At 35.2% G+C, this 113,322-nt stretch overlaps 9 protein-coding genes, 1 long non-coding RNA gene, 1 other non-coding gene and 1 pseudogene across 12 annotated transcripts; 7 read left to right on the top strand and 5 right to left on the bottom strand.

Annotated features, from left to right (window-relative positions):
- Positions 1-3,729: 3,729 nt before the first annotated feature.
- On the top strand, positions 3,730-4,411 carry LOC129307454 (uncharacterized). Its single transcript, XM_054948426.1, has one exon. It carries the CDS (start codon positions 3,820-3,822, stop codon positions 4,258-4,260), a length of 441 nt encoding a protein of 146 aa, XP_054804401.1. The 5' UTR covers positions 3,730-3,819; the 3' UTR covers positions 4,261-4,411.
- Positions 4,412-10,913: 6,502 nt separating this feature from the next.
- Positions 10,914-15,309, top strand: LOC129306731 (glucomannan 4-beta-mannosyltransferase 9-like). The gene is made up of 9 exons (XM_054947459.1): positions 10,914-11,772; positions 11,879-11,977; positions 12,050-12,302; positions 13,557-13,667; positions 13,778-13,914; positions 14,004-14,117; positions 14,201-14,400; positions 14,526-14,720; positions 14,821-15,309. The coding sequence occupies exons 1-9, from the start codon at positions 11,443-11,445 to the stop codon at positions 14,981-14,983; spliced, it is 1,602 nt and encodes a 533-aa protein (XP_054803434.1). The 5' UTR covers positions 10,914-11,442; the 3' UTR covers positions 14,984-15,309.
- Positions 15,310-15,678: 369 nt separating this feature from the next.
- TRNAL-UAA (transfer RNA leucine (anticodon UAA)) lies at positions 15,679-15,761 on the top strand. Its single transcript has one exon. It is a non-coding gene; the product is annotated as a tRNA-Leu (tRNA).
- Positions 15,762-17,827: 2,066 nt separating this feature from the next.
- On the top strand, positions 17,828-25,346 carry LOC129306128 (serine/threonine-protein kinase CTR1-like). Its single transcript, XM_054946509.1, is given in 17 exon segments — positions 17,828-18,787; positions 19,944-20,245; positions 20,330-20,474; positions 20,579-20,633; positions 20,636-20,681; positions 20,882-21,090; positions 21,279-21,638; positions 21,793-21,833; positions 22,386-22,454; positions 22,559-22,659; positions 22,748-22,832; positions 22,936-23,034; positions 23,668-23,736; positions 23,830-23,961; positions 24,350-24,444; positions 24,528-24,728; positions 24,887-25,346. Coding segments are annotated over 16 exon segments (2,553 nt in total). The 5' UTR covers positions 17,828-18,151; the 3' UTR covers positions 24,637-24,728; positions 24,887-25,346.
- Positions 25,347-33,629: 8,283 nt separating this feature from the next.
- Positions 33,630-35,172, top strand: LOC129306197 (uncharacterized). The gene is made up of 2 exons (XR_008592174.1): positions 33,630-34,264; positions 35,053-35,172. It is a non-coding gene; the product is annotated as an uncharacterized LOC129306197 (long non-coding RNA).
- A 369-nt stretch (positions 35,173-35,541) lies between these two features.
- Positions 35,542-37,145, top strand: LOC129306196 (fructose-bisphosphate aldolase 8, cytosolic-like; annotated as a pseudogene).
- Positions 37,146-42,710: 5,565 nt separating this feature from the next.
- On the bottom strand, positions 42,711-45,555 carry LOC129306756 (trihelix transcription factor PTL-like). The gene is made up of 2 exons (XM_054947489.1): positions 44,883-45,555; positions 42,711-44,063 (listed from the first exon to the last, which is right to left on the bottom strand). The coding sequence occupies exons 1-2, from the start codon at positions 45,332-45,334 to the stop codon at positions 42,914-42,916; spliced, it is 1,602 nt and encodes a 533-aa protein (XP_054803464.1). The 5' UTR covers positions 45,335-45,555; the 3' UTR covers positions 42,711-42,913.
- An 11,691-nt stretch (positions 45,556-57,246) lies between these two features.
- LOC129304526 (ethylene-responsive transcription factor ERF024-like) lies at positions 57,247-58,709 on the top strand. The gene has a single exon (XM_054944211.1). The coding sequence runs from the start codon at positions 57,427-57,429 to the stop codon at positions 57,970-57,972; it is 546 nt and encodes a 181-aa protein (XP_054800186.1). The 5' UTR covers positions 57,247-57,426; the 3' UTR covers positions 57,973-58,709.
- Positions 58,710-69,314: 10,605 nt separating this feature from the next.
- On the bottom strand, positions 69,315-70,971 carry LOC129306624 (UPF0481 protein At3g47200). The gene has a single exon (XM_054947305.1). The coding sequence runs from the start codon at positions 70,937-70,939 to the stop codon at positions 69,527-69,529; it is 1,413 nt and encodes a 470-aa protein (XP_054803280.1). The 5' UTR covers positions 70,940-70,971; the 3' UTR covers positions 69,315-69,526.
- Positions 70,972-72,874: 1,903 nt separating this feature from the next.
- LOC129305609 (uncharacterized) lies at positions 72,875-73,315 on the bottom strand. Its single transcript, XM_054945594.1, has one exon. The coding sequence runs from the start codon at positions 73,313-73,315 to the stop codon at positions 72,875-72,877; it is 441 nt and encodes a 146-aa protein (XP_054801569.1).
- Positions 73,316-79,109: 5,794 nt separating this feature from the next.
- LOC129306859 (uncharacterized) lies at positions 79,110-83,155 on the bottom strand. Its single transcript, XM_054947629.1, has 3 exons — positions 82,060-83,155; positions 81,223-81,421; positions 79,110-80,469 (listed from the first exon to the last, which is right to left on the bottom strand). Exons 1-3 carry the CDS (start codon positions 82,954-82,956, stop codon positions 79,952-79,954), a joined length of 1,614 nt encoding a protein of 537 aa, XP_054803604.1. The 5' UTR covers positions 82,957-83,155; the 3' UTR covers positions 79,110-79,951.
- Positions 83,156-96,355: 13,200 nt separating this feature from the next.
- LOC129304730 (uncharacterized) lies at positions 96,356-98,477 on the bottom strand. Of its 2 annotated transcripts, XR_008591757.1 has the most exons (5): positions 97,972-98,477; positions 97,172-97,282; positions 96,995-97,075; positions 96,744-96,872; positions 96,356-96,580 (listed from the first exon to the last, which is right to left on the bottom strand). XR_008591757.1 is itself a non-coding variant. In XM_054944492.1 (4 exons), exons 1-4 carry the CDS (start codon positions 98,200-98,202, stop codon positions 96,798-96,800), a joined length of 498 nt encoding a protein of 165 aa, XP_054800467.1. In that variant the 5' UTR covers positions 98,203-98,477; the 3' UTR covers positions 96,356-96,797. The 2 variants fall into 2 exon arrangements, 1 of the variants encoding a protein (XP_054800467.1); XM_054944492.1 differs by having other exon boundaries at positions 96,356-96,872.
- Positions 98,478-113,322: the final 14,845 nt, after the last annotated feature.

Below are 113,322 nucleotides of genomic sequence, written 5' to 3'. Positions count from 1 at the left end.
TCAAACTTCCAATAAATATAATATGAAAAACCCACCGATATTGTTCTCAAAGAATTTCACATCACAAGGCCTAAAACTTCATAAAATTAATCTAGTGAATTTTCTAATAAATCAAGCCACACTTGCATTTCATTTTAATTTACACATTTCAATGATCAATTATAAACTTATAAACTAATAAACACATAAAAGTATAAGATAAAATTTTCTCGGTTACTTTAAATTTTTGAGAGGTTAAAAGTTTTACCCCTCAATTACTCACTCCTGAAGCTTCCAAAAAGCTTGAATGGTGTCAATGATAGTTACTATATAAGCATTTATCATACAAAATATCAATATCTATATTTGACCTATTTTTACTAACACTTCAACATTTCTTAATATTCAAGATTTGTTCTTCACTCATGTAAAAGTACTTATAAGGCTTCTTAGCTTTTTTTAACCCTCATTAATAATATTGAGCTTTTAAATGGTCATTAATAGAACCACATTATTCCCAATCACCATATTATGAGAATTTCAGACATTTAATGTCCCCCAACTATCAATCCATAAAATCATAAATACTAAGTTTACTTAGCTCAATCTACTCCCATTAACTCTATTTAAGTCAATGGGTTTGGACTTATAGCCTCTATGGACTGAAAATCACTATTATCAATCAAACTCTAACTTCTACCGTCAAGAAAATGGAAGAAGAGAGGAAGATTTAAGTAAGGAAGCTTGCCTTTAGTATTTATCAACTCCAAATTACTCCTATAAGTTAATTTTTTCAAGCCCTAGCTTAGCTCTTTCATCTCTCTTTCGGTTCCCTTTATGTTCTCTTTTCTTTTGCTTAAGTTTCGTGACTTACTCTGACCATGCATCGTAATGGACGCACAATACGCCACGGTGCATGGCACAGAGAGCCTCTTCCAGGCATGTTGTCACACATGTGCCGTAGCGGCTCATCCACATATCGCGGCGCGTGGCACATAATCATTTTCTTTAGAAATTCTTCCTCTTCCATTCTCGAGTAACTCGATTTTCCTTTAGAGCCGCGTTTAGAGCTAAAATTGAGACCAAACACATCCGTTAGGCCTCTCTGACTACACACCTAACTAATACACTTAATTAATCTATTTGAGCTTAATTAATCTGATTTAAAATCAAGAATGTTACACAGGATACTATAGCGTAATAGTTTTTAGGGTCTATGGTAGTAATTAACTGAGACCTATGGTGAATAGTAACAACATTAATAAAAGATAGCGATAGAGTTTAATTTGTTATGAATTTAAAAGTTTAGCATTTATTTTATACATTTTAAGAGTTCAAGGTTCAGGGTATTTTTTAAGCAAAAATTTAGGCTCTATTATGCTCATTAATCCTTTTTAAATTCTGGGTTTATTGAATCAAATCTAATTTTTCCACACCTATCTAAATCTAAAATGATCTGTTGATATTGTGAAGTTGAGAGGCCACTGTGCTTCAAAAAAAAATTTAGAGTCCAAACCTTTTTGACTTGGATGCCTCACTAAAAGTAAGTTTGAATAATAAAAATAAAATTGAAAAGAGATGGACATGAAATTGATGAAAGAAGGAGAATTAGATAAAAATATTTTCAGGGTAACAAAAAATTTTAAATGTAATTTTGATATTATTTTTATTTGGTTTCCATGGATTGTAAGTTAAATAGAAGACGGAAGTCAAAATATTAAAAAATTTATGCTAGATTTTTGTTATTAGATGCATTATTTTTTTCACTAAAAAAAAACCAACATTTGAACATAAACTCATATTATTTTTCTCAACAAATTCATATTTATAATTTTAATCAATAGATCTTATTATTTTTATAAAAATTAAGAAATCATCAATTTACAAGATATAGCAAAAAAATTATTTGCAAATTGTAAAAAAAATTTATATCATTTTTCAAGCATGAAAAAAATATATTTGAAAGCCATAAATTATAAATTCAAAAAATATTATCATATCATTATTGTACATTTATAAAAAAATATATTATAATTAAAAAAAATTAACAAAAAATAGGCTCACCCATTTAGCATGTCAATTTTGTGAGTTGGACCATCTTATTTATTTTAAAAGACGGGCTAACTTCTTCAACTTAACTTAAGGTAAATTAAATAGGTGGAACTTGTGAGTTCAATCCATTTATTTGACTTTAGATATGAGATCAGCTTACGGTGGTTCTGAGAGGAGTGAAGCACCAATGAGAGCAGGAATTAGAGTGGAGACGGAGAAAAGACATGGAGTGTGGCAGCATGATAAATGCAGGTGAGGACAACAGGGACCCAGCAGACGAGTACAGTAATATGTGACGAGCAGGAGTGCAATGTACATTTATTAGGTTGACCAAAGGTCTGCCGAGTGGTGAGCAATTCAGCTTGCGAAGTAAATGGCTCTGGATGATGAGCAAAGCATGGAGACCTTTTTATATATGGACTGGGACAGTCAGCTCGTTGAATTCCTTTTCTTGTTTGTGCAGAACCACCTCGTCCCTTAATTAGAAACATCAATCCTCTTTTCCCTTCCGTTGAAACGGAGCAGGTACTTGAGGTGGATATTTTCTTCACAGAATTGACGGCAGCATTTTTCACCTTTTCTGGTTCGTTTGGAATTAGTTGTGGGATGCCCTTCCTTTTATTTCCTGTCTGAAAATGGCTGCAATGAACGGGGAAAACAAATTCATGGTGCAAGTGACCTGATTCGGCAGCAGGTGCCAAGAAGAACATGGGACAAATCAATTTTGATTCTGGTATATTGTGTTGAGTGAGAATCCTAAATCCAACTGTGAAGAAATTATACTTGGGGTGCAAATAAAAACCGTAGAATTTCTTTCTTGGCATAGTTTTGTGGAAGAGAAAGGAGAGAAGGAATGAGACAAACAACTAGATTATCTCTCTTTTATTAAGTGATTAGGGTATTTTTGACCTTTTATTTGATTTGTAATACACAATAATCTTCCTGGAATTCTCGTGTGTCTTGAAAATTCAGTCAAAATCTGACTTTCCTCTTTTTTCTACATATCAAATTATGAAAACATGATCTTCTCCCTCACCTTTTCTTTTCATTTGCCTTGATTAATGAAATGAAAGGATGGCTTTAAGAAGTGTAAGGGGCAATCATCGTTCCATTGGATGAAATGAGGGAAACCGACCCACTGAACACTAGACAACCCGATTGGACCCCAAAAAAAATCATGGGACAAGCCGCACCCAGTGTCGATCGGCCCAACTGATCCATATGCAGGTTATTATAGCCCAGCGGATTCCCAAAATTTCAAGCAGTTAGTAGAAGAATCCACGAAGAGTTCAGATTCCAGAAGCATCTTGATTATTCACATGGCTAGATGAACCGGGAGTTTCATCTAAAAAATTAACCCAACATCAGGAATTGATCATGAACAGCTTATGGACTGCACTCACTGATTTACAAGATAAACAATTCCCGCAACAAATTTGCCACTGTTGCCTTCTTATAAAATATTTTAGTATCTAAACTATCAATTATCACCTGGTGAGCAAGCCCACACACATAATCGCTTCTTTCATAATTAAAAAAGGTCGGTGCCTTAGGCCTATCCGAGTCACACTGATAATCTACGTAGCATACACGTGACGAAACCACACACACTTCCAGCACCTTCTGGTACTCATATCCATAGACCAAAATAAGAAAACAAAAATGCCAAGAGAACTTTATATAAGCTACTCCTCCTCCACCAATTCACTCATAGCTTCCAGTCCAGAAGAAGAAACCAAGTGAGCGCAGCTACTTCCGCTCAAGTTTCATCGTAAGTGAAAGAAGAGAATGAAGCCAATCGACGACAAAAAAGACAAGGTGACGATCAGAGCCGTAAGTCATGACGAAGAAGGGAGGAAGAGGGTGGAGAAGACGGAGCTGAACACCCATAACATAGACACCATCAAGTACGTAGAGAAGAAGCTCATGGACAAGGGGGTTCAGCGGATGGAGCGCCACCCGGCCGACGGCATCGGCATCAGGAAGCCGCCGCCCAAGAGCGGGCACGGCGGCAAGTACACGTGGGAAGGCCCCGGGGACATGGTGGAGAGCGAGCTGGAGGCGGCGCCGGCGGCCCTCGACGAGAAGGACCCTAACTACGTGGACGAAGAACGGGAGGAGAAGGGCGTCGGTGATTTGGTGGTCGGTGAGGTTGAGGTGGCTAAGGCCGCGGAGGGGGAAGAAGGTGTTGGCAGGCTAGACGTCGATCCCCGTTTGGTGCCCAACTGACTTCTTGTATCCGTTGTTTTAATACTTGTTTTTTTATTTTTTATTTTCCCTTCTTTCCTTGTGTTTATTAGCTGTTGCTTGTGCCTTAGTGTTGTTTAAAGTTTAAACTCGTAATTATTATCAATGCAAATTGTAAAATAAAGTTTTCTGATTTCAGAGAAATTGAACAGGTAGCGTTACTGTATTTCCATTTGGATAGGTATCATGATAAAAGCCACACCTTAAAGGATTGAAGTTACTTTTTTTTTTGTTGGGTAAAAAAAATGTTGAAGTTCATGTTTGGCGTATCGGGATCACAGGCCTGATGGTTAGGGAAGCTTCTGGAAGGCCCATGTTTGTAAAGAACGAAAGACAACTGAAGAAATATATTAGCCCAATCCCAACAATAATTTCCACAGTCACTTTTTTTATTTTAACTCTTTTGTGGCTCTTGATCTCTTAATCAAATAAATCTAGAACCGACTAGTCTTTCGCCATTCCACAAGAGGACGTCTTCATCCAACTCAATATCTTGAGGTTGATTTTCCAGGAGAGGCTCACGTACGATGTGGTTTTTTATGCTATAACAATCGGGTCAGATCAGAGGCACGTATGCTATTCCTTCAGACAGACTTCTATCACCTTAAAGGATTGTTGCTACTGTTCCATTAAATGAATCATACCTGTAAAAAAAAAAGAAAAAAGAAATTATACCAGCGTCCATTAAGCTTTACTTGACTTACTGAAACGGGAAAATCGATAGTCATTTTTATATTTTTTTTTTCAAGACCTAGCTACTATTACACAACTGTCAACCACCTTAATCTCGATTGTTAATATCAACATTTTTTTGTTATTAAACATAATGGATCTGATCACCTGAAAAACAAATAGATAGGAAAAGTGCATTTGAGAGTTTATAATTGAATGAAAAAGAATGATTATTAATAAAATGAAATGGGGAAGAGCATAATAGAGGAAAAAATTTTATTATTTGAAAGTTTATAATGAGAATAAATGGTTTTATATAATCAAATGGGTAGAATAGAATGGATTAAATTTTTTTTCTTTTAATATTACCATGTGACTACATTTAAAAGAATATATAATATGCTCATTAAATAATTATAATATTTGTTCAATAAAAAATAATAATAATTAATTAACGGTCAAATAATGTATTCAAGAATTAAGAATAAACAAAAAAGCAACTATCAGAATTACTTAAGCAAGCATATTTATTGCATAAGAAAGAAATACAATAAATTGTAATTTTGAAAGGAGGGGAGAGAGATGGCACGAGGTAAAAGAGATGACTGGAGGATGAAAATAATAAATGTGATTTTTTTATTAGGGTAAAGAGTATGAGGATAATTTTATAAATGAAGTAATAATATTATACCACCCCTTGATCTCCCAATTTGGAGGACAACAAAATTGATTTGTGGGTGACAAAGGAGGTCTTTCTATGCCATTTCATGACTCTTTAAAAAACAGACTTATAAATTGAAGCCTTCCAACCATCCCATTCATTCTAAAACTAAACATAGAGTAAATTCAATGCTTCTCTCGACTCCTATTTTTGGAGCTTCCCTGGTCCCATGTCATTTTCTAACAATAACTGTTTGAGGGTAGGAGAAGAATGACCGATCGACTAGTAGAAGAAGCATCAATATCTTAACGATGGTTAAGTCGGTGGATGTATGGTTTGTCTAAGTTCCTCGGATAAAAAAATTTGTAGTTTGAGGGGGGATTTCCATTACGTGAGAGACGTGACTTCAATCGACCAACAACTTATAATGGTAGAAGTTTGAACGGTTTAAGGTAAAACGACTTGTCGTCTGCTATGTTCAGTCTTCGTATTTCTTCTGACCATCTGAGATATGATGAGATTTTCAATGTAGTTGTTATGTCACAGGGTGCTACTAACTAGAGCTCGGTAATGAAAATTCTGAAACGTTGCCAGATAGCTTCAACAACCAACGTATTTATTTATGCGACGCTCTTGGAAGAAACAAAAGGCGAATGTAGCTAATTGGTACTTTTGAACTTTAAACCAAGTCCCGTTTCTGTAGCTACTTCAACTTATTTGAGCTGCACTGTCAAGTAAACTTCAAAGGAAAGATAGACATACAAAAACGGGCCAATCAAAGATTACTACCTTTGTCACATCTGTTATCACAGTAGGATAGAAAGTAGCCATTGTAATCGGTCAACAAGACGTTACGTGATGAACTTCTCCGTATAGATGGGGGGAAACAAAAAAAATTACGCCCTGAAAAGCACAAGTAAAATTTAAGCAAGTCATTCACCAAAATATATAATAATAATAATAATAATAATAATAATCTACTCAATGGTTTTCCTGTTTGACAGAAAAAGGAAATCTGAGAGACAGAGATAAGGAGTCCGTTTGAATTTCAGTTGGGTATAATAGATTATAAAAATAATTAATTAAGTGGTAGATTTTAATCATAATTGATTATGTTATGACGCAATCTGTTTGGATACTATTTTTCTAAAATTAATTTTAAAAGAATTAAAAATATTTGGATAATTTAATCAGAATCAATTTTAGTTATATAAATTATATATAATTTAATTCTTAAATATAAAAAATTAATTTTTTGAGGATATAAAATTTAAATTTTATTAAGGAAAAAAAGAGAGAAGAGAAAAGAGTTACAATTTTATTTTTATTAAATTATGTGCTTTATTTATAATTTTCTTGCGTGTTTTCTTTTGTAATTTTCTCTAATGTTTTTTAATTAACTTTTGACAATGATTCCATCAACATATGAGAAAAAGCGCGTAACACGCGAGAACTAATTTTTGTCTTATTTTGATTATTTGGACAATTTGTTGAAAACATTGATTCTGGAGGAAAAAAATTGATTTTTTCCCTTATCCAAACACACTACAGGTCTCATATCACCAATGTAAATCTCAACCTCTCATATATTTTATCAGTCTCAGAGATTTCTTTTGAGAGAATTACATACAATTCTTGAATTAAAAAAAAATAATTACCCACAAGTTGTAATCACTTATAATTTTTAAAATTTAACCTGCAAATATAAATAGATTAATTTGACGTGTAAAAGAGAGATTAAAAAATAGTTAATTTTTTTCATGAAAAAGAAGACTCAAACTGCAAGCATGACGAGCCATGGCTAGTAATCTATCTATTTCTTTTTAACGAAACATTATTCACATTTTTTTAAAACAAAAGAGAATTGGTTACAATATATTTGATAACGGCTAGGAAAAAGGAAAATAGAAATGGATATATTGGTATATTTGTGAGTGACATATGTGTGTCTGTTAAAACTTAAAATCAATGACATAATGAGTGTGGCTTCGTGAGCACATTTATTTGAATTGCATGCAGATGATAATAGTCAATTAAGGAGTCTGTCTGTGATCATTGTGGATATGATTAATTAGCTAAAGCATATGTGCTTAATTGGATCATTACCTGGCAATTTCCGTGGCCAATAACGATCACAGTAATGATAAACATTGTGGAAAATTATAATGGTGAAAGGGGTCATTTCATAAAGATTCCAAAGAAAAACATATTACTCTAGAATTAGACTGTCCCACCTTTCTGTACCTGTAACAATACGTGTCCATGTATGTCCATCTTCAGAAGTAAAGTAGTATAGCCATGCAAGCAAGCTAAGCTTATTAAAAGAAAAAACGCTAGTCTTTGTGTGTCAACTTAAAGATATAATTAACAAAATCAATACTGACTCGAACATGGCAACTGCTTAATATTAGACTGAAAAGGATAAAGGTTTTTGGACTGACAATTTAATGCACCGAAAGTGCATCATTTTTCTGTAGAGATAGCAATGGCACCATGTATTTCTTGATGAGCAAATAAGGAGTCAATACTGTGAAGAAGAAGAAGAAGACCTGTGGGAAAGCTTGGGACTGAAGTATGAGGAGTGGAAGAAGGTGGAATGTCTAGTCTTAAAAAGACATGTAAAGGCACACTAGAAGCATGTTGTAGAAAATATTTTGAAAGCTGATCGCCATCAATTACCAAACCATATTTGGTGTCTGTGTAGTAGTAAATGATTTGGAGACAAAATAGATGTACCATCATCACCCATACATGGTATTAGTAGGTGCTTACAAAACCAGCCTTTTGCTTTCAAGTCTACCTCACCAAGTAACTTCACTTCATAGTCCATACTACTATGCTTGCCTCATATGATCCTTACTTTTTGCTACAACAAGCCAACACAGCAATATCTTTTCTTCTTCAATATAATATTCTAATATGGAAAATTGTAACTGTAATTTTATTTATAATTGGACAATTATCAATATCCATGTGAAATCTATCTCTGCTTTTGATCAAAAAGGAAAAAGCAACATACTTCCTTCAGTTCTAGTGTTGTGTGGATCCCTTGTTATTTTGTTAACATATATATGGCTTCTTCTTCAAACTTGTATGGGTGAGTTTTAAAAGCTGGAATACATGTGCACGTTTCTGGGGACGCTTTCTTCTTCCACAAGACAGACAAGCATAAAGCGATCAAAAATCATCTTCAGCAATGGTAAGGGATTGATGGATAACAGCAGCGTGTAAATGATTCACTATTTGAAGTTTTGGTCTTAATTAGTGGTTTGTCCTTAATACCATTGAGTGCTCAATGTACATTTGTGTTGACTGTTGCTTGAATATTATTAGGTGGAGATTAAGAAAGATTTATGACTGCCATGTTATAATATTATATATCCCCACTAACGTGTTCTCCAAGTACAAAAAGGTTCATTTTGTAATTACTGCCATTTTTTTCATCAAAATTTTTTTAGGTTAGTGCAAAAGTCAAGTGCTTCAATTAGATATATAAGGTTTTGTTATATTTGTCTGTATGACGGGGGCTTAAAAGTTAAAACCATAAGTGAAGGTAGGATAAGATTAATATATAATTAACATAGGTAGTTCAAGATGAATAATGATGAACAGAATGAAATTTATGTTTACTTCCAATAATGATATCAACACGCTGATTAGGAATTCAATTTATATATAATTTGACTACAAGCCAGGGTATTATGTGAAGATTTAGAAAGATTTGTGACTAGTGATTATGATCATTTATAATTTCCTGTCTGCCCCACCCCCCATCTTGTCGTCGTTACGCAAGCTAAATTTTTATATTCCATAACCCCAATCTTAGATTTTGGTCACTAATTTCTCCTCAACTCCAGGAGGCTTACAGTTTTAGCAATTAGGAAGTGGATCCTTTAAATTCTGATATCACGCTATTAAAGATTCGCTGTAGGTTCAAGTTTTAGTTAATATAATATTTCTTTATCAATAATTCACAACAAAAGCCTAGTGTGAAGTGCAAACTATGGGATGGGACCACCATTAAACCCCAAGTGAGCTGGCCATGCTCTTTTGCTTCTCTAGTGGCAAGGCCACAAGGGGATGACAACATGAATTTTTCTTTGTACGATATAACAAATTTACACAAAAATATTTTTAAAAAAACATACATTTTGATCCTGCACTTTGCTCATGTTTTGCTACATGTCTTTGTATTTTTTTTAATGTTTTGGTCTTTACATTTTCATTTTTCAGTGTTCTAAGTCCCTAAATAAATAAAATGAATAAAGTGTAGGGACTTTAAATGAGTGTAAAACATAAAAAATAAAATATAGGAATTCAAAACACCAAAAAAAGGTGTAGGGACGTATAGCAAAATATGGACAAAGTGTAAGGATCAAAATGTATGTTTTTTTAATATTTTTTTTATAAGTTTCTCTTTTGATATTCTATAGTGGTGTATTTGGATTAATGTGAATTTAAATTTGGATCAAATCACTCATTTGGATAAACAAAATTTTATGGATTTGTTCCAAATCCATCTCTTATTACATTTTCTTTATAATTTTAATTTTTTCTTATATTCTAATCATTTGAAATTTTAATTACTTGAAATATCTCATTCTTTTTGTATTTTTGTTATTAATATCTCTATAACTCTTATATCTTTTTTAATTTCTCGTTAATTGAAAAATATAAGTAAACTTATCATTTTTAATTTTTTATTTTTATTTTGAATCTTAACTCATCTATCTTCTTTATCTGAATTTTTTTTAATTAGCCAAATGAAGAATTTTGAATATACTAATCTAACTGTGAGATTTAAAATGTAAAATTTTAAATTTTAAATTCAAATCTAATCCACTAATCCAAAAGCTACCCAAAGTATTATCCTAACAAGTGATCTCTGTACAACAGTTATGTAAACTGGCGAACAACAAGGGCAAACAGGTTAATGTACTTTAAATTTGGCCCGAGTCCGCTTGGTCGTTTGTTTTTGTATTCTTTCACAGTTCTTTTACTCGATTTTTTTTCCTGCCTGAGTTTCATCGCGTAAACTAATTATATGGTACAAAATTTTATAATAAATCAAGCTATTTATAAATCATATTTACAAGTAATGATTTTAAAAGCAATTTGGCTGGTACAATGCAGGCAATTTAACTAGTTGTAGTTGTAGTCAAAATCATTGAGAGAGTTTCACAGAAAGCGATGAAGAACAGTGACAGCATGCCCATGGCGGCGTATTAAGGTGCGAGGCATCTAAGAGAGCAAAGAAATATTATAAAGAGGGTGACGAGAGAGAGAAGGCACCACCCCCGACTCGATAAGCACTTGCTAAAGAAAACATTGTTTTATTTCTCTCTTGCTCTTCACCTTTCTCTCTCGCTCTCGCCAGTGGTAGTGTCATGCAGCTTCTGCTTCTGCTCTCGCTTCATTGATGAAGGAAGGCAGAAGCTGAGAAGGTTTTGACTTTCGGAAAGGTGAAAAAGGAGGCACGCAACCCCATTCCTTTTCCATATCTGTTCCCTCTCATTTCTTACGAGTCCTGAGTTTGAGATCTGCCGCCGTTTTCCTCTTTGCTTCCCTGTGAGTGTTTGCTAATTAGTGGGGTTCGGAGCAAAGAGTACTGAGTAACCTCACATTCCAGCTCTACTTCCATTGTCTTGCTTGCTTCAGAAGCAAATTAACAATCACCCAAAAAAAAAAAAAAACAAACAAACAAGAAGAAAAATATTCCAGTTTCTCTACCAAAGCCTGTTCTTTTAATACTTTCTCCATAGTGAGTACCTGTCTTCTACTCTTGGCAGCTTGTGCCCTTCCTCTCTGTAAATTCAGGGACAACATTTCAAATGGATCGGCTTTCATCCACCACTATTCTGCCGGATGCGTTTCAAGGGGTCAGAGACGACATTGCCCTGCAAATTGGGTTGATTTGGAGTCAAATCAAGGCCCCATTGATCGTTCCGCTCCTGAGAATAGCAGTGGCTCTGTGCTTGATCATGTCCTTATTGTTGTTCTTCGAGAGGGTGTACATGGGTCTCGTTATCACATTCGTCAAACTACTCGGGAGAAAACCAGAGAAGCGTTACAAATGGGAGGCAATGAAGGACGACGTAGAGCTGGGGAACTCAGCTTACCCGATGGTTCTTGTTCAAATCCCGATGTACAACGAAAGAGAGGTGCTCTGCAAATTTTGGCCTCGTGATAAATATACCCCATATTTTATTCAACCCTTCATTTGGAGTTCGATAAACATGTGTATACTTGTCTGTACGTAAAATGCAGGTTTATCATCTATCCATTGGAGCAGCTTGTGGGCTGTCGTGGCCTTCCGATAGGATCATAATACAAGTTCTGGACGATTCCACCGACCCCACGATTAAGGTATGTAGATGAAGAAATGTGCGTTAGACATGAATTCAGTGATAGTGAGAAGAACTGTGACAAACAATGCAGAGCATGGTGGAGATGGAATGCAAGAGATGGGCGAGCAAAGGCATAAGCATAAAGTACGAGATCAGGGACAACAGAAACGGGTACAAAGCAGGGGCTCTGAAAGAAGGGATGAAGCGAAGCTACGTGAAGCAGTGTGACTACGTTGCCATTTTGGACGCAGATTTTCAACCAGAGCCTGATTTCCTCTGGCGCACCATCCCTTTCCTCCTCCATAATCGCCAGCTAGCCCTCGTTCAGGCTCGCTGGAAGTTCGGTAATTTTCTCTCTTCCTTTTTTCACTAATTAGTATCCTGTTTATGGCAGTAAGTTTTAAAATCACCGATTCGTTTAACACCACTGTCGGTCGTTTTGGAATTTGTGTTTCGTTGGACTTGATAGGTCCCATCTTGTGGTTCGCCAACCCTTCAAAATCAAATTGTAATTAGCCCAAGATTGTCTTGGATTTAATTTTAAAGTTTGAACCACGGGGGGGAGTATAATCAACTCTTCCGTTGACGGGGCCCACTTTATACTCGCCTCCAAACGGATACAAATGAAACGGCTTTTTTTTTAAAAAAAAAAAATCATACTTGCCGTGTCTAAATTTGAATTGTACGACGCACATTAAATAATTTTAATTATTAGGTATATAAATTATCCAATTTCAATTTCCACGATGCACATCAAAGATGAGTTCTTCATGCTCATCTTTTCAAATATATATTCTACATGTAGCTTAATGAAAAGCATATATTTTAAGTTCTCCCACTTTGTTTGGTGTCGTCTTGTTTGAATCCCGTGGAAAGTCGGCGATAGCAACTTAACACCTCTGCATTTTTGTAGTACAACATGTCAAGGAAAGTTTTCCACAAACAGCTGATAGATGATTATTTCGCTGTATAGCAGCAGCCGCGACACTGATAGTTTGTGTGGCCGAAAAGTCAGATAAACATTGGACCAGCACTTCACATGCGGATAACAAAAACCAGATCTGGATTAATATATGGATCATAGTATAGGAGCTGCTATAAACAGCACAGGTTAATAGGATTAATAAATTAAGGTAGAAGGTTATAGGAATTAGGAAGTGGACAACTGGGACAGGAGCCCACGTTGTCTAGTAGATAGTATTTGGGATTTTCCATGTGTTTTGCGACTACCTTGCAAGATTGCTATAACGGGACAACCGATGAAGCCAGAGTCCACCACTCAATAAATAGTAGTAGTTGAACGGCAACCCAACATCTACAGAGGGTCGTGACTTTTGGGGGCCGAGGAATTCCAGACAAGTTTGTAATTATAGTAAAAAAATGTTAGAATTTATTATTTTCAATTAAAAACTTTTAGGTTCAAGAATGTTCGGAGATAATTCAAACTTAAACTTTTTTTTGTTTTTAATATGACTGTATTTACTTTTAGAATGTTGAGTGCAAATGTTCCTTTTCAGAATTGTTAGAAAAAAGGGAAAGCTTGTTTAATTAGTGACGCGGGAACGAATATGAACCGAACAATGATAATGTTTTTGCAGTGAATTCGGACGAGTGTTTGATGACAAGGATGCAGGAGATGTCGCTGGATTATCATTTTACGGTGGAACAAGAAGTGGGGTCTTCCACCTATGCCTTCTTCGGATTTAACGGTGCCGACTTATTCCTCTAATTATGCCACGATTACAAAAGAAGCCAACGAATATTGCAAGCGAAGCACTAGCTGAGTACAATTCAGTTAAGTGATCTTATAATGATGCAGGGACTGCGGGAGTATGGAGGATCTCGGCTCTGAATGAGGCTGGTGGCTGGAAGGATAGGACCACCGTGGAAGACATGGACCTCGCCGTGAGAGCCAGTCTTAAAGGCTGGAAATTCCTCTACTTAAGCAATTTACAGGTTCACTTCTAAGTTTCTCAACATACTTCGGCCATTGCCATCAATTAGAATTCGATTTTCTCTCTTTGACGTGGGTGATCTGGCCACAGGTTAAAAACGAACTTCCAAGCACTTTCAAGGCGTATCGCTACCAACAGCATCGTTGGTCTTGTGGACCGGCCAATCTTTTCAGGAAAATGGTTTGGGAGATTATGACAAACAAGGTATGAATGATTCATGATTGCCTCCTTGCAACATCAGTATTGCGAGATATTGACATTGGCTTTTATATATATGTCCTCTACAGAAAGTGTCCTTGTGGAAGAAGATCTATGTGATTTACAGCTTCTTTTTTGTTCGGAAAGTCATAGCCCACATCAACACTTTCATATTCTATTGCGCAGTACTGCCTGCAACTGTTGTGGTGCCCGAGGTCGTGGTCCCCAAGTGGGGAGCTGTCTATATCCCTTCCATCATCACCCTTCTTAATGCAGTTGGAACTCCTAGGTCTTCATTTCTTTCAATTTTGCTTTTTTTCTGTGCCACTCTGCTATCAGTTACCCTCAACACATGAGAGGTTTTGCAAGCAAAACTTTATTGAACCCATATATTCTGCGTTTCCTGCGTTTCAGGTCACTGCACTTACTAGTGTTCTGGATTCTGTTTGAGAATGTCATGTCTCTACACCGAACAAAGGCAACAATTATTGGTCTGCTAGAGGCAAGTCGAGTGAATGAATGGATTGTCACTGAAAAACTTGGAGATGCTCTCAAAGCTAAAGTAGGCACTAAAACGTCCAAGAAGCCTCGCTTTCGGATTGGAGACAGGTACGAATTTGGTGATTTTGACTCGGTTATACTCTATTTTATACTTGAAGAATACCTTTTCTGACCCGTGTATGTGGTCTGCGTGCTGAAACATGATTAGGCTTCACTTGTTAGAGCTTGGAGTCGGATTTTACCTCTTCTTCTGTGGGTGCTATGATTTCCTGTTCGGGAAAAATCATTACTTCATATTCCTTTATATCCAAGCAGTTGCCTTCTTCATCATGGCGTTTGGATATGTAGGCACCTTTGTTCCAAACTCGTAGAAGAACTTTGAACATGAAGTGATCTTCATTCGGCAGTTTCAGTTACCGTGTCTTCGTCTTCTCAAGATTGTAAGATACTCTATTGCTAGCAAGTTCTAGCAGGTGGGATTTGGTAGAATGAGAGAGGATGGTGATTCTTTAAGGTTGTGAATCATAAATAGACGTGCCTCAATTCAATAGTGTTAGTTTTTATGTGGATATATTGAATATCTGTGAATATATTGAATATCCGGGTATGTTAAGAAATTACAGGTGTTCTTCTGAATGAAGTATACTGTAAAGGAAACTAAAAAAAGTTAAATGGCATTGTTACTCTTAATAGATTATCAGATGGATTGAAAGATTTTGTTGTTCTTAATTTTTATTTTGCAACTTCACTTTTTTAATGTGCCCCTTCTTTGCTTTGTCTCCTTTGAAAATAAACCATCTCAGCTATACGTAACAATAATAGTATTGTGTTGTACATTCACTTCCACTCAAATTTTTGTTAAATTAACACAAGAAGCTTAGTCTTGGATCGCGTGGGTACATGTTCGTAGTTTAGACAGCAAGATGATCAACTAAGTCTCCTGTTTTCATAATTTCATAACAAGAATAAAAAGATATATACACATATATATTTAAATATAAAAAAATATAGGGAAGCATTTTGTTTTTAGTCATTTTAATTGTTAACACATCCATCACACAACGGTGCAGGTTTGCCCGAGAGGTTAAGGGGGAAGACTTAAGATCTTCTGCACATAAGTGCGCGTGGGTTCGAACCCCACAGCCTGCAGTTTTGGGCTTTCAAATAGTATCCGGTAAAGCTGGACAAGTTTGTGAGCATCATTGTATGCCTTCTCTTTTTAATACATGCATACATATATATAAAACAACTTCGTCTTATATTTAATTGGGTTGTCTAAAAGCAAAACAGCGAGTATCAGTTTATAACATGATATATTTATTTTTTATATGTTTATTAATCAAACAAGAGCTAGAGATCATTTGATTAAAAAAAAATAATAATAGGTTTCTTTTCATTAATTTGTTATTCAAGCTTTGCTGAGAGATAAAAAGTGGACATTGTTCTCAACTCTGTAGTCTATAATCATGATATTGCCGTCATAGCTTGCATGAGTTCGTTTTATTATAAAAGCCACGCTATAATATCACGTGATAAGCCGGAAAGTGATAAGTATGAGAATTAATTAAAGGAATGTGCTTCTTTCAATAATAAATATGCATATTTATTGTAGATATGAAAAACTGGCCTGTTTAATTTATTACATGTTAATAAAAATTTAATTTTTTTATAATAATATCCAATAATTCCTATAATTTTTATCTAAGTTTATTGTTTAGTTTGATCGCTGTAAATTATTTTTGAAAGAACCGGTTCTCATAATCACCAAGCATTTAAATGTCATTCTATAATTTATTTTGATTATATTTTTTTTTGTCTCAAGTTACAAGATATTTTTAGATAAAATTTTACATATTAATAAATTTTATTAAAATTAATGTATTTAATAATATTTTAATCTATCCAAGTACCTATAATAGACAAATTCTTTTAAAAGTATGGTGAAGGGAGTATCATATTCATATTTGCTAGTTACCATAGGCTATTGAAATATCGATGCTCGGGTTTGACGGCCTCAGGCGCTGAAATATATGTACGAAAGGGTTGACATTGAAGAGCAGGTGTTTGCTATTTAGGCCGCGCGGTCATCCTCTATTGCTTCGCCCTACATTAACACAAGGAGCAAGCTCCTAGTCAGGAAAGAATGTATGTAGAAGTGTGTGGGTGTTTGTATTTGATGATTTTTTAAAACAAAAAGAGCAAGCTCCAAATTGCGATTTACTGAACACTAACATTTAAAAATATGATAATTATAATAAATAATTGACTTCTGTGAAAACATAAAATGGAATTTAGATAGAGTTTAGGGATCAAATTAAAAGTGACCGGAAGGTGATCAACTGGCTTAATTTCCAATGCATGCTTCATCCATAAAATTTTCAAGGACTTATCTAATTTTATTGCTGATCACATCTTTTTGGCTAATTCACCCTTTTGACGGTAGGAGAGCGATGAACTTAGGGAAATGGTTTCGGTGCTAATTATGTGGACGGTTTAGACTCACAAGTGTTATTTTATTTTGAGTAATATATGTGTATAGTTAAACAATATATTTTAATATTTTATACAAACAACTAATTAAGGGGTAAACAAGTGAGCACCGAAGTGTGAAGAAATAAGAGGTCAGGTCATACTCATAACGGAACATGCCATATTTGGAGTGGGCGCGATTTCTTTGTTTGGCCATGCATACGTGGGAGGGAATGCAGAGTGCAGGTGATGGCACTTTGTTGGCAATGCAGCATGACGGCATCTGACGGCGACACCTCCGAATAGTCCACGGCGCGGTTGACTGGAACTTGCCGGCACGCGCCTCATGGACCTTTTAACCAATTAATTTCAGCTGCATCCCCTTGCATTTCCCCCATTTGCAAATGCCAACCTCCAAGAGGCGCCAACAACTTCACCACACGCTGCTCAGTAAATTGTCCCATGCGTTTTCCCTGCAAAACACGGCCATCGACCTTTCCACACAGTCCATTCAACTCCAAAAGAATACGCCAGTGAAACGGCAGATGGATGAAAACTAGAAGAATACACAACCTTCACTTGCCATGTTAAAATTTTAATCACACAAAACGGCCAAATTGCGATATCATATTCACTCATAAAAATCCTGTCAATAATTAATTAGAGGCAGGTTCGGTAAACAATGTCAATAATTAAATACTCTTCGCGCAAGATCAGCCTGTGAAATTAAAATGTTGGGGCGGTTCGTGCGAAGGGTTAAGGGAGGGTATGCCTATGCCCTCATACTCTGCACGGAGAAAAGGGTGACCGGATGATCCCGCGTGTGAACCCAATGCTGGTTTGCCCACAGCATTGAAAAAGTGACCAAGCCGCTAAAAAATAGTTGAAAGGAATGTTACGATTGCGCCACCTAATAAAAGCTCCGTCTCCTTTCATTTTTCCTCTCCTCTGCTATCGAATTCTGGAGAGAGGGCCAAGAAGGATCCGCAGTCACCTGGTCCCGGGGAGAGACGTTACTCAGCAAATGGCGAGTTTTAGGGTTTTGTGAACAGTGGATACAAACTGTTTCCATGGAAATGCCTGCCAAGAGATCCAACTACACCCTCCTGAACCAAATTCCTGATGAAGAGTTCGGTGGCGATGCAGCCTTGTCCGCAGCTACTACTGGTCCCACTTCTTTATTTGATTCTTCATCGGGGGACGGCAAGAACAATAAAGGCAAGCTTGACAGAGGATATGATTGGGATTCGGTTGCTGATCAGAGGGTCCCTCAGCAGGGGAATCGGATCGGTAATTTATACTCATCGATCGGGTTGCAGAGGCAGTCTAGTGGTAGCAGTTTTGGTGAAAGCTCGCTATCCGGAGAGTATTATGCTCCGACTCTGTCCGCGACGGCTGTGAATGAGATCGATACCTTTGGTTATATGCATGACGATGGTTTCAAGGTTGGCAGTGGTGCTGGTGTTGGAGGCGAGCTACGGAACAAGTTAGTGGAGACTACGGTGAGTATGGGAGGGTTGTCGTTGGGTAAAAGCTGGGCGCAGCAGACGGAGGAAAGTTATCAATTGCAGCAGGCTTTGGCACTTAGGCTCTCATCCGAGGCAACATGCGCTGATGATCCGAATTTTCTGGATCCATTACCAGATGAATCTACTTTAAGGTTGTCATCGTCAAATTCGGCAGAGGCAGTGTCACATCGATTCTGGGTAGGTTGATTTTGCCCTTTTCCTGCGTTATGTACTACGTTATTCGCATTATAATTGGTAATTCAGGCGCGAAAGAGATTGTGTTCGCAACTTTTCATAACATGCTGTATCATGAACCGAGCCTTGACTAATAACTAAAGGACATGCGAAAGCATATGAATGGACAATAGCACACGATGGCTGTGGTTGTCAATAGCATGACTAGGTTGACGGTACCTATCAACGACTGATTTATTGGCCAGATTAAATGCTATATAACCGTGTCATCTGAAGCTTCAATTGTTGACTATGATCTATATCTTTTCATAAAATGTACCAATGAGTGATGGGAGGATCTTTAGTTCGACTTGAATATGTGCATGTTGCATTAGCACAAATCCTTATTGTTCTTTTCCCAAAAAAAATCCTATTATGTTGTGTTTCTGTGGTTGTTATGGATGGACTTTGACTTGAATTTAGAACGTTGATTGGATTGGCAGGCTTTCGCCTATAACACTATATGAGAAAGCCAGTCAAGTTTCCTCTGTCACGCCTCTGACAGCACAAAAACATCTTCTAACTAGCTTTTCACTTTTGATTTGGATTGAATATGTACTGAATTTGTTCAGTGTGGGCAGAGGATCCTTTTAATTTGTTCTTCACACTTAACTTCATGACCTTTATGATTTAATGACTCATTTTTTAGGTGAAATTTGTTTTTCCTTTATCATAAAGATGTGCCTTCCTCATCTTTGGACTGCTTAATAGTTTTATAAAGTAGAATGTACCCACCATTTTTGTGTAAAATTTTTTTTGAAACTGTTGATTTATTATTGAGTTATTATTGCGGGTGAACAGAATCTGCCTTGGGTTCTAAGAGGAAAGTTACCATTAAGAGGTCATAATTGAGTATATCTAATAGAATAAGAGACTTAAAGTACGTTATGATTATCTGTTCTCGAGAGATGAACTTACAGTCTGCTTGGCAAGTTGTTGAACAAATTTAAATCAACAGGATAAGCTTCCCTTACCTGCCTCTTCCATTTTTTTCCAAAATTCCTTAGCTTTACAGTAAGGTTAGGTAGGAATTGGAAGCAGTCTCATCTCATTAGCTTTGTTTTATGTATTAATATATATGTGTGTGTCAATACCGTGTCTTATTAATGATATGCGCCAGGTCAATGGCTGCCTATCTTACTCCGACAAGATTCCAGATGGCTTCTACCTTGTCCATGGGATGGATCCTTACGTGTGGACTGTGTGTACTGATCTACAGGAAAATGGCCGAATACCATCAGTTGAATCGCTAAAGTCTGTAGATCCCTGCAATGATTCTTCACTTGAAGTAGTTTTGGTGGATCAACGTAGTGATCCTAGCTTAAAGGAGCTGCAAAACAGAGTACGTAGCATTTCTTGTAGCTGCATAACCACAACAGAGGTTGTAGACCATCTTGCCAAGTTGGTTTGCAACCGTATGGGGTGAGTCTCCTTGGTATTGATTGCTTTCACTACAAGCTTGGTCTGGTAATGACACTCTTGACTGTGTTTTATTGCTTTAACAAGGGGTTCAGCTTCTGTTGGGGAAGATGACTTTATTTTCATCTGGAGGGCGTGCAGTAATGATCTTAAAGATTGCTTGGGATCTGTTGTTGTTCCTTTAAGTAGTCTGTCTGTTGGCCTCTGCAGGCATCGTGCTGTACTGTTCAAAGTAAGGTTCTCAATCTTTGGGTTGTTTGAGGCTTTACTTGTGTATATCTACTTCAGTGTTTATAATGTTTTTGAGACGGCATGCTTCATTTATGATGTCTGTAGGTGCTAGCTGACTCCATTGATTTGCCCTGTCGAATTGCTAAAGGCTGTAAATATTGTTCAGAGATGATGCTTCCTCTTGTCTTGTCCAATTTGGGTTTGAAAGGTGTATGTTGTTCAATAATTATGTTTGCATTAATATTTACAATTAGTGTTATAATTTAGGGAATTGGATTCCATGGTCTTTGGCTGCTGAAGAGCAAAAATTTGGTGGTTAACATGCTGGAACGTTCATGTATTGACATTATGAATTGAGTCACCTTGTTGTCATATTGCTGTCGCCTCACATCTGATATATAATGGCAGGGAATATCTGGTTGATTTAATTGGGAAGCCAGGTTATTTATGCGAGCCTGATTCCTTGCTCAATGGTCCATCCTCCATCTCATTTTCTTCACCCTTGAGCTTTCCAAGACTTAAACCAGCTGAACCTACCATTGATTTCAGGTCATTGGCCAAAGAGTATTTTTCAGATTGTGTGTCTCTTGAGCTTGTCTTTGACAATGATTCTGCAGGTGATATTCTTAGTCTACTTGTAGGATATTTAGGCATTACTTATAGTTTGTGTGTGCTTGGATGAATTGGCTTGCTCTTATGTCTCTCTGATTATTATTGTATTTGAAAAATGGTGCTAGTATACAATACACTGAATTTGATATTAGAGGAGCTATTGCTGATGGGAACTCTGGATTCTCCATTCCAGAACAGTTTAATGGGAAGGGCAGAGGCGGAAATAATGTTAGGTCAAATTCAAATGATAGCAACAAAACTCCTTGCCAGTCTCTGCATTCAGAAGTTTCTCATTTGAGAACTCATGATCAGAGTTCTGAAACATTTGCATCATGCAACTCTCCTCAGAATGTAGATTCTACACCCATGGGCAAGGATCTACTGCCTACTCCTATAACACTGACAAATTCAAATGTTGATGCTACCGAGTGTAGGAGTTTTGCTGAAGGAAGTCAACTGTTTGTTAGCAAAACCTGTAGGGAGCTTGGCCTTGATATGGAGGATCTTGACATACCTTGGAGTGATCTTGTTTTAAAAGAGAGAATAGGATCGGGTATTCCTCTAGTTATCAATTTCACATTTTTTTAGCCTTGCATTAATACCTATATGATGAAATTTAAACAACCCATTCTCATTTTCCATTTGGCATTATTTGAGTGAATAACTTTTTTTTATTCATTAACTGAAATGGACTGGTGCATTTTCAGGTTCCTTTGGAACAGTACATCGAGCTGAGTGGAATGGCTCGGTATGCAACTCATTTATTTGCTGTTTTACTAATTCCAAAAGTTACCATATTTTTGTGTCAAGATCTTTTTGCAGTTTTGTTCGAAGAAAGTAATTGAGTTCCCATGTGCCATTTCCTGTGACAGGATGTGTTGGCATGTATAGGTTTCTAATTCAATCGCCCATCAAACTAACAGAAGTTTAAATGAAAACATATTGTTTCAAGAAAATAAAAGTTCTTGAAGATATTAGAAGCCTTAATGCTGCAAAATGGTTTATTTTTATTTTGATACTTTTTATTGAGAGAAAGGGTTCTGTCCTCTGGCCTTTTAATTCCCCCTCCCCACAATTGAACTTTATTGGTATTCTGATTGTGAATTCATTTTTTTGGGTCTCATAGATCTTCCCGGAGGTTGTGATACCCCTTCAGGATTGTTTCATTGAAGTGTAAAGCATAATTAGTACTTATGTCTTCATTGATATCTTTCCCAGTCCTACTCTCTCCTCTCTATGTTTTGTTGCTCATGTTCTCAGTTTGTTTTTCATATGAACTCTAAAATATTATTTACTCCAGGATGTTGCTGTTAAAATTTTAATGGAACAAGATTTTCATGCTGAAAGATTCAAGGAGTTTCTGAGAGAGGTATGACCTTAAGCTGTTAATTTGTTTTCTGCAGAGGAAACACCTTCTGTACTACAGGTTTTACTTGCTGTTAATTTGAGCTGTGTCTTCTTTTCCTTTGCTAGGTTGCAATAATGAAACGCTTGCGGCATCCAAATATTGTTTTATTTATGGGTGCAGTTACTCAGCCTCCGAACTTATCAATTGTCACGGAATATTTATCTAGGTTTTATGCAATATCCTTTTCCACTCTTTGTTTGATGGACCATAAGATAGAGATCCTTCCTAAGAGGTGTTGATTGAACTAAATGCAGGGGTAGCTTATACAGGCTGTTACACAAACCTGGTGCCAGAGAGATGTTGGATGAGAGACGTAGATTGAGCATGGCTTATGATGTGGTGTGCATATTAAAAATCAAAATTACTATTTCTCTTTTTCTTGTACTGTAGCAATATAATCACCCGTAAATCTTTTGCACTATTTTTCATTTTTCATGTATAGGCAAAAGGAATGAATTATCTTCACAAACGCAATCCTCCCATTGTTCATAGAGATCTAAAGTCTCCAAACCTTCTTGTAGACAAGAAATATACTGTGAAGGTAGGAATGAGGACAGGTCAAGCATATCCATGATCTTTGAATTTCATGTAAAATGTTAGTCACCATTGACATATACTTCCAGCTCTCTCAAATTTCCTTCCTTTTTCAAGCCTATATGAAGTCTTTTAAAATTTGTTCTTGTCTGTTCTAGCCTTGTGTGACAGTTTCATGGCAGCCTGTTAAATTTCTAGGCTGTTAATGTTAAATGGTACTGTTTACTTGTTTCTTAAATGACTAGATGACACTTGACAGCAATTGCAGTCTTGTCTGTAAAGTTAAGATAAACATGTAAATTGCCAGTTTGATTGAATATTCTTGAAATGCTTGCTGATAACTGTCTTTACCTGCTCCATTGTCTTAATGATTTGTTTTAAACCAGAAATTTTGAACTATCTGAACTAGTGGGAGATTGAAGGGTATTGAAGAACATTGTATACTTTCATGAATCAAAATTGCTAAAATTTGATGTTAATATAAACTATATGTATAGTCAACGGTGTTATGGTTACATGATCTATTTTTCATTTAGTTTTTATGGGGAAGGACTGAGTGTTTGTTATCGTGGACTATGATGTTCCTTTTTTAAAAAAATAAAGTAAAATGCTGGCTGACATTTTTTTCTTTTACCTTTAGGTTTGTGATTTTGGCCTTTCACGTCTCAAGGCAAATACATTTCTTTCATCCAAGTCTGCTGCGGGGACTGTAAGTTATATTTACTTATTTCTTTCAGTATTATTTCCCATGAAATAACTTCATTCTTTTAATTATCGTTCATTCAAATTTTCTATTCCTTAGCCTGAGTGGATGGCCCCAGAAGTTCTACGAGATGAGCCATCCAATGAGAAGTCAGATGTTTACAGTTTTGGTGTAATCTTGTGGGAGCTAACAACATTGCAACAGCCGTGGAGTAATTTGAATCCTGCACAGGTTTGATGCGTAAAAATGACTTGAAATTAATGTATATGCCTTGCTTTTCTCTTCTGTCAAGAGTTCTCTGGATTTAATGAAAAGTGATGGTATATGAATCCAGTAATTGTAAAATACATTGTGTCAAGAAGCATGTTGTTCGTGAATGGCGGTAGGAGTCTGATTGTTGTAATAGGTCTTGGTTGAAACATGTATCGAACAGGCTAACTATAACAAGCATATTGTTTAAGATACTGTTAGTATTGGTTTTGGTGCTTGTCCTTTTTCATGACGATCTTAACAATCTTGATTTGTTTGTATCTTTCCGTTTTAATCTCTGGACAATTACTCATATATCTGTGAAGGGGCATTTGTATCAATTTAATCTTTCACTAATCCTGTGTTGTAGGTTGTGGCAGCCGTTGGCTTTAAGGGCAAAAGGCCTGAGATTCCACGTGATTTGAATCCCCAAGTAACTGCAATAATTGAGGCTTGCTGGGCCAGGTGAGTTCAGCAACGTCAACCATCACGTCCATTCTGCTTTAATATTCGGTTGTCAATTTATTTTTTGACATGGTTTTCTGCAGCGAGCCCTGGAAACGTCCTGCTTTTTCAAGTATAATGGATTCTTTAAGATCATTGATCAAACCTCCTGCACCTCAACCTGCGCGTCCAAACATGCCCTTACTTACCTGATTGGTGGAACTCTGAATTGTTCTTTATGCACATACCACAGGATTTTTATGTGATCTTTGTCAAACAGGAAACCTCGTTCTTAGAAATCTCAGGTGCGTACCAAATTTCCAAAATGGCCCTTTAAAATCAATGAACTTGGCCCGGATTTGGTTTTCTGTGGCAGACAAGAGGGGAATGCCTATTAATTAGTGGAGACATGGTTTACCAGATTGTTGTGGTAACTAACGGTCACGTTTTTTCTTGGTTGCAGCTACAGAGTCCGAGATGCATATTTTTGTTCTAATTCTGATTAATACTGATTTTCAAGGTGAAGCATTCCTTGCTCCATCTTTTGTTTCCCCTAGGTAATCTTGTAATTTTCAAGAAAGAAGTGTAAAATTTATTCTTCCATACTTTTGCATGTAAGATTCCTTTGTAACTAGAATTAGTTAATGGGAAGCAGCGCTGCCCACACGGAGGCTTTTTTGAGCAACTTCCTCGCATTTTGGTTTTATGAGACTTCTATGAGCATATTGGAGCTTCTCTTCCTTCCACAATCCACAGTGAAACCAACATTTTTGGGTGTAACGCTCAAACAATCCTCCTTGTCCTTGCACGTGATCGTCGTCCACTTTAGTTTATTCGAGTTCATTTGTAAAGCCATTGACATGAATCGGACCTGAAACTAATTTAGTGGTTGGACATATCAATATTTATCCTGCAGTTTCTAATTCTCAAAGCATCAATCAGGTCAAAACAAAATTTTCTCGAAACTTAATTGACCATTTCTACGATAGTTGATTTGACTTTTGTTGAGCTTCCAAACTTAGGAACTCTATCCTTCGCAAAGTTTAAAGAATCCGATCCAACTGATCGATTCAATTGGTTCATGAATCAAAAATTAACTTGAAACCTCTACAGAATTAGTTATTAGAAAATGGGGTGAAAGTTTCTTGAAGTTAAAAAAATAGACGAGTTGTTGATTATTGATGTTCAAAATTTTTGATTGTCTGAAAAGGCGAATTATTAGAGAACAAATTAACATCTTTTGTGTGTGTTAGAATTGCAGTGTATTGGAAGTTTTTCAAATTAAATGATGATTTTATGTTTTGATTTATGGAAGGGTGATGTTTGGATTTTGCTATGAATGACTGTCATTTGCCGAGGGGATGAGGACTAGGATCGACGGGTGGTGTATTTTTGTTATTTACTAATGCTCTCGCTTCATCAAATTGATGTGCTATGTGCGGAACAAAACTTGTATACCTAAGTCTGGTCTTAAATATGAAACAAACTTAATTAATAATATCGCATACATTAAAAATTGATTAAATTATTTATTTGTTCATTATTATTTAAAAAATGTGTCAATTTTCTTAAATAACTTTCTCTTAATGAAGGTATTAAATGTGAGAGACAGAAAGTAAAAGAAACAGTGAAATTAATGAAAGTAATGTGAAAAAAATATTTATAAAAGGAGACAAAAGAGATAGACGCATTAGGGAAAAATTACTCATAAATACCTGATCAAAAAATTTATTATGTTAAAGGGCTTGAAATTTGTTAAAGGACTGAAATCCTTTAGAAGAATAAAGATTGATGGTCAGATTATCAAAATGCCCACACCACAATACCTCACACACAACTCCACCTCTTCCTTTGTTGTCAATTGTGACCTTGCACATGGTCGTTCATTTCAAGCTACGTTTTATTCTCCCTTGCTTCCCTTTTTCTCCAAATTCTTCTTTCAACCCTACACCTAAATCCCTCCCAATTTTCCCTTTTCTTCTTGATTCATCATTGAGAGACGATATCGATGGTGAAGTTATCATCTTTGTTGTTTCCCTTAGCAAATGCAGAAAGATGAGAGGTGTTAGGTTGAGGAAGACTAATAAGGGTGGCGCCACTACCACCAAGTTAACATAGTGGCCATTTTGCCTTGTCTCTTTTGAATCTCGCCATTGGCTTTGACTCCATTTTTACCCCTCATAGCCTTGATCCCTTTAATGTTTATTTTACGGTTCATGCAAATGACCTCACTCTCCTCCACAATTTTTAGTTCTTCTATTGCAACACAAGCCTATTTCAGTAAAGAATACTCTCTCTTGCCAACCTAATTTGGTAAACTCAACATAACCTTCACAACATGTTTGAGGCACCATAGATCATATGCTTTTCTTAATGGGATTGAGATAATACTTATGCTTGAGATTTTCAAGCTTGCTAAGTTGGTTTCCATTAACTTGTCTATTGATGTTGAAAATAGGCCATTGCAAACTATGTTTCGTTTGAATGTTAGCAAAAAATTCCTAGAACCCAAAGAAGACTTTGGTCATTTAAACAGGACATGGTACAATGACACCCCCTATCTACTTAGAGCAAGAAGTGGGTGTAACATCCCCACATTCTAAATTTGGAATTTTAGGATTCTAAAAAGGTAAATTAGTAAAGTAATAAAATTAATAAAGTCTATAGGTTTTTCGAGACATTAATGAGTTATTTATACCTTTAGGTAGCATTGGGAGAAGGATGGGATGAGTATTGGTCTAGTCGAGCCCAAGTGGAGAGCCCAAATGATGCAATAGCTTTTTGTGCAACACGCCACGACACATGTCCATTTTTGACAGCTAAAAGGGAAAAGGGAGAAAACGAGAGAGTTGATTGAGGAAAGGCTCGTGTCTGTGAGGGCTTCATCTTATAATCCTTTTAGAGGCAATCTAAGCTTGATTTACATTTAGATAAGCTTACTAATCCCTTCACCTTCCTTTCTATGCGAATTTTCTAAAGTTTGGGAGTTGTGGGTTTCCTCTTTCATTCTTTAATGGGTTTTGACCAACCCCAATGGATTAGTGGTTTTATGATAATTGGAGTTGAGAGCTAGGGTTTGGATGAACTTTAAGCTCAAAATGAAAGTTAGAAGTATTGTGGGTCATAATTTAGTGTTGTCTAAATTTATAGATGTCAAATGAATTATTGCTGGAGTATTGGTTAAGCTAACGATAAAAGTTAAAAAGTGTGGATAACTTATATCAGCTTGAGAGTGTGTGTATTCGAGTTGTAAATTAATTATTAGTGTTTAATCATGTAGATTAATTATTGCTTAGACCTTTTTAAGCTAGTGGAGACTAGAGGAGTGATTATTTTGCCATGGATAACTCTTTTGTGATAAAAGGATTGAGATAACTAGATGATCAAATCCTTTTACTTGCCTGATTGGATGGTTATCAGACTTGTGAAATATTAATCATTCATTTTGGTATGCAAGTTTTAATTATAAAAACATGTTCATTGTTTTTATAAAATTCATGTGAAGTAGAAGTGTTTTGAAAGTACACACACATATACTTACTCATAAATAGTAGTGAAAATGATTTTTAATGTTCATAGTGTTGGTAGCCATCTTAAACGTGTGGTTTTGAATGATATTGTGAATATGTTGAGAAAAATGATTGTGATGTTGCATTGTTGTGATAGCATGATTAAAATGTGAGCGTAACATCTCAAAAATTATTCCTTTGATTAACTAAGCTATTAAAGGGCAATTATATAAATTTAAGTATAAATGAGTTTGAGGATAGTTAGAGATAACTAATAAGCCTATTGAGTTAGGTTTTAGTAATTGGATTGGGTTTAGAAGTGAATTGAGTCACTTGGACTCAAATTAAAGATAGAAAATCAGGATTTGTCCCACTATTCATTATGTTGTAGTATAATGCATTTACACTATAGCGTAATTTCATGAATCTAACTTAAAAGGGTATCTATGTGAGCGAAAATAGAAAAGAAAAAGAGAAAAATGAAGTGGCTCGTGATTCTCTCTACTAGAGCATGATTTTGTTGGTATTTTTGGGAGATTTAGAGCTTTTAATTACTAAAGTAAGCCTTCCCTCTCCTTCTTCTTTCTCTCTACACCATTTTTAAGTTAGGGTTTATTGTTAGAGGATGTTTTTCAGATATTAGGAGCTTTAGGTCTGAATCTGTAGACTTAAATAGAGTTAGTGAGAATTGTTTGAGTTATCTAAACCTATAGACAGTGGTTTTATGCATCTGAGAGTGAACTCTCAATTATGAACAAATTTATGCATGAAAATGCCAATAGTGATGAATGTCTGGATTATTGGAAGCCACTAATGGTGGTAGATAAGTATAATAAAGTTAGTTGAAACTAATGAAAGTTAATAAACCTAATGTAGTGATTAATTTAAGATTTAAGAGTTTTAGGTGATTAAAATATTGAAATTTGAGAATTGAAAGTGAGAAATTTGTGGCATTGATCATACATATTATATCTCAGCCACATGATTGTTAGTATCATGACTCCATATGTGTTTTGATACATATTATTATATGACAACATTGTTATTATTTTTGTGGTCTCGTATGTCTTATGAAGGCAAGGGCACATCATTGTTATTGTTGTGACCCTTTCATGTAAGTAATCTAATGTTATGTTATTGTTAGCTTTGTAATTATATGAATTGGATGGTTCAATATCTGAATATGTTTCATTTAATTATACCATTTGCATCACTATGATTAATTAACATACATTTATATAGGTTATATTAATTTTGGTTCCTAAGTGGTGGTACTTACCCATTTACTTAACATTTTACAAGTATTAGTTTTGAGTAGAATAAAGGAAAAACACTAGAGGTTTAGGAACTCAATTTTCTATTGTAGGCCTCTTGTAATTTTAGATGCCTATGTGAAGTTAATTGATACTATCAACTAGGATGTTCATATTTTGTTGTTACTTGCGATATTGAATATTGGGTATTGAAATACTTATTTTGGACCTTGGTTCATGTGGTATCTTTTTAGTTGATATATTTAAGCAAGATTAAAATACTAATGCAAGTATAAATTTACTTATATACATGTTTGTATTATATTATATTAAGTTTTAAAGTCAAGATGTACCCTTACTATTTCTGAAATCAAGGAGTTGAGAGTACAATTTGTGAAATATGTTATATCTAGTCGTTGTGGTATGTTATATAAGTTGTCCTAAGTCTATTAATGTGGTCTAAGCCCCTAGTTATGGTTTGAGAGTGAAAATGTTCTAGTTTGCGTGTGAGTGTTCAACTTGTGATTGGGTTAAAGTTTGAAAATGAAACTAGTGCCATTAGTTAGAGTTTTGAAAGAGCTTTGTATAGACACCTAACTCACCTTAGTTGGACATCAAATAAAGATCTGATGCCTGATGAAAATTTGGCCAAAAAATCTGCTATGACAGTACATTACTGTCATAGTTTCTACATTTTATGCCATAATGTAAAACGTTATGCCTCAGTGTAATTCCAAAGCCCACTGAAGTATGCTTGCCATACCTTATGCCGCAACATATCTACATATGCAACACTCTTTTGCAAGTGCAGATTTCTTCCACAATATGCAACACTCTCTCATCAAATGTAATATTATTTGCATATGGATATTTTTATTTTTTTTCCATAATATGTAATGTTTCTTCTATCATATGCAAGACTCTTCCATTATATACAAGAAAACTTCCATAGGCATACATTATGTATAGACATATTAACACTGAAGGACCTTATGTGACATATTGACATTAAGGGTCTATGTGTTTTAATGCTCAATAAATTGTTACTGAAGAATTTTGTGTGACATATTGACAACGAAGGACATTGCTCATCCTGCTCTCTCTCTTTATATATATATATATATATATTACTATTAAGGGCATTTAAGTCATTTACCTCTTGAAATTATTGATAGCCAAAGAGTTAATGTCCCAAGTCCTTTTAACAATAAATATGTTGGTCAAGTCTTTCTAAATAGTTTTTTCATATATCGATTAGTTTCCCGAAACATGATAAATAAGTTTAAATTTTTACTGAGAAATATACTTGTATTTAATACATGAACAGTCTCAAAGATGATTGCTTATAATAAGAAAATATTTGTAGTAATAAAATTTAAACAAAAATTCCCTTAACTAAGTTTATATTAAGACCAGAAAAAGTATAAAAATTCATCCATATTTAAAGCATATTCAGTTTCATTATAGAAAGAACAACAAATAAGAATGTTATAATAATATTAACAATAAAATTAATAGTCAATTGTAATATAAAAGTTTGACTGTAAATTACAAATATTGAAAATTTAATTATGAACAAATCAATTTGTATTTATTTTCTTAGAGTTGCTTAATCATTTTCCTTAGATAAATCATTCTCATTTCTTCAGCATATGTTACTTCATCAGAATTTTTTACAATGCAAGTCCATAATCAGCTTCCGATAATAAAGATCACTAGAAAAAAAAGAAAAATAGAGAAAGCCACACAGAAGAAGGTTGAGAAAAATTCTATTATCTTAGGGTTCTTCAGGGTCCAATCCTATAAAAAAAGATATATATTCTATCATTTCCAAAAAAAGAATTGTTTTTTCCCATAAAAAGTTAAGGAACTTCAAACCTAAAGCTTTGCTGGTCCAGTCTGAAGCGAGCTTTGTTAAAATTGAAGTTTGAATCCCTCTTGATCATCAATGTTTACTCCATAATCAAGAAAATCCTTCAATCATCTAGATCAATTCCTTTTTCGACTTTTGCTTGTAATCGTTCATTTGGATTGAAATCAGGGTCTAATTTATATTCTCATAGCCTAATTTTGAAATAGGGTTTTCTGTATATATTTTCCCCTCAATTCTTCATTAATCTTGATAATAAAATTTGTGTCACTTGTAATTATTGGGATGCCCTTTTATGTTGGAATTTATTTTTTGAATAGGGTTTACATTGTGTCACTTTAGCCTCATCTGGTGCCATTAAATGGCAAATCACTTTAGGACCTGTTTATCAGTTATCACATACGTTGATTGAGGCATTTTTGTTGCAAACTAATAGCCGCGACTATGGAGAACAACACATCTATGAGCATGTGCTAAACGGAGTATTAGAAGTAGAAAGGGCACATGGAAAAATTGTGCTAAAGTGTGTGAGAGGAGGAAGATTAGGAAACCCTCACTTGCATATTGGAAATGCGAATATGTTTGCTCCCAAATGCTTGGGCTCAGTCTAGTTCAGGGATGGAAAAAGGCATTGAAAGTGGAAAAAGTGTATTTTATACTACACCGCCCATGTAATAATTATTCATCAGTTCTTACGTGTCAAGCAGTAATTTTAAAAAAAGAGTATAGTGTCAACTTTTACTGCACGAGTTAAAAAGAAAAAAAGAAAAGAAAAGAAACTTTTTCTACCTCAATCAATGACAATCATACTTGTCTTTCCTTAGAATTCGAAGCATAAAGATAGCCGGATAAAACATATCTCAAGCCTCGCCTTGTTGATGGGTTCCGATTTTCAAATGTCACTCTCGATTCTCTACCCTTTATCTCATCTCCAAATTTTCAATTCTTCATGCAGGCCAAGTCATCCCAAGCCACATGTCGCCCCTCGTATGTTATCTTAGACCTTCTTGAGTTTTGATGAATGGGTAACAGCAAGTATCTATCCTGGCTGTAGATGTATGAGATGGACGATTACCTTTTGAATCAAGTGTTGGAAGCTGCGAGAGGCGAGAAAGCAGAAACACGAGACTCTTCTCCAACATACGAGCTGGTGATTGAAGCCCTTCCCGTGTCTGAGCATGTAGCCAGAGCCAATGGCTTGCCAGATTATCTAGCAGGTAGAATTGCCAGGTTTTCTTTTGTTTCTTTGATACACTTTCCTGAGTTGGTAGGTGTTTTAGTCCGAGGTTGTTTTTTATATGATTCTCGAATTTCCTCGTTGCTCGAATAAATAAATAAATAAAAATTTTGAACATTCAACGCACTGAGAATTATGTTAGAAAATAACTCCATTAGACTGTTGACTGCGGGTGAACATTAAGGGTATGAGTACGAGAAATCTGTTCGGGTGAACATTAAGGGTATGAGTACGAGAAATCTGTTTGGGCTTTTGGAATATATGTACATATACATACATATATATATATATATATAAAAAATAATATCTCCGCGTGTGTTCAAGCATGCTTGTAAGGTTCCAAGATTTTCTTTTATTTATTTATTTGAATTGGACAATCTGATCCCCGCCCCTTTATCTCTATAACCACATTTCAGGTTTTCTAGTCAGTTCGTAACACACACAACACACTGTATATTTTCTGGGCATTCAAGCTAATTGAAAATTATGTTAGGAAAATGATTCTCATATAGGGAGGAGCGTTGACGGTGGGTCCATCAGTATATATTACACATAATATGAGGCGTGCTAGGTGAGGTTGCAAGTGCAAGATGTTGAATTTTCGTTGAACAGTTTGACGATCCATGCCTCTTTCTCTCTCTAGCCTCATTTCAGGTTTGGTGGGTTGTTTTGCAGTTTGCGCTCAGGTGGGAAAAAAATTATATAATAGCCTGATTGAATCCCCCTCGTCTCCTGTCGTGGTCATGTCCTCAAGCAGTTGTAACTTATGGTTGACTCGCTACGTGGGGTGCGCGCTTAGTTCGCTGTCGTCGCCTCTTTCTTTTCTTTCTTTTTTTTTTGGGTTTTGGTTTTTGGTGTAATACGGGGCCTAAGCCCAATTTATTCATCATATCAGTAATGAGGGTGCGAACCAACCATCCTATCCTCACACAATGGTGTCAGGCTTTTTAAGCTGGGCAAGGATGTTATTTGAGAAGGAGAATGGGAGAATGAGGAATGGGGAAGTGAGCGCAACGCAATGGTGGGAGATGAATAATGGAAATGCTGATCTGAGACGCATGAGGGGCCAAGGACTCACGCACTGGGGACCGCATTTTCTTTATTTGCCGGGGCCCTTGTCAATAACGCCAGAATAATAAAAGAAATACAATGCATCCTCTAATCTAATAGACATGCAAAGAGGGGTAGCATAAAATAAAGGAGAAATAGATCATATAAAAGAGGAATAATTAGAAGCAGGCATCTCTCGTGTCCATAATAGAATAAAAATGAAAGAACAAAATTAAATTAAATTAAATTTGAAAGATCGAAGACAAAGAAAGGGAGGAGGAGAAGAAGCACGGAATCCCACTTGGGTGCGGTGGTTGTTTACTGGTTGCGACAGCACGCAACGTCAATCTTTTCCCAAGGGAGAAGGGAAGGAGGGGTTTTGTGGGCGACGAGGAACCAGAAAGAAAGGTTGGAGGACAGTTGGGGTAGAGGAACCAGGGGGCTGGGAAGCCTAACCCTCCCCCGGTTTTCCCTTGGTTTTTGACTCAACTATCCCCATCCAAATACCCATATGCCCTTCCTTCTTCCTTAATTCCCCATCTCCCCTCACACCGTCGCCCCCACACGATTATATCGTAAAATAATTTAATTTTAATTTATGACCAATTATTCAAGCCGGGCAATTTCGTTCACATCTGGCGCTGACCGAGATGGGCTCTCCATCCGCTAACAACCCAGAGGTCCCTAAATTAAATGATTACTCAAAATAAATTAAGTGACCAGGCTAAGGGTAAAATAGTCATTCAAAAGAGGATGCCTTGTGACCTAAACCCCCCTTTCCACCCCCCCTCTCTGAATAAATCCCCAGCTTTCTCCTCACTTCCCCACCAGTTCGTCTTCTCCTTCTCATTTTCGTTTCTTCTCCGCTCCCGCCGCCGCCTCCCGCCTCCCGCCATGTCTTCCTTCGTCAGCAAATACCAAGGTATCTTTTGTCTCTTCCTTCGACCCTCTTTCCTTGCCTCTGGATTCTGATTATATTCCTCTAATAGCTTTTCTTCCCGAGCCCATTTTTGTTTCTTTACACTGGCTCTGCGATCATCCTGTCCTGACCCCAGCAGTGCGGCTTTTAAGCGCTTCTTCCCCAGTCCTTCTCACGTCTTCTCGTTCGGACAGTAAAACAAGTGATCTTTCTTGCTCTGCCACTGTTCTCTTTTCTATCGTCCTCTCGTCCGTGCCTCGATCATCGACTGCGGACAATAAGTGATCTATTCATCCGGATCTGCATCCTTGATCCAGATCTGTGTTTCGCAACTTTTCCCGACGGAGAAGTTAAACCCTGTACCCTGTTGTGTCTTCCTTGGATGGGATTTTCGTATTTCATTACCTTCAGAAGTTTACAGCCGTCGCAATCAATAATGCTCTGAAATGCTTATCTTCCTCCGCTTCTGGCATTCAATTGGGATCTGCCTTTGGTCGGGTTTGTGTGTGAATATGAACACATCAGATCCAACTTATCTTAAGCGAGATTTCTCCCTGTTTCGTTCCTGCTGGCATATGCAATTGCCGGAACTAAAGTTATCCTTGCCCTCTCTGTTTATAACCACTCCGATAGGGGTTGCCCGATCATGGATGAGATTACCCCTACTGTATCGTGTTGATTCGTTTTAAGTTGTATTAAGCTCGTAGTGTTTCATAATGCCGTGCAAACTGTTGATTATAATTTTGCCGGATTTCTCAGTCCTGTTCTAATGAATTTGGCATTGACTGCAGATGAACTCATTGCCAATGCTGCTTATATTGGCACGCCGGGAAAGGGTATTCTCGCTGCTGATGAATCTACTGGTACAATTGGCAAACGTCTTGCCAGCATTAACGTTGAGAATGTTGAAATTGAAAACAAACAGGCGTGCCCTTCGTGAGCTCCTCTTCACCGCTCCTGGTGCCCTCCACTTCTTAGTTGTGTGATCTCTGTTTGAGGAAAAAACTCTATACCAAAAGGACAGCTTCAGGTATTGTTGTTTTTTAATGTGATATCTGATTAATACCATTGTAATGCTATTTTACTCATTTCATACAAGGAAGATCAAAATGACTTGTTTTTTTCACACCTTTATCATGTACTCATTGAGAGCTATCTGACTTCCCGATCATGGATGAGGTTACCCCTACTGTATCGTGTTGATTCGTTTTAAGTTGTATTAAGCTCGTAGTGTTTCATAATGCCGTGCATCAACTGTTGATTATAATTTTGCCGGATTTCTCAGTCCTGTTCTAATGAATTTGGCATTGACTGCAGATGAACTCATTGCCAATGCTGCTTATATTGGCACGCCGGGAAAGGGTATTCTCGCTGCTGATGAATCTACTGGTACAATTGGCAAACGTCTTGCCAGCATTAACGTTGAGAATGTTGAAACAAACAGGCGTGCCCTTCGTGAGCTCCTCTTCACCGCTCCTGGTGCCCTCCAGTACCTTAGTGGTGTGATCTTGTTTGAGGAAACTCTATACCAAAAGACAGCTTCAGGTATTGTGTTTTTTTAATTATGATATCTGATTAATACATTGTAATGCTATTTTAATCATTTCATACAAGGAAGATCAACATGACTTGTTTTCACCTTTATCATGTACTCATTGAGAGCTATCTGACTTGATATTCTCAGATTTTTCTACGTGACTGTTTTCTGTACCTTTATGCTATGATTCATCCATGATGTTCGGCTCAGGGTAGGTGTTGAATGTTAATTCGTGTAGGAAAACCCTTCGTGGATGTGTTGAAGGAAGGTGGAGTTCTCCCTGGTATTAAGGTTGACAAGGGTACAGTTGAGCTTGCTGGAACGAATGATGAAACCACAACTCAAGGTTTGGATGGTCTTGCTCAGCGCTGCCAGAAGTATTATGAAGCTGGTGCACGATTTGCCAAATGGCGTGCTGTGCTCAAAATTGGTCCAAATGAACCATCTGAGCTAGCTATCCATGAAAATGCATATGGCTTGGCTCGCTATGCTGTCATATGCCAGGAGAACGGCCTGGTTCCCATTGTGGAGCCTGAGATCTTGGTGGATGGACCTCATGACATTAACAAGTGTGCTGCAGTGACTGAGCGAGTTCTTGCAGCTGTCTACAAGGCTCTAAATGATCACCATGTGCTGCTAGAGGGTACTCTATTGAAGCCCAACATGGTGACCCCGGATCAGATGCCCCAAAGGTGGCTCCAGAGGTTATTGCTGAGTTCACTGTTAGAGCTTTGCAGAGGGACTGTTCCTGCTGCAGTTCCTGCTATTTTTCTTGTCTGGTGGTCAGAGTGAGGAGGAGGCAACCCTCAACCTGAATGCCATGAACAAGCTCAAGGGGAAGAAGAAACCGTGGTCTCTTTCCTTCTCTTTTGGAAGGGCACTCCAGCAGAGCACTCTCAAAGCCTGGGCAGGTAAGGATGAGAACGTTCCCAAGGCCCAGGGTGCACTCCTCACAAGATGTAAGGCTAACTCAGAGGCAACTCTGGGAACTTACAAGGGTGATGCCCAGCTTGGTGAGGGTGCTGCAGAGTCTCTCCATGTCAAGGACTACAAATACTAAGAAGCGCGAGCTTCTTATTGCACTCGTTTGGAGCTTTTTTTACACCATTGGCGCCAAGGATTTAGTGTTCTTTCATAGTCTGAGTCAATTATCTTGCTTACCGGCTTTGTTCACAGGATGGTTATGGTAAAATGAAAATAATAGTGTAAGCACATTGAATTGGTTTTCGGCTTTTATCATTCCCCTAGCTTACACTTTCCTGTCAGCTTTTATGTCCAGTTTGTAATGGAGAAGGATCATGTCATTCTATAAGTTGAGTTTGAATCCGACAAGTATTTTGGTTATCAGGATAGGATGAGATTTGCTCGCCCACCCTTTATATGGTGTGTTTGTGTTCGTGATGCTGGTTTAAGCAGGAGTCTCTTAGTGTGTTCACTGTTCAGTGTTTTCGTTGAACAAGTGATCGCCTGGGAGCAGCTGGCTAGCTTTTCACTTGACCAGGAAGCAGCTATATCGAGCAATTTTTTGCGTCTCTAGTTTGGTCAAGCAACAAGGCTCAACCAGGTTTTTCTATAACTAGAAAATTCGATCGGTATACCTTCATGGCAATTTCTTGTTTAATAAAATGTCGTCTGTTATATTACATCCAATGTATAATCTATTTCTTTAGCAATCTTTGACCAGTCTTTTATATGTATGTACATTTAAAAAAGTTAAGAAATGAGATTATATGGAGATGAAAACATTTATTAAAACATTGACTGAAAAAAAGCATGTATTAAAGCATGGAATTAGTTGCTTTGGAATGTTGTAAAGATTATGGCAAAAAAAAAAAAAGAAAAGAAAAGAAAAGAAGTGATTGTAAAGAATAAGATTGAAGTAATTAGAGAAGGAATGAAAGCTATTCTTGTAAATCTCATCAAACAAGAAAAATTTCATGCCTGTCTCTCTTTCCTTTAATTTAAACAGAACATAATTTAAAAATTATTGACTAGTCTTAGAAAAATGCATGGAAGCATAAGTATTTCACAACACTAAAGGGAAAAAAAGATGTCATGTCTAATATTCTATTATTAAACTGATAAGAATTTTAAAAAATAAGATAACTTCATTATTGTAATTTATAAAGTATTGATTGACATTCTGTGCATAAAAAATAATACCCTTTGTTTCAAAATTTTAAAATATAAGACATTTTTAATTGAATTTTACTTCTCAATAAAGTAGTTAACTGCTTTCAAATTAATTGTATTTTTTCATATATTACCCTCATTAAACACCTATAATAAATATAAAATATTTATTAATAGGGCTAATTTGAAAAAAAAAAATACAATAATTATATCTTAAAAGACTAAAAATGTCTTACATTTTTTAATATTCAACTTCTTAAAAAAACTTTTTATTTAAAAAAAAGGAGTACAAAGATAAGTAACATGCTAGTTACTGTGTTTTTTATTTTCTTTTATTGGTTTTTAGGTTAGGTTCTTAGTTTTTAGTCTCTCAAGCTCTTGCTTGCCTTTGTAATCTTCAAAAAATAAAAAATTACAATCGAAATTGTATAATAATTACTTAACCAATAAAATTGTAAAAGCAATTTTCAACAATTTTGTAATTAATATTACACAATTATATAATCCCTTACGCAGCTTATTTAGTTATTTTGTTAAATATATAACTACATTCCTGACTTTTGGTTCCAATATTCTTACTATAACATGCAATATTTTCTTAATAAAATTAGGTGTTATGCAGTCTTTCTAGACCTCTACTAAATTAAAATATCCCCTACAATTAATATTCCATTTGATAGCTTGGAAGAGCTTTTGGTGCAAATGAAAGAAGAGGAGGTGGTGGAACAGGGGAAGAAGTGAAAATGAAATTTTAAAACATATTTAATATACACATAAGAGTCACGGAGCCACATGTAATTAAGAGAGACAGATGCCCCTCTTACTTAAAAAAATAACATGTTTAAAAGTATAAGTTTTTATATTTTATAATTTACACCTTTTACCTATTATATTTTACATTTTTTTATTTTTATATTTTAAATTTAAACTCATTTCAATCTTATTTTTTAACTTAGATCTATTCAAATTTTAACTTAACTTCATAAATATTAACTTACAATTTTACTATACCTAAATATCAATATTATTTATTAATTATTTAAAAAATAAAAAAAATTAATATGACTAAAATAGACTTGTTCCTTACCCTGAACACTATTTATGGATTAGTTAAAAAAAAAGATAAAATAATAAATAATGAAAATTCAAAACTCAAGAATAAATTGATAAATGTTTTTGCTAACTCGCTGCAATTAAAAATTTATAATTAAAAGTTGGATAAAGAATAAAGAAAAAAAATAATTAATTTAAAAGAAATAAAAATATATTTTTTTTTACAGAGAATTCTAACTCCGTTGTTGCCCCGAACCTAAGATCCTGCTTGGCGACTGGAGGGATACCACCATCAAACCCGAAAATTGAAAACGAGTCAGTAAAGCAGTCAATAAATCCCCATGCAATAATCGAAAACGAAAAAATGAAGTGGAATCAAGTCAATAAAGCATTATTCCCTGTTCCTAGTCTTGTAAATGAACCACCGTCAAAATGGAGCGGAATCACCGTCAGCTGGCCTCACTACCACTCCCTCATCCTCAGTCTCTGCTGGTATTACTTTTTCAGTGCCTTGCGAGGGGACTGAAACTTGCATTTGAATCAACGATTAACCAGTAGGCACGACACAACAATCAATCAAGAATCGAAGCCCCAGATGGAAAACAATAATCTAGGCACAAATAATCAAGATCTCAAATCGAAAATAATGAATGTAGGCACAGATAATCAAAACCCCAAACAGAAAACAATCAACAACGCAGGTAAAGAGGCTGAGCTTTTCTTTCTCGAGACCGGCAAACGAAGTCGTGTTCATCGACGAGGGTGGAGTAGGAAGCTGAGATGATCGAAGAAGGTGGAGGTGGATGCGCCGCAGGGGTAGACATGGGTCACAACAGTGAGGGAGGCCAGGCCATCGGGAAAAGAGGGTTAATAGTCTGGAAGGGCAAAATTTGTCGATTGATAAAATTACTGAGGGCTTAATGGTCAGAAAAACTCACTTCCAGGGAACTTTAAACCAGTGGTTCATACAGCATGGAAGCCAATTCCATCAAGTTTTCGATAACTGAGTTCCATAATAGTGTGGCCCATTAACAAAATTAGAGTAAAAAGAGATTGCAAGCTATCGGGAGGCTTATTAATAGAACGCCAAGAGAAGGGAAAATGTGAAGCCATTTTCCAGAAAAAAAATGCGAGGCTCGTGAAAGCGAGGAAATTTTTCTTTTCTTTTCTTTTCTAACTTGGTAAGGGGCATTTTGATACTTTCATAAATATGCATATCAATTAAAATTTATATAGATTTCGATAGACATGACAAACCCCATTTCCATTTCTTCCTCTAGCTCTATTTTCACCACCTCTTTTTTCAGCTACTCTTTCATTGTACCAAATGTGGCATCAAGGATTCCCCAGCAACATCTGCTTTTTTTTATTAAAAAAAAAATCGTTTCCCCATCATTTCAAAGAATCCGCGCATTGTTTCGTTAGATGTAAGCACCATGTTGTAAAAAACTTTACCCCTCTTACATATAAACTACTATTGACACTTTTCTTTTTTTTTTTTTATGGGGGCAAAAAAAAAAAAACTCTTGCCATCCTACGAATAGTTGATGACCTGGTTCTGGTATCCTGACCATGTTTAGTTTTAGTGTCTACAAATCATTGTCATGAATTTCGACTATGCAAATTCAATTTAGATGGAACAGATTTAATTGTATTTCATCACTATATCTTCATTTTTTTTATCTTGACAAATGAAAATTATATAATAAAATTATTTTATAATTTTCAATTTTAAAAAACTATTACTTGAAAAATAAAAAAAAATGAAATCTGAATAATTTCACATCACATGACCATTGCCATTGAATGAACACACAACCATTGCTCATTGGGCTTGTATTAGAATTTCGGATGCCCAATCCCCTTGACTGTTGGGCCAAGTGTTGTGTGCATATTTTGGTGACGCTGGACCCACTACTGTTAGCTTTAATCTCGTAGAATCTTGCCCTATCAAATGACCCCCAAAAAAAGAACCACTTTTCAGTTTTTCATATGATCATAGCACTTCACTTATCTTGTTATGTAAAGTAAAATCTGCAGTTGCGAAAGCGAAACCATAACACGCGTGTGAGTGTGTGGTATGTGTGTGGATGCGTCGCTGTGTGATAGCCACTTGACGCAGATTGGAGGGGATGATTTGCCTGCTCACAGAAAGTTGGCAAAACTGCAAAAGCCAGGATTCCAAATCATCGCTTGTTATTCTTATTTCCAATTTTTTTATTCTACATAGATTACTTGAATGCGATAAAAAAATCATTAGTTTCACAATGAGATATAACTTTATATTTTAAATTATGAAGCAATAGTAACATAAAATGCTTTATGTTTTACATTTTATAAGTGACGAAAAATATTCTTTCTAAAAGGATTTGAAACTGAGGTGAAATTAATATTATACATTCCCATCCAAAAACTTTATGTTGTTGAGTTTTACGACACCTTTTATACCTTTTTCTCACATCAACTCACACAGGCCACGGCCACGCTCACACTGTTTGGATTATCTTAAATTAATAATTTTATTTTTAAATATTAATACAATAATTTAAGTTGGTAAATTGAAGCCAGCTAGAATCTGAGGATTGGGAAGAATTTGAATTGACAAAAGGAAAAACTGGGGAGAAGTCAAATTGTGAAGTACTGTGAGTACTTGGTGAATCTCAGAAAGTAAGGCTTTCCTTTTTGCAGGAAGCTTCTTTACTCTTTCCCAACGTACGGACACTGCCTGTGAATGTATGAGTGTGAGATGTAGTGTGTGTGTGTGTGTGTGTGGATGACATAAGTATCTGCTTGTACATCCCAAGCCTTACGATTCAAGTAAACACTTCATTGCACAAAAAAGTCCCTCTGTACACTACCTGCCACTGCTCTTCACTATTCACTTTTCACCATTCCTGTCAATCTCTCATCTATATCTATCTATATACACACACAACATTTTACGTTCCGTCCTAGTCTCATAGAATTATTTCCGTTCTACTTCTACATGTACCTAAAACTTTCAACCATGTTGAAATGTCAGCATGCATGCTCTCAGCTCAGCTGATTTCCCTTTTGCACGCCAAGTCCTTAACTATCAGTGCCACCTGATCAGGACGCTACATTTTATGTTCTTTTTACACATACTAAATTCCCATTGCCTCTCCTACGTACCTTTGTTAGGTATAACTATAAACCAGAACTAATTAATAGCTTGTTACATAATTTGTATACAAGTTAGCCTAATTATATAATACTGATCGATACATCAGCAATATCCGTGGACACATCAATCATCACTGATTGCGTACTTGCATAAAATAATAAAAAAGAACAGAAGAAAAGAAGACAGTAAAAGAAATCTTCCTTGCTTTTTTGTGAAGAGAAATAAATTGCTTCTATTACATGCCTTCAGCACGGACATACCACAGACCTGCACTGTCCCCTTAAGCACAAAGATTTACATGAGGAGGAAAGGACGAAAGACTGACCACGAAATTAATCGAAGTAAAACGAATGTAACAAATTTTGTGCATAAAATAAATAATCTGCACCAAATTAAACAAACTCACTTCAATTGTGGTCGTTTGCCAAGGCTTAATTTTAAGTCAGCTTTTCCATAATTCGACCCCCTACAAGTTAAACGTGGTTTCAAAGGCTAATCCGTTTCTTTTCCTCATATCATAAACGCTCGCATGATGATACAATAGAAAATGAAACTGAGCCCCTAATCATCATCAATCTCTATTCAGATCATCAATGATCATGAGATGTATCAATATATCAATATATATAATAAAATTTATAACAAATCACGCTATTCACAAGTCAGTCATAATGAGTACAATTCATTCTCTAAGATATATGTGCAATGCACATAAACATATCTAGTTCAAGGATAAATGAAAAGGAAGAAACTATCTTGCATAGGCGTCAGCAGTGCTTGTCGCTCACGGGTTTTGGTTTCCTTTGTTGAGCTTTAAGCCGTAATTTTCCCACATACTTTCTCCTTCACACATAAACAAAGGAAAACAACTATCGGCTCTAGCAGCATTTCCAACATTAGAATTTGAAGGTGAAGAACCATCCGTCCGCTGTTGGGCGACATCACAATAAGCGCTTGCTTGATTATACAAGGGTGACTGATTATTGGTTTCCAAGTAAAAACTAGTTGAATTTTGCTTGCGCTTCTTGTGATAGCTTCTGATGTTTTCCCATTTGTCTTTGCACACTGAAGCAGCCTTATGGCAGCCAAAACAAGCCATTTTGTTTGCAACTTCCTCCCAAAGAACCTCCTCCGGGCACTCACTTTGCCCAAACCTGGATTCCACCTCAGCTCTCATCTGAACGAGAGTAGTGATCTCAGATTCTGTCCAACTTTCACCAACTCTGTCGGTGCTATGCAGTATTTCACTTCCATCTTCATTCTGGTTTTCGCTGTAATTTTGAATATCAGCAGTATGTGGATCACCAGCCTTTATTTCTCTTCCTGTTAATTTTTGCAACGCCTCCATTAAAGCGGCGTCTCTGGATTCAACCCATGCCCTTTCTTTAGCCCAAAACTTATGCTCCTTGTCTAACCTGGCTGCTTCTTGTCTGCTCCATTCTTCCTCTCTCAGCGCCCTCTCCTTTTCCTTCTCTTCCAATGTCTTCATTAATCTCTCCAACCATGCCTCTTGTTTCTCCATCACCTTCTTCATCTCTGAGTCTATCAACTCTTTTATCTTTGCTTTCCAGTTTCTTCCTCCTCTCTTTCTCCTCTTCTCCATTGAATCATTTTCATCCGATGATGATGTGTCCAGCTCAGCGGAGTTATTAGTGAGGCTGACGCTATCACAGTGTCTATTAAAAATGTCTTGATTTGTCTGGGAAGGGGTCTGAAAGTGAAGACTGCTGCTACCAAAATTGGTTTCTTGGACTGAGGTTGGGTTGGTGTTTTCTCCGTATAAAGCTTCAAGTTGACGAAAGAATCTGTAATGCTTCCCATCTTGTCTTCCTGCCTTACCTTCCTTTGTTTTCTTGTAATATTTATACAAGTTCTCGAATTTTTCCCTGCATTTTTTGCCGCTCCTTTGATATCCATATTCTTCGGACATGATTCTGGACATTAAGACAAGCGATACTATATGATGTGGAAGGCATCGAATAAAACAGGAAAAAAAAAAGGCCTTATTAAGTAAGAACAAATCTAGTGTGGTAGGATATTAAACCCTAATAATTAGAGATGTGACAAGAAGTGCCCGAAGAAGTCCATATAAGGGTGATGTTAATTTTGGTGATTAACAATGCGGTGCCATGCACTGAAGTTTTGAATGTTCTTGCTACCCAGTTATAGCAAAGACAACCAAGCAAATGGCAGATCCAGGACCGTTGCTACAGAGAAATGAGCTTTTTGAAGGAATGGTCTCTGGCTGATGTCACTTCATAGGATCAAATTAGACGAGAGCCATAAGTGCAAAGGCATAAAAAAAGTCAATGATTTTCAATCTGAAAACAACCAAGAGTAAAAGGGAAAACTTGCACTTAAAAGAGGGGTGCAAAATTTCTAAACGAGACGCGAGTCTCTGGTAGAACCGCGAGGGTGTTGGCATACACAGTAAACGTCAATACTTAAGCTACAATATGAACAATCATAAATTGAGTAAAAAGAGAGAAATATTACTGGAAAAAAGAAAACAACACTGTGCGAGTGTATGGTAATTTTCCAGCGGAAGGAAGAGAGACAAAATCGTATACTCAGAAATCAATGGCTGACGACCGAATGGACACTAAGTGCAGCCATTTTAGTAGTAGTATTGAAATGGTTGTTTGCGTTGAATCGTCCGGCCTTAAAAATTTTAACACCATTTAACTAGAAGAAAAGAGGGAAAAAGAAGCAAGCAGCCAGGGAGATGGAAGCAAGAAGAGGGGAAAGTGTACCTAGAAAGTTCATCCCATAAGGGGCCCTTCTGATTGGCGTGTCTGAACTTGGAGTCAAGACGAGATCTGATCTCGAGAAGTGTAAGAGTTTCCTGTCTGGGCCACCGAGCCGTGGAGGAGTCTCCTGGGAAACAACCCGAAGCATCAGCGTCAAAGGCGCTAAGCGTTGGAGTAGTGGCAGTGACGGCGGTTGGAGTGGCCGCAGAAATGCTAGTATTAAGAACAGTAGGATGGTGAAGGCCACGAGGCATGATATCAGCCATCAGTTGATGACGAGCGAAGGCCATGGAATCATAGTGGTGAGCGGGTGTGAAATTCGAGTGGGGCGGGAAGAGGTCCGCTGAGAGTGACGACCGCGGTGCATTCACGAGGTGCCTGAGATCCCCCATAGAATCATACTCGAGATGCTGTTGCTGCTGTTGATGATGATGGTGATGATCCTCCATTTCCATGAGATTTGGTGGCTCAGAGTAAGCTGGAGGAAAGGAAAGGAGGGGGAGGGGGGGGGGCGAAGGAGCGGTAGAGTCGGATCGTGTCGTCGAGGAAAAAAGATCAAATTTGAAGGGGAGGACGATGGTCCCGTAGGGTACGCGTAGTGTGTGAGGAGGGCGAGACTACCCTCTCTCTCTCTCTCTCTCTCTCTCACATCGCCTGCTTCCTTCTGTGTCTTGGCCTAGTACGTACACGCAGGCTGGGACTCGCCAGAAACACCTGCTGACTAAAACTAAACCCGTAAAATCTTTGAATTAGATCTAATTAAACATCGACACGTGTATTTGTTTTGAAGTTCGATCACCAATGGAAGACAGCCCGGTGACGCCTCCGTGGCGCCTTGGATCCTCCCTTTTTGACTTCCACCAATTATTCCCTGCCTTCACCAACATCATCTCACACCATTCCTTAACATCTCTACTCTTTCGCGTCTTGCTCATACTAGCTAGCTAGCCACCTACAATTCCCGCTTTCTTATTTTTGACCCCATAAATATATCATTATTAAAACATTAGCCGTGGTCCATTGGAAGGAGCAACGTATAACCCCGAAAAAAGGAACATATTTAGCTAAATTTGGCCATCCAGTTGTACGTAGTATATATATGTTTTTTTTTTTTGATAAAAATATCAAGAGTGTGTGTGTGTGTGTGTATCTATGGCCATCCAACAGTGAAACTTTGCTTGGTCCGTCTCGATAGGATATCCGGGTTACACTTAATTTGTGATAACTGATATCTTTTGTTAAGATTCACTTTATATTTATAAAGAAACAACCAGATAAATCTTACACTCGAAAGGGAAACCCTGAGTATGCCCCCAAGGCACAATTTGAAAAGCACGCCTATATGTGTACATGGGGACAGTATCAAATCACCTAGATAACACTGCGAGTCCTTTGAAAAGAAAATTTCATGAGTCAACCATACTCATCTTCCTTAACACACGATATCGAAGATAGTCAATGGTATATACAAGTATTATCGCTCCGATGTTTTTGTAAGACGGGTGAGCATGTAGCAATGTATATATGCATCAGATTTTATTGCGACTTGAAGAGAACCTTTTTCTTTTTTTCTTTGTTAAACCAGAAAATTATGTGGCTGGAATGCATTAAAGGAGTAGAACTGAATAAGTTAAAACAAGCGAACAAGACTATAATCCCACGACACCTTTTTCTGTTGCCATTCCGACAAGGTTCCCAATCCCCATTAATTTACTATAAAGGTAACAGAGAGGAACTCGGTCCAAGCTTTTCTAAGCACAGTGAGACAGTCTCCACATTACCTGTGAAATCAGCCATCATTAATTCCGTGAGTTGCATAGTAAGACATTCTTACATGACAACATTAGTATTTTGTCAGATTTGTCCATTTTAAAATTAAGAAAAAATACATATATTTAAACACCATGCTACCAAATAACAAAACACCCGGCTTAACTGGCTTCATACGGTTTATACATTATATATAGGTTGGGCATCACCATAATTTAATTCGTTTAAAACGTTATAATCATCTTTAACATATAATTTGAAGTGATGCTAAAATATATGGAGAAATATGGAAGAGATGGAAACAAATTACACCAAGTCCATTGACCAGTACGGTGTGTAAAGATATATGTATGTATGTATGCATGCATGCATGTGTGGCATGGAACGTAGGAGCTGCACTGTTTATGACTTGTGTGAAATCTAGTGTTGCAGCCGAGGGTTTTCACGTTACGTTGATATCTTTTTTCGTAAGTTCTCTCACAGCATCACCTTTACTAAAATCAATTAAAAGTTAAGAAAAATTAATTATTTAATTCTCGTAATTTTGATCCAATTGTAACTTAATTCTTAAATTTTGACTCATTATAACTTAATTTTTAAAATTTTGATTTGGTTATAAATCAGTTCCTAAACTTTATTTTTTGTAATTTAGTTTTTAAAGTTTCAACCTTTTAAATATTAATTTTTATATTTTAAAAAATAAAATTATAAAGATTAAAAATATTTTAAAATCTATTACTAATATCTTAAATTACTAAACTCTTTTAATATTATAAATATTAAAAGTTTAAAATATTGTTAATCTTTATATTTTTTAAAATATAGGGATAAATATTAAAGAGGTTGAAATCTTGGAGATTAAATTGTAAGAAATAAAGTTTAGAGATTGATCTATAATTGAGTTAAAATTTTAAGGATAAAGTTATAATTGAGTTAAAATTATAAAAATTAAATGATTAATTTAAAAAAAAGGTTATTTAAATGGTCCGAATGGGATGTTGACAATTAAGGCTCGCAGAGTTAAACTTTTATTAATTTCGGCTGCGAATGCGAATTATGCTGTCAGATCGACAGGAAAATTAAAGTGGCATTATCTGCCTCGCGTTAGAGGTATACGTGTGTATAAATCGGGCATCTTAACTTGGGCATGATCAGCGGCGAGGAGTTGATATATTAAGGAACACGAATGTATTGGATCTCATTACGGGAAGACAGTGCCGTTTCCTTCTAGATTGCCATTTAGAGAGCATGTGCAGGTATCGTATATCAGTACAAGAGCTAAGGGATGAAAATTAGTTCCCATTAGTCATTATAGAGGGAAGAGCAGACGATGGTCAGCATTAAAATGAACATCTGAATCGGATCATGGTAGAACAATTATTTGGTGGTGATGTTTTTGAGAGGCGAGCCACGGTGGCCCCCACCGGGTCATCGTCTGCTTCCCTCATCTGCTATTATTATTATATTTATACCCAATATCGGCCCCCATGTGACTACGTGAGCTCCTAAGGATGTACCGCCCACTGCACACCTCCTTAGTCCTTTCACATTAATTGCGACCATGCTTTTGTCAACATACATTGCATTTTTCATTTATAACAATTTTGTCGCCTCTATTTAATTACAATTTTCTATGGTGAGCGTGGAGGAACACGATAACATCGGACGAAGGAGATGGTGCTGGCTGTTAACATCATGCAGCAGGCAGATTGACAGAGGGCATGCAGAAAAGCCAAATCATTTCTGAGTCTTTGCCACCAGGCCGTACGTACGCCTGTCTGCAATGCAGATCCTCATTCTGTATCGTAGATGTGTGTGTATGTGTGTATTTTCTCATATGTTTTGAGAATTGTTAAATGATTATTGTACCACCACGAGAGAAGAGAAAAGATAGAATTGCTGGAATCAATGTACACAGCAGTCACAATGAAGGAATTAAGAAGAGTAGATTGAATTAAGTGGGTAGCATTGAGGGAGGGAGGGAGGCAGGCAGGATGACAGCACGGGAACAGTGGGGACAAGGAGAGAGAGTAGAATTGAGGAGGACAGGGAGAGAAAGGGAAATAAGTGGAGTAGGGCATAGGAGTAGCCAAGTAGAAGGTAAGAAGAGAAAAAAGAGAATTTATTGAGAGGATTCTGGTGTTGTGGGGGCATTATTGAGGAAGGGACAATGGATGGGAATGGGATGAGGAGAGTGAGAGGAGAGGCAGAGAACAGACTGGTGGCTTGCACTATGAGCAGCAGCAGAACTTTCCATCCCCCTTCTTTCTTTTATTTGCCATATTAAGAAGTTGGAGCCATAACGTCGGATTCGGGACTTCAGGTAACTCGGAGTTGGGTTGCTCCTAGTTTTATATGACTGAGAGCTATCAAAGATGAAAGAAATAAACTCAAAAATGATTAAAAAATATCATATCAATTACTATTGTGATAATTACAATATGGGTAAAAGTGTAATTTTGTTCCTGAAGTATTTTCTGAAGAACATCCAACACTCTAACATTTTTATTGAAGCAATTTTGTCCATAAAGTTATTAAAACGAAACATTTTTACCATTTTTATCAAATTTTTTAGCAGTCAACATTTAAAGTCAACATTAAAATTTTTACGGAAAGGGCAAAATTACTCCAACAAAAAATGTTCAATTGTTGGGTGTTGTTCGAAAAATACTTTAAGAGTAAAAATGCACCTTAACCCTTACAATATATACAAGAAGGAAGAGATAACCTAATAAAGACTATTAATCTAATAAGGACTATTTATAATAATATCTTATCAAATAATATCTCTCAAATAATAGCAAATAATAGATAAGAATATATTTTTAGAGTATTATAAATAACATCCCCCTCAAACTCAAAATGATTTAATAGAGAGCAACTTGAGTTTGTTTACTGGAAACTAAAAATGACCTGGATGAAAAGACTTTGTATAAACAAGTCTCCTAGCTGATGCTTGATTTGAATTGGAATAAGTCAGATGGTGCCTCGAACAACATGCTGTCGAGTAAAGTGACAGGCAATCTCAATGTGTTTGGTTTGCTGATGAAACATATCATTGTGAGCAATCTTGATTGTAGCTTGACTATCACAATAAATGTCTGGGATACTCCCAATTCATCAAGTAACCAACAAAGCCAAAGTACCTTAATAGTGTTGTCTTCTAGTGCACAATATTTCGATACAACACTAGAGGGAGATCCTAATGTTTGTTTCTTACTTCTCAAAGAGATAAGGGAATGACTGAGGAAGATACAAAAACCCATCATAGACCATCAATTATCACAATTACCACCCTAATCAGCATTTGAGTAAGCTTCCAATGCAAGAAAGGAGCTAGTAGAGAACTGAAGCCTGTGATACAGAGTGCCTCTGATATATAATCATTTTTATGAAAAAACAAAGCAAGTTTTTTGTAGTCTAACAAGAAACACATTATAAGTAATGACTATAAACATGACCTAAAAAACTACTAAAAATTAAAGAACACAATTTATTTAAAGAAGAGTGAGCAAGACGGCGATGTCATAAGTCGAGAGAAGAATCAGGAGAAGAGGATGTGGAGGTAGCACACAATGTGGGAACAGTGATCTCAGGTAGGTTCATTGAGGTGAGCTCGAACATGCAGCCAATTTTATGCCCAGTCCTGATAACCTGTCCTATCTAAGAATCCATGACAATACAACAACATTTATTAAATAACATATCATAATCCATATCAACAAGTTGTTCAACAAAAAGAAGGTTGAAGTTAATGATAGAAACAAAATATGTATCATGAATGGATAGGGAAGGCAAAGAGACAGTACCAAAATGACTAATAGGCATTTGAGAATTATTAGTAGTGCGTATAGGATAAGCAATAGAGTTAGGCGTCATAAAGGAGAATAAATTTTTTTGACTTGTCATATGATTGCAACAAGAAGAGTCAAAAAAGCAAAGTCAAAATACAAAATGAATTTATCAATGAAAGTAGATAAGGCGGCAAATGGGCTAGAGGAATTGGAGATGAACGTGCACAACAAAGTTTCAAGTTCAATCAAAGAAGATTCCAAAGTAGGCTGAGCAAGATCACATTTTTTTAACCAAAGACAGTAATTGTAACCATTCAAGGTAATTAATACAGATTGAGCAACCTCTAAATTTTTCATTTTTAATAAAAAAGGCTTACAAAAGAGAATAAAGGATTAAAAACACTAAAACCAAAGACTGTAGTGCGAATGACATAGTGCTTACAATAGGAAAATAATCAACGATCTGATTGTTGAAAATGACGCATTGAATATTTTGTACCTTTTGACCAAATTTTAGCACGATCCAACGGTTAATGAATTTAAAGATTTCAATTTACCAAAATTGCCCTGTGGATATACAAAAATAAATCTAAGGTATATCTGAACTCGTGATGAAGTACGGCAACACTGTAAAGGAAGACTAACACTCTTTAAAAATTGATTTGTCATGGAAAAAATATTATATGACTCTAATACCATGAGAGTTATCTGAGATGAGAGAGATAAACTAGAAGAAGATTGTAAACTGTTGTATTAATTACTATTGTGATAAGTACAATATATACAAGGAGGAAGAAATACCCTAATAAAGACTATTTACAATAATATTTTATTAAATAATATATCTCAAATAATGAAAAATAATAAATAATAATATATCTTTAGAATATTCTAGATGACAATGATGATGATCATGATCTTGTGTTGAAAAATGATACACTTGTGGCTTGCTCGCCAAGCCCTTAACGATAGCCTAAATATTAAGATTTTAGACAAATGACCTTTAGGGTGTGATATTTTTTTAGCGATGACATAATTTGATTGTTATTTTTGCACAATTCTTGCCATGGCTTTTCTCATTAAAAAATGATTATCCTGTAGTCTAAATTTAATTTTCTAGCAGCGTACAATTCATATTAATTAGCCTCATAGATACCTCAACATACATGAAAACCAACCCTTATCAAGGTGACAATATGGGAAGGACGCTCTTAACTCAAAGCATTTTAAAACTTGATATATAGTCATTTTACTTTATCATATATTGATTATCAAAATTTAAATTTATTCAATATATACAAGACTTTTTGTATTCAGTGAAGTTCACTCACGTTTAAACATCTTAAGCATAACGTTTGCATACACACGATAATACAGTTCATGTTTTCACTGAAACGTCTCAAGATGAAAGCCCCCTCTCATGAAGGTGACCGTAAAACAGAAAGAAAAGAATACGGGAAGGGGGAAAACAAATGGATAAAAAATAGTACAAGGACATAACATTTTAATTCAAAACATTAATGCTGGAATATATGGTATTTTCACTCTACCAAAGTTATTAAATATAATTTTATTTGATACGAGACTTTTTATAACATTCGAAAATTCTAAAACGTTGAAAACATACGTACAGCTGACTAAATATATTCACCACTGAAATGGTTTGAACATAGACTCACGCTTTTAAATGCGCAGCTTCCAACTATGCATGTGTAAATTTGAATTGCCGCGCCTCAACCAAAGTAATAATCATTGGATGGATGAATGGATGGGCATTGATTAATTAAATGAGATAAACATTAAGAAATTGAAGTGAGTTTGAGTGAGCAATGGTTTTGATTGAATCATGATAACGGGACAACACATGGCATGATTAGGCCACGAATAATAAATTAAAGATGCAAAGTTTAGGGAAGCAAGGAGTGCGATGCAAAGCCGATGCCTAAATATAGTATGGCAGACATCCGAAGGAAGTGGGGCCTTTGAATCATGACGTCATTGCAAGCAAACGAATCCGCCGAGGCTGAAAAGTTAGATATCGTATCCGTGGGGGTGCACTTAATTCCCTGCAATTGGAAACATGCTGATTCCTCTGGCTGATTTCGGAGTGTAGTGTATACAGACACGAATCACTAAACGAAGAGATGAATAATGGGTGGAGTAGAAGAGTGGAGGTGATGGGTTGTGTGGTGTGATATGATGAGAGGCAGGAAAACACGAGGGAGGGGAGGGCGGGTGAGTGATGCTGATATGCTCCTCGTCTCACAATGCATCTTCTGTAGCCCCCAATCAAACGTCTTCGATCGGGCTGAGTTGTCAATATGTGATCAACCTCCATCATCACCGCCAAGAAAGTTGCTCCTCTTTTTTTTTTTTTTGTCATTTTAAATTTGAACTCACTCGTTCTTTGACTAATGTGTACTAATGTTGCGAGAGAATGTGGAATTAAATAATGCAGGGAAAGTGAAGTGGGCCCGATCAAGAACATGGGGATATCAGGCCCAGTGGGCTTTGTGGGAATGTGATTGGGAAAGGGGAAGAGTTAAGATGTAGTGCCAGATGTTTGTCCTTAAAAATCCAGCAACTAAGCTGTCCTTATCGCTGTAGTTGGCCCGAACTAGGCACCTCCCATTCATCCTCCCACGTGCCCCTAAGGCCCTAACTCTATTTGCTTCCATGCCTCCCATTGGAGCGTCCTCACTCGTAATCAGAGCTATTTAATTCTCAGACCCCCCAAAAAATCAAACGCGATTTATTTCATTAAAATAAATCTTATACATCATAATATATGTGCATTGATACGATATTATGATTTTATGTTCCCTCAACTAAATTTTATTAATGAAATAGTATTATTTTAATTTTTAATGTCCTAGATACAATTTTATTTTTCTAAGTTATATTGCGTTCTCACCATTACACGTAAAAGGAGCTTTGCCCTCGGTCGTGTTTCAATCAAATCAAAATGTTGTTAAAGTATGAAAATTTGTGTCAGGTTTATTTTTTTTTTTTGTTTTCAAATAATGGTTAAGCTTCCTGTTTTAGAAAATCTAGGACGTGTTTGGTTTGTGTTTATAAAAATTATTTTAAGACATGTTTGATTTTTGTTTTTTAAAACAAATATATATATATATATATATATCTGGGTAAGAGTATTAGATTTAAATATTTTTAAAAATGTTTCTATTTTTTTATTTTTTAATAAAAATAACTTATTACTGTTTTTGTTTTTTGTTTTAAAAACATATTTCATTTGAAAAACTATCTTCAATTATGATTATCGTTATCCACTATTCCCCATTTTTGCAACTCTGAAGTTATTTTCAAATTAATATAACTAAACAAATTTTCGTTTTTTTTATTTTAAAAAATGATATTTCGAAATTGGTTTACAAGATAATTTAAAAAAAATAAAACAAAACCAAGCAACCTCTTAAACTCCTATTTTGTCTGGGGACGAAAAACTCTCGCTTGGATGTTGTTCCGTTTTTCTTTTTCCCCCGCCCCCTAAACTGCGAGTCAATATGACCAGTAGAGCTGCTGGCGTGGGGGAATTGATATGTCGCAGAAAAAAAGAGAAGATAAACTTTTAGCTTCTCCAAGTAATTACTTGATTTAGAAAATACCTTGCCTCGACACTCCAGCGAGCCTTCACGTGGGATTGTTTTTTTTTTTTTAAACACATTTTAACTATTCCAGAGAAAATAAAACATTAATTATTCGTGGTTGGATTGAATATATTTAAATCCTTTTAAAAAAGGCTGAGTTCCAAGTTCCAACTTTAAATTGTGATGTAACAGTATTAGATATCAAATAATGATAACAAAAAGATTGCATCAATAGATAGTGTACTGATAATAACATTGGCTTCTTTTATTTTTACATGATATATTGATAACTTATTGTTTTTGTGTATAAAAGGAGTAGAAAATTGATTTTTTTTTCCTTGTTAAAGTTACGTTTCTTGTAAGAATAGCTTTTGAATCATGATAAACTGGAAAGTTTCAAACACGTTTAGGCGTTATTATATAAACTTAGGCATATTAGTTAGAGCTTTTTCTATACTTACAGGGGAGGTACTCCTTTCATTTTTATTTGTAAGAGAAAAAAACTGTATCACACAGTTTAAAAAAATTAATTAACTATATTAATTTTGTCTGAAAATAAAATAAGTAGATTACAATACCCTTGATTAATTATATTAATCAAACCTTTATTAATTATCTCTTATGATTATGAATGATAAAATTATGAGGGATAATTTAAAAAGTTTATAATAAATGCTGATTAAAAAAATATAATTTTACTCATATAAAAAAATAAGCTAAAAATGATATATATATTTTTTATATATGCAAACGGAACGAGTGCAATTTCTTCCCTTTTTGAGCAAGCCTTAACAATTGGAACTAGGGTCCCCGCTTGCCATAAATGGAAAGCACAAACTGGGCCTTTAATTTGCTACAAATGGGTTGGTAATTGGATGCAAGTTGAGACGTTTAATTAGCGCTGCTTACTTGGTCAATCAGGTGATAATTCAAATGTTCAAGTTCATGCACCCAAACTACATGGTGCTACAAACGTGGACGTCTTTGCGAAATTAAATCACTCATCTCACCCAAGAAAGACAGGAGGTAGTGATCCTCATCTACGACATTACTTAGTGGAAATTAAAATTTAGCCAATGAATTATTCTTGAGAGTTTGGAGCATTTCCCATTATCCACACCTTTTTCCATCTTAATTTACTGCAGTTAACTTCATACAGTGAATTATTAGATCTGTATACCCGGTTTACAATATAAAATACTTTTAACATCCGTCATGGATGTCAAAAAAATATATTTTTAAAAAAATCACGATTTTTTTTTCAGTTTTTCCCTGTCCACTGCCAGCTGCCACAACGAACACCCATGATCTCTCTCATGTATGATCAAATAGCGCACGTTAAATAATAAAGAGTAAAGATATTTAAAAAAAAACTATAATCCTACATTCTGGACTATATATGCTGATACTAGTTTTATATTATGTGCGAGAAATAAGAATAACCCTTACTATAAAACTAGTATAGGCTATATATTAATATTTTAATTAACATGTCCGCATTCTAGAGAGGCATATGAGTTTTGGCTAATCATTGCTTTAAAAATTATTTCATGTGCAGCAATATTAGGTCTTTCTTTTTTGGGGCCAAAAAGTATGAGTTATTGCTGTTTTAATACATTCGACTTTTCTAGTGAAAAAAAAGTTCTAGAGAGAACCTTGATAGACACAAAAAAAGAAAAGTGCGTCCAATAGAAGTGCGGATAATACATACATACGCGTTATAATTTAAAATACACCTGAATTAATTAGAAAGAGAACTAATCTATACAATGCACCAATACCAAAAAGATCATTCAAGTATTAGCCAAAAAAAAAAAGATCATTCAAGTATTGTAATTAAAGTAAGAAACCTCACGTCAAAAAGTAATGTCTTCATGCATACGAATAGCCTTGCACACTCAATGAACTTGTAAATATATAAAGAGTGGGACAAAAGAAAAGTGTGTATAAGTAGATAATTAAACCTTTTTCCTAAGTGAATCATTGGAATAATCATTTTATCATTAATATTTGGTAAATAAAGTATGTGTGTTAGATAAAATTTAGTAACACTTGTGAGAGAAGATGATGATGCACACAGTGGCAAAGCCACATACGCTCGATGGGGGCATACACACCCCTCAATTGGGAGGAAATTATAAATGAATAGTACATATTTTGCTATTTTACCTTCTCCAACCACCTTCTCTAACCACAAAATTTTGAATCCTTTGAAATCTAGGCCCTTTTTGTGAATGTTTTAATTTAAGTCCAGCTATGAATTAACTAAGTACAAAACTCTAATATGATTTTTAGAAAAGAATATACTTATTTATTTAACTTTTTTAAAATCTCTGATTAATTATTATATATTTTTATATATAAATAATACCATAAATTAGTGACTTATATGGAAGGAAATATTTTTAATAGCATTTGACAATAAGTAGGGGACAATTATAAAATATATGATTATTTTTAAAAAAATATTAAATAATTTGTTTGAATTATTATTTTAAAAATTAATCTGCACCCCTAACATAAGTTCCTGCTCTGCCACTGACGATATACATGTATGAAGATGATGATGCGCTCGCGTGTGAGAGAGAGACCCCATAATTCAGTACTAATATCACCCGTGGTCGGCTTCGGTAACTAGCGCCCAGAAACACTGGGATGTATTGATGCCTTGCGGGCCGAGGTCGACATGAATGCTAACTTAAAATATACTTGCTAGAAACTTAATGGTGCCTATTAGACTCAATTCGATCTCTCCTATGAGTTGACCAAATAAAACTACTTTAGAGTACTTTACATGGAGAATCGATGTAGATGTTTCATCAGCTGGGCGCGCCATGTTGCCATGTCTTGAGTTGCACCACATATCCTCTTCCTACCTAATCCAATGGAGGAAAAACAAGGAGGAAAAAAAAGGAAACAAGAGACCTTCAAGTTTACTCTCATGTCTTTAGTCTTCATTCAAAAAATCATCACACATCAGAAAAACTATTGATCAATCGTATCCACTGTTAAGTTAAAATCCATGTCCTCACATCTTATGACCCACCAATGTGCATATCACATCAATGTTTATAGAAAAAAACGAAGTGGGAATGGTAGTGAAGAATATGTATTGGGAAAGAGCAATATATATATATATATAAATATATATATATTTTCGTGTTTTCCCCTGGAACGTGGGTTGAGAAACACGGTCTCCAACCCAGACATCCAACACTTACTAAGCTGGCTTACAACCGGCTCTCGGCACACGGCAGTTCAGCAACAACTGGTTTGCACTCGTATTCTATCTTGCAACTGCTTCTTCTTCCTCCCATAAATGGCTTCCCCCAACCGTCAACTGCCGCAAGGAATCATCGAACCAAGAATCACAAGATGCTTAGTAGTAGCAGAAGCAAATCTTCCACCGGTCGCCACCCTGTTTACAAGGGAGTGAGGCGTCGGAGCAGCGGCAAATGGGTGTCTGAAATCCGGGAGCCCAAGAAGCCCAACAGGATTTGGCTGGGCACATTCCCTACCCCTGAAATGGCCGCCGTCGCCTACGACGTCGCTGCCCTTGCTCTCAAGGGCAAGCATGCCGAGCTCAACTTCCCCGACTCCGCTTCTTCCTTGCCCGTGCCGGCGTCTACCTCTCCCTCTGATATTCAGGTGGCTGCAGCCAGCGCCGCAGCCGCCGCCGGGGCTGCTAAAGATGCTTTGTCTGCGGCCACTGGGGAGTCTTCTGCTTCAGTGTCACTGAAAGACAGCGAAACGGGAGCGGCGGAGGAGTTTGTGGATGAGGATTTGATCTTTGATATGCCAAATGTGCTGCTCAATATGGCAGAAGGACTGATGCTCTCTCCTCCTCCGCTGGATTGGGATGCTGCTGCTCCCCAAGATTACATGTCTCAGGATCCACACCTTTGGAACTTCCGTCCCTAATTCATCACCTCCTTTATCTCCTTATATTATATAATTATAGATATATATATATATATATATACACGCACACTAATGCTTGAACCGAAAATTACAACAACAACAACAACAACAACAATAATAATAAAGGTGATCTGTAGTAATAAATTATGGGAGAGCTCTCACATTGAAACTTGCTTCCGCATGACGAAATTAATGGAATGTACGAGTGTCAGTGGTGTGTGCATCTTTTCTTCCCTTACATTTGCTTCATTTCCCCTTCTATACAGACCCTTATATGTGACGCTTGCTGCTGTCCTCAAAATATTGTAAAATGCTTTTTCATATATATCTATATATGGTGATGCAATGTACGATAATCAAACGAGCTTTTCAGTGTTCTCTTCTGAGGTTAGAGTTGCGGACCGTGTTTCTTGAATCATGTAAAAACCCCCCTTGCTTGCCTTGAAATAACAGTGCGTCAAAAGTCCCGTGTAATATTAATCATCTGGGTTACCTTTGCCTTGGACGCCCGACCACTTTAGGTTTTGCCAATAAAGTTGAAGGTCTGAGTCTCTTCGCGCACCTGTACAAGTTACAGCTTCGCTGCTTAATTTGAGTCCTGCATTATTCTCGCGAGCCCAGATATACGGATATATAGCCTTCCAACCTTGTTGGAAACTAGCAAGTTTATACTTTGTTTGAAGTTCCGATTCTGATCATCTGATGGATAAAAGAATTGCTCTGATGTACGTGTTCTATATTTCTATTTCATCCTCCTCGCCAGGTTCTCGGTTCTCAACGATAAAAAGAGTCGAGAGAAAATAAACATGCCTGGTTTGATAAAGAAATTAAAGTGAGCAAGTGGGAAGATTATAGTCAATAAGAATGGATGATTATTCTGTTGAATTAGTGGGCTGCTGCTGTCGCAACAACGTTCCAACCAACTCTACCTTCTCTCAAGATTATATGTGCGAGAATTAATGATTAATATTGAAGCATCAACAAGCTTCTTTTTAGAGCTCAAGCTTGTGGCTCTCCCTCTCCTTACCCTTTGTCGACGTACGTGTCATTCTGAAGAAGAAGGGCCCGTCAGACGTGGCATTCCCATGGTGGAAAACAGATTCCATTTTATTTTGGGCATCGCAAACATATACCACTGAACTGAAGACGACATTTCACCTTCCTCTGATAGTGATTGCCTTACGGCACGTAATTCTTGTGTCTTAAATATAATGGGTATTATATATCTATGTACAACGTTTCCTTTTGCGCGTGTGCGTGTGCGTGTGCGTGTGTTTTTTTTTTTTTTTGGGGGGGGGGTTGGGCAGATGTTTTTCAACCAAGAAACTAACACGTTTGCAAAAAGCAACTCACGGTAAAGCTTTTGCTAATTACTCCTATGATATTATAAGATACTTTTATTATACCCCCAATATTAGTTAATTATCTTTTAAAATTATACATTTTTTTTATAATGTTTACCTGTATTTAATAAAGTGTCTTACTTAAAAAATTGTATTAATTATATTATTGCACACCTAATTAAGGGTATTTTTAGAAAAATGTTGTTAATGATATGTTCAAACATACAAAATGCCTGATGTTTTTTTTAACATAATACTTTAAAAAATGACTTTATAATATTGAATAAAGGAAGTAATTAGGTACAAATTGTTCATTTTCCCTTTGAGGTTAGAGAGAGAGAGAGAGAGAGCCTGAATTGTATGACGATTTAAGGGTGAGGATACTAGCTATCTCAATTTCTAGAAAAATCAATAGACACTCTTTCCACAAAGAAATAATCTGATCCACACGAATTAAGCGGAGGCCATAGAGGGTCTTGATTCTGAATGATTTGCTTCGTAACCATTGTTTTAGATTGTCTCGCTTCTTTGACTTTGGAAAGAGATGCTAAAATCTGAAATAAAGACAAATCAATTTGTACATAGCGAAAAGAGTATTTAGCTTTAATTAAATCATTTAAAATATTTTTGGCCAACAATAATTTGTGTTTATATTTATATAGTCTTGTTTTATGTTATAGATATAAATTACAGGGCAGTATATCAAAACAATTCAGCATGTTACTGTTTTTAATTTTATGTTGAAATTCGATATTTTCTTTTCTTTAGGCAGCCAAGATTTTCTCTTCTTCATTGGTGAAAAAATGTAATAATATCTAATATATTATTGAATTGAGAGTTTTGTCACGATCTAAAGTCGTATAAATATAATGAGAAGAGTATATATAGTCGAAATAATATTTGGCTAACTACGTATAATCGAAAAATTAAAGAACGTTTTTTTATTAAAAATAGAAATTACATTATATTTTTTAATAAAAGAGAATATCATCCAATAATGAATAGGATTGAGCTCTACTCCATCCGGTATTAAATATAAGACCTAATTAACTCATTCATGAAAATAAAGAAAATTAATTAAGTTGGTTTTTTGACATTATTTCCTAACAAATGCATATCACTTTTTATAAAATACCCTTCTTTTAATAAGGGTAATGTAGAAAAAAATTAAATAAGGGAGATAAAGAAGATTAATGTCATATATTTAAGATGTAAAAAATCATTTAAATTATTAAATAGGCCTTGTATTTAGAAAAGGAGGGAGCAATAATAATACTAATATATTTGGATAGACAGAAATAAGGATACGATGGAGACTAATATTAGTACAAAAATGGAATGGGAAGCTAATATCGCGTACGTGTTTGTGAACTAACACTTGAGTGGTAAGTCAAAGTTTCATTTCATCATGTTACTGTATTTTTTTTTTTAAAAGAAATAAATGCATGCAGCATGTTTGCATCAGTTCAAAAGATTTAAAATATATTTAATTTTATATATATAGAGAGAGAGAGACAGAGAGGTCGGGAGATCGAAATGCCTGATTTTTTTTAAGCAAACAGCGTCGGGGGAGATCTGCTGGTATAATGGTATAATGGGATAGAAGGGGTTAGGAGAGAAAGTCAAGTGAAGACATAATTAGAGTAATAAGCAATGGCTTAAGCACCACCAAAACCATAATTGACTTTTGTATGCTCTCGCTATTCACCACATACACTCCCTCTCACGAAGGGGCTCTCGCTCCGCCGCTTTTAGGATGCATGGTACGACTATATATAATATTACAACTGTCTCATGTATAATAACCCCCACCACGATCACTTGCTTAGTGCTCAGCTGCTTGCTTAGTTTGATATGCGCTGGATTCTTACCTCAACTAACTTAACTGCTCTCAGAGCTGTCAAATGTTTTTGCTTCTATATCTCTGCCTACATGATCACATCCTTTTCAATCCATATTCCCTTCCCTTCGATTCGAATTCCCAAAACACACTGCTATTTAATTGGGTGCTTCTGGGATCCGGTGGATCACACTATCCAACATACCATTACATTATCAACTTCAGTGCTACAGATTTATTTTTTAAACACATACTCTCTCTGCTCCCTACCATACCATAGGGCATTTTTTAGAAAGATTATTTTATTCTTAATAGAAGGTACATAGATACTTATTATCATTTTTCAATTTTATCTTTGTTATAAGTCAAATTTTATGGTCTATCATATGTTTGTATGTCTTTTTTCTTAACTTTAACAGGGGTAAAGCTGGATTTCTTTTCATTTTAAGATGCATTTAATGAATTAACTATTATTCCTTCCAATAAAATAATTAAAAACGCTTTATAATAGAAATAGAGGGTGTGCGTTGTCTTGAACAAAGAATGAGGAGTTTCGAACTCCAAAGGCCACCGCCATCTTTCAAATTAAATTTCTTTATTTTTCTTTTTCTCTTTGTCAAAAAATTCTTTATTTTCATCCTCTCGTATTCGTTCAAACTTTTTTGTTTTTTTAAAAAATGTGTTTACGAAGATATCTTTGGTACATTCCCATTGTTTCTTTAATGTTTCTAACATGCACTTTTTAAATCTGTAGTGTTCTCTATAACTTTTATAGTCTTTTCACAAACATAATTAATAAGCTATCTTGCTTTATATTGTCCATATATATTATTGATAATCTTATATCTATTCCCTTAAAATTAGTTAAGAAAACATAAATTTGCCAATAAGTTGCATAAAATAAAATGCCAAGATCTATTGAACAAAGTGCGCCTCGTTAATGTCTTGTTAAATGTTGAGCTTAGAGACGCCTTATTCGAAAAACTAAGACTAGCAGTGTAACATCCCAATTTAAATTTTAATAGTTAATTTGGATTAATAGAAATTTAAAAAATAAATAATATTTAGAGGTAAGAAAATTAGTAAGAGATGATTATTAAATCTACTTAGGATATAATTCTAAAAAAAATTAAAAAAATAATAATAAAAAATATTATTAAATTATTATTATTATTATTATTATATAAAAAAAAAGAAAAGAAAAGGTGTAAAAACAAGAAAGGAGAAGAACAAGGAAACTTTCGGCTGCCGCACATCAATAATGAATATAAAATAAAAAAAAGGGAGAGAGAGAAAAGAAGAAATAATAATAAAAAAAAGATGTGGGACCCACTGAATTTTTATAAAACTCACCCGTTTCCTTTCATTTCTTCAATTCTTTTCCTGCGCGCGAGCTGAGGCAGAGAGAAGCGAGTCGCCGGTGTGAAATATCTAAATTTTTAAGGTAAGAGTTTTTAATAGGATATTTAGGGTGTGATTTTAAGCTTTTCAAGACTAAGTAAGTGTTCTAAAAAATTTTCTTAGTCATCCTTCTTCTTTAATTTCTGAGTTTGTAGTGTTAGAAAATTTAAGATCTGGAAGAGGGATGAATTTATGTTGAATAAATATGGTTTTTGAGGTTGTCAGTAGTATAAAAAATGTTCTAGAGTATAAATTTATTGATGATCTTTGAATTTGTGGCTTATGGATCAAATTCTAAACTAGATCTAAAAATATATGTTGATTTATTGAGGTTTAGATGATTATTTGGGATGAGAAATGAATTATTATGGTTATAGGATTATGATTCTAAGCTAAAGACTCAATTTTTAATTTTTGGGTATTTTAGGTACGAATTTATGAAATAAAAAGAAAATTTTGATAATAGAAATTAGTTTAGAAGTTGATTTTTAGATTATTAATTTTTATTGATAATTAAAAGAGGAGTTAAAAATTTTACTTAATAGTATTAACTATAGATTTGTATTAAGATTGAGATTAGGAATTATGTTATATTTTTAATTCTATTATTAGAATTATTTTATTAGTTTCAAAAATTGAAACTAATATTTATAAATAATATGTTATTTGTAGATTGTATTACTGGTGAAGATTGTGGTGAGAGAGAAATTTTAAGGAATAATTTATTGAAAAAGCCACAAGGTAACCATGCTTTTAATTTGTGATTAGTGTTACTTCATGTTAATTGGGTGATTATTGAGAAAATTATGAATTTTGTAATATTGTATAATTGTATAATATTATTATGAATTTGTTTAATTATTGTGAGAAGTGTTGGGAGACTTGCTATTATTGTTGTATTTATGTGCCACGTGGTACGCCCCTATTGGAGCTCAATAGGTGGCTTGTAAGGGCTCGGGCTAATCTACCTTTAGTCGGGTAATTTAGCACCGAGTGAGGGTTACGGCTTGAGGTTAATGGAGGGATATAAGGATGGTTATTTGTGTGTATTGTAATATTTCATATATTTGTTGGAATTATATTATTTTTAATTCTCACTTAGTAAGCACACACTTAACTGTTTGTATACACTATCATAAATTGGCTTTAGTTACTAGGACTTTTGAGTCTCATTATGTGGTTAACAATTTTCAGGAGAAGAGCCACGAGTGACACGTGGAGGAGTCCCAGAGGCTTAGTGATATAAATTCACTGTCTCTTTTGAGTATTTAATTTATGATTTATAATGTGTTATATTACCAATATTAGGACTTTTTTGTTTATTGTCAATTATATGAATATATAAATGTAATCATGCCTTTCAAACTATTTCTATTTTTGGTACAATTTGGATGACTGTAATTTTAATATTTGGTTTACTTTGAATTGGTTAAAATGGCATGATTATAAAGCCAAATAACTGGCTTATGTTGAAAATTGACTAAATTGCTTATTTTACTTGTTAGGAGTATAAGGATGGACAAATGTGATTTAGTTTACTTGTTGGGAGTATAAAGATGGACAAATGTGATTAAGCCTAATGGCATGTGGGAGGTAAAAATTTATCTGAAATGTTATAGTGTGTAAGTTGAAGCCAATTATAAAATATTTTATATTAAAATTATTAATATAAAAATGTGTTGGGTGGCTGTAACTCAATTATGGTTGAGTTAAATTATTAAAAAAAAATTGGTGTGTTACAAGCAGCAGCGAACCAAACATGCGCGGTGGTCAGAACGGCGCTTTTGATTTTTCCTGGGCCGAATTTCATCCACGCAAGCCAGCCGAGACACAGCTATATTATGCAAACCTTTCTGAATTTCATTAATTAGTGACCGTCTGATCATTCCAAATGAAGGTTAAAAGAACTAAAAAGAAATTCAAGAATACGTCAATATAACCTTAACTAGAAAGACACATGGCGTCACAAACTGGGCATGCCTTGGAGACCTGATGGCTTGCTCATGATATATACAGCGATGGAGAAACTCACTTCCTGTCTTCCTCTTTGACGACTGCTTCTGCAACTACGGTTCGTACCTTGAAGCGCTCAAGCTTGTGCAATGATTCGTGATCAATACCTCGCGATTGAATGTCTGTAGTGTGCTGGAATAATCCGCCCCTGCAGGCATGCTCTAATTTGGTGAATATACCTTCCACTTCCGATTTCAGGCGATCACTTGCTCTGCCTTCATGTGGAAGTGTGCGGTCATCATGCCACACGCTGTCCATGTAAGTATGTTTCATAGCTTCATCACCCTGCACCTGGAATCTCGTATCCATGTTTGGAGTTTGGATGCTCATATCATAGCTGTAAGGTGGTCTTGCGGGTTGAGGAAATTGGTTTACCACCTGTCTCTCAGTGCCGGAAGTCATCATTCTCAAAACAACGCGCGAGAGGGACCAACGAAGGCTAGCTCTTTGTTGATTCAATTTGATTAGTTGCTTCTTCTTTCTAAATATATGGATGAGAGATGAATCCAATGATGATGAGTAGTGTAAGAACGCGAAAAACTTGAATGCCTCGATCTATGTATGCATTGGCCTGGGTGGCCTATATATATATATATATATAGTGACGAGACGAGGCTGGGAACTCTTGGAAATGGTAAGTTAGCGTTGACAAATCAAACGTCAAGAAGGGAGGCCAATTCTTGCGGTGCTTATTGCATAGTCTTTCACGTCTTGTTATCCTGCAAAAGACCATTCCAAGACCGTTATGGAATGAGTAAATGAGGTTGATATTTCTTCGAGAGGGACTATGCTGGAAGTTTCCCTTGGGCCAGCACAACAAAAATGGAGTATTTGACAGGAAACTCAATTGGATGACCGCCCATCGAGATTACCCGGATTTTATTCACGACTCACGCGTTTTGGTGCAGACTGGTTGAATTGATTTTTTGCCTCTTATTTACTGCGCAGTGCATGGCTTTGGAAATTAGTTTTTTCTATATATGCATTCAAAACACTACACTCTACGCTGATGTTAAGTTGATTCTAATAGAATTTAGAATGTGATCTACGACATGATGGGGTGATGGCCGGGTCACCATCCAAACAGGACTAGCTCTTGGAGCTTGAAACGTCAGAGCTTACTCGCGAAAGATGCCGTAAATTGAAGTCTTTCGTTTTCATTTCCCAGTTCATGCCTCGCGGCTGTTTTAGGGTTGAACGTCAATGAGGATTTCGTTCTTCTTCTTCACATAAAAAAATCTATAAATCTATATATTTACACCTATATATATTTATTATAATACAGAATTTATAAAAAAATCGTCCAAATTTATATTATTCGCAAATCAAGTATTATTTGCCAAATTTCTTGAACTAGCCTGTCCTTTGAAAAGTTCGATACGGTGCTGCGAGTATTTTATATATCCTCTGGCCTCTCGAAATAAAAGGAATGGAAAACTCTGACTTGATCTGTGCCTTGGGCGGGGTACGTACGTTGAATTTCAAATGCGATCATGTTTCTTTTCTTTTTTCTTTTTTATAACAAAGTGTGTAAGACAATGCTACCTACAATGCTCTAAGATATCCCGAAGGTTGGAAGATTCCATGAAGCCCAGCAGTCGCAGCCAATCCAGCCTTGGCAAGAAAATCTGCAGCCATATTGCACTCACGACACGCATGATGAAGATGAATAATCCAATCTCTTTCGAGCAGGTGCCTGACTTCCAGAATCAAGTCATGATCGAAGTGTTCACGGTTTGGTGCCACTTTCACAGCCTCGAGAGCCTCCATGGTATCCAAACTTAAGCACGTACGACTCTCCTTGCACCAGTGTCCCACGCCATCTTCAGTCCTAAAAGCAGAGCCCAGATTTCAGCTGAAAGGCTATCAGTGCAATTAACTCTGCCAGCGAAACCCCAAAGGAGTTCTGCTAGCACAATCATTTTTCATTTCTTAAAGATTGTGTTTGGACAAGTGAATTTAAGTTAAAAATTTAAATTTAAAATTTTATATTTAAAATATCACATTTAAAATTTATAAAATCTAAATTTTTTGTTTAGATCATGTAAAAAATTTTAAATTATAATATTAAAATCATTTGTTTGAAGCCAAAGTAAAATTCCAAGTTGGTGGAAGTCGACTGTCTCATCCTATTCGTCACCTTCAGTCCGGTCTCGATAGAAATTGGTCGTCCCATTTTGTTAGTCGCCATTGGTCTAGTCTTGACTGCCACTGTCTGTTTGGTCTTGATAGAAGTCAGCCATCCTATCTAGGTCGGTGCATGCGGTCTTGTCTTGGTAGAAGCCTCTTGTCTACTCTAGATCACCTAGTCCTTGCTGCAATCGACAATGTACTCTCAATCAACAACAGTGGTTTGATCCCGATTAATGGTGGTGGCTTGGTTTTGTTAGCTTCAACAATCCAGTTCAATTACTTTAGGTGGGTCGATCAAGCCTTTGTGGATGGGGCAAATAACAAAAGAGATTAAGCTATGATTTAAAATAATAAAAATTTAAAAAAAAATAAATTACAAAAATATTGAGAACTTGAATTTAGATTTAAGTTAAATTTAAATTCATATATTTTAATTATCCAAATAATAAATTTGGCTCAAATTTAAATTCACATGTATCCAAACATAATATAATTTCATTCTTTCAGTTAATTTTTTTAAATATAAAATCAATGTTGAATTTGATATTGCAGCAATATCAATAAAAAAATATATAAATTAATTTTAAAAAAAATGCATGATTCCAATTTCCAGCAAAGGAGCTTAGGGCGCTTCCCCGGGTCAAGTCTTTCAGAATTCTGATTGACCGGAAGGTACCGGAAGCCGCTAGCTACCTTGACTCCTTGCTCCACCCGCATTTCTCCCCTACCACTACAAGAAACCCTTGACTGGCAGGAATATATCCGTATCATCAATAAATTGCTTTTGTTATTTTAAAATTTTAGTCATTCCCTAATTATTTAACCATTGATTAATAAAAAAGTTAAGGCCAAAAATAGCAGTAACCTTTTCTCCAACATCTAATATTTTTAAATAAACAAAGGTGCAATAATGCACACCACTTTGTTATGATAAGTATAACAATACCCATTCTGTTAAATTTGATTAAAATTTATTAATGTTGATTGTTAAAAGAAACAAACAAAAGGTATAAAAATATTCATAAATTTTTTTCTTGAACCTTCTAATATCATAAAGTGGACAATGATATATAGATACCTATTAATTTTATAAAATAGATCAACATCCTCTAATTCATTAAGTTTTATTTTTAAAACTTCATAGCTAATATCAAGTTCTTTTAACAGATTGGAAAATGTTAGATCAGTAATTTGAATTAAACTTGATGAGCCAACTCAAATAAACTTAAAAAAAAATTTGGACTAGACTTGGTAATTTAAAAAAAATTTACTTCAATCTTATTCAACGGACTCAATAAGCCAAAAGGAATTCAAATCAAGCCCAAACTTGAGTAAGCTTAGTCCAAAAATTTGAATTCTTTTTTATTATTAATAAAATTCCAATAAAAACTGAAATTGGTTAAAAAAGAATAAATAAAATGATATTTAATAATTTGAGTATTCGGCCAAACTAAATAAACCTGCAAACTCAAGTTGTTAAGGGTGAGCTTAGCTACTTGGATTTTCTTTTGTAATGTTTGCTTCCTTCTTTTTTAATAGTTAACATTAATTAACTAATGTTAGTCAAATTTAATGAAATGAAAACTATTGCATGTTGTATTCATTATAACCAGTTTATGGATATTGTTACACTTTTATTCACTTAAATATATTGGATGTTTTTTGAGAAAGAGAAAATAAATTGTTGGATAATTTTGACTTGTAACCCTTAATAAAATAGTAACAAATAGATAAAGTCTACCTATCATTAAATTTTGCATATCATAACAAAAATACTACGACCATCAAATCAAATCAAACTTTGTTATAATTTAAGTAACGGGGTAAATCTATATAGATAACCTGCCCCGTTATTAATATTATTATTCATCGAATTATTAGTACCTCCTCCTAAATAGGAGTCGTCTTCTTTGTCTTCGTGCTTTTTTTTTTCTTTTTATCAGCACTAACTGGAGTCTTCAAGTTAATATTGATGGCCCTTGGAGTCATACAGTTTCAGCTCCCATCTACCATTCATTTATAGACTTTAAGAAACACGCACGCTTTTAAGTTCTAATTATATCTAAGGCCAAAAAAAGGTTACCCTTCCCTATCTTAAATTATAAGATATTTTTAAATAATATCTCACATATTAATAAAATTCATTAAATACCTTTTATAATTTTATTTTTGCAAGACAAGAATATAAACTTTTACAAATATTACCCTCTTAATATTCTATTGATAAAAGAATATTGAAGAGATATGAGAAGGATAATATTAAAAAAGTATCATTAATGAAATCTTATCTTTATTTAAGTGTCTTATATTTTAAAATATTAAATCATTCTTAAAAAGTACTCCCTCCGGTCCCATTTATAAGTCCAATTTTAGAAGGTGTATTTGGTCCCATTTATAAGTCATGGTGCGTCTTTTTAGGTAATATTTGAGAGGTATTTTCAAAATTACCCTTCATGAGAGAGAAAAAGTAACAGGACATTACTTTTTAGATTTGTTATATAGGGGCATGTTTGAAATTTTACTTACTTTTATTCCTTATACTTTTATTGTATTGGTATTGATGAGGTTGGTACAAATGACTTATAAATAGGACCGGAGGGAGTATATTATAATTTGAGATGGAAGGATTATAATTTATAACAATATTCCTCTAAACAAAATGGTATCCATCGATGAACGACGCGATTTTGACGGAATCAACTAACTTACATCGGGGGGTAAAACTGTCTACAGGTGCAGCATATAACATTGAAATCGTTCACTCCCTAACTTGTATTCGGCGACCTACTACTAAAGCCTGTGACTAGACTAAGAACGATCGGTTTCATGATGAAAAGGTCTGAACGGCGGTGAAGTAGGTCTGAGCCACCGTGAGAACCAGCAAGACAAATGCAGCCAGCGCGGATATAAAGGACCAGGGTGTGTCAAAATAGGTGTACTTGAAGCTCGCCCACTGAACGTGCAACCCGCTCCGATAGTAACGATGAACATCATTGAACAATTGAGACAAGTAACACATATCTATATCAAACGCCACCTCTTTTCCTGCGCCGTTGATGAAATGGGCGACTTCCCCATCCGTGCCAAAATGGTTCTCTATTATGTTCCGATCGCATAGATACTCAACGTCCCTGTGAGTGTTTATGAGGCAATCCAAGAGGGTGACGTAGGTGGTGATGTCCATGGAGCAACCGTTGTAGCACTGCTCGAAGGCCTCGCAGTTGAGCAAGAAAGAGCTCATGAAATCGTCGATTGTGATGGTGGGCATTTCTATGACGCCGTGCCTGAATGTTACATCCAGGAAGCTATCTCTCTCCCTGCGAGTGATTTTAATCCCGGCGCTGCGAAGTTTAGAGACGCAGTAGATGACGTGGGTCGGCGTAGGGACCCTCTTTTTTTCTCTATCCGGGTTGGGTATGAAGCTGCACCGAACCAAATCCAGCAAATGTTTTCCCTTGAGACGAGGGAAGCGGGCGATGACTTCGTCCGGCCGTTGCGTTGAATTGTTGAAGAATTGGAGGGCGAGAGAGGACAGTGTTGGGGTTGAATCTTCTGGAGGCAATTTTGAGAGTTCGTACAAGCGTTCCAGGATGAAATAAGGGATCTGATTCTCGACCTTGAGAAAATCCCTGTAGAGAGAAGGGAGTATCCAGGACATGGTGACGAGGGGGTCATCGGGTTCGAAGGGGACCAATCTCCCAACTTTGCGGAACAATTCGAGGATGAAACAGCCATCAAGAACCATCATTTCAATAAAGTCGTGAGAGTTAAGGGGGATGGATTCGGAGTAACAATCTCGGGCTTCAGATTCCACAGGGGCTATGGCTTTCAAGTAGTCCTCCAGGCCTAAGCCTTGGACGTGGGTTCTGGAGAGCAAAGAACCCAGATAGCGCCACTTGTGCTCCTGAATCATATTCAAGCGAGGCTGGGCGAGGTGATAAGGACCTATGGATGCGATACGGGGCTGGTAGACTTTTCCGTTAACGTCGGCTAAGCTGGTCGGGGCTCTGAAGATGCAGCAAGACTTCTTACCCGCGGTTTTGCTAAGTAATTTTGGGTCCTGGGAAATGTTCTTCAGCATCGAAGCCAACCTCTCTTCATCCACTTTCCAGATATCAATTACGTGGTGATTACCCTCTCCCTCCATCGCTGACCGCGAAGCTGCTTGGCTCGCAATTGCCTCAATCGGACCTGTTAACGCCACTTCCCACCTCAAGCCATACACGTAGCCGGGCATAGATTTCAACTAATCATTTACAAGACCATTTCTTAAATTATAGCCGCCACACGCACGCATGGGCGCAATTTCTAGTTTTTATATATGTGTGAATTGTTAAAGATACAGCTCTCCCTATCACAACTGGATAGGCAACGTCCTCGTTTTGAAATTGAATGTTACTCGGCTGGGCCTATGATATTGTTTTTGGTAGGATTGGAAAACATTTGAGCTCCATTTTTTTAAAATACTTCATTTCCTAAAATCCAACCTCTATATAAAAGGTTTAGAGTTGAGAGCTTTTATTTTTTTTAACTTTTTAAAATTTTTTAAATTAAAATTTTAATTATTGAAATATTTTTTAAAATATAAATTATAATGTTTAAAAATAAAAATAAAAATAAAAATTTTAATTTTAAAGTATAGACGTATATTCTTAAATTTAAATTTAATTTAAAAATTAAAAATATTTTTTTTTAAGAAAAAGTAAAAGAGTCCCAAAAGAGTTGCCTCGGCCCTTTTTTTAGAGCTGGATTTCAAAGTTTAATTTCTTTAAAAAATATTAATTTTTTAAAATTCAAACACTCATTTCCTAATTGAAACTATCAATTAAGGCCAACCTTTAAAGAGTTAAAACCTAAATAAGATGATTTTATTAAGCCTAATTTCATTTTAGATGTTTCATTTTGGCCGACCTTGACCCTAAGGGCTGAAGGGCCTATATTTTTTTTCATTTTTTAATTTAAAATTTTAAAAAATATATTTAAAATCCTAAAAAAGTTATTACACACAATATAAAGTCTAACATAATAAATTTAAGATAATACAAAATAACTAATTTAAGTCTAATTTAAAGTATCAACATCACAAAATCAACACATAATAATTAAATTTTACTAGCATCATCAGATAAATCTTGATAATTTTCATTAAGATTAACATTAATATAATTTGATCTTTTTCTTTGTGAAGCCTAATTAGTTATTACACATGACATTTAATTTTGTCATGTATATTTTTTATATTAAATTTTTTAAAAAAATATAAGAGGGTTTAAAAGGAACCATCCTGATCTTAAAGGATCGACTCTTTTATTTTTAGGCTTAAGAGAGCGCTTTTTAATCCTGATTTATCATTTTATATTTTAAAGGAGTAGCTCAATTCTAAATTATTTTTAAGTTAAAAAGGGCCAACCCAACGGGCTCAGTCCTAATTGACAGCTTTATTTTTAGTGATAGTAATTTAAAGTAAAATAAGAACTTCAAATAAACCATAAAAATGTTTTGACTTTTGAAAAACATGTGAAAGTAGTATTACTATTTTTCTAGAAGCCATGCATAATTGCATGCTTAAAGAGCATTCATAAAGGTATTTATATAGAATACTCATTAATAAGATCATCACATTATATAGTAGCAAGAGTTAAACTTATAATATTATAAATTATGAGTCAAATTCTTATTCATTGGACTAATACTTATCCGTAAACGTAGTTTTATTTCAAAAATGCATAAGCTCATTTTCAACTACTTTTCAAGCGTATGCCATGGCTCGGGTTGACCGAGAATATTCAGCAGGTCCAATTGTAGCTAAAATTGCTTCAATATTTGGGGATGGTGGCATGCGCGATGAGCCAATACGAGCCAGGTAGCACCCCATGACACCTTTGATGCATAGAGCTGTCGCATATTTACACTTGAGGAGTTTTAGACAAGGAGAAAATGAAAATAGTTAAATTTTATGAGAGGTTGAGAATTGTGATGCAGCAAAACCCAGAGAAATATAGCATCCCCCAATTATTTGGACTGGCAGGCGTAGAAAATAGTGAAGGTTCATTTTTATGAAAAATACATGTATGAAACGCTTACATATCACCACTATTCCAAGTATACATGGTTTTGAACCCAGCGGTGAAGTCATTGAGGTTGAAATGTATGGGATTCATGGGAAGTTATATCAGTCAGCCCATAGAGTGAAGTGGAAGGGAGTTTCGGGAGGGAGCCAATTGAAGCCTGCCTGCAAGGCGGGTGGCGGGATAATCAACCCTTCTGCCATGCTGTCAATCAGAGCTGGCATGTTGAACACCTCCTCTTCGTCCCAGTAGCTGCTCTCGCACCCTGTCATTCTCACGACGTCCCACGAGAAAGAAGCACCAGAAGCCTCCCAACTCTCTGTCACCTTACCGGACACGTACGTATCACTGTCTTCCGTGGAGCCATTCATGTCTTTCACGGAGGAGCCGTGCCAGTGAAGATGAGGCATATTCATAGATCCAACGCCTGGAGCTATGGCTGCCATGTCCCTCACACCAAAGCTTTCGATCCATTCCCCCCTTTTCTTGTTAGCCGCTTTGCGCCCCCCGTGCTCCTTTTTAGTCCCTCCCCTTTGCTTCTCCATTTTGTTTCTTTCTGATCTCATCTTTCATCCACAGTTCAGGAGTCCTTTGCCTCGTTTCTTTCGTATTCTTTGACCACAACGTCACATACTCGCGTTTTTACGAGCTTTTTATCAACCCCCGAGCGCAGAATTGCTGCTTGTTACCTGGAGATAGCGCCGTGAATGCGTGATAAACGTGGCATGATGCTTTATGCATTTCTTATGCTAAAAAAAATGTTCCACGCCAAAGAAACTGAATCTCTGTTTCTCCCGGGACAAGGCCCACTTGCCTGAGTGGGACACCCGGGATTAGAAACCCGGTTTGCAGTCGTGTTTGCGATTCTTGGTTGTTGTGGGTTTTTAAATATATGGGATAACCTTTATTATTTGCGTTAAATTATTTATTGAGAGACTAAAGATGTTTGACCTAGGAAGAGAAAATATACTTATTATTTTATAAAAACGAATTATATAATATTTATTATGATACTTTCCGTCTTATTATTATTTAACAATTAATTTTTTTTATTGATTTTCAATCAAAAATTAGGAAAAACTTCACCAGTGTGATCATTCGTTTATCTTTCAATTAATCGTGCTCTGCATCCAAAGTAATGTTGTGGGGTCAACTTAGTTATGCAATCCGAGAGGCAAAAAATAAATAAAAGATTGCGTGAGCCATGTGTTCAACCTTGAAAGGCTCGTTCACTAAACATAGACGTAACATAACTAAACCAGCACGGTAATGGGCCGGCCTGCAAGATTGCTCAGTGAAACAGTGAATATTCCTATAAGAGAGGTAGACGTTTGGCTGCACAAAAGATGGATTAGACACCACTCCACGAGGAATGGACATGACGCAACTTCAATTTCACCAGAAGTCTTACCCTTTTCATGAAAAAAATTGGGTTAAGTTTTTGGTCTGGTCCATAAAATACTGATTTTAGTAATTCAATATTTTACTTTGATTTTTTCTTTCTCATTTTTTTTATACAAGAGATAATAATTTATTTTAATCTAATAAAGTTAATTAAAATAATACAAATACTTATAATTATATAAAATTTAAAAAAATTATAATCATTTAATTTTTATAACTTTTTTCAATTATAATTTAATTCTTGAACTTTGATTCATTGTAACTCAATTCTTATAATTTTGATTTGATTGTAACTTGAGCTCTGAATTTTGACTCATTACAGAATAATTTTAACCATTTAAAATATTAGTCTTTATATTCTAAAAATAAAATTTTAAAAATTTAAAATTATGTTTTGAGACTAATACTTTGAATTACTATAACTTTTAATTTGATGAAGATTATAAAGATTAAGATTTTAAAATAATGTTAATTTTTTTAATTTTATTTTTTAAAATATATACATTAATATTTTAAGTGTCTAAAATTATAGAGAGTTAAAATTTAAAAATTGAGTTGCAATAAAATCAAAATTTTAAGTATTGAATTGCAACAAGTCAAACTTCAAAAACTGAATTACAACACCAAGGCTAATTAAATAAATTAAATAATAATTTTTCCTAAAATTCATCACAAAATATTAAAGGCTAATTATAATAAAAATAATTTAACTATACTAAAATAATTTTAATACTCAACACCAAGGTACTAAAAACCAGACCGGTCATTGAACCGGTTGAAGCAGTAGTTCATGGATTAGTGATTCAATCGGGGGTCAAACCGGAGTCAAACCGGTTATAATTAAAATAATAAAATTTAATTAAATTATACAAAAATATTTTTATTTGACTATAAAAAATATTTAAATAAAAAGATATCAATCATCAAAATATTATATAAATTAAAAATACTATTTTTTAAAAATATAACATTTTATAAGATGAAATGTATAAAATGTATAACCAGAATTAAAAATTAATTTTTATTTTTTACTTAACATCATTTAAAAAATTATAATAAAATAAAAAATATAAAGATTAAATATTTAAATATATATATATATATATCAAATGGTAGAAAAAGTTGCGGTCACCAAGTTATATTCAAAAATAGGGATAATAATAATAATATTTTAAATATTTTTTATTTTAAGTAATTAAATTAGTAATTATTGATATTAAAATTTTAAAAACACCAAGTCCTAAGAAAAGTGGAGGAAGCGTGACGCAATGGGCAATGGGATTAGTAGTCAGTAAATGGTGTAGGCTTGATTCCGTTCAATCATTACATCAACGTAAATGGTGCAGGCATTTTTTTTAAAAAAACGTTCAATGAAGCTTGAAACTACTCTTCTCCCCATCTTTTTCCTCCGTCATCTGTGTGCACTGTGAAACTTTCATCCTCCTTAGTGGAAATCGCAGATGGGAGAGGTTGAATGGCTTTGGTATACGATTTCTTTACTATTTCTTTCCTCATCATTTTTTTCCTGAATCTTCTCATCTTCTCTTTCCTTTTTTTCCCTTCCTTCTTCTTCATCCCTCATCTTCTATTCATCCATATTCTTCGTCTCTTTCTTCTGATGGCTGTTTTTTTCATTTTGATTTTGTTTCTTGCAACCCAGTGACCCGATTAACCCAGCGAGTTAGCCGATTTTTTTCGAGTTAACTGAGTTACATCGGGTTACTGTGTTTCTAATTTACTTTTTCATCCGGACTGGCCAAGAGACCGGTTCACCGGTTTATCGATCTGACTGGCCGGTCCGGTCTGGGTTTAAATACCATGCTCAACACAACATGTTAGGAAAAATTAGGAAAGGAAGTGAGAAAACGCTGTGTTGAACTCAACATCCAAACTTCACATTATAGTTGTAATTATATTAATGATAATCTTCCTCCTTTGTAATTTTCGTCGAATTGACACGGTAGTTCTACAATGCCATCTGATGCAATTATTGTTTTTAAATTTTCTTACAAAGTGTTGCTTTTGACAAATTTACTTTTTTTAATATATATATATATATTGAAATATATTTTAAATTATATTCTATACTTATTTGTTGACATCAATTATATTTTATACTTAAAATTTATCTTTTTTGAAAAATTTTATGATATTATGTTCACACATTTTTTTATCGTATTAAAGAATTAGCGAGCAGGTTTTACTTTGATATATAATGGCAGTGGGAGTAAATCGTAGACAATTTTTTAATTAAATTGCTACGTACCAAAGGATTAAGATTCACTCCACTCTCGACCAATTATTTAAGTGAGGAAAGCTTTTAATGTAACATTTTAAAATTTTAATTAGAAGCATCAAACAAAAAAGGAATTATTTAGGAGTAACCTGGAACAAAATTTAGGGTTTTATAGTGAATTTGAAGGAGGAGTAAGGCTTCTATCCACAACCATTCGTGGTTGTAAGCTCAAGGGGGTCACCGCGCATAAATGGATGTTTCTAGGAGTGGAGTATACTCTTTGATTACAACTGTACACCGTTGTGTCCTTCACACGAGATGATTGGTTGTAGTTGGGCATCCCTAAAGGCATAGAGTACTATCAAATAAACACTATTTACGGTTAAGATTTTCGCTAAAGATTATTGGTCGCAATTGAAGATAGAAAGGACAAATCTGAGGTGAGTGGCTTCAATCGTGGATTGATGCGTTTTATAACGAGGACAATCGTCTACGGTCGAAATCGCAAAACTTAATTTAATTAGCTAAAAAAGGCCAAAAAACAAAGAGGTAGGACGAGATAGAGAGGGATTGACGGAAAGAATCATTTTGCTCTACTAGGCCACGCTTGATTAAAAGGTCAAGGGGCATTTTGGAGCTATGGAACATTTGGGGTAAGTTTTCTAAACTTATCTCTTCCTTCCTCTTCTTCTTTTAAGGGTTGTTGAGTTAGAATTTATTAGAGGAGGATGAATTTCAAACTTAAAGGACTATGCGTCAGAACACATTGACTTAAATGAAGTTTGTAAAGTCTCTCGCGCAAATTTGAACTTTACTTACACACATCATAACATACTGTATCAATCAATTATCATATTCAAAACAATTGTTTGAAAATATAGGATCTTTATTTTAAGTTAAAAAAGCACAACTAGACATAGGCCCTTACCCTTGAAATGAGAATCAAAACATTTATTTTTCTCAAAAAGGCATTATGCACTATAAAATGTACCACATGCCTTGTGACATATAGTACATAGCCACGAGTTTCAACTTGGTGTCATGTGCCACGATATATGTATCAAATTTTACCGTTACAACATCTTGTTGATATGAATTTCCAACACATGTCATTTTCATATTTGATGTCTGATTAGAATAATTTAAGTGTTACTTGAAGCTTGGTAAGCAAGTAAACTAATGAAACAAGTTTGTACATGATCTACGGTTTGATCTCAATTTGAACTCTTAGGTGTAAAAAGGCACTTTGATTTTTAAAACAAGCACTTTAGGTGCTTAAATCACTCTTTTTACGTTATTAAACAACTTAAAGCCTTGAACCAAGCCTAATAGAACTAAACACACCTGATCAACACATTATATCACATATCACACAACATATATATGCCCAGTACTCACACAACTTCAATTGGTTTTAAAATAATTTGTGCAAAATAAAATGTTATTCATATTTTTTGTACGTACAAGTATAATTTAAAAGGATAAGACTTATGTGTTTATCCTTATATATTTAACATATTTATATTCAATCAAATCATGACAAGTGAATATTAATATGTTAATTAAATTAATAACAAGTATTTATTATATAATAAATAATTTATAAAAAATCTACATGTTTTGATGTAATAGCAAATAAGCATGGAGTATATAAGGCCAAGTATAAAGGTTTTCCCCATTTTAAAATAACCAGTGTGAAAATAAAATAGTTTTTTTGGTTAAAAGAAAAGAAAATAAATTATGATTTATATTTTAATTTGCAGTCAGTAACAAATTGTAAAGTAAAACAAATTATTTATATAGTAGGGGAAGAAAGGAGCGCTAGAACAAAAAAATATATTGAAATTTAAATTTGCAAGGGTCTAATATATAGACTAAAATAAAATATTGTATATATTTGAGTATAATTGAATAAAAAATTCTAAAATAAAATATTGATATTTTTTCAAACAGTTTTTTTATTTCTATCTTCTAATAACTAAAAATACTTTCTACATCATGCCAGGAATAAAAAATATAGCTAACTGCAGTCACTAGACATAAAAATACATATATAAAGTTATTTTTATTTTTTTTGAAATCTATAAAAATTAACTTTCACTCTTCTTTCCTCCATTCCTTTCAAACTATGTGGAGTAATACCCCATGCATCGCATTGGTCTAAAATCTAGTATAATTATATTTTATAAGATCAGACCAGACCAAAGAACCTAAACGCTCAATCCCATCTCCAGTACAACCCAAAAATGAAATCTAGTCTTGTTAGTATTTTTAGTCTTTTGAATCAGTTTTTTTTGTTTTTGCAAGATTGAATTGGGCCTGTCTGGATTGAATTGGGTCATACATTACTAGAGAACTTTTATATAGCCTTAGATTAAGTGATAGATGGCTTTAAAATTTTCACAGACAATAGTAACAATAATCCACCTGTCTAAAAGCCTCCACTGTCACATATACCACAGAGAACTTTTTCAATATTATTCATGGTATCTTCTTTAATCTTTGAGTCACGTACACATTTCTAATTATATGTATATTATTAAATTTAAGTCACGTACAAATGATTTGTGTGATTTCAAAGTTTTAAATCCGTGCAAATAATTAACTTTCATACAACTATATAAATATTTTCTTGATGGAAACATGAGACGCCAATAAATTTATATTTAATATAAAATTGAAAAACATGCACAGAGAAATAATATGAAACCAATTATTCTTACTATTAAATAAATTAGCATGACATTTTTGGGTTGAGCTCGGTGGGGAGGGGAATGACAGTGTTGACTGTCCAAAGTGCTCAACAATATAAGGGAAAGCAGCCCCAGCCAACGAGCCCAATGACGTGGGTACCTTCGGGGGCTCAAGGCCGTAAGCCTACATAGTGTTTGGTTGGAGCCCAAGGAAGACAAACCAGGCGACGCAAGGTGGTTGGGCCACCGAAATTCAGATGAATGCGGAGCAACTCTTGAGCGTGGAAGCAAGAGCCTTCTCGAGAAGGCAAAAAGATGGCCCCCTCCGAAGTTCTTGAGTCACAATAGCGCAAAAGCTTCCGCGGAGAAGTTCGTCACTTGACCATCCCTAAAGCTCATTCACGAGGCTTCACACCACAACGCCTTGGAAAAGATTGCGTGTGCGTGTAGAATAAAGCATGGCATCAAGACTGATTAGTCCTTTCATTTTGTTCCTTATTGAGAACCGACAAGGTCCCTTTAACTCTATTCTTCCCTTTCAACTTACCTCCCTCCCCCGCTCCCACCCCTCCTTATTCCTTCCCTTCCTCATCCTTACATTCGTTGGGACAATTTTTTTCGTCATACTCCGCGAGATTCACGAAAGGACGACTGCAATACGTAAACATTATAGTATTTCAATTCAATGGGAAATGTGACCCACATGTCACTAAATACACTAGTCATGTACATGCACTCGGGTATTTTTTGCTAACTAGCCTACTCCATTTTACTACGATGCAAGTCAGACTGTACTCTTCTGATGATGATCATCATAAAAAGAATAATAATAAGCCTGCCATCCCGATTTAACATGCCAGCTCCTGGGACATCTCTTCCACTAAAAATCCAAAGATAGCATGCTCAAGCTCCCCGGCCACTTCTCTCACATGTTCCCCATTCCTCTTCAACCCTTCATCTTCTCCATTCAAGTCTTGTCCTACCATCATATCAATCGTGTTCGTCTCCACCTCTCTCCACAATTCCAGCCTCTTGCATACCCCTCTGATCAACTTCTCTCTGTCTTCCTCTTCGCTCCCTTCTCTTTCCTCTCTCAACAGATCACAAATTAGTTTCTTCATGTCTGCCCTGATTTCTCCTCTTTCTTCCCAGTTTGACTCCCTCAGGACTCCTAACAATAACTCACTGTACCCATTTTCTTCATCTGGCGTCTCCTTATCGTCATCTTCCCAGTCATGCTCCTCAAGCAGTGTTTCATCCTCTTCTTCTTCTTCTTGATCCAACAATCTTTTCTCCAGTTCGAGAGGATCCAGTTCCGCTAGTTTCTCAAATCTACGGAGCTTCTGTAGAAGCTGCTCCTTTGCTCCTGTCAAATTAACACGAGAAAATGAGCATCCATAGTAAATATATCGTTCCTTCTCTAACAATTATGATTGCTGGTCAAGCATTAGAAACAGACAGTAATAAATGAGAATCGCCCTTAGTAGTCTTCATTTAAGTGAGCCCGCATGGAGGACCGTCTCTCAAAGACAACAAGTACAGGATGGAAAGCAGCTCTTCGAGTAGTGAATAATTTCAAATGCCCAAATTGATCCTCAGGTGCTCGTACCGTCAACTATTGGCAGTGCCAAAAGCAACGTATGACCAATAATTCATGGGATCCACCACTTTCAGGTGGCTAAAAAGAGGTCAGAGGCGCAGAAATTTCAACATCGAAGATCGACCACCAAAAGCAACGAGATTTCAAACAACTTTTGATTACTAAAATCCTAATCAGAATACTGTAAGGTCGCATCGTAGCTCAGAGGGCTCTGGTTACCAAACTAAAACTGTGGGTCATATTCAAATTTATGAAAGCTGTGCTCGTGTCTGCGAGTAAAAGTTGAGCAGGACACGTCCACACATTGAATGGGAAATGCCTTTTGGGAGCCAGCATGATCTTTTAATGGAACCCACAGAGATATTGGGTTCAATATCAGCAATAGCCATATCAGCATTAGCCCCTCTATTTTATTAACATATAAGCAAATTTTAAGAGTCGTGTACGACATTTTGTTGACGGAAAACGACCACACGATCAACAGAGAATGGTACAAATTAAAGTTAAGTATTGACATACTCTGTACAATGGCATAGCTACTCTCCAGATCAAAACCACCATCCTCCTCCTCCTCCACCTCCTCATTGTTTTCATGCCCCTCGTCATCATCCTCGAATGGTGGGTCTAAAACAGAGACTGGACTACACTGTTCTTTCTCTTCCGCTTCCTCTCCTGATTGGCATTGGTCGACCCTCTCTGCTTCGTTATTCTCTTTGTCCTATCAAAATTCATCGCAACCTTCGTTAAAATATTGTCCTAATTTTGCTAATGCTTAGTTTTCTTTTGATTTAACAATATAAATCCAAATTATAACTTGGTTTCTTGCAAATTCAATGTCCGTATCTAATAACAGCATGTAAGAGAGGAATCAAAATCAAAAGTTTAATTTTAAGAAATTAATCCCTAGACAATCCACTGCGTGATTATTATTTATTAATACAAAATACACAAACATTTTTGGATGACAGAAACATGATGGAAAGATACAACAATAAATTTGCAGCAAACAAAAACTGTCGAATTGACACATCTGACCCTCCACTGGCCGGATTATCGGCTTTTATACTTTTGGAGCGATTCGCTGGTATACTTGTCATTCTACAGTTACATTCCGGCCAAGTTTGCAGACCCTGGGCTCCAATTGCCGACACACGCACAAGCAAGTTGACAACACCCCCCCCCCAAAGAAAAAAAAAAAAAAACCCTGCAATTGAATAAACCCAGGTGACTCGCTAGTCAGCTCGGCCCATCTGAGGACCGAGTTTTCATATACTCATCACCCAGTGCTGACCAGACCGTTGTGTTGATCTTGAACGAAAATACAATTAAAAACAAAAAAAAAGGAAAAAGGCAAACCTGTGTTGTGCGGTGACCCGGAGACGATGCCGGGGAAGCTAATTCTGGCGTGCGGGAGGCAGAGGAGGGGCTACTTAGGAGAACGAAACGGAAAGGGCTTTGGCAGAGGGCATTGTCATCACAACAAGCACACTCCGTAATGTTGCTCAGTTTGGAAAGAAAGTCAAACTCTTCAAACTCGCCCCCCTGGCTACTGATCGACGTTTCCATGCCCAAAGATTTATCTTCATTGCTCTCCGACCAAAATGCACTGCTAGGCCTACCATTGCAAGAACAGAGAAGCTCCACCTCACAGGCACTCAAGTCCGAGACATTGTTATCCTTCTGAGAGTCCGTCTTTTCAGAGAATCCATTGGAAAGTTCACCAGGACCAGTTGACGAATCCCACCTCAATATTTCCTTCACAGGGGCCCCAGCTCTCTCACCCTCTATTTCCTGCTTCCGGTTCCGATTACGCTGCGTTAGTCTCTTGAAGAATGACCCAAAGAGGCCGAAGGCATTGCTTTTCTGTTGGGGTTTGGTCTTGGGAGAGGCGGAGGACTGTTTCTGAATCCGAAGAGCGGCTTCAAGAAGAAGCGCTGCCGTTCGAGCAGGGATGTGAAGAAAAATGGGATTGGGAGAGGCGGAGGTGCTTTTCGCCGGCGAGGGCAATTGGAAGAGGGGCGATTTTCTGGGGTCAGGCGTGTTGGGGAATGAGAAAAAGCAAGCGTGTTTACAGAAATTAACGGGCAAGTTTGAGTTCTGATGCATTGGTCTTGGTCTTCGCTTCTTCAGTTGCATACTACTCTTGGGGGAAGGCCTCTTCAGCTGGCTACGCCTATCAGAAATGAATTTTTTCAGAAGGAAGGGTTCTTGATCCTCCTTCAGTAGCTCGCGCAGGTGCTTTTGAGCCATCATCACCTGTATGATTGCAGAACTGTGCGCCACAGTACCAAGTTATACCGAAGAGATTACAAAACGAAATGTTGCAGTAATTACGAGGACGAGGAGGTTCAAGCTCAGACTACGTGAACAGGAGGACAACCATCCCCTAGGAAGATCGACATTAGAGACAGAGAGGGGGGGGGGTTGGGAGGTAGGGAGGGAGAGAGGGGGATGGGGAAGTGATTCAAATCGGGTTGGGTTAAAATACCGAGGCATGAACTGGTGAATAGTGTGATCAGTTATTTTTAAAGGGATATATATTAAATAATACTGAAAGTGGAAATTACTTATACTCTCCTTGTCTTATTTTGTAAGTTTATTTTTGTTCGTTAGCGATGGAAAAGAGAAGAAGGGGTTTTGAGTCAGAACGAGCGGAGGGGAAAGAGGCGTGTATGAGGGGTCAACAAGATTATTAACACATGGAACATCATAAAAAAAATAACAATCGCGGACACTGTTGTTACCCTAAGTGGTTCAGTTACACCTGCTTGTTACTTTAAGGTTAGGATACATTTTTATTTAAATTATTTTTTTAAAAAGCATTTAATATTTTAAATTATTTGTTATAGTAATTTTATTTTTAAAATAATTAATATGTAATATGTTTACCTCTAATGTTAAAGATCATTAAAAATGCAGATTGATATTTAAATTTAATTAAAAATATCATCTGTCGTACTAAGTAAATTTAAATTAAAATATATTTTTACTACATTTTAATTTTTTTATGAATAAAATTATTACAATACAAATAATTTTTAGGATATTGAGTCTTGCTCCGAAAATATTTAGAAACAAAAAAAAGTACCTTAATCCTTGACTTTAACAGCAAAAACTTCGGCACCTTCTCTCTTACTGTAATGTAATGTAATGTCTGACCGACCTTTTCCTCCCACCAAAGCTGTGCCTATTTTCATTACTTCCAAATTCTGAAGTCTTTAATTCATTAGTATGCTATATATATCTCCCCTCCCCCACTCAAAAGTTGATTTTGAATCGTCCATGTCTCGTGATTCAGAAGAGGCTGATCAATGAGCATACTTCTACAATAATGATGATGAAAATGAACACTGGTTGAATTTTAAGACGGTGTTAAAAAGAGTGAACTGTGCCATTGACTGGGTAACAACTGTTTCGGTTTGGAGTGAATCAGAAAAGAGAACCGAACGAGGGTGAGTTGTTAAAGTTAGATTAGTGATGGATTGGAACTGGAGGGGTTTGGTCAGTTATATGTATATATAGTAGTTCATGCATCACTGGTGGGATAAAAGAATAGCCTCGCGCACCAAAAATGCAGCCCCCCGAAAGCTCTCGCTTTACAGCTGGCCCATTCTATCCCTTTCATCCCAAAAAGCTTCACTTTCTGAGTTCTATCTGACATTAAAGAGGCTCCTTTGCTTTCCTTTTTCCTTTTTTACCATTTCTATTTTCGTTTATTTACCATCCTCATATTCCAAACCAGAACCAAGGGCAATCCTCAAAACAGACTCTCACTGTTACCATTCCTGACCCCAAAATGACATTTTATCGGTCAAAACTGGACCAGCTTAACTGCAACCGACAATACATCCTCCCTCCCCACTTCCAGTTCATGGTCAGTAGATCAAACAAATTATTTTATTATACAAGAATCAAAAATAAAATGAAATTTTGCGGCATGAAATTTAAAACAAACTTCTCCATCCCTTCGAAGTCAAACACGTACGTTTTCATTGTTTGCCTCCTCCAAACTATGCTGGTTTTCTTTTAATCCTCACAAAACTCAGTGGAATGTTGCATAATGATGATCAATTAAACGCAGTGAAACTGAGACGCTGGTACACAACCTGAGACTCAGCAGCACGCACTATCTCCTGTCTTTTGGAGTTTTTACGCTTCGCTGGGTCCTTTTCCATTTCCACTGACCTCACCTTTAATTTAAATTTAAAAAACATTGAGGCCTACTCTAAACACATGAGACGGTAAATTCTTTAAATTGGCAGGACAAGACCGCAATATGAAGGCCACTGTGTCTGGAGCTTATTCGTTCGATAGATTAGATGTACTAGCGTATTATATATGCATGTCGAAGAGGATTGTATTAGATTGGGTTGGAAGGCCTAGGGAGTAGTGAAGCCTGACCCACTCGGCTCAATAGCTTCGCCTTCGTCCGCGAACTACGATCATCCCTTTCTGAGTAAAGTCTCTGCCTTTCCTGTTTCAACTATCAAACCCACAGTTGAATGTTTCCTCCCCGAATAAAGAAATCAATATATACCTATCCAGTGTTTGTGGCTATGAGTTTGACCTCATGTTTGAAGACTGCCCTTTTGCAACACATCCAAACCAAGTCAATTTAACCCCCCCTTCTTTTTTCCTCAAGCATCTGATATGCGTGATGAGCACCAAAATTAAAGAGAGAGTACATTACAAAAAATTAATTTATTAAGAGAGAGGATCTCTTAAATTTATAAACTCCATATCATTTTTTATGTTTCTTGATGTGAAACTCGTGATAATGACACCCCGTCAAGAGTCAACATTTTCAACAGCTTCATTTCACGACACTTCACTCGATCTCTTATCGATCAGAACCCTTTGTGAGTAGCCATTTTCATGACATCAATTTTTTAATAAAAACACTAATATGACAAACATAAATTTAAAAAGAGGGTCCATTTTAAAAGACTAATTTATTAAAAAAAATCTCTTAAACTTATAAACTCTATACTAGGCTTTTTAATATGGGGCTTGTGACAATATGCCTCTCGTTGGCCCTTGGCTTGTGTGGCTGTCCCCCACTGGCCATCTTTTTTCTCTCGTTCCATGGTACTGCCCTGAGATGCTTCGTTCAATGGTCCAGTTGGTACCAGATGGCACGCGCTCATCCCTGCCACTCAAAGTGCTGCAACTAGCCCAGCTTCTTGGTAACCAAACAAAAAAAAAAAAACACACACACACACACACACACACACACACACACACATCTCACTGCTTAATCTATTAGGTGGCTAATAACTAACACCGCCTACCCATGGACAATTGCACCAGCTGGCTTCTTAAGTATATATCATACGTATCAGGCAGCCTGTGACGTGGTCAATTATTCGTGCATCAGAAGGTCAATTGAGTTTAACGCGAACGGACAACCATCCGTGGTCAATTATTCGTGCATGAGAAGGTCAATTGAGTTTAACACAAACGGACAACTATCCCTACTTCCCTATGTCGCCTAGACACGCCAGAGATCCCACCTATATACTGCCGTGCCTTTTTTTCTTGGGCCTGACCACTGTTAATTGAATATGGATTTCGCCTCTTGTTTCCTTTCTTTGACTCCTCCAGCACGATTTGAATTTAAAATCTTTAACATGCATAACTTTACTCCTGTCATCTTGGGCTATTTTATCACTGTACGAAATTTAATAAATTAATATCGTAATTAGCATGTTGTTCCATTTGTATCTGTGCTCTCAGTTCAACGTGGAGGTTTGATCATTTCTGCAGCCTCTTTCCTTTTTCGCTTCATACAACCACGAACGTCGTACGTGCAGAATATATATATATATATATATAGTTAATTAACTCCTTTATTCATACAATATATTCACTGACGCGGGTAGGTTACAAAGGAAGATACAAAGAGCATAGATTAACCAAGAAATAACAAATCTCTTGCACGCCCATTTCATGCCTGTGGCTTAAAGTGCCACAAAAGACACGAGAAGCTCACATACCCCCAAAAAAGAAAAACGCAGTTCAAGTTTCTCCTATGAGCTGCTGCTCCACGAATCTACCCATCATTTGTCTTTCTGCACGTATAGACCCATTTATATTTTAATCAACACTCACTTCCATATGTCGGGGCATAACGTAAATTTAATAATCCATGCACGCGGCTTGTATAATTACGCCAAATTCAACTTTTAATTAAATTAATTCCATGCTGAATAACTCTTCTCACTTTTTCTTATCCTCGTAAGCAAGACACAAGGATATTCATAAACTAATCAAGGGCCGAAGGAGGTGTCATAGCGAGAATCTTGGGCCACCTGTCTTTGCTTTGTCGTCTCACTAAAATTTAATCTTCCATTAAGGTAATGCAATCCTTCCACCGATACCAAACGCTAAAGTGGGTTAACACTTTACCAACCCAATCATTTTAAGCTTGGAAAGGAACTTATCCTGTGGTTGTCTTTTTTTTTTTTCCCTCTCTTAAGAAGAGAGGCGAGGAATCCCTTTTCCTTCGTTTCATTCACGACTTTCTTGCTGGAAAGTGGAAGAATAATTGCATCCAGGATTAATGTCCAAGGGCGAGATGATGGCTCATAGTTAGCATCATCATTTCCAATTCATCCATTTTGCTGATTGATGAGGGTACGTGCCCCGAGCAGGCATAATGAAGCACTCAATTGGAAGGTCGTTTTATTTTGTGCAATTATATATAAAAACAATTTCTCCCATGCTGTCTATCCATCGCTGTGCGTGTTCGCCGTTTGGACTATTTGGAAAACGAATGTCCAAGTTCATACATACATCCATACATATATATATATATATATATTCGCGTCTTACAAAGTAAACTATGTTATCCCCTGTGTATTTATTATTCACTCGGTGACTTGTTTTGTTACAAAGATCGTAATTTTTTATGGCTCCGGCTCTTCAAAATTAAAAAGTTGAAGCATAGACTATTTAATAGTTTCTTCGTGCTACACAGCACACACAGTAACATCATTACAAACGCGAAAAGATCATGTACAGTCGTTTTTTATGAGCTACTTTTAAAATTGGAAAAAAGTTGAATGATTGTATTTCACTGTGGATAAGAAAAATCCCGGTGCGAATACATGCGCTGCTTCAGAACTAATATCATGAAGCAACTTTCTGAGGACCCTAGCGCATGATGAGCTACCTGGGATCTTTATCCCCACAATTCTGTGATACTCTCAGTTTTTGGGCCTCTGCAGCCCTCTCTCATATTGATAAAAAGAAAAAACTTCTCTTGTAGAACTTTTGGTGATCACTTATTGAGTAATCCTGCCTGCTACAGGCCAGCTCGAATCCTACAGTATCTCATCATTCTGTTTCTGTGTACATGTACACCACACACATAGACATCGTTACCAAATATACATGCATGCAAAATGAAATTCAAATTATTTCACATTTGGGCAAGATTTATATACTTTTGCTTATATGCTTAATATACTTTCATTCAATTAAATTAATACATATAAATTTTAATATGTTAATAATCTTAATAATAAAAATTTATTATAGAATAAATAATATAATGGATACATATGTCTTGATTTAATTAAAAACAAACACCCTAGGTATATAAAGCTAAGTATATAAGTTTTTTCCTTCACATTAAATAATTGATTTATATTATTTGAACAATTATTTTGTAATTTATTAACAGGATTTGTCAGGATATTGATTGATATTTTAAATATTTTTTAGAGAAATAAAGGGAAGAATATGTAAAGTAAGTTAATCTATCTAATATTTGTTGTAAAAAAGAATTAAAACTAATAATATATAAAAATTTACTTGCTGAAATAGATATGATTGATATAATTATTAAAACATTACTCATGGCTTGAAAACTACAGATCATTTAAAATAAATAATAAAATGAAAATAGTTAAAATTAAAATGGATGTATTAATTTATATATAATATATTCTTGTATAGTGTGTCTCTATATATAAAACATTTTTTATAAATTTATTTTATCTTTAAATATAATGAATATCATAATATTTTAAAATAATTAAATAATTTTTCTGTTATCATAAAAATGTAGAAAATATTAATTGTATGGTTCACCACCACCATTGTAATATTAATTATGACATTATTTAGAGTAAAACTGAAAAAATTATTATAATTTTAATTAAATAATAAATTTTTGTGTGATTCTACTGAATGCATTTTATATATAAGGAGGGAGCGTAGAAGAAGCGCTGTAGCCCGTGGGCCAAGTCCACTAATCATGCCGCCTCAAGAATTTCTAGGGATTGCTACCACTGGTATTGATCCCTCCGGTTTCATTTAAAAGTTTTATTTTAAAAAGTTTATTTGGTCTCATTTATAAGTCATGGTGCGTCTTTTTAAATAATATTTAAAAAATATTTTTAAAATTACCCTGAGAGAGAAAAAGTAATAGGACATTACTTTTTAGATTTATTATATAGGGGCATGTTTGAAATTTTACTTACTTTTATTCCTTGTACTTTTATTATATTGGTATTGATGAGGTTGGTTTATAAATAGGATCGGAGGTAGTACTAATCTCAAAGATATTAATAATTAATTTTGATATGACATGGGGTGATGATTAGCATAGTTACAGTAATGAAGGGCTGAAGATAAACTCAAGAAGCCTATCATTTGGGTTTGGGATGCAAATAAATGAGGGAGGAGAAGCTTACCTGGCTTCAGCGGACACGTAGCGGCACGATCATTGAATGTACGAGGCGTGATGTGGAGCAATTGATTAGTCGTGCATTCTTTTAATGGTGGCTGATTTGACCGAGCATCTAATTAAAAATGTCAATCATCACATCACTCGTATCTGAAGGAACCGTACGTCATCAACGGCTCGCTGATTTGCTTATTCTTGCTCAGTTCTTTTTTTCTTTTTGGCCCAAAGCTTGTTCTCTCAAGTTGGTATTTTGAAATCCCTCGGATTGATTTCGCCGGAGCCACCGTTCTCCTGTAAATGATTGCTCAAATTCCTGGACGAAATGACACTTTCACGTCGCCAGGACAAGGGCCAATTTACGGGACAACGGGATGGGCAGGACAGCATCTACGAAAACTTGATGCAGTACACTTGAACAATTAAATATTCCTCTGCTCTCCTTCCATGTTTGTTGGTGAACTGCATGGATATCATGTCAACATTATTTCTTAAAAACGACACGCCCTCGGTATTCTTTTTATAAAAATTGTGTTCGGTACTTGGCGGCATTACAAGGAAACTAGAAGTATATTCATCCTTATATATATAATTTATATAGAAGAGGTATTGCTTATGCCACGTTGATTTTGGTATATATGAACCCATATTTTCGCTAGATATCTTGAAATTTGTCAAGATATGATTGCTTGGCTGTTTCGCAGTAACCAATTTGTATAGGTATCCAACTTTTCTATTATTTCCCTGGTTTTGGTTTATCTTCCGATCGAGTCCCATCACGCTCTCTTTTTCATCGGCACTCAAACGCTGCGTTCATTATATAAGACAATTATCAAATGATGGAAACTACTTGTCCCCTCTTTCTCTCACTCTCAGCTGGAAGACAAGGTCACCGTCTCATATTGTCAACACTGACTCATCAACGTACATGAGATGGATTATATGTATACACTCCAGATTTCTCCATTCCCCGGTCAATAATAGGACGATGGAATTTTCATGACAGGCTAGTAAAAGATCACATATGCCAGACAAATGACAAACCTGTTTTGACGCAACGTAAATCAAGGTCAAAGAACATTAACAACGCGTTAATTAGTCGGATCGTAATGAGATGAAGTGGCAGTGGCAAAAATGAACATAGAATGTGAAGCGGAGCCCGCCAGTTAGAGGAAGGTGTTTTTAAACGACGATGCAGGGGTGAGAGCACGATGAATGCACCGTCACTGGGTACGTGGTGATGGTCCATGCCATAAATAAGGCAGCCGCTGCTGGTGGTGTGATGGAAAGAGAAAGGCCGAGATCAATTCCCACGTGTGCATTAATGGTTGGACCACATCTGGTCTGATCCTTGTTCCCCCTTACGTGGCACGACTACATAGGATTCCCCTCACGACTGCAGGAGGGGTTTTCGTCGTATTCTTGTTCTGGTCAACATCCTATTCAACACGATACATTGCACATTGGAGACTACAAGGGTGGCAGAGAGACGCATACGGCACGAGTATTTTTATATTGGAACAGGTCCCTCTTAGGGCGGACATCGAAATCTTTCGTACTTCATGGGAGAATGCTTCCACCGAGACACCCTTCCAAGGCCAACACCTTGGCTTCTTTACTCGGCTGATTTACTGGTTCAGAGCAGGAAAGCAAAGCACAAGCCCAACATCATCCGCCCGACCCTGGGGCTGCATGTATGGATATTTTGAGGAGAGCACCAGGCACACGATACGGGATTGAGCGTGTTTAGACCGTCATTTTGTGGAGATTCTGATGGGGATGGTGGTGATTTGTTTTGATTTCACCCACAACGTTTGCAAGTATTCCTCCGCACCGCATCTTCCAGGCCTACTACAACAATAATGACAATCTTACGATAATACTAATAAAAGTGATTGGAGTGAATAGATCCTCCTTTGATTGTTTCTGCGCCAAAGATCGAATGATATAAATTCTCTCACAAACACAGTGTCAGAACCAGTATCCTGGTCAGGGGCAGAGCTAAGACTTTGATACAAGGAAAATCTTCATGTCTTTTTCCAGATCACTTATTTCTCCTTCTCTTTGTCTTTGTGTCTTAAATCAACTTTCAATTGCAAACTTATACAAAAGTCATTCTAATGAGTTCATTCTTGAGTCTTATCTTGAATCGTTATTCTTTGTTGCTGTTCTTTTTATTTTTAACTAGTCCCTAATTGGTATTCTCAAGAGGAAGATGACGTAAGTTTGGCTTAATCAAATTGGTTTTATTTTTTTTTATTTTTTAAAGGATTACTAAATAATATTGATATTCACTAAACTGAGTTAAAATATTGAATTTTAAATCTGACCTAAATGTAAGATTAAAATGAGTTTAAAATTTAAAATATTAAAATAAAAAAGTATAAAGTATAAAAAAGAGAGAAAACAAACTAGAAAATATGAAAACACGGACAACATGAGAAGAGAGCGGGTGGTCGAATCCTATGTTGGATTTTGGCATGAATATAATAAAAGAGATGGAAGAAAATGTGGCGGGGCCCTGTCACTGAGGTCTTATGAGCCCACATATATATGATGCTTGGCAATCTCTGGCAAAGGCAGTCAACCAGGCTTCTGACTTGGGCACATGTTGACGAAAGATCCAATCAAATGGGTACGCATAACGCTGCTGGACCCATGGAAGGAGCAGGATTCTAATTTATGGGGAAGAATGAAATCAGCGGAAGCAAGGAGTTTTAAATGGAAAACGTTGATTTGGTTTTGGGCTGTGGGGTTATAGGCCCATAGGTGAATGGGTCATTGGGGTAGGCCCACGGCCACATGATAGGGAATTAACGGTGGGTCGAGGGAGTGGGCAAGCGTAGTCAACCATGCAGATGCGGTCGGGAAGCATGACGCCGCAATTTTTGGGCCTTCATTAATTACTTACCAGTACTGTACTTTGGGAGTGTCACAAAATTTCATGTGCTTTCCCCACTCACCGCCTCCGGGTTAACAATCCTGAACTACTCCCTCCACATCTATATATAAAATATTTTTTAAAAAATTATTTTATTTTTAAATATAAAAAGTGATAATAATATTTTTAAATAATTAAATAAATTTATTTTTATTTTAAAAAATAGAATAGATCATTACTTATATATTTTTTTTTACTATCATCATAATATCATAATATTAATTATAATATTATTAAAAATAAAATTAAAAAATTATTGTGTTTTTATGTAAGTTTAATTAAATAATAAAATTTTATTAATATATGAGATTTAATTAACAATATTTTATGTATAAATATGGAGGGAGTATCATAAAGCGACGTCCTCTACAACATTTCATAAATATCCGCAAGTTTGTTCTTACCCATGTGACATCATCCACTATTATCGTTACCCATTTGATAAATGTTTGTATGTAAGAAAAAAAATCAATTAATTACCAAAATTATATCTAAAAATAAAAGAAATAGACTAAAATATCAACGTACTTAAACAAAATAAGACTACATTAATTATTTTTATAAATAGAAATTATAAATTTATGAGAAGTAATTTAAAAAAATTGTAATAAATATTTATTGAGATACTAATGTGATTTTGCTTTAAAAAATAAAACAATAAATGACAGTTTCTCCTATATAAAAATAGGAGGAGTATCATATAACATCCACTCTTATCATATATTTTTTCCTCTGATATTTTAAAAAATGGGAGAGTATTAGATAACATCCACTCTTATCATATATTTTTTCCTCTGATATTTTAGCTAAATTATATTCTCAAGGAGTTAATTGATTACTTTTAACTCTACATAGGATGTCTCACTTAAAGGTAAATTGAGTAGTTTATTTATTGATGATGTTTTTTTAAAAAAAAAACTCAATAACCATATATTAAAAAAAATTAAAAATGCTTTATATTTAATTGAGATACCTTTTGCTCTCAATGCCCTAGATAGGTAATCTCTGTTGATGAAGCCTATTCTTTATTTTTGTAAAAAAAATTATCTCATATTTTTTAACATATGATATAAAAAATATATTATATTTTTTCATGAAGGGAGTACTATTTTTATTTTATTAAAGTATAATTTAATAAAAACATTTTTTTATTGAAATATAAGCTTCAAAACACACTTACCGTTCACTCTGCCGCTGTTTTCTGGTGTATGAGTGAAGTATTCCACCCCCCCCCCCCTTTCCCTCCGTTTTTTTTTTTTTTTTGGGGGTGTTGAGAGACGGAGGGAGTGCTTCATCATGCATGTATGATGATGTATCCGATCCTGGGCCCTCTTTTCCATTAAATGAGTTAGATATATGCTGTTTATAAGATAACTGGAGAATATTGTTTTGTATTTGCATGAAAATTCCAAATCGGCCATGCGAGAGACACGGCTACAAATACTTAGATGGGTTGAAACTCGAAAATCTAAGAGATAAGCGTTGAAAAGGTCAAATAAAGCATCTTAAGGGTCAGATGAAAAGGGATTAGTGGGGCTGCCTTTTTAGTTTCTTTTTTTAACACTAACATAATATAAAATTTCAGCCTAATACATTTAACGTAAGCATCTTATTTTCGGTTGGGGAGGGGGGTTGAGGAAGCATAGATCATAGGTATGTTCGATTCATACTATATATTCACCATGTGTAAATAATACTATTACAAAGGTATATATACATTCTCTCTATCCTAAATTATAAAATAATATGATATAAAATTATATATATTAATAAAACTCAACAATGATATTTTGCAAATTTATTTTTTAAAAATAAAACTATAAACTTTTAAAAAAAAATCCTTCATTTAATATAACTTTCAATGTACAATTATTATTTTATTAAATTAAATTATTTTATATTTTGGAATAACAAAATTTGTTATCTTTTATTTGGGCTAAATATAAAACGTCGTTTGTCAAAGCATTGAGTAGGTTATAAAGTCATATGGACTAAGTAACTGAAGAGTCAAACCCAATTAATAATCTGAATAAAGAGATTGGCCATGAGCTCAATGAAAAGCCATGATAGGATGAGCATACCGAAATCCCACCAGTTGCAAACCTTGAACTGTTGGTACAAAAAGATACAATCTTAAATGATTCCAAATCTCACGAGAGTAACATCATCATGCCAAAGTATCTCAACAAGACAGGTTGGTTACCAAAAATGAAAGACAGTGAGTAAAGATCATGCCATAAGTTTTGTGAGATTTATGATTCTTCAAAAGAACATTCTAGGTTTTAAAGAAGAGGTTGCCATCACGCTGTCACTATAAATAGAGTATCAAAGTACAAAAAAAAAAACAGTCAACACTTAAAAGACTTACATTCTGCACCCATAATTCTTAGGTTTATCAGTTAGTTTTATCTTCAATTTAGACTTGTAATCATTTTATATTTCAATGATAATAAAAATACTTATTCTATCAATCTTGTGTATCTTTTATATCTGAGTAAATTATGGCAAAGGAGCTCAAAATTCTTTTATTATCAATTGAGACTTAGTGTCTCTAACACGTCTGATAACTTATTATTTGCCAATGAACATCTTCTAATTTGGAATGTAAGAAAGGAGTATAATATTATACTAATATTAACGATATTAAATGTACCAAAATATGATATTATAGTTATGTGACCGTTGAAGACATCCAACATAATAATGTACATAAATATTTGACATTAAAAGATGCGTTGGATTAAAAATAGTAAACCATAAAGAGGGAAAAGCATGCCTCATGCCAGGCAACGCCGTGTTAAAACCGTCGCCCCGTCGTAATAGATTTTCGGGTTTTAAAATCAGTTGAATTTCGCAAGAGATTCAATTTCACAAGGCGCCACGGATGATATTATAATTATAAAGGGGCGTTGAACTGATGATCCGCTCATTCATTCTAGAATACTACTCCTCTAATCTAATTTATTAATCATTTTTTAAATGAGTAAAATAATTAACTTTATAAATTATTAAATTGATAGTAATATTTTATTTCATATAAAATATTTAAATTATTTTTAAAAAATAAGAGAAAGGCAAAAAAATAATATTATATAATTTAATTATTTTTTTAAAAATTATGTTTAAAATTTTACTAAACTTTATTTTTTATAATTATATTATATTAATATTGATGATATAGATAAAAATAATTTATAAATGAGATCCAACGAAGTATTAATTACTAGTGCCAACCATCATTATTAACGCAGTCAATTAATGAGGCACCATTGACCTGGCACTCGCAGTCACAATAATGCCCTTCCTTTTTTTCTTTTATTCTTTATTTTAAAGTCGCATCATTTGCCAAATCATAATTTTCTCAATTCTTTTTCTCCCCTCTCAGTTTGTGCAAAGTGCAGATTAGTGATTACGATCTGTGTCAAATTGGCATATATCTTGTTTTCCAGTAACCATCAACGGGACAAAATGTTAACTCTCAAGACCACATTCAAACTGGATCTGCATTCCGTGGACAAAATAAAGGGCAGGGATCACCCATAAGGGTGATGAGCACGGAATGCAGATCCCATTCAAACCACATCTAAAATACACTTTTATCAAATTTAACCAATAATTAAATCTCTCAAAATACACTTTTATAATATGTAAATTGAAACCAAACACACACTTCATGTGATATACCATCTTTTACATTGTGGCTGCTCTGCTTTCCATTCCAACCATTTTTTTTAATTTTTTTATTATTTTCATACAATAAAAATGCAGCGTATGGGACTGGCAAAATTAATCAATTTCCGTAGTACCTATCCACCACATATACGCCCTATATTGCAGGCATCCCCATCAAAAATTTATGCCCCGACCATTATCCGTTTAACCAGTGTCAGTACCAGTATCCATTAGATAAATGAACGAAACAAGAAGACCAAAAAAAAAAAAAAATCCATGGCATATATGGAGCCCTGAAGGAAAATGCACAGCCTTCCAAAAAAAAAACAAAAAAAAAAGAAAAAAGAAACACAATTCCGAGGCTTTAATTCTTAACAGAATATATAAACGTTCCATTCGGCAGTAACCATATACGGTCACAAGACATGCTTCTGCAATTTAGTTACACTGCTCTAGCTGTGTGCCTGAGCCCTACCACCAAATCATCACCAAGGTCCTCTTCCCTTGGCAACATGATTTAAATTACATGAAGCCCAAACAGCACTACCCAGTACCCACTGGTTTGAAGTTCTCTGGAGGAAAAGAAAAACACCAAATGCAAGTATTCTAGTTACAAGCCTGTCTAAAATGGTATTTCCCTTCCTAAATTAGGTTAATATCCCAACAAATGCCACTGAAACAAACATGAACACGACAGAATACACAAGCACAAGACACGCATTCATATAAATATACCAAGTCATCTTCAATATCCCACGCAAACCTAATCAGAGTCAGCAGCTGGCCAGATCAGTGCATGGTTTCTACGCTCTTACCCAGCTCCTCCAGCCTCTTCATCCTTAATCTCTCGCTTTCACTCACCAGCTGTTCATGACGAGCATTCACAAACAAAACATAAAGATAACACCTCCCGTATCAGAATAAGAAAACTAATGAAATCAGAGAAACCAAATCACTTGGCGGCAACTAAATGAAATGAGACCAACCTCCATCAACCTCGTGATTAGCTGTACTTTTTCCCTGTTCTTTTCATTGAAAGCTTCGAGAGCTTCTTTGTATTCCCTCTCCTGTAACACGTTGCAGCCAGTTTCAACAATGTCCCGGGTAAAATATAGCACTACATATATATATATATATATATATCAATATTCAATCTGTTTCACCTTTTTCTGGCAGGTATGGCCTAGGGGCTTTAGGTCTTTGTTTATCGAATCAATCTTCTTCCGGACCAGTGCTACTTCCTTCCTCATCGGATCTGCCAGGCTTTCGAGCTCCTGATATTCCTCAAATACAAGAACGGAAATAAACATCAATATCCCCATACATAATTACAATTGCATATAGTTATATGGCACCTTTGAGCCTAAAATAAGGCCATGTCTCACTTCATCAACTTCTGTAAGACACAAACTGTGTGGCTCTCACGCAGCAGGAGAGACTGGAGCTTATGGGGCCTGAAAATTTCTGGAAAGTTCAAAATTCAACATTCCCCCGTCGGAAATCGAGGGAAAAAACTCTTCTGCGGCTGTAAATTCTCCAAGTCTTGCGTACAAAGCCACACAGATCGGCCATATCCGAATGATTCAATTATTCTTCAAACCTATATCGTTCTCCTTGTTAACAATAACAACGATATACAGGAACATACATGAAAAAAGTGGAACTCGAACATGTCAGAAATTCAGGCCGTGATAAGTTTACAAAAACCCCCAAAAATTAATCCTTTATCATGAAAGGTAACGCAATTTTCCCTACTTTCATTCTTCCCCTAACCAAGAATTGCTACATATTTCAGAGCAAAGAAGAGGAGAGAGAGAAGTAGTTGAGATCACATATCTAAACCTACTACTATTTCTCGCGATAAAGCTAATCCCATAATCATCGTTCGGCAGCGAAGTACAGGAGACACTTACTCCGAAATCGTAGTCGAATTTCGAATAGCAGTCATTAATAAGAAGCATACCTCACGAATCAAGGCTAGACGCTTGGTTTCTTCCTCAACGCGACCCAATTGCGCCTGGACCCTCTCTCTCACCTCCATCTTCTTCCTTTCAATCTCTTCTTCTTTGGCTTTGAAAGTTGAGAGAGCTGACCTCGACATCTCCTCATCTTCCTTGGACATCTGGCTGCTAAAGCTGAGGCTCCCTGAATTCTGCACCACCAACTGGTTCTGCTGCGTATTCTGCTCGCTCATCTTGTCCAAGTCGTCGGTCCAACAAAAACAAATCCTGTTTAAGTCCAGCCTTTAACAAAACGCTCCTTCCCCCTTTTATTCTGCTTCCTCGATTCCTCTCTCACTCTCTCTCTCTCTCTCTCTCTCTCTCTCTCTCTCTGCTTCGCCTCTCAGACAATGGAGCTCCGTCGTCGTGGCTGATGCAAATATGCGCTAATTCACATTCGGGTTGCTCTTTTTGTTCAAAGCCTTTCGATTGAAGCGTCAAGCCGGCCAGCCTAAGCCTCTTCACCTTACTTTTTATAGACCAAATGAGAATATGGCAAAAGAAAGGTTTAAATAATAATAGAGAAAAATAAATTAATTCGCGAACGGAAACGCGAGAAAAAGATAAAGCGGGTCCCCAGGCTGGATCTGGAGCAACGGGGTTGGTTAGAAATTGTAATGACAATTATCAAACAATTCATTAAAAATTCAGAAACGAAATACAGTTCCCATGCGGATGACCTGATCCAACTTACCCATCTTTTTCTTAATTCCACGTATCTCTTTGTTTTTTGGTGAGCAACAAAACCTTAAAAGGAAGACAGATATTACAAGAGCATGAGTTGATTCGACCCGGCTACTGCTAGCTAACCACTGGTCTGGAGGGAGCCGGAGTGGTCTCCACTTTACTAAATCAAAGTGGGTTTGTCTATGAACTTTTCAAACCTATCATCTTTCCAAGTTCCCAATTTCACCATTCAATTCTACAATTTTCCAAATTACTTGTATTTAAATTGCTTCTTCAATTAAATTGTAGATGCCTTGTTCTATTTAAATTTGTCGTATTCTTTTTTTCCTGGTTTTTTTTTGCCTCTTTACTTATTTACAAATATGTATTCATAGATTTAGTTATTTGATTAGAAGTATAGTGATGTGGAGCATTTCACATTGACTCTTGTTATCGTTGCTTTACTTATAATGGCTTGGAATTTTAGCATAATTTTCTGTCATGAAACTCGGGCCAAAAAAAAAAAAACAAAGAAACTCAGGCATTAAAAAAACAATTTTCCTTTTTTAAATCGCCCGCTATTAGTTTTTCTTAATCTTTCAAATATAAAGTAGCCGTTATAAAATATGAATATGTTCGTCCCTTTGGCCTTTAATGCGGCTATTTATGTCACTTTATATCCTGCAGAATCAGATGGCAAAATATTGAAGGCAACAGAAAGTACGTCGTATTCTCTCAAAAAACAAAAATGTCGCATTAATTGCAAATAGGTTAATAACATAGAGAAATTATTCCTTTTTTTTAAATTATAAGATATTTTTTTAAAATAATTTAGCATCTTAAAATATAAAATATTTTAATAAAAATAAATTTTTATTAATAATAATTTTTTAATATTACCTTTTTTATATATTCTCTTTCTTTAATATTTTTTTAATCAATGGAGTCTTAAATGAAAGATATTTTTAAAAATTTATATTTATATTTTGAAAAAGTAAGGTTATAAAATATATTTAATGAGCTTTATTGGTATGTGAGATTTTATCTAAAAATAATTTATAATTTAAAATAGAAAAAGGTATAAAGTACTGATCAGTTGGGATTCATTGAGAGATGCTTTTATATTAGTGTCTAATAATTTAGTATTTGATTGTGCTTTAAATATAAATGTCTTTAATAAAAGAATACTTAAAAGTAAAAAGAAAAATTATAACACCTATGGCCATCTCATTTTTAGAAATAACAATTGCTTATTTATAACAGATTTATGTCTCAAGACCTTTTTCTTTTTGACATTCTTGCTTCAATATAAGTCCAGACTTGGCTTTTTTTTTTTTTTTAACCTTCCATTGAAAATCAGTCTTTGAAAAAATTATAGGAGTTTGAATCTTAAATATGCACGTACACCTTGTTTCCAGTTTTATCAATCAAGCTAGCCTCGGGTAGCTTGGGATTTTTTTTCTTTAAATGTTTTGTGAAACTTAACATTAGCATATATTTTAAAATGTTATATTTTGAAGTGTTCGCGGCAGACTAATTTAATCTCATCACACCAACCTCTCACCTAAATTGATGTGATATTAACATAGTTTTGAAAATTAAATAGAACCAAGAGCAGTGTCTGCTTTGTCTTTTGCTTTATATAATAATAAGAAGGCTTGAATTATTTAAGACTACGTACTGTCCAGGTGCCACCTACTTTCAGCATTTGAATTATTGCTGGGCGGAGTTTTATTCCTTTCGGTCACTCTCGACTAGGAGACTGAGCATGAGAAGAGCTTGTTGTAACTTGTAATTAAGTGGTCAAATTTTCTCTCCGTTTTTCAATGTTTTGGTGGCCAATTTCGAATGTTCAATGTCGAGTCGATATGCGCTTTAGATATTATATAATTGATAAATAGCATCCAAGCACGTTACAGTTTACACACAGTGAGGGATGAGCAGGATAATGCATGGGTGGGTTTCATTATAAGATTAAAGTATAAATTTAACTCCAAATTTTGTTCGGAGATACAATTCGTATCCTAAATTATTTTTTCATGCAATATTGCTCTAACATTTTTTAAAACAATATTATTTTACCTTAACCTATAGTCAACTTGAATATATTTAGGTGGCATTACTCTCACGTAGCAAGCAACTCACTGTTTTTTTTTTTTTTTTAATTAAAACCTTGCTTGGCTGGAAGAAAACAAGCATGGAAGAAGGTTGACTCTTTGCCTTCTTCATCTTCATTCTTCACCCACCTCACCTTCTTTGTTGTCCATCTTCATTTTGTCAAACACATCCTCTAACCAAGCATTTCCCTTTCACACGACTAAGCATGCATCTCCCTTTTACAAGATTCATCAGCCAACAACTTCATCGACTTCACCACCTTCATCTTCTTCGTTAACAAGATTTCAAAAATTGAGAAACAAAAAATTCCAAAAATAGCAACAGTCCAAAAATTGTAAAGTTCCAAAAATTGAGAAATAAAAAAAATTAACAAAATTTTTGGGACTGAATCCGTGTGAGACTAGATTGCTTCTTTGAAATTTTTTTCAAACCAAATTGCTTGTTTAACTTTGTTGGTGACCTTTTGAACCCGAAGATGACTTGAATCAATGACAATTTTGAACCCGGAGATGATTTTAAACCTAGACTGCTTCTTTGAACCATATTTCAAACCAAATCTCATTCTATAACTGCTAAAACAGCCTTGTCGGGTTTAGTTCTTCAATCTTCGACTAGCGCTTCAACCTCCAATTCTTCAACCTTCAACCTTCACGTCAGTCTTCTATCTTTAACATTCAAATGTTAGTGATCATACTCGAGTGCTCCTTCAAGCTTCCCCATCAATTCTTTGATCTTCTTCATATTTTGGGAAAGGAACTCTTTAAGGATTTAGGGATTCTTTTTTTGGTCGAAAGAAATTTGGGTATGTTCACTCAAAGAAGAAGAAAGAAAAGATGAGGTATGCAGGACCCTTGATACGTGGCATTGATATGTGACCCATTTAACAAGGTTTTTGGGACTGAATTCATGTAAGACTAGATTGCTTCTTTGAAATTTTTTTAAACTAGATTGCATGTTTAACTTTGTTGGTGACCTTTCAAACCCAAAGACAATTTAAATTAGTGGTGATTTTGAATTTGGAGACGATTTCAAACCCAGATTGCTTTTTTTTTTTACCATATTTCGAACCAAATCTCATTTTATAGTTGCCAAAACAGCCTCGTTGAGTTCAATTCTTCAATCTTCAAGTTCTTTGGCCTTCAATTATTCTTCAATCTTCGACCAGCACTTCAGCCTTCAGTTCTATAATCTTTGACCTTTACTTCAGACTTCGACAATTGTATTTGTGTGCTCCTTCAACCTTCCCTTTTAGTTTTTCTTTATCCTCTTCATTTTTTGGGAAAGGAACTCTTAAGGGATCTTGGGATTTTTTTTTTAATCAAAGGGACATGGGGATGTTCATCTTGAAGAAGAAGAAAGAAAAGATGAGATGTGTATTGTAGGACCCCTGACATGTGGCATTAATGTGTGACCCATTTAACACGTGGCATAGCATCTCAACAATTTACGGTCCAACAAACAGTCAACAATTTGATTTTTGTTAAGGGAGGGTCAAAGTGTATCGTTTTAAAAAATGTTATAGTGATATTGTGTCAAAAAATATTTTAAGATATCAATTGTAGTTTTGGAAAAACTTTAGAGACAAATTTATACTTTAATCCTCAATATATTTGTTCGTTCATATTGCAGGGAGACCATTGCCGATTAACCATCAAACCCTCATAGGGAAAATAGAGGCTGTGAATAACTCTGATTAACATGACACTCAAAACTTTTCTAGTATTTTCTCGACGTTCCTATTGGCCACAACCTAATTCTGATTTTAATGGACAAGGCCACGCGTCAATGATATATATGGATGATAATAATATATATGGATGATCAACTCATATTCCAAGACTTGGGTAACTCAACTAGGGAGTGCATTTTCCATATCCCAGTGCATTTAACTCTTAGCACTCCATCACACATGTGGGATCTATGCAATGTATAAAATCAAGCGTTAAAGGATGGTGACCCAATAGATACCACGCTATATGTCGTCTATTGTAAGGAGTTAAACAATTTGGTTTAGTTGAACATTTGCTTTTGATATTTGCCTGCCATGTCTTCAATGTACAAATGTGATTGGAAAAAAATACATATATTACAATTCTACGGTGTGTTATATGACTCCTGTGTTGTACATCAACATTTTATATTGAAAGTTTATTAAATAAATAATAAACAAAATAAAATGAGTCGAGTCAAAGTCTTATCAAATACAGGCATAATAAAATCTATCCAATTACCCACACGAGTTTAAACTACTAAAGTTTAGATTATAGTGCATAACAGATGCATCAAAGAAAGAAAGAGAGGGAGAGGAAGAACAAATCAAAGAACCATTTTGTTCTAGTGTATTTTCTACCTTCAACCACCTTCTATATTTATAGTGGAGGGAAGCCATCTTCAAAAATTAATAATAATTTCTCTCATTATGAAGGAAATAAATTGATTTGAATAATTGCCATTATTGCAAAGGATTGTTTCTCTTTTTGGAATTTGATTAATTTCATATTCTGGTCAACACATTATTATTAGATTTATGTTACATTCCACTGATAGCTCATCAAGGGCTGATTTTATGCAAATTCCAACATATATAAACAATGAAGCTGTTTGGTTGTTGAAAAGAATGTGAATGAAATATGAATTAAATGAAGAAGAACAAAAATAAATTAAGCTACACTTCTCCTCAAGATAAACATGATAGAATCCAATATCATATAACAAATGTAGGAATCATTATATTCTTTATGAAATAATAACTCTCAATTTCATGAACTAAGGACCAATTTGGTTATTAGAATGAAATGAAGGGAAGGAAATGTATTTTTTTATGCAAATTGAAATTCTCATTTAACAGAGTGTAAAAGTATGGTACACACAAAACCTACCGTAAACAAAAGGTGAAAATTGACAAAAAAAAATACCAACGCAGTCCACCCAAGACTAAGGGGAAGGAAACATGTTGATAGCGGACAAAATATATCAAAATAAGGTTGCATATTGATAGAGAGATAGAAGTTATAGAGAAGTAAGAGCCTTGGAATGATAGAAATGGAATTTAAATTCGGTGATTATATTTAATATAAGCATTGAATGCCTATACCATTTGAACCATTAAAATCAAGATCAATGATTATGAAGTTATACTCCATTTAAAATTAATAAATGAGTGAATTTATCTGAATCATTGATTCAAAATTGAACAATTTAAATGATACAGATATTCAATACCTGTATTAAATACAGTCACTAAATTCAAATCCCATAGAAATGTGGGCATGGAGATTTGATGATTTTATTAATGGCAATCTCCCCTGGCATCTCTTTATTATCCCATAGCTTTAATTTTTCCATTGACTGTTAAGTCTTTATATCTCAATTCATATGAATAAATAAAGAATGTATGCGTACCTGAAGAATCCATGAGTGCTTGAAAAATCTCAATTACCTCGAGTGTAGACAGGTATACAACCCACAGGTTCCTAGAGCCTTTAGAGAGTTCAGAGATAATAAAAGTAAAGAAATGAGTCGTGTGTTTGCGGTTATCGACTAATTGTCTTATATACATCATATCGGTAACTACCCTATTAAATAATAAATAATTATATATTTTATTATCTCTGACTCAGTCAGTTAAGAGATAGGGAATAACTGATGGCTAATGGGCTGTGGGTTGGACCTTTGCCCATTAGGCTTACTTGTATGGTCCTCCTATCATGGTCCACACAAGATCATAAGAACCAATTTGTTTGGGCTTATTAATTAATGTTAATCTATAAATAAATAAATATTCTAGCAATCTCCCACTTAGATTACATTAATTAAACAAGTTGTATAAACAAGCCACAAACAAGATTCAAAAAATAAAACTCCACAAAATCACTGAACTTATAGGGAAACAAGTGATATAATGTCTTATAATATGAATAAAATATGAAATTTTATTTCAAACACAGCTCAGTAAGATAACAACATAAATCATTGATTTCTATGAGGAAACAAGTGACATGCATAGTGTACCACAACAGAATCATTGAATCCTATGAGGATACAAATGATATTGACACATCTAACTGAATTGAACATAACTCATAGAAGAAAAAGACAAAGCCTAAAGAGAAATTGTAACACAAAAGGTTTTCAAACACCCACTAAACCAGGGCACCAAAAGATTTCATAATACCCATACAAGTTACATGATTTTGAAAAACTTCTACAGGTAAGCCCTTAGTCAGTAGATCTGCAAGCATTTGCGTGTCAGGAATGTGTACCACATGGGTCTGAGACTCAGTAATTTTCTCTTTCACAAACATAAGTTTAATATCAAAATGCTTTGTACGACTGGAATTTCTCTGATTATTAGCATAGTATACTACAGATTTGTTATCACAGTAAATGATTAGAGGACGTGATATTAACTCAACTAAGCGCATGTCAGATATCAACTTCCTCAGCCATATAGTGTGACGTGTAGTCTCAAAGCAAGCAATATACTCAGCTTCCATAGATGAAACTGTTGTAAGTGTCTGTTTCACACGTTTTCAAGAGACAACTCCTCCAGACAACATGAAAATATAATGGGTCGTGGATTTATGATCATCCAGACAAGAGGTAAAATCTGAATCTGAAAAGCCAACAATTTCAAGATCTTCTAATCCCTTAAAATCATAATCAGAACATCCAACAACCTCAAGAGAATTTGACCTTTTATAAGTCAACATCTGATTCTTTGTACCTTAAAGATACCTCATAACTTTCTTAGTAACCTTCCAATGATCTGGACCTAGATCATTTAAGTATCGACCCAACACTCTAATGGCAAAGGCTATATCTGGTCAAGTACACACTTGAACATACATAAGGCTGTCGACAGTGAAAGCATATCATTTCAGCCCTCTTCTTATTATCCTTGGGACACTGTAACTCTAACAACAGCTCACCTTCCTGTACAGGAGCAGGTGAGGGAGAACATGAATCCATTTTGAATCTCTTAAGTACTCGTTCAATATAAATGGCCTGTGATAAACCAAGAATACCTTGAGATCTATCACGATGAATCTGTATCCCAAGAACGAAGGAGGCTTCACCTATGTCCTTCATGTCAAAATGGCAAAACAATAAGTGCTTTATCTCATTGAGAAAATTTATTGAATTGATGGTTAACAAGATATCATCAACATAAAAAATAAGAATGGTAAAATTCTTCCCATCAAATTTCTAATAGATGCACTGATCTGAGACATTCTCAACAAAACCGAGCGAGGTGATAATTTCATCAAATTTCATATACCACTACCTAAAGGCCTGTTTTAACTCATAGATGGATCTCTTTAATCTGCACACTAGATGTTCTTTACCCAATTCAACAAAACCATCAGGTTATATCATGTAGACTTCTTCATACAAATCACCATTCAAAAACACAGTCTTGACATCCATCTGGTGAAGATCAAGATCAAGCTGTGCAATTAAAGCCATTATCACTCTAAAAGCATCTTTGGTGGATATCGAAGAGAAAGTTTCTGTGTAATCAATACCTTCTTTTTGGATGTAGCCCATAGCTATAAATATGGCTTTATATCTATCAATTTCACCACTAGCTCTTCATTTTGTTTTAAAGACTCACTTGTAACCCACTGGTTTAAAACCCTTTAGTAGCTCTACAAGCTACCATACGTGATTGCGGTACATAGAGGCAATTTCTTCACTCATAGCCTCCAACCATTTAGAAGAATACGAGCTAGAAATAACCTCTTGATAAGATATTGGGTCTAAACTATCAATAATATCTGAATCAAATTCTTGCAAATACACCATGTAATCATCTGAAATAGCAGACCTACAAACCCTTTAGGACCATCTTGGTTAAACAACTAGATCCCCATCACTCTTTAAAGGTGGTTCATCTTAAGCTTCATCCTGATCCACAGTAATATTTTTGTCAACGTGAGGGGTTGTTAAGATAGGCATAGGCAAAATGCTACTTTCGTTATGCAAAGTAATATGCCTAGGCACAGAGCTCCCACTGTCTAAGGCATCTTCAAAGAAATAAGCTTATTCAGATTCAATTACCCTAGTAGTGTGATTTGGACAATAGAATCTGTACCCACGAGATCTGATGCAATAGCCAATAAAAAACTATCAACAGTTTTAGCATCAAGCTTCATCTATTGTAGATTGTAAGATTTTACCTGTGCTTTACAATCCCAAACTCACATATACTTCAGCGTAGGAGTCCTTCCAAAATACAACTCATATGAAGTCTTTAGAATTGACTTGCTAGGAACTTGATTCAAAATATAAACAGTAGTTTTAAATGCATCACCCCACAAGAATTTTGACAATAAGGAATGACTGATCATGCTTCTAACTATATCCATGAGAGTACGATTTTGTCTTTTTGCAACCCCATTTTGCTGCGAAGTGCCAGGCATAGTATACTGAGCTTCAATGCCATGCTCTTGAAGGTACAAAGCGAATGGCCCAGGGTTCCTGCCAGTCTCAATATATCTCCCATAAAATTCTTCTCTTCTATCAGATCTCACACGTTCCTGCCAGATTTCAACTCGACTGTTGCTTTAAAGGTCTTGAACGTACTAAGGAACTTGTCCTTTTCACGCAAGAGTTCAATCCATCCATGATGAGAATAATCATCTGTGAAGGTGATAAAATATCTGAAACCACCCATAGCCGGAAGTGTGATAGGTCCATAGATATCAGTATGGATTGGGTCTAAAGTGTTTTCAAACCTCCTTGCCCTTTTGGTTCTAGCTCTAGCAGGGAATTTTCCCTTTATGCAATCAACACAAATCTCAAAATCTAAGAAATCAAGGTCTTATAAAACACCTTGCTTGGTCATGCGCTTTAATCTCTCTCTAAAGATATGACCCAAACGATGATGCTATAACATAGAGGAATTATCATTGGACCTTTGACGTTTATGCCTAATAACAGCATTGATATAGAGATTAGGAAGTTCAAGTGACCAATCATTCAATCGATATAAACCATATATCAAGGAAGCGACATCAACATTAATGAAATCAAAACAAATGTCAATTTTTCCATTTCCTTGGAAGAATGAATAGCTATAAATATTCAATGCAGAAGTTGAAATTAAATTCCTCTTTGCAGAAGGTACATAAACAACATTGTTCAAATGTAAAATATGACCAGAATTTAAATACAAAGAAATAGTTCCAATGCATTCAACTGATGCCTTGCTCCCTGCTATGCCAAAGACTGACTTCTGTGCCTCACTTAGAATCTTCTGGTTTCTTAACCCCTATAGAGAGTTCACAACATGCACGGTGGCACCAGAATCCAGCCACCATGAGTTAAAGGAAGTTTCAATAGTGTTAGATTTAAAATAAATTAGAGCTAGAGGGGCCTTCATTTTCTTGTTTATTCTTCAGTTTGAAGCAATTAGCTTTAATGTGACCTGGTTTCTTGAAATAATTGTATAACCCCTTAAAGAGTTTCTTCCTCGACTTCTCACTCTTATCACCATCCTTCTTAAAGGTTGGATTATTAGGCTTTGGGGCATCATGCTTCTTCTCCTTTTTCTTATATGACCCTCCAAATTTGCTACTAAAGCCATGAGAAACATAGTTTATTGAGTGAGAGGAATTCTTCTTTATAGCTTCCTCTTCTTGAGTGACTATCGATATCATCTGGTCAATAGACCATTCAGCTTCTTGTAAGTTGTATGAAATCCTCAAGAATACATATTCTGATGGCAGTGATTGAAGAATAGGGTAAACTAAGGTACTTTCACCCAAATCAATCCTATATGACTCCAGCTTATTATAGTAATAAACAAGCTTCAGAATGTGCTCCCTGATACCAAAAACTCCATCATATTGAGTATTGTCAAGAAATGATAGATAATAGTTTTTTTGAGTCTTGTCAAGCTTCTTGTATTTGTTACTAATAGCTTTCAAGTACTCTACTTCAGTATCCTTTTCAGGAATAATGTCCCTAATTTCCTTTTCAATTGTGTACTTGATGATCGCTAGATAGATCTGGTTGGACTCACTCCATTATTTATGGAAGGCCATTTCAGAAGCACTGGACTCGGAAGAGAGATCCACAGGCTTGGGTTCTCTCATAGCTAAATCTTTCTCAGAAATAGTCAGATACATATTCAATGACTCTTTTCAGTCATTATAGTTAGTCCCATTGAGAACCTTCATAAAGGATAGTTGCGTAAAAACGAAAACTGAAGAATCGTAAAATAAAAAATGAGAAATATTAATTATGCGTGCACAACATAATTATAAAACAGAATTCCCCAACAAGCAATTATCAATTATGCAACTATAATCATGCACCAAGAAGGCTCATATACATTAAAAAATTTAGCTCATACAAAAGTCCATACAAAATAATGCATTAAATATTTTCATATCTATAGGATACAACAAATATCTAACACATTAAAGGAGTGTTATTAGCCTATCCTCAAAGCTAACCATAAAAAATTACATTAATAATATCACACCTATGGGGTATGTCTATTATCAATGTTACAAGATCCTAAGCATCATCAATAATTCACAAAGTCATAAATTTTATGACCTTAAGACAAAACAAAAAATAATTTTAAAAGTCCTTAGGGTTTTTTTGGAAATTAAGAAACAAATTTAGGACTTAAATGAAATTTTAAAAGGTAATCAGGGGTAAATAAGTAATTCTGGAAGAGATTTGGGTCAAAATTGTAATTCTGGAAGTTAAGGGACTAACTTATAATTTCTAAAAATTATTGGGTCACATCGTGAATATAAGAAATAATGGGTACAATGAGGTAATTTAAACTGCACTCGAAACGCAATTAATCAAATCTTTTTTTTTTTTAAATAATGATCTGGGCCCAAACAATTTTGGCCCAGAACCTGTGGCATAAGTGAAACATGCATTTCACTGGCCCAGAACCACTTTCACCTCCTTTGTTTTTAAATACCCCAAACAGATTTGGGCCCCAAATATCAACCCACGTTTTCAATCCCCTTTACGTTTCCAGTCCCTCTTTCACCAGTCGGATTCCTAGGATCCAATTTGACTAGTTTCTTGACCTAGCTTTCTAGGTCTTCTAGCAGTCGCAAACCAAAAATTTTCAACAATTAAACTCCGACGAACATGCTAACAGGATACTTAGCTTGAGTCAAAAAGCAAAAAGAAAAAAAAAACTTCTCGTTCCTCTGTTAACGTTCAAAATACGCAAAATCACAGCTTTTGCTTCACGTGTTAATTACGGAGACCATGTAAGAGCTTCTTGAGTTTTAGATTTGTGTCCATAAAAGCTGCACACACGTCGTGAAACAGAGAGCCAGTCGACCAGCGGCTGAATTCCGTCGACGATGAGGGCAAGAAGACACTTATAGTAGCGGCGACAACAAACCCCTTTTGAGATTTTTTTTATCATAAATATAACAAGATTTTAAAATCAAAATCCTCAAATTTAATAATAATAAGAGGAGAGGAACCCCACAAATGAACATGGTGAAAAATTTGAGCAAGTAAAATTAAAATAATTTCAATTCAATTAATCATATTGAATTGAGATACTTTAGATTTAATATTTACAATCAGGCTCCAATATCACGTGTTAAATCTTTATATCTCAATCCATATGAATAAATAAAGAATGTATGCATACCTGAAAAATTTACGAGTGTTTGAAAAATCTCGATTACCTCAAGTGTAGACAGGTACACAACCTATAGGTCCCCAAAGCCTTCAGAGAGTTCAAAAATAATGAAAGTAGAGAAATGAGTCGTGTGTTTGTAGTTATCAACTAATCATCTTATATAGATCATATTGGTAACAGCCCTATTAAATAATAAATAATTATATATTTTATTATCTCTAACTCAGTCATTTAAGAGATAGGAAATAACTGACGGCTACTGGGCTATGAGTTGAGCCTCTGCCTATTGGGCTCACTTGTATGGTCCTCCTATCACGGTTCACACAAGATCATGAGGACCAATTTATTTAGGCTTATTAATTAATGTTAATTCATAAATAAATAAATATTCTACAATTGTCTCCATCTCTCTATCATCCCAAAAGTTTATTTTAGCTTATTTTGTTGTTTATAAATCATTTCATTCTTCTTCAATAATCAAACGGACCTTATATTATACTTTCTTCCTATAAATGTGGCTGGCTTATCTCTTTTCGTATTGATCATTTTATTTTTTATCTTTATTTCTTTAATCAACTTCTTTATAGCAATCAAAGGGACCCACAGTATATTAACATTGCTTTTCCTCCTCAACAATTACTCTAGTATCAGCTAATTGAATTTTCTCACATCGCTGAGTTCAGTCCCGCCCCCTGCATTGCATGGGTGCCGCTCTGGTTGTATATTATGCCGCAATCAACACCACTGATTCTAGCTTCTTCCACGGCACCTAACAACTTTTTTTTTCCCCTTGTGAACTTATATAGACAACGACAATTTCACGATTTTATGATATAATGGTGCGTCATATTGCATGCTTTCTCTTTATGAGAATGAATGAGGGTGCTTTTTGTGGGTTTTTTTTTTTTTTTAGTTGAGGGGTCATGGAAGCAACAAAAGTGGGACGGGGTGGGTCCAACGTCATGGAAACTTTGGGCCTTCCTCCATTCTCCTCTCAGGGCCCAATTCTTGCAAAGAACAAGTGTGTTCCAGCCCCTTCCTCGCTTTTGGCTAATTAAAATGCAATGCAGCCACCCCTCATTGGGTAACAACATGATGACAGGCCGATAGAGTAACAAGATAAGTCGACTATTGTTTTTTATTCAACTATTTATCCGAGAAGCTTCAAGTATATAAAGCCAGAAGGGGTAAAGAGTGGAGTAAGTATTTCATGGATAAATAAAATTGTCATTTAACTATCATACCAGCTCTCCCCCGTCGTGACGTTATTTCTGTTCATGTATATAGAAATTTTTGAGTAAAACCAGTGTATTTGTTTCTATGCGGTGGCAATATAAACCGTGTTATTCATGAAGTTTACTGCCGGTAAATCTGTGCCGTGACCGTGAGTCATTAAAGTCAACTTTGTTTTACGGATAGGGAAATTAATTGTACAGCTAATACCTTAGCTAGGAAGGGACGTGATATTGACCGTGAATGATCATATCCTACAATTTTTATATATTTTATATGAAATTGACAGACTGTGTAATTCCGCAGAGAATGGTGACATTGTCAGGATGAAATCGAAGGGTACGTCTAAAATGAGTGGATGGGGTTTGCACCGTACAGCCCGTGCTTCTTCCACCGAGTAAAGGAAGGTGAAAGATGGGACCCACCCCAGTTTTGTTGTGTTTGGGCTGAAACTCCCTTCACACGCTGGCACGTGAAAACTTTCCTCCCTTCCTTCCTGCCGTCCCCCTGTGCTATAAGTTATTTTTAATTAAATCTCTGGTATATTAATAAAAATTTATTATTTAATTAAATATATATAAAAATATAAAAAAATTTTAATTTTATCTTTAATAATATTATAATACTGGCAAAAAAATATACATTTAATAATTTATTTTATTTTTTAATAAAAAAGTAAAATTATTTAGTTATTTAAAAAAATATTACCACCATTTAATAAAATAAATTTTTAAAAATATTTTTTATACAAAGATAGAAGAGATATTTTATTATGATTATTATTATTATTATTTGTTGTGGATGGGTTTGACCATTATCGCGACTGATTTATTAGAATCATTATTGGTTGGAACAAATTAATTGGGGGATGTCTCCGTTGTCGGCATCGTGTAATTGAATAGGGGGCAATTAATAGTAGCATTATTAATTAGACTCTCAGGCCAAAACCTCGCACCAACACGAATGAATGGTGATAAATTGCATGTTGGCGTAATTTGTATAGAATGTGTGATGGGTGCGCTGAGAAAAAGAAAGGTAAAATTGTCGAAGACACCTGGGCAAAATTTATTTTGCTGAAAAAACCTTGAAAGATATTCCATTCGTTTTTATATATAAAAAATTTTTTATAACCTTTTTATTTTTAAATATGAAGAATTGTTAGTATATTTTTTAATGAATAAATTATTATACCTTTATTAAATTAAAAAAAAGTATTCTCATTAATTTACTTTAAAAAATATTTATTTTTTATTTATAATAATTAAGGATAAAATTGAAATGTTGTTATGCTTTTAATTATATAATTAATTTTTATCGATTCACGTAATTTAGTTAAAAATATCTTATATATAGGGATAGAGAAAGTATTCAATATAGAGATCATTCACTAGCATTAATTCACCAGATCAAATGATCATATTGCTCCAAATAAAATCTCACTCTCTCTCAAAAATTTTATTCTTTGGTGAGAGCATCTCTAACCCCTTGGTAAGTGTTTACTTTGACAGGGTTTCCTTGGCAACTACCAAGAAGAGTGAGTTTATGTCCATAAATGTTGTTTTTGTGTGTGAATCAGTCCACCACTATTGCTATTGTGTTTTCAGTGCTATTCCTATAGATTGAGCGTTGAGATCTTGATTCATCTTTCATTCATTTT

Source organism: Prosopis cineraria, unplaced genomic scaffold (assembly GCF_029017545.1).
Source record: "Prosopis cineraria cultivar Desert tree isolate PC_DT_omini unplaced genomic scaffold, ASM2901754v1 PC3, whole genome shotgun sequence".
Lineage (NCBI taxonomy): Eukaryota > Viridiplantae > Streptophyta > Magnoliopsida > Fabales > Fabaceae > Prosopis > Prosopis cineraria.
Note: the sequence above shows the minus strand (reverse complement) of the source record. Positions and strands in the feature narration are given on the sequence as shown.

Excerpts from the sequence above, each read along its gene's own strand:
- LOC129307454 (XM_054948426.1), top strand. The coding sequence starts at position 3,820 with ATGAAGCCAATCGACGACAAAAAAGACAAGGTGACGATCAGAGCCGTA.
- LOC129306731 (XM_054947459.1), top strand. The coding sequence starts at position 11,443 with ATGGATCGGCTTTCATCCACCACTATTCTGCCGGATGCGTTTCAAGGG. Across the intron at positions 12,303-13,556 it reads TCAGGCTCGCTGGAAGTTCG|TGAATTCGGACGAGTGTTTG; the intron begins GTAATTTTCTCT and ends ATGTTTTTGCAG. Across the intron at positions 14,401-14,525 it reads AATGCAGTTGGAACTCCTAG|GTCACTGCACTTACTAGTGT; the intron begins GTCTTCATTTCT and ends CCTGCGTTTCAG.
- LOC129306756 (XM_054947489.1), bottom strand. The coding sequence starts at position 45,334 with ATGGAAATGGAGGATCATCACCATCATCATCAACAGCAGCAACAGCAT. Across the intron at positions 44,064-44,882 it reads TTATGGGATGAACTTTCTAG|AATCATGTCCGAAGAATATG; the intron begins GTACACTTTCCC and ends CTTAATGTCCAG.
- LOC129304526 (XM_054944211.1), top strand. The coding sequence starts at position 57,427 with ATGCTTAGTAGTAGCAGAAGCAAATCTTCCACCGGTCGCCACCCTGTT.
- LOC129306624 (XM_054947305.1), bottom strand. The coding sequence starts at position 70,939 with ATGCCCGGCTACGTGTATGGCTTGAGGTGGGAAGTGGCGTTAACAGGT.
- LOC129305609 (XM_054945594.1), bottom strand. The coding sequence starts at position 73,315 with ATGGAGAAGCAAAGGGGAGGGACTAAAAAGGAGCACGGGGGGCGCAAA.
- LOC129306859 (XM_054947629.1), bottom strand. The coding sequence starts at position 82,956 with ATGATGGCTCAAAAGCACCTGCGCGAGCTACTGAAGGAGGATCAAGAA. Across the intron at positions 81,422-82,059 it reads CGGGTCACCGCACAACACAG|GACAAAGAGAATAACGAAGC; the intron begins GTTTGCCTTTTT and ends GAATTTTGATAG. Across the intron at positions 80,470-81,222 it reads TAGCTATGCCATTGTACAGA|GAGCAAAGGAGCAGCTTCTA; the intron begins GTATGTCAATAC and ends TTAATTTGACAG.
- LOC129304730 (XM_054944492.1), bottom strand. The coding sequence starts at position 98,202 with ATGAGCGAGCAGAATACGCAGCAGAACCAGTTGGTGGTGCAGAATTCA. Across the intron at positions 97,076-97,171 it reads GCCATACCTGCCAGAAAAAG|GAGAGGGAATACAAAGAAGC; the intron begins GTGAAACAGATT and ends AACGTGTTACAG. Across the intron at positions 96,873-96,994 it reads TAATCACGAGGTTGATGGAG|CTGGTGAGTGAAAGCGAGAG; the intron begins GTTGGTCTCATT and ends CGTCATGAACAG.